General features: G+C 46.6%; 3 protein-coding genes, 1 long non-coding RNA gene and 1 other non-coding gene across 12 annotated transcripts; 3 read left to right on the forward strand and 2 right to left on the reverse strand.

Annotated features, from left to right (window-relative positions):
* Window positions 1–26,784: 26,784 nt before the first annotated feature.
* RUFY1 (RUN and FYVE domain containing 1) lies at window positions 26,785–88,518 on the forward strand. Of its 4 annotated transcripts, XM_025862692.2 has the most exons (19): window positions 26,786–27,087; window positions 36,648–36,821; window positions 38,161–38,278; window positions 41,926–42,027; window positions 43,576–43,699; window positions 50,836–50,897; window positions 53,562–53,627; window positions 56,439–56,508; window positions 58,875–58,976; window positions 59,853–59,969; window positions 61,723–61,890; window positions 76,869–76,966; window positions 78,565–78,684; window positions 79,264–79,393; window positions 80,708–80,802; window positions 82,927–82,975; window positions 84,319–84,396; window positions 86,048–86,136; window positions 88,149–88,518. In XM_025862692.2, exons 1-19 carry the CDS (start codon window positions 26,814–26,816, stop codon window positions 88,258–88,260), a joined length of 2,148 nt encoding a protein of 715 aa, XP_025718477.2. In that variant the 5' UTR covers window positions 26,786–26,813; the 3' UTR covers window positions 88,261–88,518. The 4 variants fall into 4 exon arrangements, with proteins under 4 accessions (XP_073743675.1, XP_025718477.2, XP_073743674.1 ...); XM_073887574.1 differs by lacking the exon at window positions 78,565–78,684 and having other exon boundaries at window positions 26,785–27,087; XM_073887573.1 differs by lacking the exons at window positions 86,048–86,136; window positions 88,149–88,518 and adding an exon at window positions 84,508–85,332.
* Window positions 73,732–73,823, forward strand: TRNAK-UUU (transfer RNA lysine (anticodon UUU)). The gene is given in 2 exon segments: window positions 73,732–73,768; window positions 73,776–73,823. It is a non-coding gene; the product is annotated as a tRNA-Lys (tRNA).
* Window positions 88,285–97,496, reverse strand: HNRNPH1 (heterogeneous nuclear ribonucleoprotein H1). Of its 5 annotated transcripts, XM_025862698.2 has the most exons (14): window positions 97,425–97,496; window positions 96,813–96,941; window positions 95,364–95,519; window positions 95,009–95,152; window positions 93,309–93,447; window positions 92,190–92,368; window positions 92,034–92,105; window positions 91,844–91,977; window positions 91,555–91,690; window positions 91,084–91,143; window positions 90,903–90,992; window positions 90,136–90,228; window positions 89,624–89,673; window positions 88,285–89,029 (listed from the first exon to the last, which is right to left on the reverse strand). In XM_025862698.2, the coding sequence occupies exons 2-13, from the start codon at window positions 96,907–96,909 to the stop codon at window positions 89,624–89,626; spliced, it is 1,350 nt and encodes a 449-aa protein (XP_025718483.1). In that variant the 5' UTR covers window positions 96,910–96,941; window positions 97,425–97,496; the 3' UTR covers window positions 88,285–89,029. The 5 variants fall into 5 exon arrangements, with proteins under 5 accessions (XP_025718483.1, XP_025718479.1, XP_025718485.1 ...); XM_025862694.2 differs by lacking the exon at window positions 89,624–89,673; XM_025862700.2 differs by lacking the exon at window positions 90,903–90,992 and having other exon boundaries at window positions 91,054–91,143.
* Window positions 97,497–102,073: 4,577 nt separating this feature from the next.
* On the forward strand, window positions 102,074–102,988 carry LOC141371618 (uncharacterized). The gene is made up of 2 exons (XR_012376707.1): window positions 102,074–102,163; window positions 102,281–102,988. It is a non-coding gene; the product is annotated as an uncharacterized lncRNA (long non-coding RNA).
* A 23,298-nt stretch (window positions 102,989–126,286) lies between these two features.
* Window positions 126,287–129,036, reverse strand: CBY3 (chibby family member 3). Its single transcript, XM_025862672.2, has 2 exons — window positions 128,987–129,036; window positions 126,287–127,829 (listed from the first exon to the last, which is right to left on the reverse strand). Exons 1-2 carry the CDS (start codon window positions 129,034–129,036, stop codon window positions 127,142–127,144), a joined length of 738 nt encoding a protein of 245 aa, XP_025718457.1. The 3' UTR covers window positions 126,287–127,141.
* Between the last annotated feature and the right edge of the window lie 12,655 nt (window positions 129,037–141,691).

Raw genomic sequence — 141,691 nt, forward strand, 5'->3', positions numbered from 1 at the left:
GACGGGAGGAACACATTTTTCACTGTATCCATCCCCGACTTCTTGAATATTTCACAATTCTGTGGCCTGCCAACTATGATGGTTAGTTTTTCGTTTGTGGGTTTTTTTTTAAGATTTTATTTATTTATTTGAGAGAGAGAGAGAGGATGAGCAGAGGGAGGGGCATGGGGAGAAGGAGAAGCAGATGCCCCGCCGAGCAGGGAGCCCGATGCGGGGCTCCCTCCCAGGACCCTGAGATCATGACCCAAGCCGAAGGCAGACACCCAACCGACTGAGCCACCCAGGCGCCCCTATGAGGGTTAGTTTTATGCGTCAAGTTGGCTAGGCTGTGGTATCCGTTCATTCCACACCCCCCCCACCGGTTTAGATGTTGCTGCAAGGGTATTCCGCAGATGTGATTCATCCCTACAACCAGTTAACTTTAAGTAAGGGAGATTATCCTCCATAATCTGGACGGGTCTCAAGAGCACAACTTTCCCTGAGTGAGAAGAAATCCAGCCCGTGGCCTGCAGTGTCAGCTCTTCCCTGATGCTCCCGGCCTGTCCGTCCTCACGGCTTCTCCTGCAGATTTCAGACAGGCCTGGGCGGCCTACAATTATGTAAGCCTTGCAATAAATACACCAATCTCCTCTCTCTCTCTGTTTTCATGTATAGGCTGATTCTGTTTCCCTGGTAGGCCCTGACTGATATAATACCTAACACCATCCATGAGACTCAGACTCACGATTCTCCTTCCCTCTGCCCCCACCATCAATGCCCGCCCAGGGGCTCTCCCACCAGCTCCTCCTCCTGGGGCACTGCATGGCCTGCCTTGTGTCTGTCCACACCGGAAACCTAGGAGTCTCCCCCCGTCCCGCCCGCCCCCGGTCAGCTGGCCCATCCTGGGGGTCTCTTGATCTGCACCCAGCCCTCCACCCCGTTGCCCCTACCTCTTCTCCTCTGGCTTCGGCACAAGCATCTCACTGGGTTCCCTGTCCCCATGACAGCTTCCTCCTCCGCATCCCATCCCGAATCCCCCGCAAACTCAGCTTCACTCGGAGCCTACTCCCAGGCCACAAAAGTCAATAAGTGCCCAAAAAACATTTGCTCAAGGAATAATAGGATGGACTGATTTACCCACTTTCTGTCTTCCCTTTTCTTTTTCTGGTCAGAATACAAACCGGAGCAATGTGTTTAATTAGTTTGGGGGTTTACCAAAGGGAATTTCCTTGTCTCTGTTCATGACTTAACTGCAGATGATTACGACAAAGACTATTTTGCCCCTTAAGAAAACAAATAAATCTGCTTTGACTCCTGTGCAGACTTAAGTGGAGTTTTTCTTTGTTTCCCAGTGACACTGGATACTCCACTCTGTTTGGTGATTCTTCAGTGTGTCCAAGAAGAACACGTGACTTCAGGCTCCAGGTTCCAACGGCCCCCATCACTGGGGCCTCCATGACTGGATCAGATGGAATTTGCTCAGAGCATCTTCCCCTTCCCAAGACAGAGTCCTTGTCCCTGACCTTGAGCCTTTGTCTCCATCCCTGTCGTGGGATTCTTCTAAGCATTAACTTGTTAGAGAAAGCTCTTGTCCAGCCACAATCCCCCAGAGGGCAGAGCCCAGAGCCTGGCGTCTTCCCTGCTGGGCAGGGCCAACGGGGTCCCTTGACTGCGGAGCTGGCTGGTCCCAACACGGGACAGCAAACACATCAGCCCCAGCCTGCTGAATCAAGCAGCACTGGCTGAGAAAACACAGCTGAACTTGTACCCGACTTTGACGTCCTTCTCCACTGGAGAGCCCTCCCTTCCCTCCCCTGGCTCTCAGTTTCCTGGGATCCTGGGATAACGTGTCCTCCCTGGAAAATCGGCATCTCTGGGCTAACAGCAAGGCACAGTCGCCTGCAGTTAATTAAATAAAGAGATCAGACAAACAAAGATGGGCAGACCCTGAGTTCTAACAGCCTGGTGCCAATCGCCTCGGTGAGGACGATCCTGGGGTCCTCTGGGGAGCGAGCCTCTCTTTCCACCAGGGAGGGCTCCTCGAGCTGCCCTTTGCCAGAAGCTCGGCCCTCAGGGTTGGCCTTATCCCTGAGTTCTAGGCTCGCTTCAGAGAGAGAGAGAGAGAGAGAGACGGGCCGTCCCCCAGTACTTTTCCACCCTGGCATTCTGAATTCCTGCTCTTCAATCCGCTTGGAGACAAAATCACACTTTTTATAGGCTCAGAATGTGAAGGTCTTCTCACACAGAGATCAGGCTCATAAAGGGGGGTAACAAAAGACAGTCTAAAGCTCCAGGAGCCAAAGAGGAGCGAAGGGGGTGGCTGCCAACAGCAAAGCAGGTGAGCCAGCACCGAGCAGAGCCAGCGAGCCACCTGGCTGCCTGTCCCCACGGCCCACTGCCATGGAAACCGCACACAGCACCGCGGCTCCCAGCACCCTCAAGGAGGCAGGCGACGGAGGGGTTTGGCAAGGCCACTCTGTGGGTAGAAAACAGCTAAGCAAAACCTCAGGAGGCTGGCCTTCCTGTCTCGGGTCTGACACCTGCTCTTCACGACTGCCTGGGACCGGGGATGGCCTCTCCCTCGAAGGTGGGAAATAATTTCACAAGATTAGGGGATAAGAAACCTTGATTCAAAGGCTCCGGCCACTCGGTGAGCTTGAAGTGCCTCAGTGTATCAATTACCGTGCGTTGAAGGGCAATGATGAGGCCAGCTTTTGCGAAGCCAAGTGGGAAAGTGGCCCCTCACTGCTTCCAGTCAGAACATGTAATAGAGACATGACCCCTCCCGGCACAGGGATTCTCTCCCGGAACCCCTCCACGTGATGTGACAGACAACTGTTAAATGGCGATATTACACATTTATTACGACGGCAAACCATAGCAGGTCCGTGCTCAGAATCAAGAAGTACAGCCACTAGTCTCTTCCGCATCCTGCACAGGCCACTGGAATTAACATCTTCTTGGACGTGGCTCTCACCAACTCCTCCCTCCACCGTGAAACCTTCAGTGGCTGCCCGTGGCCTGCAGGAAAAATCCAAAGCTCTTGGTGTAGAGCAGCCCAAGTTCTCCACAATCTGTTCCTGATCTTCCCTCCCACTGCTCAGCAGCTTGGACCTGGCCCCCAGCCACCCGGGGCTCCAACAGCATCCCTTAAACATTCTGGGTTCCCTTCAACCATTCCTCATCTGGTGCACCACGAAGCAAGAACACACTGTCTACTTAGGAGCAGCTCTCCTTGTGCTAATGGAAACCTGGATAATACCCAGGAACAAATGCAACGCTTCGAAGAAGGTGCAAGCAGGGTTCCTTGGTCCCCGAAGACAAGGAAGGATTAGAAATTCCCTCACAGGGGAGAAAGGGGTGCTCCCAGACACTGCTGGAAGAGAGTAAGATGGTTTAACCCCTGAAAGGGGACAGCAGGCAAAACCTGCCAAAATTATAGATGCAAGTACCCTTTGAGGCAGCAATCTTGCTTCTGGAAATCGATTCTGCAAACACCCCAGCACGCATACAAATGGCAGACGTACAAGATTATTCACTGGGGCATTCATTGTAATAGCAAAAGATTGGAAACAGCCCAAGAGGCCCTCAATAAGGGGCTGGTTAATGTCCTATGGCATCCCACCTAGGGGACTCTAAGGACCTGTGAGAGACAACAAGGGAGGTCCCTGTGGACCCATACGAAAAGATCTCCAGGATATATTGGTGCGTACATAGCATGGCACCCTTTTTAGGACAGGAGAATTAAAATACATATTCATATACAATTGCATAAGGAAACATTAGAAGTAGAAACAAGAATCTAATAAAAATGGTCAGCCAGAGAGGGTGTGAACAGAGGTGAAACAGTAGATGAGAATAACTTCTCATACCACCTGATTCTTGAGCCCTGTAACTTATCTCCCATTCAAAAATTAAAAACGGTTGGAAAAGGATTATACCTACACAAACATAAAACACTTTAAGTTCAGTAACTACCAAAATGCATAAAGTTGAGGGTCCACTCTGATCCATGGAATCTACGTCGTTTGCCTTTTCTTCCCCGTAGACAGCGTCCTTGAGGGAAAGCATTTTGTCCTTTTGATCTTTGTGCCTCTAGGAGCGAGCACATAGTAGGCATTCAGCAAATAGTTACTGACTAGATGGCTCTGTTTTGTGGAAACTGACAGCCACAGGAAAAAAAATGACAAGGCGCCGGTGCACATGATCGGGACTGTTCACTTTATTTAACAAGAATCACCATAGTGATGAGAGAGAAGTGAGAGTGGCAGTGTGGTTGCTAACAAGAGCAGCCCCAGGCCGACGGGCCCTCTGAGGCAAAGCCTGGACCATATCCGAACGAGGGGCTCGTTGCTGGCTGGAACTTTAGGCTTTGGGGGGATTTTATTGTAAAGTTTTATTCCTTTTAACAGCAAATGCTGAAAATGTTTAAATATGCATTATCCCTTAAAATGCGTAGCTAAAATACAGGAGACTTGGTTTTCTTGCCATTTTTTTCTTTGCTGATTGAAAAAAAAAACAGGAAATGAAATCTGGTTTATATATAATTTGTCACACATGTAATATATCCAACTTTGTAAGCACTCCAAGTTTTCATTAACTCTGCTGAAATATATTTACATTAAGAAATCTCTCAGCCCTAATGTCGTTAGTTTCAAACTTCCAAACTTAGTTGTTTTGCTAAAAATGCAGATCAGAGCCAGATGGAGGACTAAGCACCCCCATTTGACCTCCCTCCTAACCAAAATCCCATTAAATAACAGAAAATTCTTGCTTAATTAGAAAAGGCAAAAAAGAGAAAGAAAAGGAAAGGAAAAAAAGTCATCATGGCATGGGAAAATAAGAAAGATCACCATCATTGGAACATAGCATTTGTCCCCAAGCTAAATCTGAGGGTGTGAATACTTGGTCCAGAGAGGCAAGGCAGTGACTATCCCAGTGACTGCGGACCCTCCAGGAAGGACAGGTCACCTCTACACTCTCGAAAGAGTAGAGCCCACCCCAATAGTCATCAGAAGCAGGTATGATCAACAGAATAAGCAAACTAGTAGGGATTTTTAGATATAAGGATGGCAGATGGCCAAGAATCACCAAACATTTGAGAAAACCAGCACCACGATAGAGTAACATCAAACGTAACCTGGAAGAATTACAACCAAAGGAAATCGACAGAGAAAATAAAGACATTCTAATAACTATAATTTTTATCTCCAGAGAGATAATAGAGTATATTTCTTCCATAAATAATTAATTGCAATTAATCAAAACCGAAGATTAACTTCCAACACCCAGTAGATGGGGTGAATGTCAACACCAACGCAGGTAAGGGGAAATTCGTAACATGGAAAATCAAACCAAAGAATTCCCCTGAGGCTTAGTGTGAAACGACAAAGAAATAGAAAAATGTGAGTTAAAAGTCATGAGGTGTGGAGAGTAGGCCCAGAAATTCCAATATCTGTATGACCCAAGTCATACAGATAGCATTAGCATAAGGCCCTAAAGGTCCACCCATGTTGTCACAAATAGCAGGATTTCATTCTTTTTTTTTTATGGCTGAGTAATATTCCATTGTGTATGTACACACCACCTCTTCTTTATCCATTCATCCACACGTCGGTGAAGAAGTACCAAAGAAAGAATGGGATGGTAAGTGGGGGTCCAGAGCTGAAGAAAGGCACCAGCCTTCAGACCGATAGGGTCCACTGAATACCAGGTGGAGTGACTGAAAAGTGAAATAGAATTTCAGAAATCTAGACACATCGTAGTAAGAGTTTGGAATACCAGGAGCGCCTGGGTGGCTCGTTTGGGTAAGCATCTGCCTTCAGCTCAGGTCATGATCTCAGAGTCCTGGGATCGAGTCCCACATTGGGCTCCCTGCTCAGTGGGGAGTCTGCTTCTCCCTCTGCCTCTCCCTTCTGCTCGTGCTCTCTCTCTTTCTCTCTCAAATGAATAAATAAAATCTTAAAAAAAAAAGAGTTTGGAATACCAAAGATAAGAGGAAACTCCTACTAGCTTCCAAAGAGAGGAAATAGGTTATCACAATAGAATGAAAATCAGCTTGACATTGGACATCTCTATCATCAATCCTGAATGCTGGAAGGTAGTAAAGCAAGTCCTTTAATGCTCTGAAAGGCAAAAACAAAACAAAACAAAACAAAACAAAACAAAAAAACATGTTTAACCTGGAATCCAATACCCAGCCAAACTAGCATTCAAGTGGGGATTAAAATAAAGACATTTTTGAGCATGTATTGGTTCATACCACCTGTAAAGTGCCCCCCAAGAATCCAATAAATAACAGAGGGGAAAACAAAGTAGAAACTTAGAGTTGACGCATAACTTTTAAAAAGTTAAATTTCAATCTGAAATTAAAATCTTAAACGTGCTCAATGTGGTACGGATAATGGGAGAAGCAGGGAGGGAAAGAAGAAAAATCACGCTCAAGGTCCACATGCTACTGTCCTACTGCAAGAACAGATCTTTTTTGCAAATTACCCCATTAGAAGTGCCATACTTCTGAAAATAACTTAATTTGGGATTTTTACTAAACTGCACTGATTCGCTAAATAATTGGACTAGAAAGCCAATTCTAGTTAATGAAGGTATAAATTTTTGCCTTTGAATTGACTCAAGGTGGGAGCACACTTAAGAGATTCATTTCAATTATCACATATCATTTTCAGTACCCTCTAAGCGGCAGTATGTCAGGTCATGCTACGTGGAGAGCCCCCTGGGCTAGAAGAGAGAACACATATGATTAGGAACTGTGCAGAAAAAGCTGAATCCTGATGGGTTCTCTTAAAGAGAGTACTGAGTTGATGCAATGAAAAATAAGAATTCCTCACACATCAACATATTGAGTTAAACAGCAATCTCTTTCATCCTTTCAAATCCAATAAAGAAATTTCTTTTAGACACGAAATAACAAGTGTTGGTGAGGATGTAGAGAAAAGAGAACCCTCGTGCACTGTTGGGGAGAATGCAAATTGGTGCAGCCACTGTGGAAAACAGTTTGGAGGCTCCTCAAAAAATTAGAAATAGAAATACCATATGCTCCAGCCATTACGCTTCTGGGTGTTTATCTGAAGAAAACAAAAACACTAATTTGAAAAGACATAGGCACCCCTGTGTTCATTGCAGCATTATTTCCAATAAACAAGATGCGGAAACAACCTAAGTGTCCATCAGTGGATGAATGAATAAAGAAGAGGTGGTGTATACATACACAATGGAATATTACTCAGCCATAAAAAAAGAATGAAATCCTGCCGTTTGTGACAACATGGGTGGACCTTGAGGGCATTATGCTAAGTGAAATAAGTCAGAGAAAGATAAATACCATATGATCTCACTTATATGTGGAATCTAAAAATGAAAATAATTAAAACTGAGTTCACAGGTACAGAGAACAGATTGGTGGTTGTCAGAGGCAGGGCCCGTCTGGGGCAGTTGGCCAAATGGTTGAAGGGGGTCCAAAGATACAAACTTGTGGTTACAAAAATAAGTAAGTTCTGGGACGTAAGGTACAGCATGCTGACTCTAGTTAAAAATACCGAATTGTGTATTTGAAAGTTGCTCAGAGAGTACATCTTTTTTTCTTTTCTTAAAAGTTCTCATCACAAGAGGAAAACTGTGTAACTATGTGTGGTGAAGGGTGTTAACTTAGACTCACCGTGGTGATTATTTTGCAGTATATGCAAATGTCAAATGATTATGTTGTAGACTTGGAACTAATAATGTGATGTGTCAACCATACCTCAGTTTTTTAAAAAAAGAGGGAAAAAGAAACTTCTTTTAATTATAACAATGGAAAGCAGGAGTAGTAATCTGAATTATTGGCCCCAAGTCTTCAACCCTCCCTGCACCCACATCCTTGCCACAACCTCGTTGTGGGCGGGATGCACTTTCCCACCCCTTGACTCAACCAATAGAATGTTAGCAGATACGATACAAGCAAAAACTTGAAATGTGTTTGTGTGGTCAGGGGTGCCCTCTCTCAGGCCCCTGCTACCAAAGGGACCGCTATCAAGATTAAAAAAATGTCAGGCACCTGGGTGGCTCAGTCAGTTAAGCGGCCGATTCCTGATTTCAGCTCAGGTCTCGATCTCAGGGTTGTGAGTTCAAGCCCCGCATGGGGCTCCACACCACAGCGTGGAGCCTACTTACAAAAAGAAAAAAGAAAAAAGATTCTAAAAAATGCTCATGTCTACTGACCCAGTTCATTTCTGAATATTGATCCTAAGGGAGTGATCCTAAAAAGGGGAGAAGCTTTATGCACAACGGCAATGTGGTTTCTAATAGAAAGAAGCATTGACAGCACACTTACCCTTTTACGGTTTTCACATGCATTTCTCATTCACTGCTCACAACCTCTGTGAGGTTTTGGAGACAAGAATCGAGAGATTGAGTCACCTTCCCCAGACCCTTCAAACACAGACCTCTGGCTCCAGGGCCCACGGTCTTAACCTCCATACTCTACTACCTAAAATGGCCAAAAGAAGATATGTGATTCATTCACATTCTGGAATGTCATGCAGCCATTTAAAAATAAAGTACACAATCATTTTTTAAATGCTTCAAAAATAGATGATGATATAAAGCTATACAGAAAAAAAAAGTAGAACACAAATTAACCATCTAAAATCTTTCTCGGAATAAGGCAGAGTAGAAATACATTAATAAGTAAAAACAAAATAAATGTATACAATCACGCACATGTGCAAATTAAAACTACAAGGTATTACTACACACCAAGACTCTCAAATTTAAATGACTTGACAAGGGGCACCCGGGTGGCTCAGTTGGTTAAGCATCTGCCTTCAGCTGGGGTCATGGTCCCAGGGTCCCGGGGTCAAGGGCTTCCCCTCCCCCGCCCCCCCTTGTGGGTGGGCTCCTGGCTCAGCGGGGAGTCTGCTTCTCCCTCTTGCTCTGCCTGCCACTCCCCCTGCTTGTGCTCTCTCTCTCTCTGTCAAATAAATAGATAAAATCTTTTAAAAATAAAATAAAACAAAATAATAAGGCTGTGGAACTCATACATTGTTATTGGGAGTGTAAATTGATGCAAGCCTTGTGAACGATTCTTTGGCAGTTTTCTCATAATGGTAAACATTCCTTATGACCCAGCAATTCCTTATGACTCGGTATTGACCCAAGAGAAATGAAAACATGTATCCACACGAATCCTTGGACAAGAAAGTTGATTGCGGATTGAAACAACTGGAATGCTCGGCAAGGAAAGGGATAAACAAAGCATGATGTATTAGCTCAGTGGAACACCATTCAACAATTTAAAAAGGAATGGTTTGCTGATAGGTGCAAAACCAAGGAAGAACCTCCAAAAAGTGTTTTTTAGCCAAACAAGCCAGATTCAAAAGAGTATATAGTTCATGATACATTAATATGAAGTTGAAAACTGGAAAGAAAAAAAATCCCACAAAAACCTAATATTCTGGAATAGAAATCAGCATAGTGGTTGCTTGGAGTGGGAGAGCCAATAGAATGGAAAGAGAAAGGATAGAATTTTCTGGCAGGGATGACAATGTTCTGTATCTAGATTGTGGTATGGGTTACAGATATATAAATATTTGTCAAAAATCACTGACCCCTACACTGAAGATCTGTGCATTTCACTGAACTGTACCTCAATTTTTTAAAGATTTTATTTATGTAGGGGCACCTGGGTGGCTCAATCGGTTAAGCGTCTGCCTTTGGCTCAGGTCATGATCCCAGGGTCCTGGGATCGAGCCCCACTTCGGGCTCCCTGTTGGTTGGGAAGCCTGTTTCTCCCTCTCCCACTCCCCTTGCTTTGTGTTCTCTCTCTCACTGTCTCTCTGTCAAATACATAAATAAACACAAATAAAGAAAGATTTTTATTTATGTATTTGACAGAACTAAAGAGAGCAGGAGCAGGGAGGAAGGAGAGAGAGGGAGGGAGAAGCAGGCTCCCTCCTGAGCAGGGAGCCCGATGCAGAACTCGATTCCAGGACCCTGGGATCATGACCTGAGCTGAAGGCAGACACTTAACAGACTGAGCCACCCAGGCGCCCCGGTACCCCAATTGTTAAATGCATATCAGTGGAGTTGGATACAGCGTCCCACTAAGCTGAGGGTCAGATGAGCCAATCTGTGGAGTTGGACAACCCCCAAGACCCAGTGGGCTCTGGGCAGACCAAGCTCAGTGCTCTCATGGACAGTCTGGAATGTTTTTCATGGGATGTGGGGTCTAGTCACATCTCTAGATTTTCTGGGGGCCCAGCCACACCCTGCAGAAGAACTTTAGCTGGGCTCATGGTCACTGTCAAACCCGTCTGCCGGATGGTGGGCACGGAGACCAAGGAAGGCAGGTGAGCAGCAGGAACAACAAGGCACCGACTAGGCAACTGGGGCGGCAGAAGGCTGGCCCGAACCCCCCTGGGCAGCCCCGCCTGGAGCCCCGTGGGCCCTGGGGGGCCAGGGCAGAGAACCCCCACAGTGGGTGCCCTGCGCAAGGACCCCCTTCCCACCTTGGCTCGCCAAGGGTCTTAGGCAACTCTGTGCCTACGTGGGGCGGGTTCCAAGAGCTGACGGTGGACCAGGCAGGCTTTCCCAGCGCTCTCACAGGACAGAGAGGCACGGACAGGTCTTGGGTCACTGCGACAGGGCTGGCCTTGCCACAGGCATTAAAGAAGTAGACACCATGGGGGCCCACACGGAGCCTACGAATAGTGTCAGCTGGGTAGCAGGTGGGGCCTGGGGCCTTGACCCAGGAAGGCAGGGCGAGCTGAGGTCAGGGGAGCAGAGGCAGAGCACCGCAAGGCCATGGCCACCTCTCACTGGACGAAAGGCGCCCTCTACACCCCACGGAGGCCAGGAGGGACCAAGTGGGGAGGGCTGAGGGCTGCCGCGTGGCAGGGAGGGGCACCTGGAGAGGTACCTTAGCCAGAGCCCATGAGGTAACAACCCAGAGGCAACTGGGATTACTCAGGTAATGAAATTACTCAGGTAATCATTACTCAGGTAAGGCTCCTTGAAAGCCTTGGAGAGATGGGGAGAGACAGGGCCCCACCCCAGGAGCTTGGGCTGCAGCGTGAGCAGGTACATGCATGGCACATTGGAGCGGCCAAGTTCACGTGTGGGCTGCACAAGACCGCATTTGGACCTGCAGGCAGGGGCAACCTGGGGCTCCAGGCTTATATTCCGAAGGCATCCATGGTGAAGAAATGTATGCAGCAACACAGACTGAGAGAAAACATAACAAAATGTCAATAGCAACTGTGTTTAATCTCTTAGCAATAAGATTACAAGTGGTGTTTCCCTTCTCTGTACCTCTTGGTTCTTTATAATTAAAAAAAAATTGTAATGTGGGATGCCTGGGGGACTCAGTCAGTTAATCATCTGCCTTCCGCTCGGGTCATGATCCCGCAGTCCCGGGATCGAGCCCTGCATCGGGCTCCCTGCTCAGCTCAGCCTGCTTCTCCCTCTGCCTCTGCCCCTCCCCCTGCTCATGCTTTCACACTCTCTCTCAAATAAATAAATAAGTAATCTTAATTTTAAAAATAAATAAATAAAAACATTGAAATGTATCTGCAGACATGTGATTACATATAGAACGATGATGGTCAAACATTTTGCTTCGTATACTCTTATACATATATTTACGTATACATCCTGGACGCATGTACTCATGTACATATACGTTTGCCTTATGCTCTTAAAAAAATGATTGCAAATCCCCTAAAGAACTTTTGTTTATGTGAGTTATATCTATCAGTTTTAATTGTATTAGATATTAAAACAGAGGCGATTTCCAAATATTTATTTATTTTAAAATGGCAACTTAAAAACCCACTGCATATTAACACAAATAACACTTCTGTGAAAAATAATGATATCTTTGAACATCGTAGTGAGAAAGGTGGCATTCTGCTCACACTTGCGCATCTCTTTAACGTTGGGCTTTAGTGAGACAGCTGGATTCTCAGGATCAGCTCCAGCTTTCAACCTGCTGCAATATCACACGGAATGTGGTCTCTGGAAAATTCCACTGCACGCTCAAGGGAGAAAGAATGAAAAAGGCAAATGACATCTTCACGTTATTATGAAAATAGTTTTGGCCACACTTTGAGAACTGCTAGTATAGAGTAAATCACAGCTATGCAAAAACAGACATAAAAATTTCTGAATAAAAGTGTCACGATGCCCCCTAGTGGTATCTCTGGTTATTGCAATTGTGGTTACCAACGTGTGTGTGCGCGCGCGTTTGTGATGTAGTGTATGTGTGCATTTGTGGTATAGTGTTTGTATGTTTGTGGTGTAGTGTGTTTGTGGTGTGTGTGGTCATGTGAGTCATGTGTGCAATGTAGTGTGATGTGTACATGTGATACGTGCGTCTGTGGGTGGTGTGGGTGTGCGTGTGCTCAGGACTTGTACCTCGGAGAATGGAATTATTGCTTCACCACCTTTTGCGCACGTGCCTGGCCTGCACCAAGTGTTTTACTGTTAGTGAAACATCTATGACACAGCCCAGCACGGGGCCAGGCAGGTGTAAGTCCATCCTCAGGAGACACTCACACTTCTCCACCAGCCTCGTGAATCGGGCTTAACCTCCCTTGACAAGGAAGACTTTTGGAGGTGCGGTACCTCGTTCAAGGTTTCACAACTTGAAAGTGGTGGGCCCAGGACTCAGACCTGGCTCTTCTGATCACTGTGGCATTCAGTCACCATATTATACTGAGGATTACCTCTAAATTAGAAAAGTCTTTGATATGGTATGATCAAACAATGTGTTAAAAGGCAGACAAACTTCTGAATAAAAATAATAAGACAGCATCACCTTGGCATCCTCTCTGCTCCATTACACTTGGTGTGTGTGCATATGCTTAGGCTATGTGCAGATTTGGAAAGACATGAACTGTCACCCATGGGGCACCGACGAGATGTCCGGCACTGGGCAAGATACTTGCACATTCAAGTATAAACTGAACACGTACACGTTCTCAATCTCAAAAGGCAGGTGCACAAAATGCAACTCTATTTTTCATCACTCACTTTTAATGTCGGATTCCAATTTCTGTAAGCATAATCTAGTCCTTCCCAGGAACACTCAGCCCCATCTATGGTCACTCAGCAATTCGAGCAGAGTCATCCTACCCTGTCCTCGCCCTTTTCCTCGGGTGGAGCCAGGCTTCCGAGAGAGGGATGCCTGCTCCCAGTCCGCAGCATCCTCCTGCACCTGTGCCCACCATCATCCACTGAAATCCAGCCCACCCCAGCCACGGCCACCTGCTGGAAGGGAAAGCACTCTGCATGCTTTTGTCAATGCTGAGGACTCCCGAGGTTCTCCAGAGAGAGAGAGAGATCCAGGGACACGCAACTGCTCTCCCCTTCTCAGCCTCTGGAGTCCTTCAAACTTGTGGCCAGCCTGCTCTCTGGGCCAAGGGCCCTTCTCAACATATTCACTGCCCAGCCCTGGGGGTTCCTCCAGCCAGCAGACCCCTCTCCCAGTTCCTACATCAACCTCCATTCCTCCCCACTCTGTTCTTCATGCAGAAAAACATTTAGGCAGGCACGCCTGGGTGGCTCAGGCAGTTAAGCATCTGTCTTCAGCTCAGGGTCCTGGGATCGAGTCCCACTCCCGCTGAGCAGGGAGTCTGCTTCTCCCTCTGCCCCTCCCCCCCTTACATACTCTCTCTCTCAGATAAATAGATAAAATCTTTTAAAAAAATCATTTACACAGAGTCCTTCAGGATTTGTCTCTTGAGAGTCAAACCAAGTTAAAAAGATCTTGATTTTCAAACTAATGTTCCCTCTGTGGTGAGTCCCTAAAATCCATTCAGAAACTTGCTGGCTTTTTATTCTCTCTGGGTCTGAGATCTCAGTGTCCTCCCTTGTCTGGGCCCAGGAAGGGCCCTGAGAAAGTCCACAGGGTCCACCGTGAAGGTAAGACCAGTAATTAACATGCGTGGGACCAACTGGATACCAATATGACCCAAAATGTATATTTGGAGAGCCCAAGAAACAGGGAGCCAGATCCTTGCTGGCCAGCTTGCTCACCACTGTCTTCCCCCAGCCCTGAAGGAAGGAAGGACTTCTTCCATGCCTCATGCCAGCTCCTGAGATCCTGACCAGTGCGGGTCTGGAGGGACCCACATCCCTGACATGAATAGGAAAGCAAAGGTCACAGGAGATATAAGCAGAGGTTCTCAACAGAATCCCTGGGAAGCCAGGGTATATGCACATTCCTGGGCCCCACCCCAGAGCTCTGTGTTCAGGAGGTCTGGGGCAAAGCCTGAAAATCTGCATTTCCAAAAAACTCCATTGCCACTGGCCCAGGACCACATTGGTGCAAAGGACCCAGTGGCTTGAGGGAGGGGGACAGAGACTCCTGGAGGGGCCGACTTCAGAGAAGAAAGAAAAGATAGCATTGAGAGAAGCAATTGTAATGAGAACCTTGAACGAGATAGAGGTACCAATATAGATGGATATGGACGGATAGATACACATAGACATACACACACGGAATAGATATACGTATAGATTTTAGAGACAGATTAGATAGAGTTATAGATGTGGATTCCAAAAATCTTTGTTTTTTCTTATTGGTTCTTGGTACTATCTTCTTGACTCTCCTTAAGAGTTCTCATTACAGGAGCACCTGCGTGGCTCAGTTGGTTAAGAATCTGCCTTTGGCTCAGGTCATTCTCAATCTCGAGGATTGAGCCCTGCCGTGGTGGGCTCCCTGCTCAGTGCAGGTGGGGGAGACATCTGTTTCTCCCTCTCCTTCTGCCCCTTCCCCCAACTCACGCGCAGGCGTATGCGTGCTCACTCTCTCAAATAAGTAAAATCCTTAAAAAAAGAGTTCTCGTCACAATTACTTCTAAATTTTTATTACAATTTTAACTTTGGGGCACCTGGGTGGCTCAGTTGCTTAAACGACTGCCTTCGGCTCAGGTCATGATCCCGGAGTCCCGGGATCAAGTCCCACATCGGGCTCCCTGCTCAGCGGGGAGTCTGCTTCTCCCTCTGACCCCCTTCCCTCTCGTGCTCTCTATCTCTCATTCTCTCTCAAATAAATAAATAAAATCTTTAAAAAAAACAATTTTAACTTTGTCATTTACCTATACATTTTTATGTATCTCTCTATTTTATACTTATATTCTATTTGTATTTATTTTTATTATGGTTATTTATTTCATACACACCCATCCATATGTTACATACACAAACATACATTCAGGTAATAAAATTCAGTAGAGGTGGTAAAAAAAAAATAAATTGGATGTTGCTGGTAACGTAATTCATGATCCAAAAGGCCAAAAGGAAGAGCTAACATTATCCCTATTATCACCCCCTGCCCACAACTCCAAATTCCTGCCCCCTCGCTTCCTTGAACTCTCTTGATGAAACCGCAACTTGGTAAATCCAACTCGCCCGCAGAAGGGGGCTGGGAAAATCACAAGCCACACGGACCTGAGGGGCCCCACTTCTGTCCCTGACTGTGAACCTCAAGGAGCAATTCCTGCCCAGGCCACACTGCGCTTCCCTCTTCTGTCCACTACCCCGTGTGCAGAAGGCCGTTTCACACTTCCTCCACCCTCCCCCAGAATCTGCCCTGCCTTCTCTACCTCCTACCTGCTACAGGAGACCCACCTGCTACCGGAGATCCTGAGTGGTCCCTCCTCACCTCCTCGAGGTTCGGCTCCGACAGCTCTCTCCCCTCTCTCCTACATCATCAGTTCTCACTCTACAAGATCTTCTTCAACAGCATATAAAAAGGTTGTTATCTCTCCCAGCCAAGAAGAACAAATGAAAACACCCTTGGCTTGCACCTACTTCCCCTGCCAGAATCTGCCCCATTTCTGGTCTATACTTGTCTCTCATTCTTCCCCATTCACCATCTCTCTTTAGCTTACTTCAGCCAGGCTTTTTGCACATGGATCTGACTGATGGCTCTTCTCAAGGTTACAGATCATTTCCACCTAGATCCCATGGCCAGTCCTCAGTCACCACCCACCGCCCCATCTTGGCCACCCTTTTCTCCTTGTAACATTTTCCTCCGAAGTTTCATACTATCTCCTGGTCCTCATTCTGCCTACCTAAAGGTTCCTTCTCTGGCACCTTGCTGGCTACTTCTCTTCTCCATGACCTTCTTTTCCCCTCTACCTACCCTGGCTCCCTTGGTGACTGCTCATCCAGAGCTCCTCCCAAGCCCTTCTGGCAAGTGGAAGACCATATGTGACTGACTCTTGCCGATGAGCTGTGAGCAGAAGACACAGGTCACTTCCCAGCAAAGCCTGCCACATGACTCTCCAGCTGTCTTTTCTTCTGCTGCAGGTCTTTGGAAGAATCCTCGTGTTGACGTGTGGAACCGAAACACCAAAGCCGCCTGATTGCTGAGTCACTCTATGAAAGACAGATGTCCTGGAAATGAGCCCAGACCTGCGTCAGGCTTCATATGATTGAGCAATAGGCTTCTGTGTGTCCTGCCACTGGGATTTGGGGGGTATTTGTTACCGAGGCAGAACGCTAACCTATCCTGACCAATACAGTCACCTTATCCATTATTACAGCTTTCAGTACGATGCATATGCCCATAACTCACAGGTTTATAGATCCAGCCAAATTTGTCTCCTAGACTCCAGACTCAAATATACAACTGCTTACTTCAACACTCCACCTGAGTTGTGAAACATCTCACACGTAACAGATCCAGAACCAAATTCTTGATTTTACCCCCAGAGCATTTCTCATTTCAGCTGGCGGCAACTCTACCAACCACCATAATCTATAGGGACCAACCTCCACTGCTACCACCCTGATCCCGCCTCTACCTTTACGATCTATTTCTACACACTCTACACCTGTACGATCTCTTCCTAGCAGCTTAGTAAGAAAGAGCCTTTATAACCTAAGTCAAATCAAGTCATTCTTCTTTCTCAAAACCCTATAATGGCCTCCCATTGTAGGTAGAGTAAAACCAAAGTCTTTACTGTGCCTACAAGACTCTACAGGGTCTAGGGGCGCCTGGGTGGCTCAGTTGGTTAAGTGACTGCCTTCGGCTCAGGTCATGATCCTGGAGTCCCGGGATTGAGTCCCCCATTGGACTCCCTGCTCGGTGGGGAGTCTGCTTCTCCCTCTGACCCTCCCCCATCTCATGCTCTCTCTGTCTCATTCTTTCTCTCTCAAATAAATAAATACAATCTTAAAAAAAAAAAAAAGACCCTACAGGGTCTAGATCTGTTAGCCGTCAGAATCCCCACAACCACTCTGGGCCAGTCACACCAGCTTCCTTGCTCTTCCTCCAACATGTAGGGCACACTCCTTTCTGAGGACCTTTGTAATAGCTGCTCCCTAGAACATTCCTCCTTCGGGTCCTGAAAATGTCATTCCCTCACCTTATTTTCTTAAATCTCACCTTCCCAAGAAGCCTACCCTGAACATCTCCTTAAAAGTAAAGAAGGTTCCCATCTCAACACTCCCAATCCTTCTGACCCTACTCTACTTGTCTTTTTCTTTTTTCTTAACATTTTTTATTTCTTTTTTTAAGATTTATTTATTTATTTGAGAGAGAGTGAGCGAGCCTGTCAGGGGAGGTGCAGAGGGAGGAGAAGAAGGAGAATCTCCAGTAGACTTCCCACTGAGCAAGGAGCCTGATGAAGGGCTCGACCCCACGATCCCAAGAGGACCTGAGCCAAAACCAAGAGTCAGACGCCCAACTGACTGAGCCACCCAGGTGCCCCATCTACTTGTCTTTTTCTTCCTTAATATTTATCACTTTCATTTATATTTAAAAATCTACTTCTTTATTTATTATGTCTCCTCATGCTAAAATATAAGTTCCATGAAGGTAGGGTTCTTTGTATCGCTCATTGATATAACCCAAGTGCTTATATTCAGGCACAGAAGAGGTCCTCACATGTTTGTCAAATAAATATGTAAATAAAGAACTCCCCAAACACCATAAAAGATAAAGAAATCATTCATGAGAAGAAAAGCAACTTGGACAACAAACAGTGAATAGTAGCCCCAAAATGAAAGAAATAAGCAAAGAAAAGGAATAATGCAAGATACAACCCATGAAAACTTCCCCTATCTGAAAAAAATATTTTAATTTTCCAACTGAAAATGTCAAGCTAAGTACCAGGAAGAGTTCATTTTTATTTATTTTTTTTAAGATTTTATTTATTTATTTGACAGAGAGAGACACAGCGAGAGAGGGAACACAAGCAGGGGGAGTGGAGGAGGGAGAAGCAGGCTTCCTGCGGAGCAGAGAGCCCGATGCGGGCCGGATCCCAGGACCCTGAGATCATGACCTGAACCGAAGGCAGACGCTTAACAACTGAGCCACCCAGGCGCCCCTATTTATTTATTTTTTAAAGATTTAATTTTTGGGGCGCCTGGGTGGCTCAGTCAGTTAAGTGTCCCACTCTTGATTTCGGCCCAGGTCATGATCTCAGGGTCCTGAGATTGAGCCCCATGTCGGGCTCCGTGCTCCGCGGGGAGTCTGCTTGAGATTCTCTCTTTCTCTCCCTCTGTGCCTCCCCCTTGCGCGCTCTCTCTCTCTCTCTAAAATAAATAAATAAATCTTTAAAAAAAATACAGTAATCAAAAGAAAATCCTACAGCCTTCCAGAAAGAAAGAACAAGATCCTCACCAAAGAAAATCACATTTCCAATATATTTCTCAGAAAGTCCACCATAAAAATACCCTTTCTAAAGAAATTATTCAAGGATATTCTCATCAACATGAAAATTAAATAAGAACAATGACCTCGAGATAGGAAATCAAAGTGTACAGGAAACACTGGTGAATGATAAATCTAATAAAAATGTAACCTGCTTTATGAATTAACTACATCAAACTGTGCGTTAGGAGCTGGATGCTACCTCTCCACCAAATCAGGAAATTCGCAGCTTGCCATTATAACATGGAGACGGGATATAGGAGATGGGCCTGAGCAGGTCCAGAAAGTCCAAATAAATGACTTGGGATCAGATTTTATATGACCGGCCCATACCACTTGGCTGCCATCCCCCCATGGCCTCAGGAGGATTCCCTAGGACCACGAAATGAAGAGGGGAAAAGCACAACTTGCCAGCACCAGCCTGCAGTGGACAGCCACACCGGAAATAAGAACAACAACAACAATTTTTAAAGGTAAGTGGAAATATTAGGTGTCAAAAATATAATAGTAGAGGGGCACCTGTGTGGCTCAGTCGATTAAGAGCCTTACTACTTAACTGAACATAACTTAAAAAAAAAAAAAAAAAAGGTGTCTGACTCTTGATTTCGGCTCAGGTCATGATCTCAGGGTCCTGGGATCGAGCCCTGCATCGGGCTCCCCACTCAGCGGGAAGCCCGCTTCTCCCTCTCCCCTTGTTGCTTCCCCTGCTTGTGCTCTCTCTCTCTCTGACAAATAAATAAAATCTTTAAAAAAAAAAAAAAGGAACAGGAGAGGGAAGGGAGGAACTACAAAAGTTTAGAAAGTAAATAATGTATTACTCAATAACCCTTAGCAGAAAGCAAATTAAGAAATATTTAAAACTGAGAGATGTCAAAATTTGTGGATGCAACTAACAGTATTTGAAAGAAAATCTGTATCTCTCTAGGCATTTATTGGGAAACAAGAAATATTAAAAATAAATGAAATAAGCATTCAACTCAAAAAAAAAAAAAACTGGAAGAAGAACAACAGACCAAATCCAAGGAAACAAGAAAGGGAAACAGAATGAAGAGAATTACAGATAAAAACATAATAGGAAAGACTAGTAAAGATGACAGATACTCATAAATCATAAAATGCTAATAACTTTTAAACCTAGACAAAATGGATACATTCACAGACAAAACATAAAAGACCAAAATTGCACAAGAAGGAAAGATAATTTGACTAGATTAATAATTGTGTCTTCGTTGAAAGGTAGTCAACTCCCACCCACAACTAGACGAAAAGAAAAAAGCCTGGCTCTGGCCCAGTTATTTTACACGTGAATCCTTCCAGACTTACAAGCAAGAATTAGTTCTCCTATACTAGCTCTTCTCTGGAACTGCACCATCTAATACAATACCCGCTAGCCCCCAGCAGCTAGCAGCCCTTGAAATGCGGTCAAAAAGAATGGGAAAGCAAATGCTTATTTTTAGTTCACCTTCATTAATTTTAAGTTTAACTGAACAATCAATACTGAATTCCATTATTGGAAAAAAATTTTAAGATTTTTTTTTTTAAAGATTGTATTTATTTATTTGACAGAGAGAGACACAGTGAGAGAGGGAACACAAGCAGGGGGAGTGGGAGAGGGAGAAGCAGGCTTCCCGCCGAGCAGGGAGCCTGATGCAGGGCTCGATCCCAGGACCCTGGGATCATGACCTGAGCCGAAGGCAGACACCTAACGACTGAGCCACCCAGGTGCCCCAAGATTTTATTTATTTGACAGAGAGAGAGAAAGAGTGCACGAGAAAGGGGGAGGGGCAGAGGAAGAGGCAGAAGTAGATTCCCCGCTGAGCAGAGAGCCCAACCCCGACCTGGGACCATGACCTGAGCCACCCAGATGCCCCTGGAAAACTTTTTTAATGCTGTTCGGTTCAGTACTTCCTAAACTTATTCAGTCATGAAATCTTTTAATTTTTTTTTAATTTGCATGAAGTAAATTGTAATTCACTACTTTTGGTGTGCAGTTCTGTGAGTTTTGATGAAATGCATAGGACCATGTGACCAACATCATGCTTGGGACGCTTGGGAGGCAAAACAGTGCCCTAGCCCCACAACTGTCCTTCATACTTCTCCTTTTTAGCAAAACATTTCCTCCACCCCTCACCCCATCAACCACCAATCTATTCTCTGTCCACATAGTTTTGCTTTCTCCAGAATGTCATTATAAACAGAATCCTAAGGGTGCACTCTATGGATGTACCTATGCAAAAACGTTTCCAGATGTTTGAAACGACTCGGGGATGCAGATCTACTTTTTCAACTGTAAACTTATGAAACCTAAATACACACCATGTATTTCCTATGAAAATATCAAAATTAATGACATTGGTGCACACTGGCGTGAACCAACACAAAATTAATTTAAATAAGATACCGGACACAACGGCAAATATAAATATGCAAATATAAAAATTATTTATAGGTTAACCCATTTGTACAAGGCCACTACAGAGAAAACGTCAACACTTTTAAAGGACATGCAAGGGGACACCTGGGTGGCTCAGTCGTTAAGTGTCTGCCTTCGGCTCAGGTCATGATTCCAGGGTCCTGGGATCCAGTCCTGCTTCGGGCTCCTTCCTCAGCTGGGAGCCTGCTTCTCCCTCTGCCAGCCACTCCCCCTGCTCGTGCTCTCTCTCTCTCTGACAAATAAATAAAATCTTTGGACTCCTGGCCTCACCCCCAACATGCACATGCATGGATCTGACCCCAAAGGCTTTGAGGACTGAATGACACGTTAGCCAAGCAACCGGGACTCGTGGCTCTTTAATATACAAAGAACCAGGCCATTGTGATCAATTTTCAAGAGAAATGACAAATAACACACCGACTTCATGATGACCCAGGTGTTGGAATTATCAGCTCTTAAAGCAGTTCTGGTTCTTCTCCTAGGCACATGGTGGGGATTGCATGCCATCCCCATGAAGTGAGGCATGACCCCGTGTCCACTCTGGTCAACAAAACGTGAGCAGAGGAACCTGGGTCACCTCTATGAGGAAGCCTTTAGGAGCAGAGATCACTAGGCAACCCCCCCTCAACGCTCCTTCCCTCTGCTGGGATGATGAAGAAGGTCCACAGGATGGGGGCTCTGCCAGCCCAGGCTCCAACTGGGAAGAATGGGGAGGGACTCTGGCAATGAAGGCAGCTATGCGGTGTGATCACGAAATAAACTTTTGTTGTTTCAAGTCACTGACACGTGGATGCGGTTCTGAGCCCCGGGAACACAGCAGTGAACCACAGGGACAAGTTTCCCTCTGAGCTCCATTCCAGGGAGGGGAGGCAACCGTACTAAATAAAATTGCAACAGGAAAACGTCAGGAATTGATAAGTACCATGGAGGAAATTAAACTGGGTGAAGCGACCAAGAAGGACTGGAGGCTGGGAGGGGTGTGTATTTTAGAGCAGTTGGGGACTGTGTCTCTGGAAAGTCGAATTGAGCTTGAATATGAAAGATGTTGATCAAAAAGTCCATCAGGGGGCACCTGGGTGGCTCAGTTGGTTAAGCATCTGCCTCCGGATCCCAGGGTCCTGGGATTGAGTCCCGCAGGCTTCCTGCTCAGCGGGGAGTCTGCTTCTCCCTCTCCCTCTGCCGCTCCTCCTGCTTGTTCTCTCTCTCTCTCTGTCAAATAAATAAATAAAACTCTTAAAAAAAAAAAAGGGTTGATCAGGCTAAGACTAGGAGAAAATTATTCCAAGCAAAGATGGGAAAGCATATGCAAAGAATAAGTGTGGAGTGTTTAAGAAACAGAAAGAAATCATGTGGGACTTAACAAATCTACAGATTTGCCTGGGTGGCTCAGTCGGTTAAACGTCTGCCTTCAGCTCAGGTCATGTTCTCAGGGTCTGGGATCAAACCCCATGCAGGACTCCCTGCTCGTGCGGGAAGCCTGCTTCTCCCTCTCCCTGCCTCCCTCCCCCCCCGCCCCCGTCAAATAAAAAAAAAAAAACTTAAAAAAAAAAAGGAAGAAAGCTACAGATAATGATATGAAATAGGGTCAGAAAGATTGGCAGGGCCTTGTAGGCTGTGATGGCTACATGGCTGAGAGAATGGTTATGGATGGATGGGAGGCTGGGAGGATGGGTGGATGGATGGATGGAAATTGCCAAATCCTGGAGGGTTAGAAACCCAAATCCACTTTATACCACTAGATGGAGCCAAACATTGATATTTGTTACTTAGTTGTTCCCGTCTTTTGCAGAAATTAATATTTCTGTCTAACATGATATTCCTCCCTGGGAAGCTGACAGGCTTCAAATCTCCTTAGAGCACAGGAGAGCTTCTCGACTAGTGAGGCTACTGGGCTGTTAGCTGTGCAGAGATATGGATGCCCTTGGCCCTGGAGTGACCTAGTAAAGTCTAAGGAAGCCAGATTCCCCAAGTGTTACCTCTGTCCATTCACAATGCTGTGTTATACAGCAAACATTATCATGTTCTAGGCGGGTCATGATGTAAAAAAAAATTAGGAGGTGCAGCCTTAGAGAATGTTGTGTGCTTCACATTGCATCATTCAAGAGAGTGATCTGGATTTTTTTTTTTTTTTAAGATTTTATTTATTTGTTAGAGAAAGAGAGAGAGAGAGAGAGCACCAGCAGGGGGAGCGGCAAGCAGAGGCAGAAGCAGGATCCCCACTGAGCAAGGAGCCCAGTGTGGGACTCGATCCCAGAACTCTGGGATCATGACCTGAGCCCAAGGCAGATGCTTAACCAACTGAGCCACCCAGGCATCTCGAGTAATTTGGCTTTAACTGGCCATTCCTGGCAGCAGAGTACCAACTATGTCCAAATACTAAAGATTATAAAATGCCAACAAAAGTGGGAAATGTGTACTTGTGATGGGAAATGTGTCGGCTGATGGGCCAACACACAAAACCCATGAAACCTTGAGGTTCCACCTCTTTGGATACCACTTTGGGATCAGGCAGGTCACCGAACCCACCCCGGGATGCTGCTTAACTCAATTTAAAGTGCACATCAAGGAGAAAATGATCCATCTGCAACCATGGCACGCAGACAAGACAAAGTGTCCTGCAGGGGGAAGCAAGGAGAGATCTGCAAGCAGGAAGATGAAAGGATCAGCGCTGGGCCTTGGGAAGTCCTCCCTTCTAGAACAGAAGGGAGGAAGGAACGTCCCAAGATACAAGCTGTCCTGGAGAGTGTCTGCAAAACAAGGCGAGGGGCCATCCAGGCAGGGGCACCAAGCGGGCAAAGAAGGGCAAGGCCAGATGTCAGACACAGAGTCTGAGAAATGTAGGGAGAAGCCTTCAGACGATTAGAAAGGAAAATGAGGCAGGCAATGGGCAGAGAGTAGAATCATGCTCAGGAGGAGGGAGCAGGCAGCTGAAACTCAAGGCATAGAAACAACAACAACAGGTCGGGAGAAGATTGAAGAAAAGGACAGGCAGGATGTGGGGGAGTAGGGAAGAACACGGGGAGGGCGGATTGGGCTACATGTGTGGGAGTGGGACTTTCTAATCATTATAGAACATTTCAAGCATATGAAAAACTACAGAAAATAACAAAATGTTAAGATGTCTTTTAAATTTTACTATTTGTACAGAAGCTAATCATACACATTCTCTTCACCAAGTGTGCTCCAAATCACAGATAATTCTTACCAAGTTTTCTCCAAGGTTGGCCTCATATACAGTAAAATTGAAAAGAATTCAGAACTATCATGTCTGTAGCTAGACTTGAGTTACATGCAACTCAGTTGCCTACCCTATTGGGCCCATCACACCCTTTAGATAATACCTATTTTACAATGCCTCACTGTCTATTATGAAATGCAATTCATAATAAACCTACCAACACTCAAAATTTCAAAAAAATTAATATAAAGTCCTATCATATGAGAAATAAATCTATACAATGTATTTCAATATGTAAATAAGTCATCACTAACACTAAAATAAGGTAGCCTAAAATCCCCATGATTGTGACAAACAGCACAGGTTTCATCTTAATACCAAAAGCAACATTGTTGTAGGTGATGTGATCTTCTGAAATGGTTAATAGCTCTTCGGTTCTGAACAAATCAATTTAGCTGCATTCTGGGAATGTTCAGAGTACATTTATGGTAGTCATATTGCTCACCAGTATTCCCTGCTCCCCTTTCCCGGGACACTGGTAGGATTGAACTTTTGAACTCCCTTGAAGTTAGAGGTGGCATATACTTGCTTTGGTCAATGAAATGTATATAAGTGGGGACTCCTGACTGGCTCAGTTGGTTAAACATCTGCCTTCGGCTCAGGTCACAATCTCAGGGTCCTGGAATCGAGTCCCGCATTGGGCTCCCTGCTCAGCGGTGAGCCTGCTTTTCCCTCTCCCTCTGCCGCTCCCCCTGCTTGTGTTCTCTCTCTCTCAAATAAAATCTTTTAAAAAAAAACAAATTTTGGGGCGCCTGGGTGTCTCAGTCTGTTAAGCATCTGCCTTCAGCTCAGGTCATGATCCCAGGGTCCTAGGATCAAGTCCCGCATCAGGCTCCCTGCTCAGCAGGGAGTCTGCTTCTCCCTCTCCCTCTGCTGTTCCCCCTGCTCATGCTCACTCTCTCCTGCTCTCTCACTCTCTGTCAAATAAAATCTTTTAAAAATAAATAAATAAAAACTATTTTTCTAAAAGGAATTTATGTTTCTTTGCAAAGTGGAATTTGGTCCAGGCTCTGGGCATTATAAACAAGCTCTTACATGAATGTCCACTGGTATTGAAAAGTCATGAAGGATCTGGGTCTACTGCTTGGTAATTGCAGAGCATCTAACTCCCCTGTTCACCGCACTCCAGCAAAGACTAGCAGCAAACCCCTCCATCACCGTGACAGCTCAAACACCATCCCCACAGCTTCCCCACTATCTCTGCACCCCACTCTCCCCATAGAAAAGAGCTGGCCTTCAGCGCCCAGACAGATCATAAACACCCAATGGAGATAGCTGGACCAAAATGCCAGGAGAACCACGGGGCTTCTAAAGGGACAGCCATCGCCTGCTTTACCAATTTGTTGACACCATGGAATAGACTCTGAGCTGCCAAAGCTACTGATCTTTCGAGAGGGCCAAAATCCAGATTTCTTTTTTAAGATTTTATATATTTATTTGACAGAGAGAGACACAGCGAGAGAAGGAACACAGCAGGGGGAGTGGGAGAGGAAGAAGCAGGCTTCCCGCTGAGCAGGGAGCCGGATGCGGGGCTTGATCCCAGGACCCTGGGATCATGACCTGAGCCGAAGGCAGACGCTTAACAACTGAGTCACCCAGGCACAACCCAAAATCCAGATTTTAATGCCAAATCTTTTGATTTCTAAATATCTGCAACAACCTTTTTTTTTTTTTTTTTTAAGATTGAAACGCTCTGGGAGCCAAATACAAACGTTCTCCTAGTTTGATGAGGCCCCTGTGTGGCACTTTGCAAACAAAGTATCCAATGCTAATGCAATGTGAGTTTCCATTTAGTCAAATTCCCTTCTCTTCCAAGTGAGGAAACAGACAGGGAGTGATTCAGTGCAAGTGGATCATGCCTTGTGGAAGCCACACAGCGGGGCTAACAGTCCTCACATTGCTAACGTCTGCCATGCCTCCTTACTGCAAAATCTTTCTTGATGAGGCAGGTTCTCTTATTATCCCCATTTAACTAATTAATAGAATCCGGACCTTCTGATTCCCAGTCCTGCCAATCTGTCGTATGTAGGGTTTTCTTTTTAATAAAAAAATCCTGATTTCCTGCCTCACCTGTCCCAGTTTCCTTACCCGCCCTTCTGGGGGCTTGTTCTGAAGAGTGCTGGCAGAAAAGTGGCGAAGTAGGAAAAGTAAATCATGAAATGAAAATCAGAAAGAGGAAACAGAGTCACGACGAAACTAAAGCCCTGGGGGCTGTGTTCTAAGCCAAGCTGGGGGCACCTCCGGTTGGGGCGGCAAGCCCAAGAGTAATTTTCTGGACGAGTCCTCCCGACTGGTGGGAATATGGGTGCTTAGGTTATGAATGGTACTTTGCTGAACCTTTCTGAGGTTAAAGAAAGGAGAGGGAAGGCGGGTGAAGAGGAAGGAGAACTTAGCGAACGGGAAAAAAAAAATCTCTGCCCGCCCTCGCCTAGCCCGCCGCCCACCCGCGCCCCCGCCCGCGCCGCGTCCTCCGCCCGTCGCGGCCACGTGACACGGCCAAGATGGCCGACGGGGAAGACGGTTCCCTGGCGGGGCGGGAGCCGGGACCGGAGTCGGGAGAAGAGTTCGAGATCGTGGACCGGAGCCAGCTGCCTAGCCCTGGCGAACTGCGGAGCGCGGCCAAGTCGCGGACCGGGCCGGAGGGCTGGTCGGCGCCCATCCTGACCCTGGCGCGAAAGGCCACGGGCAACCTGTCGGCGAGCTGCGGGAGCGCGCTGCGCGCGGCCGCGGGGCTGGGCGGCGCGGACGGCGGCGCGGACGGCGCGGCGCGCACAGGTAGGCTGCGGCCGGGCACGCCCCGCGCGCGCCCGCGGGACAGGGGGCCGTTTGGCGGTCGGAACCGAGCTGGCGAGGGTGTCGAACCTCCGCAGCCTGTCAGACGGGTTGTTCAGAACCAACCTGTTAGCACGCATAACTCCTCGTCTGTTTTTCTTGATGCCGTGCAAGCCAAGATAAATGCGCGGGTTTGGACGGCCTGAGATTGGGCGACTCCCCTAGCAGACCCTTCTAATTGTGTGCCCCACACAACATCCTGACGCCCTGTGGCAGACTTGAAGAAAATGTACGAGTTTAAGCTTAGGTAGTCGGTATTAAGCTTAAAAGTACTCAAGAACTGAATCCGGTTCCGCTCTGTGCCGCGAATCTCCCAAATGCCAACCCGGCTCTCGCCTCGGCTGTACCGACGCACCTAGGAGTGCGAGCTGCGAGGTGGAATTCAGGAGGCGATGGTTCCAGGCAGGCCGTGCTGCGCCGCCGAGGCCAACTCCGTTGTGTGACGCGCGCAAGTCACCGCGTTTCCCAGGCTGTGCAGTAGGGGTTTTTTGATTCACACAGTGAGCTCTTCTAGTCCTCTTCAGCCCTTGTTATCTGGAATAGAGTTTCAGCATGTTAGAAGAATGGAAATAATGGGAATACTAAATGGTGATGATAAAAAGGGTGTGACTTGGAAAGCCCTATAAAGCCAGATATTGAGAGCTGTGTTCACCAATAGAGTAGCCACGACACACGTGTGATGTTTAAATGTTAAAATTAAAAATTCAGTTCTGTCTTCATAGAAAGTGTTGTGGGGCAGAGTTGATGGAAGACCGTAGTGCTAAGAATCATAATATGCCTTTGAGGTTTCTTGATTCCCTTCTACCCACCGGTAAAGTTGCTGCTTAGAAGTCATCGCTGACCCAGCAAAGTGAATTGTGAGAATTCCGGTGGTTAAGAAAGAGTAACGAGGGGCGCCTGGGTGGCTCAGTTGGTTAAACCGCTGCCTTCAGCTCAGGTCGTGATCCCAGGGTCCTGGGATCGAGCCCCACATCGGGCCCCCTGCTCATGCGGGAAGCCTGCTTCTCCCTCTGCCTGCCACTCCCCCTGCTTGTGCTCGTTCTCTCTCTCTCTCTCTCTCTCTCTCTCTCGCTATCTCTGTGTCAAATAAATAAATAAAATCTTAAAAAAAAAAAGAGTAACGAGTAGAGAAAAGTTTACCAACGGACTTGTTTTGAGATTCTGGCTGTGGCAAGTAGGACTGGAAGGTAATGAGGAAGCCTGTGCACAGCCTTTGCACACACCTCTGGGTGTTTGATTGTGAGCCAGCCGTTGGCGGTGAGTCCCAAAAGTCAAGGCATATGAGGCGTTCTGGAGGCCTCTGAGATCATGTAGCAAGCAAATAATAAATGTTAACTGTTCGCTGATAAATGCCATGTGCCAGTGCCTAAAATAGCACCTAGCACAGAATACTTAATAGTAAATATTTGCTGGGGCGCCTGGGTGGCTCAATCGTTAAGCGTCTGCCTTCAGCTCAGGTCATGAAACCAGGGTCCTGGAATCGAACCCCGCATCGGGCTCCCTGCTCGACGGGAAGCCCGCTTCTCCCTCTCCTTCTGCCACTCCCCCTGCTTGTGTTCCCTCTCTCGCTGTGTCTCTCTCTGTCAAATAAATGAAATCTTTAAAATAATAATAATAATAAATATTTGCTTACTTACTAGGTGCCAGGTATTAGTCTTAGATTTGTACCTATGTTAATTCATTTAACCCTCAAAATAACCCCAGGTGATAGCAGGCTTCCTGGTGTGCATCAGTGCAGGCTTTGATCCCTGTGGTCACCTGGGTACTCAGAGGTGCCCACACTTTAAATCCTTATTATCTTTGTTATTTTTTTGTTTTTTAAGATTTTATTTATTCATTTGACAGAGAACACAAGCAGGGGGAGCGGCAGGCAGAGGGAGAAGCAGGCTCCCCGCTGAGCAGAGAGCCCAACTCGGGGCGAGCCAGGACCCTGGGATCATAACCTGAGCCGAAGGCAGATGCTTAACCAACTGAGCCACCCAGGCGCCCCTGAATACTTGTTTTAAAATGCTATTTCACGTGGGCCCTGTTAGCACAGCGTGCCACAGTGATCCTGTACTCTATAGTTAACTCTCTTGTTTTTTTCTTGTTGTTTTAAGTAATAAAGGCAGGTGGTAAAAAAGAGAAGAAACCAAACCGTACAAAAGATCATTCAGTGTAGAGTATGTTCTCCTGTGCAGAAACTGCCCCCAATCCTATCGTATCTTTCAGAGAGCCATCATCTCCCCCACGCAGTTTTCACACAAACCACAACACACACAGCAGGCTGTACATCTTGCTTGTTCATGTGTCTTCTCCTAAAGGATGGGTGACCAAGCGTGTGTTCCTAAGCGTTAACGTGCTCAGCACAATGGCTTGCACACGGGTGCTCACTAAAGAGGTCTTGCTTGCTTGCTTGCTTGAAGATTTTATTTATTTGGGACGCCTGGGTGGCTCAGTAGTTAAGCGTCTGCCTTCCGCTCAGGTCATGATCCCGGGGTCCTGGGATCGAGCCCCACATCGGGCTCCCTGCTCAGCAGGAAGCCTGCTTCTCCCTCTTCCACTCCCCCTGCTTGTGTTCCCTCTCTCGCTGTCTCTCTCTGCCAGAGAGAGGGAGAGAGAGAGCACAAGCAGGGGGAGCGGCAGGCAGAGGGAGAAGCAGAATCCCCGCTGAGCAGGGAGCCCCATGTGGGACTCCGTCCGAGGACTCTGGGATCATGACCCGAGCGGAAGGCAGAGACTTTAACTGACTGAGCCACCCAGGCGTCCCAAGGGCATTCTTACATTTTAGAATTATTTAGGTACATATTTGCCATCAGACATGTGGTATGTATTATGCTTTTCTCTATTCTTCTTCCATGGGAAATGTCCAAGTGGCCCTCTACAGCTGGTGCAGCTCCTTTCACAATGAATCACAGTAACGTTTTCCTAGTTACTTTGCTGAACGCGAGTTAGCCCCAAGATGCTAAGTGAAAATTCTTGACAGCTGGGAAAGTGTTAAAGTTTTCCTCCTTGTCAATAGAGGGCAACACTGTACTGTGTTATAAGATCCTTCAAGACACCAAAGGGCTACTCAAAACTAAAACTCAAATTTATCAAGAATCTACTTACTCCTCTATAATTGAGAACCCAACAACAACAACAACAACAAAACCCATAAGGCCCACTCCCCATCCTGCGTACTCACTCTCTATACCAAAGGTGACAACCAGCTGTGAGCTGTTTGTGTCTGGTAGTTGCATTTTATATGCTGCATAGTATAAAAGAATTAAAAAAGTTCTGGGACACCTGGGTGGCTCAGTCAGTGAAGCGTCTGCTTTTGGCTCAGGTCATGATCTCAGTCCTGGGATCAAGTCCCACATGGAGCCTACTTCTCCCTCTGCCTACCGCTCCCCTTGCTTGTGCTCTCTCTCTCTGACAAATAAATAAATGAAATATTTTTTAAAAATAAAATAAAAAATAAAGCAATTTTTTTTTTTTAGCCAGTGAGCAGGCTTTACATAAAAATCCAGATGTCCAGCTTCTGAAAACTCTGCGTCTGATCCTGTTGACCAGCATTCTTCCCGCCAGAGGGTGGTGCTCAGCGGGGTTGCTCCCTGGATATCCATGGGGCCCCAGGTCCCCTCCAGCTCATCCTCCCATAGCAGCACTCATTTCTGTCCCAGCCTGGCCCCTGCGCAACAGTCAAGATGGAGATCCCTGAACAGACCATTTATTTGGCAATTCAGGAAGTATAGAACTTGGTGACATTCTCTGTGTTTTGCTGATGTGCTGAACTTTTTTTTTTTTAAGATTTTATTTATTTGAGAGAGATGAGAGAGAGCACAAGTGGGTAGGAGAGGGAGAAGCAGACTCCCTGCTGAGCAAGGAGCCCGATGTGGGAATCGATCCCGGGAACTTGGGATCATGACCTAAGCCAAAGGCAGATGCTTAACGAGCCACCCAGGCACCCTGTGCTGAACTCTTATTAATGAAGCTTAGAGATGTGAATAGCTTGGCCAAAGTCACAAAGCCAGTAAACCTGAGAGATGGAATGGCTTAAAAATCCGCTTCACATTTTCCGAAGCTGTAAATTGAGCATGAATGGGAACAGGTGAGTCATGGAGCAGAAGGATGGATGGGATGGCCGCAGAGCACAGCCTTGTACCCAGGAAGGGTGATAGTGATGTGGGAAACAAAGGCCAAAGAAAAATTAAACATCTATACTACCTGCAGCCCGTTGGCAAGTCCTTGAAACAGGCCGAGTGACATTCTTCTAGGAACTCTGCTGTCTCCATGTTGATACTTTGCTAAGGGCAAAAGGCAATCTTACCCCAACCCCCAGGTCCTGTAAATCTACTTTAACATACAAAACTTCATTTGGAAACTTACTTTATCTCTAAACCTCCCCGCCAAGATAGATGTTGGCAATCATCCCTACCGATATACATCTGAAGGGTCTCATTACTAAGTTTTTATTAGATGGTAAAAATGGCCTTTTCCCAACAACAGGAGCCCCTTCAAGGTCCTGGAAACCTTGTTTCCAAATTCCTTAGAGACTTACACTATCCCTGACCCCCTCCCAACTTGAAAGTACATAATGGGCCACTCCTTACGACACCAGTGCCCACAGGTCCTGTCCCATGCTTTAATAAAACCACCTTTTTGCACCAAAAACGGATCAGGAATTCTTTCTTGGCTGTCGGCTCTGAACCCCAACATCTTTCCTACATCAATAGAAGCCACTGCCACCCATCGCTAATCACCTAAAACACTAGTCTTCATGTTGTTTTGCTCACATGACCCCCTAAAAAAAATCTTTAGCTTTTAAGGTTGACATGTTTTCTGGCATATTGTAAACATTAGTTTTTTTTTTTTAAGATTTTATTTATTTATTTGACAGAGACAGCAAGAGAAGGAACACAAGCAGGGGGAGTGGGAGAGGGAGAAGCAGGCTTCCCGCTGAGCAGGGAGCCTAACTCGGGGCTCGATCCCAGGACCTTGGGACCATAGACCTGAGCTGAAGGCAGACGCTCAACAGACTGAGCCACCCAGGTGCCCCAAGTATTAACTTTTTAAAATAAAAGTGTTACATTATTCTTTAAGTGGTATGTAAATACCTAAATGATTTGATAAGCACTACCATTCATCTTTTAAGTTATTTGAAAACTTTACCATTTTTTTAAAGATACTTCTTTTTGAGTAATCTCTACACCCAACGTGTGGCTCGAACCAACCCCAAGATCAAGAGTCGCATGCTCTACCAACTGAGCCAACCAGGCGCCCCTGAAAACTGTATATTTTCCCTTTTATTCCTTGAACTTGAATTTCTATTCCATTTCCATATGTTTTAAATTTTTTTATTATTTTTAAAAAATTATTTTTTTTAAGTTTTTTTTATTTTTTATTAGAGTGCAAGCAGGGGGAGTGGCAGGCAGAGGGAGAGGGAGACGTAGGCGCCCTGCTCAGCAGGGAGCCTGACGTGGGGCTCGATCCCAGGACCCCAGGATCACAACCCGAGCCGAAGGCAGGCACTTAACCGTCTGAGCCCCCAGGCGCCCCAAAAATTATTATTTTAAAAAATTTTATTTATCATCCTGTCATACATCTCAGGGAAAAAAAGTAAATTAAAATTCAATAAACTTTTTTGTGACTAAAGCTCTAAGTGTATAAAATATTTTTCTTGTGGAATGAATTACCATTAAAATAATAAGAAATGCTAAGTTGAGAAAAGGGTTTATTTTTATACATAATTACTATAAACTTTTCTTGTTATTGTTTCTCTTAATGGGCTAGTTTGGTTTTTTTATTAGCATGTATCCACAAATGAAAATATATGGTTTACTCATAAAATATGTTGGGACTCAGCATCAATTTTATTCCCATTTTTTGGTTTTTTAATAGATGCGAGCCTTGAGAAACCTGGTTCATATAAACAGGAAATAGAAATGGACAGTTTTGTTATAGTAAGGTCATACTTTTGAATTCCTTCCAATTATATGCCCCAAGTCGCATTGATCTTTTGTCAAAATTTATTTTTTGTTTCTTTATTTTTGTTTAATAAAAATGAAAATCACCTGACTTGCAAAAGGCTGCAACCCAATCATATTAAATTTCCCAGCCTCAGAAGGTTCCCCCAAAAAAGCCTTTACCCAGACTTATTAAATGAAAATTATACCTGTAATTCTTTCAATAGTTACTTAACCCAGAACACTCAGAATAGTTGGGGACACCTGAATGTTGCTTATTTCATTACACCTTTGTCAACACAGTATTATTTGCCAACACAAAAAGACTTAGTTTATGTGTACTTCAAATCCATTTTCTTCAAAAACATGGAGCTATAGTATTGGCCCATATAATGTATGGAACATGTTCCTCAAATTAATGGTACATCCTAGGAAGGAGTATTGAGACAGGCTGAGAATAATTACATATATCTGTGGGAGAAAAAAATGTTTAATTTTCTGAATTCAGGCTAGCCGGCAGAGAACTAGAGACCGTCCCCCTCCCCCAAGACCAGTTTCCTTAACTAAGTACAATAAAGCAGTGAGAGGTTGAAAGCCCTTCATGCTTTGGGTAACTTGAATCATCAAAGGAGGCTTCACCTCCACTTGGTGTGTGGGACTCTCTGGACCCCAGGTCGGTGTAATGTAGTTTTGAGTAGCATTGTTGGTGAGGTCCGGAGTCAACAGCCAGGAAAGAATTCTTGAGACGTCTGTGGTGCAAAAAGGTGATTTTTAATGGGATAGGACCAGTGGGCAGAAAGAGCTGCTGCACTGGGGCTGTGAGGAATGGCTGATTATATATGTGGGAGTTGGGGGGAGGTAAGGACAAAGGGAGGTGTCCAAAAGGACGTCCATACGCTAAAGTCTCTGGATACTGCAGGCCTTGCTATTGTCAAACTAAGGTTGCTTTTCCCTCTGGGAAAGCATTAGCGTCAAGACAGTTGGGAGGAGTGTTATACTCTGCCTGCCTCAAGTATTTGTCAGTGGGGCTACAGGATAGAAGGAAATTTAATTTTATTTACATTCCCTTTTGCCTTTGTTTCCCATATCACTGTGGAGGGGCGGGTGATGTTAGGGCTCCAGGAAATTGAGTCTGTGGGTCTCTAGACGTCAGGCTGTTGGTAACAGGTTGGTAACTTGGTAACAGGATGCTTTTGCCTTCTAAATCTCTAGGACATTGGTAAACTGATGGAGACTCCTGTCCTATGGGACTGTGATCTTTGTCAGTTAACCATTTGTTTTTCCCTTTCTTTAGTTTTAGAGCAGCCAGGAGTGCCTGAGGAATGTCACACATAGCCCACCTGTGGGGGAGGGGGTGCAGGTGTCAGCTTGTGCTTTGTCCTCAGCTTGCTCTCTGCTCCCTCATCAGGTGCATCCAGATGCACCTATCCAGATGTGGGATAGGGAGTAAATCTATAACCAGGCGGCAGGAGTGCAAGAGCACCTGGCTCCCAGGCTCCCAAACAGACCAGGTTCAGCCACTGGCCACTGATAGGATCCAATGGCAGAGAGATGAGTGGTGGTGAACCAAGGAAGGAATTTATTGCAGTGAGGCCAGTACTGGGAAGACGGGAGTAGCATCTCAAAGGCGGTCTACCAGTGTTGAAAATACCCTAGATTTGTATAAGGAAAACGTGGGACAGTTGGTGGGTACAGGCAGGTGGGCAGTAAAGGCCTCGTCCCTCGTCTTGCAGTTGGTCACACGGAGTCTCGCTGGTTCAGGGCAGTCCTTACTGTAAGTTTGGGTTCCCATCAGGGGATGCCTCACCCGCATAAGCTGGAAAGAACTTAATCAATTAGAAAAGTACAGATTGAGGTGAAAATGGAGGTGGTTGAAGCCCTCCGCTTCACATGGGGCTGTCCTGTGGAGCTGTGAAACTCGAGGGGCTGGAAACGGATCTGCAAACATCTGGGCTTGCCTGGCGCTGCGCCAGAATCCTGGCTCTGCGTTCTCCTGAGAAGAGCTGGTTTACAGACCTGGGCGTGGTGTCTTCGTCAGCAGTAAATCTTTGCAAATTGCTTCTGTGTTTATTGGTCCATTCAGGGTTTCTCCCTCTCTTGATGAAGCTTTACAATTTTTATTTTCTTTGCCAATCATCCAGCTCATTAACGCTTTCAAATTATAAATACAATATATAGGATTCTCTCGAAATTTAAAAATAATTATACCACCCCCATCCATTTAATCAACCCATTTTTCTCTGGTCAGATGTTTAGACCGATTTTTCTTTGCCAGGAGCTGTCTTCGTGGGTGTCTGAGACTTTAGAATTTTTAGTCCCAGGCTATCTTAAGTCTCAATAATCTTGACTTAATACCTTTATTATAAATTCAGTCATAATTCATTTCTTTTCCATTTAGCTATCCATGTGTTCGCTCTTTTAACTATCTTTATGTTCATATTAATTAATGACCATGAAATCAAACATCCATAAAGGATTAATATCAATATTAATTTATACAGAATATACAGATCACTAGACAATTCAGCAAGGAAGTTGATTTAACATGCTATTTACAGAATCCTAGGAGACGATAAACGTGAAAAGCTACTTCACCTCAGTAGTGATCAGACAGCTGCCAACTGAAACAATACGACCCCCCCTCCCCCCACCACCACCACGGTCCGGTCGGCAAATGTTTCGGACTAAACGTTGGCGGGAGTTCAGAGGGGCGCACGCGGGCTTATTTTTTCCCGCCAGGACTCGGTTAATCGCGTGGAGTCTGCATTTTTAATTTCTAGGCTGCCTGCTTCCTGGGTATGAGGGGGACACTTGGTAAACATTTGTCATGGGTATCTGATACTGACGGCCCACAAACTTTTTATACTCTTAAAACAAAGCGAAAGCATTAATGGGAGTTGGAAATGGAAACGGAGCTGAGTTTTTCTGATTCTAGCGGTTTTCCATACAAAAGGGTAAGACTCGTACTGCCCACTAACTGTGGACTGAAGATGGACAACGAGAATTTGAGTCTGGAACTCAGGAGCAGAGACTTTTCTAAAGGCACTCGGGTTGACACCGTCGGACAAAAGAACAGGCTCAGAGAGTCATCTGAGGAGGCCGAGGACAGGGCCACCGCGCGGAGAATACAAAATGGCGCCCTTTAGCTTCGTGGGCGTGGCCTCCGGCTGGGCCCGTCCAATCGGAATGTCCAAGGGCGGGACACTTTGCCCAGCTCGTCTTCCAGCTTGGGGCGGGGCTTCCTGGAGTTTGTCCCCTTCCATTGGTCAAAAATGGAATTACTGGCAGTGGGAAAGGCCAATCGCGGCGAGCCTTAGTAGAGCCGTCGCCTTAGCAACGCGCGGAGCCGCCTGGGAGAGGTCTCTCGAGACTGACCCGCGCGGCTCAGGCTGCCCAGGTGCAGCCGTGACCTCCAGGGATCAGAGGCCGGTTGACTCCGAAGCCCAGTTATCCGTCCAGCCGCACGTCCGCTCTCGGAACTGATCGCCTGGCCCCCCGCCAGGCCGATCTTCCATCCTCCTCACCCGGACCACCCTCAGTCCACTAACGAGGCTGTCCCTGTTTCCGCCCCAACAGCTTCCAGGTGCCAGATGATGGAGGAGCGTGCCAACTTGATGCACATGATGAAACTCAGCGTCAAAGTCTTGCTCCAGTCTGCCCTGAGCCTGGGCCGCAGCCTGGATGCGGACCATGCCCCCTTGCAGCAGTTCTTTGTAGTGATGGAGCACTGTCTCAAACACGGGCTTAAAGGTGAGCTGGAGGGGGCGTTCGGGGGCGGGAATTCAGGCCAGCTGTTTGCTCAGCATGTATTCATCAGTGCTGAGCATTGTTCTGGGTGCTGGGATAACAGCAGGGTACAAAACAGACGCGGTCCCTGCACGCCAGACCCCACATCGAGAGCAGCACTGTCAGGGGAAATGCCAGGCAAGCTACTTGTGCAATTTTTAGTGTTTTGGTAGCCACGTTAAAAAAAAAAAAAAAAGTAAAAAGAAACAGGTGAAATTAATTTTAAGAACACATTTTATTGACCCCAGTATATCCTAAATATTACGATTTTGACACATAATCAGTATTTAAAAGCCTTATTGATGAGGTATTTTACATTCTTCTTCATTCTACTAAGGCTTAAAAACCCACTGTGTGTTTTATACCACATCTCAATTGCACCAGCTACATTTCACGTGCTTGGAGCACAGTTCTAGGGACCAGACAATAAATGCAGAAACAGACTTAATTACAAAATGCTACAAATTCAAGGAAGCAGCAAGGGTTTCAGCTAGATGAGAGGGGAGGTCTTGCTGGGGAGGTGAACTGTGAGCTGAGACCTAAAGGAGAAAAAGTTAGCTGTGCCAAGATTTGGGACAAGAGCATTCCTTAGTGGGGGAAGAAACAGGTGGGCAGAAGTCCTGGGTGAGACCAGGCTTGGTTTGAGGAAGATGCCAGTGGGCTCAGAGGGAGAGTGGGAGGAGATGAAGTCGGGGAAATGGATTGGGGGCGGGGGAAGGCTGGATCATGTAGGCCTTTACAGGTCATGTGAAGAGTTGGATTGTATTGTAGGTGTATCTGGAGGATTTTAAGCAAAGGGGAAAACATGACCTGACTTAACGTTTTTAAAAGAACTTCCATGTGTGTGAAGAGATTGTAAGGGCGGGGGGGGGGAGGGTGAGGAGGTGGCCATATTAGGAGCAAGGAGACCCATGAGAATGTTACTGGCAGCAATTTAGATGAGGGATGGTGGTGACGATTTGAAATCTGGCGTTGATGTTAGCATCAGGTAGGAGGGAGAAAGGGGAAGGATTTCTACAAGCCATATATACGTATATATGTGCATATGTATGCGCACACACTTGTTTTATTTCACGGGCAGTAAATACTTGGAGTAAGAGCATAGTCGGGTGTCACAGAAGCCCTGTCACCAGAGGAAGGGAGAGCTCGTTTGTTACCTGACGTCTCCGAGTCCCCAAGACTAAATCAGGATTAAGCAGTAGAGCTGTGCATTGTCCATTTGGCTTTTGGGAGAGAGACTGTGGGCGCCTGAGGACATTTTGCAACCTGTTCTTATGAATAACACTTTTGTTTTCCCTTTTAGTTAAGAAGAGTTTTATTGGCCAAAATAAATCTTTCTTTGGTCCTTTGGAGCTGGTGGAGAAACTTTGTCCAGAAGCATCAGATATAGCCACTAGTGTCAGAAATCTGCCAGAATTAAAGTGAGTGAGAAGTAGCTAACACTGATTTAATGTTTGAAAAAAAACTCCCTCGTATTTACCCATTTCTCAATTCCTTGCTGATAAACTTTTTCTAATTTAGAACAAATTGTAACATGAGGGACACTCCACTTAAACTTTAGTCTCAGCTCTGCTGCTCATTATCCTCAAAATCTTGAGCAAGATTTGCCCCTCCCTGAGCCTGTTTCCTTATCTTTAAGATGGGGACAGCGATTCCTATAGGTCACACGAGGTCATGTAGTTTGAAAAGGTGTTGTGGGGACCTGGCTGGCTCAGTCAGTAGGGCACTTGACTCTTGATCTCAGGTCGTGAGTTCCGGCCCCATGTTGGGCATAGAGATTTTAAAAAGAGAGAGAGAGAGAGAGAGAAAAGATGTTGTTACCTGAGGAGCAGTTACAAGAGTAAAGGGGGTCATTGTTATGCTCCTGGAATCCATGCTTTGGATGCATCTGGGCAGTTTTCAGAATAATATAGTTCGGGCCAGATTTTAGATTGTAGGACATGGGACATTTGTGAAAAGGTGAGACATATCATTTACCATGTCTGGGTTGGCACCTTGGGATATCCATGCATTGGCTCAAAATAAAAAAACTGGACAGAATACAAACAAGGCATCAAAAAATAATGATGTAATGTAGGGTGATTAACCTTACAATAAAAAAATTAAAATAATACAAACAAGGGGTCATCATGAAATCTGCATTTAGAAGGGGACCTAGAGAGCCTTGGGCCCATGCAAAACACCCTGCCTCTCCCACAGGGGGACACCACTGTCCAGCCTCACACACTTCTGAGGAACCAGCCTGTTCCATTTTCAGATAATAATCGCCAGCATTTACCAAGGGCCTGCCGTGTGCCAGGCATTCTGCTAAGGACATTTCAGGATCTCATTTAATTCCCCACAACGAAGCCTCCAGGAAAGCTGTTGGGATCCACGCATGATTAAGTACAGAAACTGAGACAGAGCAGCTAAGTAACCTGCCCGAGGGCCCTTAGCAAGCGAGTGGTGCAGCCAGGAAGGGAACACAGGTCTAAGGGATTCTAGAACCCTCTAAGTCCCACTACGTCCCTTGCTTTGGAGCCCTGTGCGGTCTTCTCAAGATGAAACTGAAGCCTTGGTCCCTGTCGCTAGTTCAGCCCTTGGGCCTGTCCCACAGAAGGCAAATCCTTTTGCACTGTGACAACTTTCAAATACGTATTTAGTGAGCTCTCAGGAGCTTCCCATGTCTGCTTTGTTTCAGCAGTTCCTTTTGTGGTCCTGCTGCCCATCCCTTCCGACCAGCTCACTCCCTCATGAGGGAAGACGCGAGATGGAGGCCTGGTGCGTTCAGATCGGAGCAGACCGGGGCTGTCCCTCCTCCAACACTCAGACCTCTGTTTCCAGTTGTGCACGGGAGGCAGTTTTGAAGTCTTGTGCTAACAAAGAGCTCTCTGTCCGCTAAACCCACCACCTCCTTCCCTTCTTACTCTGTGGCTGTGAACAAGTGACAGGCTTGGCCTGTCGAAATCCTCCCCTGTCTCCTGAAAAAGAAAGACACAATAGTTCCCTTCTCTTGATGGCTCCAGAGGAGTAGCCTCACTGGGGGCCGTGTGGGAGAGGACCTTTTTTTTTTACTATTTCATTAAATTGTTATAAAAGTTCTAAAATTTTCACATTTTGGAGGTTTGTGACTACTGTTTTGGGGGGTGGAAGGGTAGTTTGAAACTTTTGCAGGATGCATTTTGCATCCTGAGGAGTCTTGAGTTTAGTTCCCCTATCTAATTGAAATGAAAATACCTTTTGCAGTATGACCCTGTCACCCAAAGATTTTCATTGTTCTCAGGTCACTGGTGGGTTTCTTTGTTTGCTTGTTTGTTGTTGTTTTAAGATTTTTATTTATTTATTTGAGAGGGCACAAGTTGCGGGGGTGAGGGGGAAGGCAGAGGGAGAGGAAGAACCAGACTCGAATCCAGGATCCTGAGATCATGACCTGAGCTGAAGGCAGACACTTAACCGACTGAGCCACCCAAGCTTCCCCACAACATCATTTTTGCAGTGGCCACAGAGCATTCAGAAAAAATAACTCCCCTTTGGACTTTGTGCTTGTCTTCGGTTTTTCATTATCCGAAGAGTGCGGCAGACCATCTCCACACATATGTTTTTATGTGCATCCTAAATTACTTCCTTACCACACATTATTAGAGCTTTGATAACCCGATCAAATCACTGGCTGGAAGTGTAGTGCGGGTTTATGTGCCTGACAGGCCACACATGTCTGTGTCCCTTTGCCACATCATGCCAGTATTCAGTATTTTTTTTTCCTACTTTATTTCCTTTCCTTTGTGCTCTGGTTTAACCTCATTTATTTAGGGGAGGGAGGGTTTCAAAGCCTTTTGTACTGATGGGTTGGATTAACCCCTACGGGCCTGGCTCTTGGAAGCACTCAGCCCCCACAGCTCCCTTTGGTGCAGATACTGATTGCAGGAGCACCTCGACTACTTTCGTAGAGATCACAAATGCCGTCACTCTGCCTAGAACAGAATCTTTCTCTTCAAGCACTGTTAGGTCTACAGTTGGGAGGCTTTCTGTTTTCTTCTGATGTTTAGAGCAGGCCTTTTCAAAATTGCCTCTTTGAGATTGGTTCCACAACAGCACGAATGTACTAAACGCTAACGAAGTGTACACGTAAAAAGGTAAATTTTATGTTCTGTGTGTTTTGCGACAATTAAACATAAAATTGCACCTTTGAGCTAATGCCTCAAAACGTGTTGGATATATTAATAGAAATAGAGATATATTAGATATATAATAGATATATTAGATATATAATAGATTTATTAATGAGATACATTAATCCGTTGAAGAAATGTTTATCCAGTATACAAACCTAACCTGATATTTCCTGGCCCCCTGTGAAATTTTATGAATATATGCAAAGTTTTATCTAATTGTATTTGTTCCAGAAATCAGATTTTTTTTGTGGCTTAAGAGGTTTTTTTTGTTTTTTTAAAAAGATTTTATTTATTTGAGAGAGAGTGAGAGCTAGAGAGAGAGAGAGCACACACAGAAGGAGAGAGAAAAGGAGACTCCCCGCTGAGCAAGGAGCCCGATGGGGGACTCGATCCCAGGACCCTGGGATTATGACCTGAGCTGAAGGCAGATGCTTTCACTGACTAAGCCACCCAGGCATCCCTAAGAGTTTTTTTCTCTTGTCAAAACAAACAAACCAGGGGACCCTGGGTGGCTCAGTCAGTTAGGCTTCTGCCTTCGGCTCAGGTCATGGTCGCAGGGTCCTGGGATCGAGCCCCGCATCGGGCTCCCTGCTCTGCGGGGAGCCTGCTTCTCCCTCTCCAACCCCCGCCCCCCACTGTGTTCCCTCTCTCGCTGTCTCTCTCTCTCTCAAATAAATAAATAAAATCTTAAAAAAAATTTAATTAAAAAAAAAATACATGTCCTTGATACAAAATTCAAATAGTACCCAAAGGTTTGCAGAGAGTGGTTTTCTGGGCCTTCCCACCCAAGCTCCAAAGCTGCCATTCCCTGTGTTCACATGCACGTACGTTCAGGAAGATGTGTATCTCTTTAGCTAAATTGGGGGCTTGGGGGGTTTTGGTGTTATGCCTTAACAGTTTGGTTCTCTGAATTCCAGGACAGCTGTGGGAAGAGGCAGAGCCTGGCTGTATCTTGCACTCATGCAAAAAAAACTGGCAGATTATCTGAAAGTGCTCATAGACAATAAACATCTCTTAAGGTATTTTACCTCCTATCTTTGCTGTCTTTTGCTCCTAAAATACTTGGAACATCGTTCTAGAGATGGTTTGGAATTAAAACAAGAGTGTGTGATGTACACAGCTTTAAAGAGTATTTCATTTTTCGAGCACGGGTATCTGAAAGTCATTATGAATGAAGATTCATATTGCTTTTCATTTTGAAAAGTCCTTTCAAAGATAATTCTTCAAAAATACCTAAGATTAAGTAACTGACAACCTACTCGATTAGGCTTCAACAAAATAGTACTTACTAGATTTCTTGATAACAGGAAAAAATGACTTTAAAACTAGATGCAGTGAACAATTTTAAAGTATAAAAACCTGCCTTTTATAAGAGAACATAGCTATATTGCCTATTTTAGGATTCCATATCCATCTTGTAAAAGTTTATATTTCTTAGCATCCGTAATGACTGACTAGCTGTCCCTGAAATTTATGACTGGTTCATTTTTGATACTTACATATAAGCAAAAATAATCCTCACAAAAGGAATTTTCTCTAGAACATGGGAATTTATAAGGGAAGAATCTCTCTAGAGTTAATTTGTCTGATTGAGTTAAAAATATCTTTTATAGTATGGCCTGCCACTCAAAATTTTTCATTGTTTTCAAGTTATGGCTTATTATTGAGCATATCTTTATATGATAAATAGGGATTTCAAAATACTTTTTCAAATACTTCACCTACTTTGTGTTTTCAGTACAATCACACTGAGTAACTTTGAGGTGTGGATTTTGTTCTAATGAACTAATTCTTTTTTTAATTGAAATATAGTTGATACATAATGTTACATCAGTTTCAGGCATGCAACAGAGTGATTCCACAAGTCTACACTATTATGTTGTGTTCACAAGTGTAGCTACTATCTGTCGCCATACGAAGTGATGACAGTACCATTGACTGTGTTCCCTGTGCTGTACCTTTCATCCCCATGACCTCATGACCTAATTCTTAAGACACTGAGGTCTCACGCACACTCACACATACACACAGTTCGTAAACGAGCACATCATTGGTGCCCAGGAGCTGTAGTAGATGGAGCCCCCTGTGAATGGCTGAGGTGACTGGGAGGTGAGGAAGTAAAAGCAGCCAGTGTGGAAGGGGGGGTTTATTCTTGGATGTGGGGGGCTATGGGGTCCTGCTTCCTGTTGGCATGAGTGTAGAAATAGCGCATAGCAGTGCGGAAGAAGGCGCCAATGGGGACAGGAGGGGCAGACTGATGGTCGGGAACACAGAAGCCAAGAGGAGACGGGAAGGACTGGGGTCCAGGGTCCGCAGAGGAGTCAGCCTCAGATTGGAGGCAGGAGGAGCCTGTCCTCAACCACGGGAAGAGAAGAGGCAGCAGCACTTGAAGTGGGGGCGGGAAGTGAAAGGCAGAAGGAAACTGGCACCAGGGGGTTTCTGGGCACCTGGGGAAGCTGGCAGCCTGGCCCATCTGTTGAGAGGTGAAAGGACAGGGCAGGTTGGGGAGAAGGTGGTGAACATCCCTTCCTGAGCGGCCGGCCACCTGTTGTGTCAATCTCTTCCAGTGAGTTCTATGAGCCCGAAGCATTAATGATGGAGGAAGAGGGGATGGTGATTGTCGGTCTGCTGGTGGGACTCAATGTTCTTGATGCCAATCTCTGCTTAAAAGGAGAAGACTTGGATTCTCAGGTAGGATGGGAATCTTGAGCCCGGGATTTTACACGGGGCTGTGGACATGGGCCGGGCCTTCTTATGGGCAAAGGGCAGAGGGTATCTGCTCCAGGGCTGTGCCAGGTGCTATGCTGGGGAAGGGAAGTCCGGGCCAGGGCACGGAGGCACACGGTGGTGGAGGCTGGGCTCAGTTTGCAGGCCATCTGTACCATGCTAACGGCCATGCTTTTGTCCGTGGAGCTTCAAGAAGCCATTGGAGGTTTTTAAGCAGTGTGCTGGCATAATCAGGCCTAGGTTTGAGAAAGATCAATCTAGCAACCATCCAGGTGATGAGTTAGACGCGGCCAAGAGTGGAGACCGCAGAAACATGGAGCAGACAAGTCCCAAAGGTTAGGTGGGGACTGGAAGATAAGAGTTGGGAGAGATTGGGGAAGGGAGGTGATGCAGGGGGCATGAAATGAAAGCGGGCGGCCAGGAGCAGAGCACCCTGAGGGGGGCAGGACCACCCTCCTTTCTTCCTGCCCGGGAGCAGGTGACCAGGGCTGAGGCCTAAATTCCTGGTGGTGGGGACGGTAAGTGAGTGAGGGGGAGAGACACCTCCCCACCTCCACCCCCGTCAGGGCACGAGTGGCTGTGGCTGAGCAACTGCCTGGCCTGCTTCCCACCGCAAGTTTGGGTACAAAGAATCTAAAGCTTCCCCTAGTCCCTCCCTACCCAAGGCAGCGGTTTTTCTTTTTTCTTTTTTTCTTTTGGTTATAATCTCTCCTCACTTTTTCCCCCTGATAGTTTTGTTGTTTTTGCATGTTGAAGATGTTTCAAAAAATAAAGAGAAGTATTTTTGAAAAGAACCAAAACCTCACACTGAATCCCATTACTCAGAGAGAGCTAATTAATTTAATCCTACATTTTGATATCTGTCCTTTCAACACATGAATAAGGGTGTGTGTGTGTTTTTATATTTTAGAGGTATTTGGACTTTTTTTTTCAAACCAAAATATAATTATTCCAGGCACACACCATTTTGTAATTTTTTTTTTATTTGACACTATGTCCCACATGGCTCTCAATGTCAGTAGAGATATGAGGCATTTAAACGGCTGCACAGCAGAAACATTACCTCAGAGAGACTGTGGATTTGGTCCCAGACCACTGCAATTAAGCAAATATCTCAATAAAGTGAGTCATGACTCTTTGGTTTCCCAGTGCATGTAAAAGTTATGTTTACACTGTCCGTAGCCTGTCAAGTGTGGGGTAGCACCACATCTTTAAAAAAACAATCAATGTGTAAATAAATAATAAAAATTAAAATTAAGCTAAGTAAATTAAAAAGTCAATATAAAGTTTTGTGTTTTTTTAAGATTTTACTTATTTGAGAGAGAGAGCGAGCACGAGCAAGGGTAGAATGTCAGAGAGAGAGGGAGAAGAAGGCCTCCCGCAGAGCAGGGAGCCCGATGTGGGGCTCGATCCCAGGACCCTGGGACCATGACCGGAGCCGAAGGCAGATGCTTAACTGACTGAGCCACCCAGCCGCCCCCATACCTTAATTTTAAAATACTTTCTTGCTAAAAAATTCTAACCATCCTCTGAGCTTTCAGTGAGTCATAATCACTGATCACAGATCATCATAACAAAGGTAGAAATAGGAAAAGTTTGAAATATGTGATTACCAAAATGTGACACAGAGACATGAGGGGAGCAAATGCTGTTGGGAAAACGGTGCTGATAGACTTGTCCAACACGGAGCTGCCACAGACCTTCAACTTGTAAAAATGCAGTATCTGGGAAGTGCAGTAAAGCAAAGGGCAATAAAACGATGTATGCCTGTATTCATTTTATGAGCATACTGTAATTTATTTAACCAGTACCTTACTTAACTAAGGTTGATTCTGTATTACCACAGTACTGTATTACCACATCCTCATATGTCTTCATACTGTAGTCCATTGACTTCCTTAGAATAAATTTTGGGATTTCTGTGTTAAAGTAAACATTCTACATTAGTATTACGACATCATGATGTGCATTCTTGATCTTTTTCAATCTCATAGACCAAAACAACTCCTCAGATTTACATTTTTTTAAAAGCATGTTTAATGTGTTTTTTTTTAAAGATTTATCTTAAGAGCATGCACCACCAAAGGAGAGGGAGAGAATCTCAAGTAGGTTCCCCGCTGAGCGCGGAGCCCGAGGCAGGACTTGATCTCACAACCTTGAGATCATGACTTGAGCCAAAATCAAGAATCAGTCGAAGGATGCCTGAGTGGCTCAGTCGCTTAAGCATCTCCGTTCAATCATGATCTTAGGGTCCTGGGATCGAGCCCTGAGTTGGGCTCTCCGCTCAGTGGGGAGTCTGCTTCTCCTTCTCTCTCTGCCCCTCCCCCTGTTCATACGAGTGTGCTCTCTCAAATAAATAAATAAAATCTTTTTAAAAAAGTTTAATTAGGGATGCCTGGGTGGCTCAGTCCGTTGGGCGACTGCCTTCGGCTCAGGTCATGATCCCAGAGTCCTGGGATCAAGCCCCACGTCAGGCTCCCTGCTCACCGGGAAGCCTGCTTCTCCCTCTCCCACTCCCCCTGCTTGTGTTCCCTCTCTCGCTGTCTCTCTCTCTCTCTGACAAATAAAATCTTTAAAAAAAAATTTTTTTTAGGGCGCCTGGGTGGCTCAGATGGTTAAGCGTCTGCTTTCGGCTCAGGTCAGGATCCCAGGGTCCTGGGACCAAGTTCTATGTCGGGCTCCCTGCTCAGCAGGAAGTGTGCTTCTCCTTCTCCCTCTGCCGCTCCCCCTGCTCATGCTTTCTCTCTCTCTGTATCTCTCTGTCTCGAATAAATAAAAATCTTTAAATAAGTAAATAAATAAATATTTAATTTAAAAAAAAAGTCAGTCACTTAACTGAGCCACCCAGTCACCCCTATTTATTTTTTAAAGTAGGCTCCATGCCCAGTGTGGGGCTTGAACTCACAACCCTGAGATCAAGAGTCACATGCTCTATGATCTGAGCCAACCAGGCGCCCCAGCAGTCACGCTTAATGGACTTTTTCTTTATACCATCTAAGGTATTATGCTTAGAAAGTCCTTTCCCATCTAAAAATTAACCTGATTTTTTAAGTCAACTGTATTTTTTACATTTAAATAATGCCTGTCATTTATTTTGACATAGTGTGAAATAGGAGTCTAGGTTTCATTTACAAACAGTAAACCGATTTCTCAATATCATGTATCGAGTACATTTTTCTACTAATTTGAAATTTCACCTTTATTTCACACCTTTATGTGTGAAATATCCATAATCCAATGAGGTTTATTTCTGGACTCAGAAGCCTAGTCTCTGAATCTCTTTATCCTATGTCAGTAACAGTCTTTTTTTTTTTTTTTAAGATTTTATTTATTAGAGTGAGCACAAGTGGGGGGTGGAGGGGCAGAGGGAGAGGGAGAGGGCTCCCCACGGAGCAGGGAGCCCGACGCGGGGCTGGATCCCAGGACCCTGAGATCATGACCCGAGCCGAAGGCAGAGCTTGACTGAGCCACCTAGGCGTCCCTGTACTGTTATTTATCGTTATTACCATTATTTAAGAGACAGTCTGAGGGAACCTTTGAAGAGTCCTCTGAAATGACAGTAGTCAGCTGTTTCATTCGTTTTTAGTTTTAAATAGAATTTCTGTATGTGTGTCTGTGCTCACGGTAGAATTTTTTTTTTTTAATTCTAGTAAACATATAGCATCATATGAGTTGCAGGTGTACAGTATAGTGATTCCAGGCCTCTGTACATTTCCCTGGTCTGTTCTTCAGCTCAGTGCCTCTCATATGCCACCATGATGCGTGAATGCTTGCTGCTGATGTCTCAGGGGTCTTCTTCCTCATGTTCAGAAAGTACTATTCCAGTCTAATTTATTTTACGTTTTTATTAAAAATGAGCGTGCAGGGCCATCACATACCCTTTTTTGGCATCTTTTGAAATGTCATATCTTTTAACCCATAAATTTAAGTGAATTCATTCAGAGGTTTCCTGTTGTGATATCATCACCCCTGCATTCCTAAAATAAACCCCAAGTGGCCATCGTGTGTTATTATAGCGTGTGCCTAGATTTAATAGGTCTTTGTCCCTTTGTGGTGTCAGAATTGTGTTAATCTCATAAAATAAGCTGGATAATGTTTTTTTTCTTGTTTTCCGGAACTGTTTATAAGAGCAGGAATTATTTTTCTATCTGAAGGTTTCTTCCTGGTGTGATCTCTTCGGCTTTATGCTTTTTTTTTTTTGGTCCTAGTTTTTTGACCACTTTAATTTTTTACTTAGCTTTTGGTCAGTTTGTGGGTTTCCTGTGTCTTGGGACAATTTTTTAGTCATTTGTATTTTTCCAGAAGTCATTTATTTCATTCAGATCTATTAGTTACATGAGAGTGTTCCCTCACAGCTTCTTAAAATCTCACTTTTCACATTTGCATACTGTGCACTTGCTACTAAATACTGATCGTACTGGATAGAATTTGTCTACTGTGTTGAATTTGAAGAACCAGTTCTTACTTTTACGGACCAGTTCTGCCTTGGGAGAAGGGCTTTATTTGCTTCCTGATCCATTAATGTCTACTTTGAGTGCTAACGCTCCTTCTTTCTTTCTTTTTTTTTTGAAAGATTTTATTTGACAGAGCATGAGTGGGGGGGAGGAGCAAGGAGAGAGCAAGAAACAGGCTTCCCGCGGAGCAGGGAGCCTGATGTGGGACTAGATCGCAGGACCCCGGGACCATGACCTGAGCCGAAGGCAGATGTTCCACCGACTGAGCCACCCAGGCGTCCCTCTCTCCTTCTTTCTATTGTTGGGTTTTTTCGCAGTTGAAAATGTATTTCTTTTTTACTTAATTTTTTTAAATTTTATTATTTAAATTTTTTTAAAAGATTTTATTTATTTATTCGACAGAGAAAGATACAGCGAGAGAGGGAACACAAGCAGGGGGAGTGGGAGAGGGAGAAGCAGGCTTCCTGCGGAGCAGAGAGCCTGATGTGGGACTCGATCCCAGGACCCTGGGATCATGACCTGAGCTGAAGGCAGACGCTTAATGACTGAGCCACCCAGGCGCCCCTATTTAATTTTTTTTTTAAGATCTTATTTTTGAGTAATCTCTACATCCATCGTGGGGCTTGAACTCACAACCTCGAGATCATGAGTCTCATGCTCCACCCACTGAGCCAGCCAGGCGCCCTTTATTTATTTTTATTATTTATTGCAAAAGAAATGCATCCTTGTTGAAAAAAGTTTATACAGAAGCATATCAAGTGAAAAGTAAAATTGAAACTCCCCTTCTCCCCTCCCCCGTCAATCCCACTCATCCCCATGGATGACGGTAAAACCTGAGGGGAAAGTCTTTCTAGAACCAGTTCTACTTTTTCTATGCATTTATGTATACATAGGTTTTGTTTCAGATTAAATCTTTTCTCGCTCCTATTTCTGGGTAAGGAATCACCAGCCAGGTAACCGGTAGTCATCACTGTATTTCACAGTTGGGGGTTGACTGGGCTGAGAGAGGCAGGCACTTCTTGACTAAGGGCCCTGTGATTGCAGGCAGGTTGGTGGCAGGGGCAGCAATCACTGAGGCTTCCTGTCTTGCTTGTCTGTCTTGGGGCTGAGAAGGGACTCAGTGAGCTGGGACTGGAACAGCAGAGGCTTCTTAGGCACCTGTGTCCTCGTGTTCTTGGCTCCAGGGTAGCCAGAATTCCTCCGTGGAAGCTCAGAACTTCAAAGGTATATGCCCCTCTAGGGAGAGCCAGGAAAAAGCTTTTGTTGCCTTCATTAATGTGGCTGCTGCAGAAATCACAGCAACATTTCTGCTGCTGCTTTTTACTCAAGACAGACCATGAGGCTGCCCAGGTTCAAGGGTCGGGAATGTAGATTGGTGGGAGGTGTGACAGGGAAGTTATAGAAACCATCACACGTGGCTCTGGCTTTAACATAAATGGTGTTACTATAGGGACACCTGGGTGGCTGAGTCGGTTGAACATCCGACCCTTGGTTTCAGCTCCAGTCATGATATCAGGGTCGTGGGATCAAGCCCCGCTTGGGCTCCATGCTCAGCACAGAGTCGGCTTGAGATTTCTCTTTCTCCTTCTTGCTCTACTCCTTCCCCCCCCGCCGCCCCGTGCTCATGCTCTCTCTCTCAAATAAATAAATCTTTTTTAAAAAAAAATGGTGATACTATAAAGAGTTAATGCTATACCTATCGTCCTGGGATTTAACATTTTCTCCTGGAGCTTTCTTCATGTCATTATACGTCCATCCACAGCATTCTTTGTTACAGTTGCATAGGTATCAGTGATTCACCTGTTAAATGAGTGATAAATATCTCTCTATTGATGGACGCAGTTTTCCCTTTTTTCAAATAGGAGTGGCTTCATTTACTCACACTGGAGTAGACAGTGGCAGACCAGCCCCTCATTCTCTCCCGAGTGCTTTATTTCTGGACAAAGCCCTTGACATTCAGATGGGAGAGGTTTGGGTCCTCCCTTGTTCTCCACAGCAGCAGAGAATGTCCCCTGGAAAATGGGATGGGACCATTTCACCCACAATTTAGGGAAGGAAGGAGGCAGAGATGTCAGTTAAGGTTACGTACCATCTTGGTCTAGTGATCCAGGCCTTTTTTTTTTTTTTTTTTAATACTTTGTACCTGAAGAACTTTCTTGATCTTTGTCAGCAACTTGATTGTTGAATAAATACATAAAACTAACCTTTGTCTGACAAGGGAGTAAAATTTCGGAATAGTCCTTTAAATTCTGATTTTTTTTTTTAAGATGTATTTATTTATTTAGAGAGAGAGAATCTCAAGCAGACTCCCTGCTGAACATGGCGCCCGATGCGGGGCTCGATCTCACGCCCCTGAGATCATGACCTGAGCCGAAATCAAGAGTCAGTTGCTTAACCGACTGAGCCACCCAGGCACTCCCCCCTAATTTCTGATTTTTAATACGTTTTTCTTCTAGAAGGTGGTAGGGTTATTTTTCTCTTGGTTTGTTTGTTCAGTTGATTGCTATTTTATAGAGCTATTTAGCCCAACTAGATGTTTGTAGGAAAGAGACAGGAATGTAAATACCCTGAATTTTAAAGATGTAAGGTTTGTGGAAAACGGGACAAGTTTCTCTTATTTAAACTTATACATTTTATGTCAATCAGGTTGGAGTGATTGATTTCTCCCTCTACCTTAAGGATGTGCAGGATCTTGATGGTGGCAAAGAGTAAGTACCATGCTGCATGCTGCGCTCACATGTTTCATGAAATTCTCGGCAAAGAATGCTACATTTGTGTTTGCTTTGTGGGCCATTTTCATTTTCATTGGGCGTTTTTAGTTACAGAAGTAATACATTAATATTCCCATGTGCAAGGAATTGAGCTCTGCAGAATAGAGAGGACAAGTGAAACGTCCCCATTCACACTGCCCCCCCATCTCCAGCTCAGTCCCCTCAGAGGAAGCTGCTCGTGTCTCCTCCCACGGCTTTTCTAAATGCCTTGCGGGGATATATTTGTTGGTAGTATAATTTGCCTTGTGGTTTGTTTGAATATAAATGGGACGGTACTATTATGTAGACATAAGTTGCCCTTGGACTGACTTGTTCTTTGACCCTGGTGTGTCTTGAGTGTCTCTTCATGCCACGTGTAGCTCTCCTTCATGCTGCTAACAAGAGCATTCTTTTAAAGGAGCTATTCTGGGAAAAAAGAGAATTAAACAAAGCAAACAGTGTGTATAACATGCTACCATTTGAATTATGATAAAGAATATACAGCCGTATTCATATGTTGCACTTCCATGCGCATGGCCCACTTCTAGAGGAGCAGATAGACCTGCTCACACTGGCTGCGTGGAGAGGAATTGGCCGGGAGGCCGGCATGGGGGGTAGTTTGACTGTAAACCCTTGGGTTGTGTTTGACACTTTTACCACCTGTCTTTCCAACATGTTCCCATAAGGATTTTCACAGTCTCTGTCCCAGCAGCACACCTTATCTGGCAGTGGGAACCCCATTAATGCTTCAGGCATCTTGAGTACAAGGATTCACCCACTTGAGACTTAAACAGAAATACATTCTTGGGGTGCCTGGCAGGCTCAGTCGGTAGAGCATGCAACTCTTGATCTTGGGATTGCAAGTTTGAGCCCCATGTTGGGTGTAAAGATTACTTAAAAATAAAATTTATATATAGTTAATGTAAAGAAATGGAAATAAACTGATTATCAATAAGGAGATAATTGAATAAATTATGGAACATTCAAAATATTCCACTCTGTGATATATTATACAGACATAACAAATTTGACCGACAGGGTAGGGTAGACTTACAGGGATTTCCACAAGGTATTATCGAGTGAGGAAAGTATGATACTGAGAAGTGTATACAGTTGCCCCCTGAACAACACAGGTGCAAACTGCACAAGTCTACTTATACACAGATTTTTTTTTCAATAAATACTACAGCACTGTAAATGTGTTTTCCTTACGATTTTTTTTTTAAAGATTCATTTATTTTAGAGAAGGGGAGGGAGGGGCAGAAGGAGAGGGACAGAGAATCCCAAGCAGACGCTGCGCTGAGTGTGGAGCCTGGCTCGGGACTCGATCTCGCAAACCTGAGATCAGACCTAAGCTGAAATCAAGAGTCAGCCACTTAGGGGCGCCTGTGTGGCTCAGTCGGTTAAGCGACTGCCTTCGGCTCAGGTCATGATCCTGGAGTCCCGGGATCGAGTCCTGCGTCGGGCTCCCTGCTCGGCGGAAAGTCTGCTTCTCCCTCTGACCCTCCCCCCTCCCATGTGCTTTCTCTCTCTCTCGTTCTCTCTCTCTCCCTCAAATAAATAAAAATCTTAAAAAAAAAAAAAAAAGTCAGCCACTTAACCAACTGCACCATCCAGGCACCCCCCCTCCACCTTATGATATTCTTAATAACATTTTCTTTAACTTATTTCATTGTAAGACTGCAGTATATAATGCACAATAACACACAAAATGCGTGTTAATTGATTATGTAATTGGTAAGGCCTCCAGTCAATAGTAGGCTATTAGTAAAGTTTTTGAGGAGTCAAAAGCTATATGCAGGGGTTGGCACCCCTACCCTTGCATTATTCAAGGGTCAACCATATATCATTTTTGTAAACAAACCTAAGAAATCCCTAATATATTTTTTGTGTTTCAATTACATATCCTATCTATATAAAACAGATGGATATTATGATCTTATGCATATAGGCTCAACAGACTATTCATGTGGGTTACCTGCAGAGCTATGTGAAGGGCAGAACAGGTAAAAGAAAAAAATCGACCATGCTGAATAACGCAGCACCTGTGTGAACATACGTATGTATGTATGTATGTAAAGAAATTGGGGGCTGGAGGGGAGTCTAACTTTAAAATGTTCAAGCCTTTTCTTTTTTTTTAGCCAGACCGGTCAGCTTTATGTTTTGAAAGCCTCTGGTCTCCTTTTCTGAGCCACCCTCTTTCCCTCAGCACGACAAGGGCTACTTCATTTGCCACCTCAAGGGAGGGCCATTTGCCACCTCGAGGGAGGGCCATTTGCCATGGCCATCGGTGTTTGCATCTTGCGTGCCAGATGGCTTTCTCTCCTCTTCCCAAATGCCTGGCCTGCCAGGGCAGGAGGGTGTCTGCCCGAGGCCTGCTCACGTTTCTGCATCTCCCAAGGCCCTGGCTGCTGTCTCCACCACACCCCACCCCTTGGCCAGCTTTGCTCTCTGTTCACTCTGGGACCGGGACCAGGCAGACATTATTACTGAGGTCTGACTGTCCTTTGGTTTCCTGATGATACTGGTACTTCTTCAAGGTGATCGGCACATTGGGGGATGGTTACAAAGTATTAGCCACGAATTAAAGGAATTTCTCTCTTTTTATGCTCTTTTTAAAAGGCACGAAAGAATTACTGATGTCCTTGATCAAAAAAATTATGTGGAAGAACTTAACCGGCACTTAAGGTAGGACTCGCTCCTTTTTCCAAGGTTATAGTTCCTTCTCAATACCTGATAATCGTTTCATGGAACATTTTTGAATCGCCATATATATTCATAACTGACTTTTTTCCCAATCCAAGAAAGAAGGTTATCATGCTTGTGTGTACAGACTGGAGAAGTATGATTTCTTGATAAGGAGCTTTGGGAATTCTTGGGTTTTTTGTTTTGTGCAGTGAGACAATGTAGAAAGCAAACAGATTACACCTTGAATCTCCACCCCTCGCCCCTCAGCCACCCAGTTGGAAGTTGGGAAGCACTGTTCCTGATGGGAATCAGCACACATCCCTCTGGGGTGCCGGGGCAGGATGATAAAAGGGTTGGAAAACCACCAGGCTAGACCTTTGACAACAGTTCAGTAGCAAATAGCAGGCGTCTGTACCTTGATTTTTCATTTTATTGGAAAGCTGCTGCTCTCTTTCATGAAGCACTAGCTGATGGCGGTGTTGGTGGCGAGCGGGCAGAGATGCTCAGTCTGATTGGTGGGGAGACCTGTTGTCACTATGTCTCTGAATCCCCTCCGAGAGTGTGCGGTGCACGGTAGCTCCGCTCCACGGGAGCAGCCCGGCTGCCCCAAGCACCCGTGAGACCACTCAGGGAGCTGGCACGTCGTTGCAGAACGGGGAAAGCTGCTCCACGGTCTCCTTAGGTATGATGTTGGCTGCTATTGTGAGAGTTTCTTGATAGGTCCCTCATTTACGGAGCGTTTTTATAAGGATCAGATGTCAGATTTTAGCAAATGCTCTTTCGTATCATTAAGATAATCATGACTTTTATCCCTTAATCTGTATTTGATTAGTAGATGTCTTCATACTGAGCCATTTCTGTATCACAGGGATAAATTCTACTTGATTGTAGTTTGATTTTTTAAAGATTTTATTCATTTGTGAGATAGCATGAGTGGGGGGAGAGCCAGAGGGAGAGGGAGAAGCAGATACCCTTCTGAGCTGGGCGCCTACCTCAAAGCCTGATCCCAGGACCCTCCCTGGGATCATGACCTGAGGGGGAGGCAGACGCTTAACCAACTGAGCCACCCAGGCATGCCTTTAGAGTAGTTTTAATAATCATTTTTTAATATGTAAACTGACCTAATTATTCTGTAGTTTTTCCTCTCTGGCATGGTGTCAGGTTTATGCAGCTTCACAAAATGAATTAGGAAGAGTTTCTGGTTCATGAGCATTATTTGCTCCTTGAAAACACAAAGCTCGAGGCGCCTGGCTGGCTTAGTGGGTGGAGCATGCGACTCTTGATCCCAAGGTTGTGAGTTTGAGCCCCATATTGGGTGTAGAAATGACTTTAAAAAATTTTTTCTTAAAACAGAAAATGTGAAGCTCAAAGCCTTTATTGAGGCAGTACTTTGCCAACTTCTCAGTTTTTCCTAAGTTTGGTTATCTGGATTTTTTCCTTCTGAGGATATGTCTCTTTTGGTCATTTAGATTTTCTAAGAAAAGCATAAATTTTAGTGACATTTTCTAAGTTACATAGTTGGAATAGAACTGAAAATTGTGGGGCGCCTGGGTGGCTCAGTTGTTAAGCGTCTTCCTTCAGCTCAGGTCATGATCTCAGGGTCCTGGGATCAAGCCCTGCATTGGGCTCCCTGCTCAGCAGGAAGCCTGCTTCTCCTCCCACTCCCCCTGCTTGTGTTCCCTCTCTTGCTGTGCCTCTCTCTGTCAAATAAATAAATAAAATCCTTAAAAAAAAAACTGAAAATTGTATACTTTTAAAATCTATAATTCCCAGGGAGCCTGGGTGGTTCAGTCAGTTAAGCATCTGATGCTTGATTTTGGATCAGGGCTCGATCTCAGTCATGACTTCAAGGCCCCACCCCACCCCCCGTTGGGCTTCACCCTGAGTTTGGCACCTACTTAAAAAAACAAAAGCAAAAACCCTGTAATTCCCTCCACATCTTTTGTGTTCCCTTTCTCATTTTGGGTCACTGTGTTTTAATTTTTCTCCCCCCCCTCAATGCTCGAACCTTGATTCATTAGCCTCGCCAGGTTTGTTTCTTTGTCCTCCCCTCACTGGCAAAACACACCAGTTTGCGGCAGTAGGGCCTGTTGCCTAAAAGTACAGGTTCTGGAGCCAGACCACCTGGGTTCAGATCCTGGCGCCCCTCCAGAGGGGGATGAACGTGAGTGAGTTTTCTAGTGTAAAGTTACAGTTTCCTCATCTGTGAAATAGGTAACAGTAAGATTTGCCCACAGTGTCGTGGGCAGGGTCACATGAGCTGATGCATTGAAAGTGCTTAGAACAAACAGGGCCTGGCACATCATCCAAAAAGGAAGTTATTGCTTGTTAATGTTGCTGTATTTTTGTTTATCAAATTTACATTCGTTTGACATGTTTTTCAGTAGAAAAGTAGTACGGATTAAAGAGTATTTGAAAAATGAGGCAAAGTATAAAAAAAATTAAAAAACCACCTTTGCTCCTACAACCCCAAAGTACCAATATCTTCTTACAGATATTGATCTGTATACGTGGCCGCCAGCACATTTTGGTTCCCATGTATCGTGTTAGGGAGAAAAAAACTATTTCCTTTCCAGTTGGCTAAAAAAGAAATGGATAGCATATTTTGGGGGAAAGACATTGAAATCTTTGTAGTAAATGTATACACACGCACCCATACATACATATTTAGAATTCTCATCTCTGAGTTCCTTGGAGACCCTTGGCTCTCCATCCATCCCACAGGAAACCTAGGAATCTGTTCTCATTGTTCACAGCCTGGGGAAACAGCCTTTATAAGCTCACTGTTACTTAATGTGTTGTTTTCTCTAGCTGCACAGTTGGGGATCTTCAAAGCAAGATAGATGGCTTGGAAAAGACGAATTCAAAACTTCAAGAAGAGGTTTGTAACTTACTGAAGTTCTTAGAACAGAATGGCCCAAGGTGAAGAGACGGTATGGTTGGTGTATCCGACCAGAGCTTCTCGCTGGTCGGAATGGGAATTGCTAAGTTTGGATTAAACTGCATGGGGGGGTCAGGCGTTCTCAGAGTTCTGCATCCTCAGAATGTCCGTGTTCAGCGCTGTCTGGGGCTTCCTGTGAGCCAGTGCAGCTGATCATGAGCCAGTTCTAAGGGACTTAGGTTTTACCACCTCACAGTGCACCCGGGGAAGACCAGGCGTCCTTGGGAAAGCCCAGCTCCTGTGGTGAATGTGCTTCTCTCTTCCTCTTTACCCACCTTCCTCTGATGTAGTCTGTCCCCTTGCTGCCCAGAAGGCACAGACTCTGTTATGAGGTAAAAGTAACCCTCGCCCACCCCTTCCGTGTTTCGGCCTCTCAGGAGCATGGAACCAGTCTCCCCACAGTGTGGTCTTTCTCTGCTTTCTCACTAGGAAGAGAGAGAATGAAAGGACAGGAAGAAGGAGGGCTGAGGCCGAGGAAGAAAGCTTGCTGCCAGCTGCCCGGCAGTCTCCTTGGTGGACACATCTTGTCTCCTGTTAGCAGGAGGGGGGTTGCTCAGCCTTTCTGAGGCTTTCCACAGGTAGCGGTCCCTGGCTACTCGGGCCTCCCCACCAGGTCTCCCTGGGGAGGAAGAGGGCTGTGACAGGGGCCAGGGCGTGACCCCCACCTCGGTGTGGAGGCAGGTTATGGCCAAAGGAGAGACGCAGAGCATGCCTCTGTATGGAGGGCCCAGTTTAAGGCATCCTTTAAACTGACCGCTCTCTCCCACGGGGCCAGCCCTGAAAAGCTTTAAGGAGAGGAGCTCAGATTTGTGTGAGGAGAAGGAAATTCAAAGGTGGCGTTCATAGATGGGCTCCCCGGGAGCAGCTTCACCACACTTAGAATTGGAGGACCCCGTTTCCCTTGGGTGGGTGGGCCTCTGAGCCTCAGTTTAGGTAGGCAGGTCTTTGGGCTTCATGTTCTCATCTCCAGATTAGATGATAACCCATACCTTACAATGTTGTTGTAGAAATTAGGTAAGTGTTATATAAATGTGCCTAATACAACACTTGGCACATGGAGACATTAGCTGATTTTAGATCAAACAGATTGATCTTTTGTTCTCCCTGGCGAGGTGGCATACTTTCAGTGACGGTCTAATTTTAGCTTTTGGAACTAAACAGCTGGGTTATTTTTTCCTTTAAAGGCCAACAATTGTAATAGAAAACATACTTTAGAGAAAAGTCCCTCTCTTCAGGGTGTGCTCTCTCCGTCTTCAGAGAGCGGATGGGAATTAGCGTCCAGCTTTTGCCTGCTTCTTCCCTTGTAGCAACTAGCACCTCCTAGAGCCTTAAAGTTTCTTATTTAGGTGCAGCAGTTTATGGTTAGTTGTGAGTTCTGAGTCCCCTTGGACTTAGATGCTGTTGACGAAGAGGAGCAAGGAGTTCAGTGGTTCAGGGCCCCCCTCAGTGAGTGACGCCAAGAGCACAGCCAAGTTCCGGTCTTCTTTCCCCTTCCCCAGCCTTCGCTTCTCTCTCCAGGCTGTGTTCGGAGGCTGGATAAGGAGAGGTTGGTGGGTGTGCTCACGCCTCTGCCTGCCTCTCCTGAGAGCCTCCCCTCAGCAGGTCTGTGAAGGTGTCCTGTTTGTATACACTTTGCCCTAAACTGTGGTAACTCAAGGACAGGAAGATGCTCTCCAGGGCCTGTCTTCAGTGGTTTGGTTGTGATTCCTCCCCCAGAAGGCTTTCACTCTCCCTCTAGGGATAAAATATCCTTTTGCTTCTTGGCTGGAAAAACTGAAAAGAATGAAGAATCAGAACAAAAGCCCATAATCCCTTTACTAAGTAAGAGCTACTGTTATCATTGGTGTTTACATAGTCCCCAACTGTTCCCACCCATTTTTAACCTAGGTGATTTTTTTTTTTTTTGATTAGAGATGAGAACATCCTTTATAAACCTGCCTTTTTTCCGTATTGATATTCCACCCTAAGTATCTTCTCAAGTCATTAAAAACCTTTGCAGACATTCTCATAACTACATGTTTGTCTGATGCTCCCACTGCCATTCGTTAAACCTTTATTCTAGTATTGGACATTCAAGTGTCTGTCATAGTTTGTGTCCGTAAATTTTTTACATTAACTAGTTGGCTCTCATTTTTTTAAAACTGTGTCAATATATTACCTATTCAAAACCAAGAAATAAAATAAAAAACAAAATATCAAATACGTGGAAATCCATCGTCACTTGCGAAGGTGCCAGACGTCAGCTTTTAATTGGAACGGTAAGATTAATTTTGACGTTAAGAAACATAAAAATCTTTCTTTATCAGCTTTCAGCTGCAACAGACCGGATTTGTTCGCTTCAAGAAGAGCAGCAACAATTAAGAGAACAAAACGAGTTAATTCGTGAAAGAAGTGAGAAGAGTGTGGAGGTGAGACGCTGGCCCCACGGCAGGGTGGTGCGCCGCACGGACGCACACGTCATACACACGCCTGCCGCACCCACACGCACGTCACGCACGCGCGCGTTCCCGGCCAACCTCAAGCTCCCTGTGCGGCGGTGACGCAGGCCGCACGCAGTGCCCGGCTGCCGTGTTTGGTGCCCCTGCGCCATCCTACCCGGCTCGCGGGCCGCGTGGCCCGCTGCTCCCCCACCTGTGGGCCCTCGCGCTCAGAGCCTTGGCTCTGGTGCCGGGGGGCTCTGTGATGCCACCCCCGGCGCCCGTCGGTGGGCCCTCCCCTCCGCCCTGCTGTCCCAGCTCTTTGCGCCTCCCGGCGTGAGAGACCCGCTTTGCTGTGCTGCAGAGCTGCTCGCTGGCACCGTCTTACCTGATGACCGGAGAACAGAGAGGCCGTAGCCGGTTCATCTCGAAACCCACCCAGTGCTGGAGAACATGCCGGATGAATGAATCCGCGCTGAATGAGGGCCTTTCCCACTAGGAACTGCTCTGCTTTAAAGAAAACTAAATACAAATCATTTTTCGAACCTAACTTTTCAGAAGTCTGTTGGCTTGCTTTCATCCTTCAAGTTCAAAGAATTTTTTGAGCTTTTAACCTTTTTCTAGTATGCTTAAAAAATAGGAATTATCCTACATCTTTAAAAATTATGGCATTCTTTTTTTAATTTTTTTTCTCTTAGTTTAAATTGGCTCCATGCCCAAGGCGGGGCTTTGAACTCATGACCCTGAGATGAAGGGTCACATGCTTTACCGACTCAGCCAGCCGGGCATCCCTATGGCATATTTTAAAATACTTGTAGTTCGTTTCCATAAGCAAACCATTCCTCTGGGTGTTCTTGTTTGATACAGATAACAAAACAAGACACAAAAGTTGAGCTGGAGACTTACAAGCAAACTCGGCAAGGTCTGGATGAAATGTATAGTGATGTGTGGAAGCAGCTAAAAGAAGAGAAGAAAGTCCGTTTGGTGAGTGTGCAGGACTGAGTGTCTTTAGAAGGTATTCCCCAGTAGCCCGCCAGGTTCTTCGTATGCACGTTTCACACACGTGGTTAGATCTGCTTTTAAAAACAAATGAGTTTTTTGGGACACCTTGGTGGTTCAGTCCGTTAAGCATCTGCCTTCGGCTGGGGTCATGATCTCAGGGTGGTGGGATCCAGCCGGGAGTCGGACTACCTGCTCAGAGGGCAGTCTCCTCCCTCTGCCTCTCCCAGACTCATGCTCTCCTTTCTCTCGCTCTCTCAAATAAATAAAATCTTTAAAAAAATAATAATTTTTCATATAAAGTTTTGTTTTTTAATTTTTCTTTAAAAACTCTATTTATTTGAGAGAGAACGAAAAAGCACAAGCAGGGGGAGCAGCAGAGGGAGAGGAAGAAGCAGGCTTCCTGCTGAGCAGGGAGCCCGATTCGGGATTCGATCCTAGAACCCTGGGATCATGACCTGAGGCAAAAGCAGACGCTTAACCATCTGAGCCACCCAGGTTCCCTATATAAAGTTTTTAAAGTGTGAAAAAATATATTCATGGAGAAGCAGAAATTGTCCCTTTTAAAAAAAAAATTTTTTTAAGGGGTTACTTAGTTTACCACTAAGCTCTGCATTTTTTCCAATTTTATAAACCTTTGTCAGGGATTACCGTGAGACCAGATTCATGGTTGCTTTGCCAGTACAGCTCCCTCAGTCACAGCCTCTAGTCTGTTTCTTTCCACCTAATCTCCATGCCAGTGACCAGTATTTTGTTTTTTGTGTTATTTTAGTAGGCTCCACACCCATCATGGGGCTTGAACTCACAACCCTGATCAGGAGTTGCAGGTGCTACCAACTGAGCCAGCCAGGCGCCCCAGCCAGTGTTTGTTTTGTTTTTGTTTTTGTTTTTAAAGATTTTTATTTATTTATTTGACACAGCACACAAGCAGAGGGAGTAGCAGGCAGAGGGAGAGGGAGAAACAGGCTTCCCGCTGAGTGGGGAGCCCGATGCTGGGCTCAGTCCCAGGACCCTGGTTTCATGACCTGAGTCACTTAACGACTGAGCCACCCAGGCGCCCCCCAGCCAGTGTTTTTTATTAGACCCAGCTCTTGGATCTGCTTTGTTTCTTTGCACCGATGTAGAGACATGTGTCCTGAGTTACCCAGGACAGAACTAGTTCAGCATGGTTGCACCCTTGTTGGCCTTAATCTAGCAACCCATTCCAAAAACTCTGACATGGCAACATCACAGTGCTGAGCAGACATTTTTTCAGGCTGTGCATTCTAGTCTTCAGGTTTAAAGAACATGGTTGCGGGCGCCTGGGTGGCTCAGTTGGTTAAGCGACTGCCTTCGGCTCAGGTCATGATCCTGGAGTCCTGGGATCGAGTCCCGCATCGGGCTCCCTGCTCAGCAGGGAGTCTGCTTCTCCCTCTGACCCTCTTCCCTCTCGTGCTCCCTATCTTTCATTCTCTCTCTCAAATAAATAAAATCTTAAAAAAAAATTAACGTGGTTGCTAGAACCCGAGGCTGAGTGCCACCTACCAGCTTTCTGTTGTCCGCATACAGAGCCAGTATTCGTTATACAAAGAGAAAAAGGGAAAAACTTAATCTAGTAGTGCTCCAGACAGACTCTCATAAATCTCCCTAACCTATTCTGACTTTGGGTTTTTTATTTCTGGCAGTTCCCAGAATACAGCCTCAGGTAAACACACCTCTGTGTCTACTTCAGTAACACTTTTATCAATATTCTCTTAAGGAACTAGAAAAAGAACTGGAGTTACAGATTGGAATGAAGACGGAAATGGAAATTGCCATGAAGCTGCTAGAAAAGGACACCCACGAGAAGCAGGACACCCTGGTCGCCCTCCGCCAGCAGCTGGAAGAAGTCAAAGCGATTAATTTACAGATGTTCCACAAAGTTCAGGTGGGAGTTGGCTTTGTGTCCGTCCCACAGTCCCACAGCCTGGCTTCCTGCTGCTTGTTGCACACTGCCTCTTGTTCTGTCTCCGCTCTTCCTTCAGGAGAGGGGGGACACATCTGTGAGGCGTTCGCATGCGGTGGGCCCGGTCCTTAGGCCCTATCACACGTTCTTGTGCTTATTTTATTTGGGCCTCCCAGCAGTCCCCAAGAAAAGTTTATAATGTGGGGGGAACGTAAGTGACAGGGCAGAACCCAGTGACTGCATCACATGCCTGGGCTGGCCCAGCACCTAAGTAGAGCTGACAACGCAGCTGTGTCTTCTGCATCCAAACCCGCACTCAGCCTGTTGTTCCCTCCACTGTCTCCCTAGTGTCTGTTCCCTTCTGCTTCAGTGACTAGTTGTCTGCCCCCAGGAGATGGAGAAGCAGAGTAAGGAGCAATATAAGTTAGGATGGTCTTTTCAAGCTTTGCCGAGACGCTTATCTTGCCGAGTCTCCCGCCGCACAGCTAGCGGCCCGTCTCTCCTGTTGTGCTGGAGGTCCAGGGGAGCTGGCCCAGAAAGGGGCGATCGTGCCACGGTTTGAAAGCTAGCATCGAAAATCACACAGCTTGGGCGCCTGGGTGGCTCAGTCGTTAAGTGTCTGCCTTTGGCTCAGGTCATGATCCAGGGTCCTGGGATCGAGCCCTGCGTGGGGCTCTCTGCAGGAAGCCTGCTTCTCCCTCTTCCCCTCCCCCTGCTCACGCTCGCTCTTTCTCAAATAAAAAATCTTTAAAATAAAAAATAAAATTGCAAATCTTTCTTGTCCAGAAGCTACGGCAGTGCCTAGGACCATCCTCTGTCCTTCTCAAAACTTTTTTTTGAAGTTCTGTTTTCTGTTTTTAATGCCCACACTGCCCCACTTCTCTTCCCTGTCATGCATCTGTGTGAGAGATGGCGTGAGGGCAGACACGTGTGTTCTTTTGTCCTGCCTTTTTTAAACTCTTATGTAACTGACATTATACATAGTAGCAGCAGTTGGAAATTAAAGTATAGGGAGAAAATGGAAAGTAGTTTTGCTGTTTTCCCTCCTGTACATGCTCTGTTTTAATTTGTTCGTGTTTTCTTCTGCTTTGGGTCCGGCTGTAAAGGTAATCTTAATGCACATTAGGGGAAGCCATCCTGCCATAATAACTTAGCAGACCCTAAAATAGCATTCCAGGCCAGTGGTCCCTCAGGGACCCAGGCTCCAGCTGCCATGCTTGCCGGCGGAAGGGGAGAGAAAAGCAGAAGTCCAGAGGCAGGATTTCCTCACAGACAGAGAAGTTGCACACGTCATTCCACTGGATTCCACAGCAAAGGGCGAGGCAGCACGGCCAGGCATGGCTGCGAGCGGAGCCTGGGGCCGGCGTGCCTGGGCTGCCAGCCCGATGAAGGGGAGCACAGCGGTTAATTGATGTGTTGTCACTCTCCCCCATCGGCTCCACGAGCTCCTGGAAGTCCCGTCCAGTCCCAGAGTCCTCACTGTCCGCAAACCCTGGGTGTCGGGCAGCACTCTGCACGGATCCCACCAGGCCTGTGTTTGAACAACAAGACCAACTGTCTTTCACGTTGACCCATCCCACCCAGCATAGAATGGTGGGGCCAAAACACGATTGCCAAATGCCTATTTGCCAAGGGAAATTAGGGACACACAGAGCAGACCCCGGCCAGCCGCAGCCCTCGCTGTGTTTCTGGGCAGGAACTGTGAAGGCTCCCCTCCCTCTGTCAGCTGAAGAACTTGTCCGCGGACCGCCGTGGTCCCTGAGACGTCCACCGTCTCCATGGCCCATGGGAAGCGGGCTCCCAAGGGGCGCGGGGCCTTCCCAGTGGCCGCGCACCTGTTGCAGCCGGCTTGTTCCTGGCATCAGTTTGCTGGCCTGGAGGTTGTCTGAAGGATCAAACAGTCACAGATGTTCTTCGGGCCTGACTGTGGGTTTTTGACAGTGCAGTCCCCTCGGTCATTGTGTGCGTGTGTTTCCCCTCAGTCCCTGTGTCAGTGCCCACAGTTTAGTGGCCCATTTATTAAGCGCAGGTCTCGTGCCTGCCTCAGTCTAGTCTCTCCCTCCCTCGCTCCCTTCCTCCCCTCAGCAGCCCGCACCCCTGACCTGCTGCAGGATGCCTTGGGGCCTCCGGGCCTCACTTGCCAGTTTCTCTCACTTCCTTCAGGCGCAGAAGCAGGTAGCTTTTCTAACATGTCCGTCCCCTACCCTTGGACTCCGCTCCTGTCTCCGCAGCCCCCTCGCTCACGGCCCCCATGGCTGCCCTCCGGCTCTTCACAGCCACAGCCTCTGGAGCCCTGGCGTGGTTGGCGTGGCTTCCACGCCCGGGCTGGGGCAAGTGGCAGTTTTGCTCATTGTTTGCCACAATTAACAAGGGTCACCAGCTCCCCGGCTTGTCACCCCTGCTTTGACAGCGCCCGGCCCTGGTCTGCTGAGTCAGTGCTGCGTACTGTACATTTCCTGGCTCAGGGGCTTCGTGAGTGTCCCTCGGTGTGGGGTCCGCTGTCATAAAACATCCCTTGTTTTCTTTTCTCCTCATGCCCACTCCCATCCTTGTTCCTCTGGGCCCACGTTCTAGAGTGTTTATTTTTGTATGGATAGTTGTCATTCTAAAATGCACATCATCTTGAGGATGTGAATTTTAATTTACATGGGTGATATTGTGCATGGCTCTCTTCCTTTTCCCCCCTCAGAGCTACATGCAGCCGGGGGTGCACCTGGTTTGGACTTTGAAGGGGTTAGTCCTGGTGTATGCGGTCACTGCTTCTTGCCCATCCCCGCGGTGGTGGACACTGTTCCTGCCACTCCGCCGGCACAAACACCCCTGTAGTGGCTGGTCTATACGTCCCCCCCAGGGGCTCTGGAGGGGTGCAGGGGGGGCGTCTCTCTGGCCCATGCTTTGGGTCCTTGGTTTGTGGAAGCCCAGCCGCATCGCTTTCCAGAAGGGCTGCACGAGCACGCGCCGCCCCCTCCAGCGCGCTCTGCTGACATCTGTATTCTGTGTGCTTGTTTTATATGCATTTGTTCGCCTAGTGAGTGTCAGCAGCATCCCTTTGTATGTTTTTTAGCCTTTTGTGTTTCCTGTTCTTGCCTGTTCATACTTTTTGTCCTGGTTTTCTTTCTTTCTTTCTTTTATTTTATTATTTTATTTATTTTATTTTATTTATTTTATTTATTTATTTTATTTATTTATTTTTATTTATTTATTTTTATTTATTAGAGAGAGACAGAGAGCACAAGCAGGAGGGGAGAGGGAGACTCCCCGCTGAGCAAGGAGCCTGACGCTGGGCCTGATCCCAGGACCCTGGGATCATGACCTGAGCTGAAGGCAGACGCTTCACCAACTAAGCCACCCAGGCCCCCAGTCCTTGTTTTCTTCTTTAAATTGAAATTTAGTTGACATTAGTTGCAGGTGTACAACATAGTGAATCAAGTTCAGTTATACAGAGCTCATCGTGAAAAGTGCAGTCACCATCTATCACCACACAATATCATTACAGTGTTATTGACTATATTGCCTGTCCTATATTTTCATCCCCATGACTTCTTTAATTTGTAAGTGGAAATTTTACCTCTTAATCTCCTTTACCTATTTCTTCCATTCCCCACCCCTCTAGAAGCCACCAGTTTGTTGTCTGTATTTTCTTGTCTTTTTCTGGTTTGTTTTCTGGATTCCACATATAAGTGAAATCATATAGTTTTTGTCTTTCACTTTCTGACTTATTTCACTTAGCATGATGCCCTCTAGATCCATCCATGTTGTTGCAAATGGCAAGATCCCATTCTTTTCTATGGCTGAGTAATACTCCATTGTGTGTACACACCACATCTTCTTTATCCATTCATCCGTTGATGGACACTTGGGCTGCTTCCATATCTTGGCCCTTTGGAAATAATGCTGCAGTAAACGGGTGCAGGTATCTTTTCAAATTTGTATTTTCATTTTCTTCGGTGAAATTACTGGATCATATAATACTTCTGTTTTTACTTTTTTGAGGAACCTCCAGTCTGCTTTCCACAGTGGCTGCACCAGTCACCTGTCTGTTGGCCATCTGGATGTCTTCTGTAGGAAAACATGTATATGGGTCCTCTCCATTTTTAATCAGATTATTTTTAGCTGTGGTTTATTGTAGGAGTTCTTTGTATATTTCGGATACCAACCCCTTATCGGACATCTCATTTACAAATGTCTTCTCCCATTCAGGAGGTTACCATTTCATTTTGTTGATGGTTTCCTTCAGTATGCAAAAACTTTTTAGTTTGATGTTGTCCCGATAGTTTATTTTTACTTTTGTTTCCCTTACCAGAAAAATGTTGCTAAGGCCAATATCCCAGGAGATTGCACTATGCTTTCTTTTTGGATTTTTATGGTTTCAGTTCTCACATTTAGGTCCTTAATCCATTTTGAGTTTATTTTTGTGTGTGGTGTATGAAAGTGGTCCAGTTTCATTCCTTTCTATGTAGCTGTCCAGTTTTCTCAACACCATTTGTTGAAGACATCGTATATTCGTATATTCTTGCCACCTTTATGGCAGATTGGCAGTATGAGCTTGGGTTTACTTCTGGGCTCTCTCGTCCTGTTCCATCGATCTAGGCATCTGTTCCTGTACAAGTACCGTATTAATTCTTGCAACCTGTGAGCGTGGTCTGGCTTTCTATCATCTTCAGTTTTTTTCAATCCATGTCTTAAAGTCTTCATAGTATAGGTCTTTGACCCCCTTGGTGAAGTTTATTCTTAGATATTTTATTATTTTTGATGCAATTATAAATGGTTTTTTTTTCTTAATTTCTTTGTGCTACTTTATTAGTGTATAGAAATACGACAGACTTCTGTATATTAATTTTGTATCTGCAAACTTACTGAATTCATTTATCTGTTCTAAAATTTTTTTGGTAGAGTCTTTCAGGTTTTCTGTATAGAGTATCATGTATTTGCAAATAGTGACAGTTTTACTTCTTTTTACCATTCTTACCAACTTGGATTCCTTTTATTTCCTTTTGTTGTCTAATTACTGTGGCTAGGACGTCCAGTTCTATGTTGAATAAAAGTGGGGAGAGTGGACATCCTTGTCTTGTTCCTGACCTTAGAGGAAAAGCTCTCAGTGTCTCCCCATCAAGTCTGATGCTAGCTGTGGGTTTATCATATATGGCCTTTATGATGTTGAAGTGTGTTCCCTCTGAACCCACTTTGTTGAGAGTTCTTATCACAAATGGATGTTATATTTTGTCAAATATTTTTTCTGCATCTATTAAGATGATCATATGGTTTTTACCCTTCATTTTGTTAATATGTTGTATCACGTTGATTGATTTGCAGATATTAGGCCAGCTCTGCATCCTGGAATAAATCCTGTTTGACTGTGGTGAATGATCCTTCTAATGGATCATTGCATTCAGTTCACCAATATTTTATTAAGGATTCTTGCATCGGTCTTCATCAGAGATGTTCACCTGTAGTTTTCTCTGTAGTGCCTTTGTTCTGGTTTTGGTATCAGGGCACTGCTGGCCTCACAGAATGAATTTGGAAGTTTTCCTTCCTCTTCAGTTTTTTTTGGAATAGTTTGAGAAGATTAATTATTAACTCTGTTTAAATAAATATTTGGTAGAATTCCCCTCTGAAGCCATCTGGTCCTGGACTTTTGTTCATTGAGAGTTTTTTTTATTACAGATTTAGTTTCACCACTAGGAACTGGTTATTTCTTCCTGATTCAGTCTTGGAATTTCATAGGTTTCTCATTTCTTTTAGGTTGTCCAATGTGTTGGCATATGATTTTTCATAGTTGTATCTTATAGTCCTTCATATTTCTGTGGTGTCAGTTATTACTTTTCCTCTTTCATTTCTGAATTGATTTATTTGAGTCCTTTCTTGATGAGTTTGGGTAAAAGTTTATCAAAGTTTTGTTTATCTTTTCAAACAACCAGCTCTTGGTTTCATGTGATCTTTTCTATTGTTTTTTAAGTCTCTGTTTCCCTTAATCTACTCTTATCTCTATTATTTCATTCCTAGGACTGATTTTGGGCTTTTGCTCTTCTTTTTCTAGCTGCTTTAGGTTTAAGGTTAGATTGTTTCTTTGAGATTTTTCTTGTTCTGGAGGGAGGCCTATATCACTTTAAACTTCCTTCTTAGAACTGCATTTGCTGCATCCCAAAGATTTTGGACCATTGTGTTTCCATTTTCATTTGTCTCCAGGTACTTTTTTAAATTTCTCCTTTGATTTCTTGGTTTGACCATTTTGTTGTTTAGTAGCATGTTGTTTAGCTTCCACATGTTTGTGTTTCTTCTGTGTTTTATTGTTTTTCTTCCCTGTAGTTGATTTCAAGTTAGATACTGTTGTGGTGGGTAAAGATGCTTGATACGATTTCAGTCTTCTTAAATTTATTAAGATTCCTTTTATGGCCTACCGTGATCTATCCTAGAGAATGTCTCATGTGCACATGAAGAGAATGCGTATTCTGCTGCTTTAGGAAGGAATGTTCTGTATGGATAAGTCCATCTGCTCCAGTGTATCACTCAAAGCCTCTGTTTCCTTATAGATTTTCTGCTTGGATGATCTACCCATTGATGTAAGTGGGGTGTTAAAGTCCCCTACTATTGTATTACTGTCAGTTTCTATCTTAATGTTTGTTAGTAGTTTCTTTATGTATTCAGGTGCTCTGGTGTCAGTTGCACAGATATTTACAATTGCTACATCTTCTTGCTGGATTGATCCCTTTATCATTATATAATGCTATTTTGTCTGACATAGGTACTACTACTCCAGTTTTTTTTTGTTTGTTTGTTTGCCTCCATTTGCATGCAATATGTTTTTCTATCCCTTCCTTCACTTTCAGTCTATATGTTTTTAGGTCTGAAGTGAGTCTCTTGGAGGCAGCATATAGATGGGTCTTGTTTTTTTATCTGTCACCCTGTGTCTTTTGATTGGAACGTTTAGACCATTTACATTTAAAGTTACTACTGACGGGGTGCCTGGGTGGTTCAGTCAGTGGAGCGTCCGACTCTTGGTTTCAGCTCAGATCATGATCTCAGAGTTGTGAGAATGAGCCCCAAGTCAGTCTCCCTGCTCAGCACAGAGTCTTCTCTCCCTCTGCCCCTCCTCTCACTTGCACACTTGCACGCGTGTGTGCTCTCTTTTATTTAATAAATAAATTAATAAATAAATAAAACTTAAAAATAAAAGGGGCGCCTGGGTGGCTCAGTTGTTAAGCGTCTGCCTTCGGCTCAGGTCATGATCCCAGGGTCCTGGGATCAAGCCCCTCATCGGGCTCCCTCCTTAGCAGGAAGCCTGCTTCTCCCTCTCCCACTCCCCCTGCTTGTGTTCCCTCTCTCGCTGTCTCTCTCTCTGTCAAATAAAATCTTTTAAAAATAAATGAAAGAAAGAAAGAATAAAGCTATTACTGACAGGTATGTACTTACTGCCTTTTTGTTCATTGTTGTGTGGTTGTTTTTGTAGTTCTTCTCTGTTCCTTCTCTTGCTCTCTTCCCTTGTGATTGATGGCTTTCTGTAGTGTTGTGCTTAGGTTCCTTTCTCTTTACTTTTTGTGTATCCATTGTAGGTTTTTGATTTATGGTTACCATGAGGTTCATATATAACATTCTGAGTATATAACAGTTTATATTAAGTTGAGGGTCTCTTAAGTTTGAACACATTCTAAAAACACTACATTTTGGGGCACCTGGGTGGCTCAGTCAGTTAAGGATCTGCCTTCGGCTCAGGTCATGATCCCAGGGTCCTGGAATTGAGCCCCACTTTGGGTTCCCTGCTCTGTGGGAAGCCTGCTTCTCCCTCTCCCTCTGCCTACAGCTCCCCCTGCTTGCGCCCTCTCTCTCACACTCTCTTTCTCTGTCAAATAAATAAATAAAATATTTAAAAATAAGTAAATAAAGGCACTAGGTTTTTACTCCCTTTTTATGTATATGATGTCATATCTTATATGTTTTTATTTTGTGTACTCCTTAACTACTTTTTGATAGAATTAATTTTACTGTTTTTGTCTTTTACCCTTCTTACTAGCATTGTAAGTGATTGATCTCCTACCTTTATTTTATGTTTGCTTTTACCAGTGAAGTTTTTCCCTTTCATAAGTATCTTACTATAGTTATGGCTTCCGCTTTTCCACTAAAGAAGCCCCTTTAATATTTCTTGTAAGGCTGGTTTAGGGATGTGAACTCCTTTCGCTTTTGTTTGTCTGGGAAACTCCTTATCTCTCCTGCCAGGTAGAGTACTCTTGGTCATAGGATTCTAATTTTAGCGCTTTGGATGCATCATACCACTCCCTTCTGGCCTGCAAAGTTTCTGCTGAAAAATCTGCTGATGGCCTTACAGGGTTTCCCTTGTATATAACTATTTGCCTTTCTCTTGCTGCTTTTAAGATTCTTTCTCAGGGCACCTGGGTGGCTCAGTCGTTAAGCATCTGCCTTTGGCTCAGGTCATGATCCCAGGGTCCTGGGATCGAGCCCTGCATCGGGCTCCCTGCTCGGCGGTAAGTCTGCTTCTCCCTCTCCCACTCCCCCGGCTTGTGTTTCCTCTTTTGCTATCTCTCTCTCTGTCAAATAAATAAATAAAATCTTCAAAAAAAAAATAGATTCTCTCCTTCTCTTTTATCTTTGCCATTTTAATTATTATGTGTCATGGTTTCACCTTGTTTGAGGCTCTCTGTGTGCCCTCCCCCAGGTTAGGTTAGGGAAGTTTTCAGCTGTTATTTCTTCAAATAAGTTTTCTGCCCCCTTCTGTCTTCTCCCTCTGGGATACCTACAATGCAGATGTTAGCATGCTTAATGCTGTCCCAAATGTTCCTTAAACTAGCCTCTTTTTTTTTCTTTTTTCTTTTTTTTTTTTTTAAGATTTTATTTATTTATTAGAGAGAGAATGAGAGACAGCACGAGAGGGAAGAGGGTCAGAGGGAGAAGCAGACTCCCTGTTGAGCAGGGAGCCCGATGTGGGACTCGATCCCAGGACTCCAGGATCATGACCTGAGCCAAAGGCAGTTGCTTAACCAACTGAGCCACCCAGGCGCCCAATTCTTTTTTCTTTTTGCTATTCTGCTTGGGTGCTCTCCATTTTCCATCTGTTTTCCAGATCGCTGATCCAGATCTTCTGCATCCTCTAATCTGCTGTTGACTCTCTCTAGTGTATTTTTCATTTCAATTCTTGTGTTCCTCAACTCTCATTGTTTCTTTTCTATAATTTCTCTTTGTTGAAGCTCTTACTGAGTTCATCCACTCTTCTGTCAAGTCTGGTGAACATCTTTATGACCATTACTTTGAACTCTTTCTGGGGTGGATCACGTACCTTCGTTTCATTTAGTTCTTTTTCTAATGTTTTGTCTTGTTCTTTCATTTGGAGCATATTCCTTTGTTTCCTCATTTTGCTTGACTTTCTGTGCTTGTTTCTTGTATTAGGCAGAACAGCTACGTCTGCCAGTCTTAAAGGAGTGTAGGACTATGTAGTCTGCATGTGCCTGTTGTCTTTGGCTGGAGCTGTGGCAGGCATGCGCTGAAGTTCCCAGGGCACTCCATGGGAGTCTGGAGCTGAGGCGGGGCAGGGGCCAGGGGATCCCAATGTACTCCATGAAGCAGGGGGTTCCTGGCAGGGCAACTGGAGAAGTAGGTGCAGACTAGGGGGTCCCAGGGTGTTCTGCATAGCGGAGGCCCTGGTGGGATGGCCGGAGCTTACGTGGGTATAGACCAGGAGGTCCCAAGGTGCTCCACATGGGGTAGAGGGCCTGATGGGATACCTGAAGTGGGCACAGACTCGGGGTGGGGGGGTCCTAGGGTGCTCTGGGCAGTGGGTGTCCTAGCAAGTCGTGTAGAGCTGAAGCCGGTGTGGGCCTGGGGTGTCCCAAGGTGCTTTGCACCTATACTGTGTTGGCAAGACAGCTGGAGCTGGAGCGGGCACCATCCAGGGTATCCCTGTTGTGCTGCACTGGGTCCACCTTGGTGGGACAGCTGGAGCTTGGGTGAGCTCAGATGGGAGGGCCGCCTCGGGGGCTTGCCTGGGGCTACTAAGCGAGGGAACTGGGGCTCACTGAGGTGTCGGGCTGGCTAGAATGGCCACGCTCCCGTCTGTGCTGTCAGGGTGGAGGGGGACCATCAGCAGTGGTCCTCACCGGCACCTCCCCACCTGGGGAGCATTCCAGCAACTCCTCCAGCGCCTGGCAGACACTCTGGGTTTAGATCACCCGCAGTTGCTAGCCCGCCCCACTGCACGGGCAGCATCAGGGGTGGGTTCCCATCCTAACTATGTCTCCACCTCTCCTGCCCTTCTCCGTGTGGTCCTTCTGTTGGGGTGGAAACTGCCTTCCGTTCTTAGGGGGAATCACCGTAGGTGTAGGTATAGGTTTGGTGTGTCTGGAGGGGGAGAATTCAGGGTCTTCCTACGCCACCATCTTAGACCCTCCCCTTGTCTTGTCCTTGTTGATTAGCGGTCATTCTGTGTAGTCTGAATATTAGTCCTTTATTGGTTCACCTGTGGTAGATCTCTACTCTCTTCTCTGGTATCCTTAAGTCCTTATTTTTGGTGTAGTCAAATGTGCTGATTTTTCACATTATAGGCTGCAGTTTGGGGATTTTTTTTTTTTTTTTAAGATTTTATTTATTTGAGAGAGAATGGAGAGAGAGCACATGAGAGGGGGGAGGGTCAGAGGGAGAAGCAGACTCCCTGCTGAGCAGGGAGCCCGATGCAGGACTCGATCCCGGGACTCCAGGATCATGACCTGAGCCAAAGGCAGTCGCCCAACCAACTGAGCCACCCAGGCGCCCAGTTTGGGGATTTTAAGAAGCCCTTTCTCAAGCCTAGGTGTCAAAGACATTCTACACTAGTTTTATAAACCTGACACAGGTTTTTAATGTCTAGAGTTGACTTTCATTTACAGCCTTACTGAGGGATCCAGGTGTGGTTTTCTCCATATCGTTAGCCACTTTAAAACTAGTCCAGTCTTGGGCGCCTGGGTGGCTCAGTCGTTGGGCGTCTGCCTTCGGCTCAGGTCATGATCCTGGGGTCCTGGGATCGAGCCCCACATCGGTCTCCCTGCTCCGCGGGAAGCCTGCTTCTCCCTCTCCCACTCTCCCTGCTTGTGTTCCCTCTCTCACTGTTTCTCTCTGTCAAATAAATAAAATCTTTAAAAAAAAAAAAAAAACTAGTCCAGTCTTTTCTCCCTCCATATGTGGTGCCACCCTGATCATAGATCAAGTTCATACATAATAAGGTGGAACTGTCCCTGAGGTCTCTGTTCTGTGTGTCTATCTGAGTTACCTAATCACCATAGCTTTGTAGTATGTTTTATGTCTAAGTTGGCTGTAACAAAGGACCACAGAGTGGCTTGACAGAGCTTCATTGTCTCACAGTCTGGAGGCCAGGAGTCTGAGATTGGGAGTCCGCACAGTTGCTTTCCTCTGAGGGCTGTGAGGAAGATTGTAGCGTCCCTGTGTCCTAAGGGCTCCTGGTGGCTGTTGGCCACCACTGGCGATCCATCACTTGGTGTGCTCCCTGTGTGCATGACTATGTCCAGATTTCCCCCTTTGATAAGGACACAAGTGATACTGGATTAAGGGCCCCCCCTACTCCACTTTGACCTCATCTTAACTAATTATGTCAGCAATGGCCCACTTCCCAAATAAGGTCACATCATGTGGTACTAGGGGCCAGGGCTTCCACCTATGGATTTGGGAGGGATGGAACGCAACCCATTACAGAGGTCAAGCCTGCCCTCCTTGCCCCCTAATTTTTCCCCTCTTTTTAAGATTGACTTATCTATTTGTAAACCTTTATTCTTGACAAAAAATTCAGAACAATTTATAAAGTTCCTTTTAGAAATCCAGCTGAGGGGCGCCTGGGTGGCTCAGTTGGTTGAGCGTCTGACTTTTAGTTTCGGCTCAGGTTGATTATCTCAGGGTCGTGGGATCAAGCCCCACGCTGGGCGGGGAGTCGGCTTGGGATTCTCTCTGTCCCTCACTCCTCCCCCACTTGCACACGTGAGCTCTCGTTCTCTAAAATAAATCTTTAAAAAAAATTTTTTTAATAAAAATCCAGGTGAACTGAGCTGGGATCGGGCGCCAGGCAGGGGCAGTATGAGCAGTGGGGGCAGGCAGGACTGGAGCAGAGCCAGGATCGAGGTTGGAGGTCCCAGGCTAAATTTATTAAAAAAAAAAAAAATCCAACTGAATTTCATAAATGGGGATTACATTGGATTTATAGGTTAACTTGAGAAAAAATTGACCTCTGTAGTGTATAAGGCCATTTCATCCAAGAGCATGGGGTAGATTTTCATTTAGTCAGATAATTCTTTTTTCTCTTTTTTTGTCCTTTTTACTGGGTAAGAGTCTTGCATTTTCTCCAGGTGAGTTCCTGGATTGTATTTCTTGTTGCCCATGTGACCGGTGCCTTACTTTGGCTACATCATCTGGTTAGGTCTTACTGGTATAGGAAAGAGCTCATGTGTTTGCAGGCCTGATCTCCTGTTAGCAGCCTTGCACACCGCCAGGGGGCAGACAGTTCCTCGCTTGATCCTGTTGGCTTTATGTGTAAGCGATCACATCATTGGCAAATAGAGTTTAATCTCTTTACCCTCAATTTTTTGTTTTTTAGAGCATTGGTTAGGCTTTCCAATACTACATTACACAGCAGAAACAGTGAGCAAACTTGTGGTCCTGCTCTTAAAAGGATTGCATCTAAAAGTTTCTCCATAAGCTATAATCTTGCTAGATGTTTGCTATGTGATCCTCAGTTAAGGAAGTTCACTTCTGTTTCTTGTTTGCTTAGTTTTACCATGAATATGTGTTGAATTTATTAAATGCTTTTTTTCCCCCTATATTTTATCTATTTTGTTGGTTTTTTTTTTTTTATAGATTTTATTTATTTATTAGAGCACAAGTTGTGGCAGAGGGAGAGGGAGAAGCAAACTCCCTGCTAAGCAGGGAGCCTGATGCAGGGCTGGATCCCAGGACCCTGAGATTCTGACCTGAACCAAAGGTAGATGATGCTTAAGCGACTGAGCCACCCAGGTGCCCCCCTGTTTTATCTATTTTGATAATCATATTCTTTTTTTTTCCTTTATTTGTGTTGTAATTTATACTGATTAACATTCTTGGAATCCTACTTAATTATGATATATATACTCTTGATACCATTAGCTAATATTTTATATATAATATATGTGTTTATATTTGAGATGGTACTCTAGTTATCTTTCCTCTTACTGACCTTATTTGCCTTCAGAATCAAGATTGGGTTGGCACTATATGCTTTCCTGCTCTCTTGAAGCTCTCTTTTTCTGGAATAATTCATACAAGATAGCAAGTGGCTATTCTGAAAATTTAGAGAATCCACCTATGTTACAGGATTTACCTGGGTCTGAGGCTTTGGAAGCAGGGTGACTTTGATGACCATTTCAAGTTATTAAATGCTACTGACCTATTTGTGCTTTCTGTTTCTTCTCAGGACAGTTTTGGTATATTTTTTCCAAAATATATCTTGTTTAGGTTCTCAAATGTTTTAGCTCATAGTTGTTTATAATGTTCTTTCTTTTACAGTTTTTAATTCTCTTTTATTCAGGATTTTCTTACTTGCATTTTCTATTTTCTATATTCCTTCTTGACAGAAGTGTATCTTCTTTAATAATCTTTTCAAAGAACCACCTTTTCCCCCTAATACTCTGCACTGTCTTTTCTTCCCATGTTTTTCACTGACTTCTATCTACCCTTACTTTTATTATATTCTTTCTGATTTCTTTGGGTTTTCTCTGTAGTTCATTTTCAGCTGCTGAAATGCATGCTTAGCTTATCTGTTTTATCTTTTTTTTTTTCCATAAAAAATGTCATTTGGGGTGCCTGGCTGACTCAGTAGAGCGTGTGACTCCTGATCTCAGGATCATGAGTTCAAGCTCCACGCTGGGGGGCAGAGTTTACTTAAAAAAATAAAAATAAATAACAAAAATGCTATTTGAGGTTAAAAATTACCCGCAAGTGCTGCTTTAGCTGTGGCCCTCAAAATTTAACAAAAGCATATCATCTAAGAGGCACATTTTTCACATCTTAGCATCTCTGAAACCTAGATGCATCTTACAGTCGGTGACCTGAGTGTTCCAAGTAGCAGGTTTTTCTTTCTTAGTGGCGTGTAAAATTAAGACACATTTTACACTCAGTGCATCTTCAGTACTATACAATATTGCATAGTGTTTTCACTAGCTTTTACCTCTGAGTATTTCATAATTCTTCCTCTGGTTTATATTTTTAGCTCAGTAGTTTTAGTAATAATGCCATTTAGTTTTGTTTCCAAGATATGAGGCGTTTTTAGTCATTCTTGTGTTGTTAAAGTCTAATTGTATCACATTAAGGTCCAAGAATACAGTCTGTATATTATTCTTGGGAATTTATTAGGACTTCCTTCTGTCTTCAGCCTTCCTGTATCCTTTTATTTTAAAAGAGTCTCTTGTAGACACACAGGAACATGGTGTTTTTGCCACGCCCCACCCCCGCCGCCCTCGGTCCAGGCTCTGGTTCAGAGCCTGGATTCAGAAGTCACATAGTCACGGGTGTGAGCGTGCTGTCCTGGCACATGCACGCTAGTCTCCACCCCGGCGCTCTCTCTGAGCCTCCCTTTGCCTAGAGAAGGGGGACTAACCACCCTTGCCAGGGCCAGAGAGTTCACAGGTGTGCTGGGCACGTGGGAACAGCTCAGTAACATTGTCAGATCCCACTCTGAAGTTCCTTTTTGAAAAGGAACATGGACCTTTCATAGAGGAAAGGCTCATTACTTCCTTACTTCTTTCTGGGCCTTTCTTTCTGTTGATAACACTGGGCGCTTCAACCCAACGTGCCTTCCAGGGCTGTGGGGAAGAGCAGCAATTAACAAAATGCTCCTGAAAGTGCTGTGAAAGTAGAGGGTGCAATCAAACCTGTTCTTAATCCCAAGCAGGCCCGGCGGTGAGGGAGTGGCAGAGTGTGACCCCTTTTCCTTGCCTTGGCAGAATGCCGAGAGCTGTTTACAGCAGAAGAATGAAGCCATCACATCTTTTGAAGAAAAAAACAACCAAGTTATGTCCAGCATGAAACAGATGGAAGAAAGGTAATCACTCCTCCCCCACCCCGGCACATACTCCTTAGGAGATGGGGACATTCTCTGGACCTGAAGTTTCTCTCACAAGTACAGACAACTTGGGATGATGGGCCTTTGGGATCCTAGTCTTGCTGAAGGGGGCCGATTCCCAGCCCTAAGTGTGTATTCCCTTAATCAACCTTTGGGTTCCTGTATCACATTGTCTTCCCAGGGGGTCAGACTGGTACAGTGAGGTCAGCAGCATGGTCACATTTTTACATCAGTCAGTAGTGGATCACAAGAGAGTCTGAAAACAGACTCACAAGAATATGGCAACTGATTTTCTTACAAGAGTGCAAAGGCAGTTCAGTGGAGCAAGGAGTCTTTTTAATAAATGATGTTTGAACAATCAGAAAAATGAATTGCAATCTACATCTCATATCTTATTCAAAAATTGACTAGAAATGGATAAATCTAAATGGAAAACTTAAAATTTCTAACTTTTAGAAGAAAACATAGAAAATCTTTGTGGCTTTGGGTTAGTCAAAGAGATCTTAGACGTGACATGAAAGCCTGGGGTCCATGGGAGAAAAATTTGATAAATTGGACTTTATCAAAATATAAAACCTTTGTTCTATGAAAGACACACTTAAGAGAATAAAAAGACACGTTACAGAATGGGACAAAATTTGCAGATCATATAACTGACAAAGTACTTGCATCCAGAATGTATAAAGAACTGTCAAAACTCAACAAACAACCCAGTTTAAAAATGGACAAAAGGCTTGAAGACACTTGACCAAAGAGGGCATATGGATGGCAGAGCAGCACACAAAAAGACGTTCAGTATCACTAGCCAGCAGGGACGTGCGTGTTACAATCACAGTGGGGGTCACTGTGCATGTATTAGAACAGCTAAATATCTTTTTAGTGACAGCCCTGAGTGCCGACAAGACTCCAAAGTGACTAGAACTCCCCTGCCTTACCAATGGGGATGCCAAATGGTACAGCCACTGTGGAGAACAGTCTCTTAAAATAAAGCTAAACATCCTCTTATCATATGACCCCACAATCCTACTCCTGGGTATGTGCCCAAAAGAAGTGAAGACTGATGTTCACACAGAAACCTGTACACAAATGTTTATAGCAGGTCTGTGCATATAGTTGCCAAAACTAGAAGCAGCTCAGAGGTCTTTCATCTGATGAAGGGGAAACAAACTGCCTATACCATGAAATAATACTCGGCCATCAGAAGGAACAAGCCACTGATACACGAACCTGGAATGATCTCAGATACCGCGCTGAGTGAAAGAAGCCAGTTTCAAGAGGTTATATGAGGAATAATTGCATTTCTAGGACATTCTCGAAAAGCCAAAGCCATGGCATCAGAGCACATCAGTGGTTGCCAGGTTTAGGGGTGACTCCAGAGGGCAGCATTAGGGAGCTTTCCAGGGTGATGGAGCTCCTCGTCGCCACGGTGGTTACACGAGTCTGTATGCGTGCTGAGAACTCTGGGAACAGTTTTACTGGGTGTGTATTTAAAACCCCAGCCACAAGACTGTGAAAGACGCTGCCCTCAGCCTTGAGGATAGCTCCTTTCCCACGGAGACCTGGTTCTTTGGGCGCAGGTTACAGGTCTCGGAGAGGGCGCGGCAGGGGGCAGAGGAGCGGAGCCACAAGCTGCAGCAGGAGCTGGGGGGCCGGACGTGCGCGCTGCAGCAGCAGCTCTCCCAGCTGCACGAGCAGTGGTAGGCGGGGCCGGGGCGGGGCCGGGGGCGGGGCCAACCGCCAGGGGGCGGGGCCGGGCAGCTCCCGACGGGGTGCAGGCAGTGTCCCTTCTGCGTTTACGCCCCCGAAGCGGGAATCAGGGTGTGTGTCAGGCCCGGTGTCCCTCCTTTCGCAAGCGAGAGCGCCGGCTCGGGGGGTTCGGGAACGTCCCAGAGCCACTCAGCTGGTGAGAGGGGGAGTGCGGTAGCTTTCTCCCGCCTCGACCCCGTGTCCCCCGGTGGGAGCCGGCTCTGGGTAGAGGATCCTACTCGTGCGGTCCTAAGTGTCTCTCGGGGCTCTTTCCCTTTCTGCCCGCTCGAGTGCTGTCAGTGCATGCGCCCGCTTCCCCTGGCGGGGTCCTGGTCTTCCCTCTGGAGGGGCAGGTGGCCCTGCCGGAGAGGGAGCCCGGCTTCCCTGCTCTGGTGACCGGTTTAGGTGCAGGTGCAGCACTTCTGATTTCTGTGAATTCCCCATTTCCTTTGCGGAGAATTGGGTTGGAGATTGTGCATGTTCCATGCATCTCTCACTGAGACTAACTCAAGTTCATTTTGGGAAAACAGCTCGAGTCTAGAGAAAGAGTTGAAATCAGAAAAAGAACAGAGACAGGCTCTTCAGCGAGAATTACAACAGGAGAAGGACACCTCCTCTCTACTCCGAGCAGAGCTACAGCAAGTGGAAGGATTAAAAAAGGTAAGGCTGCCGGCCTGGGAGGGGAAGAGCTGCTGCCGTCTCCAGGAGCCCCTGCCACAGAGCCCTTGGTACAGCCAGAGCCGCGCCTCTGCGCCAGGCGGCTGGTGCATACACCAGCCACTCGGGGAGCAGTGCGGTGGGGAAAATAAAACAGGGAGACGGCCCACAGTGGCGGCAGTAGTCCGGGATCCGGGAAGTGTGCCTGGGAGGCTGACCCAAAAGACAAGTGAGGGCCAGCCATGCAGAGGCGGGCAAAGGATGTCTCGGGCACACTGGTCACACACCAGCCCTGGCGGAGGATCCTTGGGGATTTTGTTGTGTTGAACAGGATCATGGGTACTGCTGCACGCTCTGAATGAGCCCACAAAGGTCCTCTGATCTCTGTTGGAAAGTGTCTAAGAGCCCCTCCCAGGGGAGCCCACTGGGCCAGGGGTGGGAACCACTGGGGAGGGGAGAGGTTCCGCAAGAGCCTCTCAGGCTCTAAGAGGGGATGGGAAGAAATAGAGTGCAGAAGAGGACTCCTAGAAGGTTCTGCATCTTCCCCCCTGGATTCCCTTTGGTCTAAGATTTGAATTGCATACCCTCTTGCCCCACACCTGCACTTAACGTACACACACAAACAAAACATGTCTGACGTCAGAGCAGGTGTCACCAGGCTCTGGGGCAGAAGGCCCAGGGGCAGCTGGGAGGGACATGCCCACCACTCAGGCCTAAGCCCTGCTGCTCTCCATCAGCCCTGAACCCCAAATCACTGTCCTGGGTCTTTGTCAGGGCCCTTGCCAACCTGTGTCCTCCAGAGGCCCTGGGCCTGGATGACAGTGGTTATCAGTGTGTGAGCTTCACCCCACATACGCACATGGTCTCGGGCTGGGTGTGAGATCCCACATCCTGGCCTCCATCAGCCTTGGTCGTTCATTTTCAGGAAGTTGAGACCAGCCCTTTCCAAAAAACTATTTATTCAAATGAGCTTTCACTGTGCAGGTGTCCCCCGCTCCTGCATAAGGCTCATCTGTGCGTGTTTTGAGGCAGTTCTCTGTGTTTCAACGGCCTTTTAATAGCAACTCAGATGGGCAAGGCCTTGCTCGCCCTGTGTGGGTGACTGATTTTCACGTAGCTGTTTTCCTGTCCCGCATCACTGTCCCCACTGCAGGTGCCTGTTCTGGAGAAACGGGCTAGTGAGAAGTCATCCATGAAATAACCGCAGCTCAAATGAGATTAACACAACAAAACTGCTTTTTGCTCTTGAAAAACATTCTGACCTGCTTGTCGCTGCAGTTACATGAGTGTGTCAGGCCTCTGGTTGGTCCGTTTTAGGAGCTGCGGGAGCTCCAAGACGAGAAGGCGGAGTTGCAGAAGGTTTGCAACGAGCAGGAACAAGCCCTCCAGGAAATGGGCCTGCACCTCAGCCAGTAAGAAGCCCGCCCCCACCCTCCCCTGCCACCTGTGTCGTGGCCCAACTGGGCCTGCCCCCCTTCCTCCAGAGTCACACCAGCCTGCCCACCAGGCCCCAAACCAGGGAGAGGAGGGCCGGGCAGGAGGCCAGCCAGGGGTTTAAGGGCGACCCCCCAGGAAGTCAGCACTTGGAGACACAGCGCCGGTTTAATGCATTAGGAAATCCCTTCTAGTGAGCCCTCCTGTTCACTAGCTCAGCCTCTACATCCCAAGCAAGCCAGGGGGGCGGTGGGTGGGGTGCTTGCTGGGCCCGCAGTCAGACCAGGGGGCTACTGTGGTTTGAGGATTCCGCCTGCTGTGGCATAGCACAACCACCACCTCCCTTTCTGGACATTCACATCTACCAGCATCTGTCTGTCTATCTGTCCTGCTGGGTACTGCTAAAGGAGCACAGACCTTAGTACTTCGGTCTCTTCCTTTGACCTGACAGCCCTCCCCCGCAGGGTCCCCGTCCCGCCAGGTTCCTCTGGCCCATCCAATAGGTCACACTGCAGATTGTAGGATTTGTTCATTTGTGAGATGATTGTGTTTGCAGAGCCGCTGGGGAGCTTTATTCTCCTTAGGAGTCAGGGCTCCTGGTTGCAGAGGGACAGAAACCCAGCTCAGACTATCTCAAGCCCAAAAAGCCATCGGGAATCAGTGTCTCCCTCCTAGTCTGCCGTCCTGTCTGCTCCCTCACCAGTGGCTCTGGTCCCCACCAGGTCCTGTTCTGGCTCCTTCCCCAAGCACAGTGACCAGAGAGATGGGGGCCCCGTGGGAGCCTGTGACCAGAGGTCCAGACATGGGGACCGACAGAGAAGCAGCTAGAAACACACGGTAGTAGCACGCGTGTCAGTCAGGCTGCGCTGGGCTTGTGTCGAGGACGTGTGACGTGGGCAGGGATCCCCGAGGAACATCCTTGGTGCTCCCTCCCTCCCTCCCTCTTCCCTCCATCCTGCAAGCCGACACCAGGTGACAGAGGACAGGGTTCTCCTCAGATCCTCCACCAGCTAGACACAGCTGCCCGGTTTCTTTCTCTGGGCAACTTCCGGATCCTTCCCAAGTTGTGTTCCCCGGGGACGTGCTTGCACGTGCAGGCTGCCGTCCTGACCTGGTTCCCCCTGCCCCCCCGGGCAGCTTCTGGTCCTGTCACACTGCAGGCCTGTCTCTGAGCTGCTCAGGTGGGACTGAAGGCCCCGATGCTCAGTTCCCAGTCCCCCCCTGGAAGTCTCGTCTATGTCTCAGAGCCCTGCCACTTTGACCCTTCTGTTGATCCACTGACAGTTTAGGCTAATGTCAGCTTTTCAGAAAGGGCTCAGACCTCCCCCCACTGCCCCAGCCTGCAATTACAGATACACAGTTTCATTTTATCTGGTTGAATTCTGCCAGTGTAGACCACATTCAGGCCTGTCTTCTATGTGGACGACTAAGGAACTGTTCTTCTGCTAACAAGGGTGGAGCAAGTGAACCTGTCCTCAGAGCAGGACTGTTCTAGAAGGAGCAGGCAGCAGGAAAGGGGCCGAAGGAGCCATGAGGATTTGGGTGCCTACCGTGGGGGGGCCCCACACCCCCATTCAGGCGCATGTCCCATGCAGGAATGGTTGCCCGGAGAAGCCAGGAACCTTACTTCTAGGAAATTCTTCCCAGTTGTTGATTTTATTTATTTGACAGTGAGAGAGGGAACACAAGCAGGGGGAGCAGCAGAGGGAGAAGCAGGCTTCCCACTGAGCAGGGAGCCCGATGCGGGACTCGATCCCAGGACCCTGAGATCGTGACCTGAGCCGAAGGCAGACACTTAACGACTGGGCCACCCAGGCGCCCTCCCAATTTTTAAATGGTTGCAACTACTTCAAAGTCTTTTTAAACCTTGCAGGCTCAACAGTCTGTTTTGGGACCACGTTCGTTCCACAGTCTCCTAGAGCGCAGCAGACATGAGCCAGCATGATGAGGTGACTGGGATGATAAAAGGCAGAAAGCGTGTTCTCGAACAACTCCTGTATGGGGCTGCTCTCTCCTAAGCCGTCACCCTCCTGAAGCCAGACAGTAGCTGTGGGCTTGCTGAGTTTGAGAGCCTCGCACAGCTATAATTTTTCTTTTTTAAGGTCAAAGCTAAAGATGGAAGACATCAAAGAAGTAAACAAGGCGCTGAAGGTACTGGAATGTTAACGTTATTAGCCTCAGAATCATTGCCCCCGGCTTAGTCAGCTCACGCTCCTGCCCTGGGCACTCAGGTTCTCCCGAGTCAGGTGAGGGATGTGTCCCAGAGGCCTGTGACCCGGGGACGTGAGACACTGGCAGGCAGTGGGGCCCAGCCCGCAACCTCCGTCCTGATTCCAGCCCCTCAGCTGGACGTTCAAGAGCAGGCCTAGATCACAGGAGCCCAGATGAAGGGAACGACAAGTGGCAGAAAGAGATCCAGGGATTTCTTAAAATAGGGAGCAAGCGAGGGGCCCGAGGCCACCCCGAGCCGGGCCGCGTCTCTGGAGCATCTCCGGGAGGGCCGAAGGATGCCCGCCACCTAGGGTGGGCGGGAACGCGTGGGACCAGGTGACCTGGTCTGGGCGCCAGGCTGGCCAGCTGGGGTGCGGACGGGGGAGAGGGGAGCAGTTGAGAGAGGAAGGGACAGCCCAGCTGGGACAGGCGAGTCCGCCCTCCACCAGTTCGGAGACCCTGGCGCCTGGCAGGTCAGGGGCGGCCAACTGTCCCAGCCATCTTAGCAACCCGGACGTGAACTTGGCGGCACTGGCTTCCCTCTCTTGTACCTGGAAAGCTCCTTGAAGGGCACCCCTGCCCTGCCCAGATGTGCCGGCCAGCGACGGCCAGCAGCACCACGGGGACAGGCTGTCGGGCGTCGCGCTGCAGCTCCTGAAGTGGCTCTGTCACCGCCAAATGCCAAGGAGCCAGAACAGTTCCTCAGGCGTTTGGCCCCACTGAGCGCTCAGTTCCTCTGGCTGCACAAATGGCACATCCTTGTTTTCCTTTAGAACGATCTCCAGAAAGGCAGCTTTAAAGCCTCAGATCCTGCCTCACCACATTGTGCTGTGGGTTGGGGGGCTTAGCATGGGGACAGGGGCCTCCCATCTCCCCCCCCCCCCACTGGCACATTGCCTTCTGTCCCTCTGCAGGGCCCGCCCTGGCGGGACTGGCCCCTCTCCATCTGGAGCAGGTCTCCGCCAGGGTCAGTTTGGAAGCACTAGATCCGGGCTCTGGGTACCTTGGCCCAAGAGCATTTTTGAAAGTGGGCAGCTGAGTCTGGATGACAGGAAGCCGGGGAACCTGGCTGGAGGCCCAGGGGTGACCTGCAGGGGCCGGGAGGCCCGAGCCAGAGAGCATGCGGGCAGCAGCACCTGAGCTCCGGCCATGGCTGCATCTGGGGGCGGGGGGAAGGAGGGAGTCCCTCGAAAGGCCCTGATGTTGGGCAGTCGGAACATAGCTACAGGTCCATCAGGAGCCAAGCCGCAAAATGGGGTTCTTTTGTGGTCTTTCCCCCTCAGGGCCATACATGGCTGAAGGATGATGAGGCAACGCACTGTAAGCAGTGTGAAAAGGAGTTCTCCATCTCCCGGAGGAAGGTATGTGGGGTGGCCCTCCAGCAGCTCCCACAGGGGCTCCCCTTCAACCCACTCCCGTGGGACCCGGGCCACCGTATGCAACGGCGCTCGCTGGTATGCTGACCCCCGCAGATGGCTTCCCAGCTTGTCCCCACCCGTCCTTTCAAGGATTGGCAGATTTCTTTGGGAGTTAGGGCTGCTCGCGTACAGAACACTAGGTGAGTGTATCATTCAAAGTTCATGGTCAGCAACAGGACCAAAATCTGACTAAATTAGGCAAAAACCATCTATAGAGAACCCGTGGTTAGACAGGCATCCACACAGCCCCAGAAGCTGAGCCAGGGCCCGTGCCCCGGAGACTCTGCCTTCCGCTTCCAGGACCGGGGGGGGGGGGGTCCCCGCAACCAGCCTTTGGTCCAGGGTTGCTGGGGCTTTGATGGAGCAGTTGGGCAGCACAAAGGCAGGACACAGATCCCTAGCAAGACTGGAAGCCTGTCCAGCCCACTAACAGTGCCCCACCCCCCACCTTACGGCTGTGCATTCTCCCCGGTCCCCGTCTCATCAGGCCCTGTGGGAAAGGAGAAATCCCAAATCCTGGCCAGCGCCTCGCGTAGGTCCAGCGGTAGAAACGGCCCTCCTGAGGCTGCCTTTGAGATCAGGCTTGGGCACAGGGCCTGCTGGAGGCTGGGGCCTCGCGGTCCCCAGCCCCCAACCAGCCTGGCCATGGCCCAGAGTGATGGAGGCGGCGGGCGGGCAGAAGCTCCGCGCAAAGGCAGGAGGCACTGGCTTTGGAAACCTCGCGTCTGCAGCAGACGCCGTGACACCAGGGAGCGAAGCGGGGATGTTCCGTAGCCGACCAGCAGCCCCAGTGCGTTCCAGAGCCTCAGTCCTACAAGTGCACACGCCCCCCCCCGCCCCCGAACGGACCCCTGCTGCTGGGGCGGGGGGGTGTCGGAAGGCGCCCGCCCTTACCACCCCCTCGTGCCCCCCAGCACCACTGCCGCCACTGCGGCCACATCTTCTGCAGCACGTGCTCCAGCAACGAGCTGGCCCTGCCCTCCTACCCCAGGCCCGTGCGCGTGTGCGACAGCTGCCACACCCTGCTCCTGCAGCGCTGCTCGTCCTCCGGCCACTGACCGGGTCCAGGCGCTGCCTTCCGCCTTGCCCTACATCACCGGCTTTGGTTCCGACGGAACTTCATCATTTTGCTACTGTCACTTTTCACTTTTCACAAAATTAAGCGGTTTTACAACAGTTGTACTAGTGTCGCGAGCACCCCGTTCCTCTCCCCCCCCGCACTGTCTTCCCTGCTTCAGAGTCAAGAGATTGGCCGTGTCACACCCTTGTGAATATGTCTCTAGACCTGCAATAAAAGCCTTTATTTTTCAGGCTGGTGCAGAAAATGCCGGCATCACAGGGACAGCCTCTCAGGGAGGCCTCAGAGCCACCCCCGTGTCCCCGTGTCTGGACCAGGACTACCGACCCTCAGGGAGGGGGGACCCAGGGCGCAGGCTGGGCAATGGGGGAAGTGACCTTACCCCCGTCACCAAAGCTCAGGCGTTCTCTATGCCAGGGAGTTGACACAGACGATGATAGCTTGATCTAGTGCACTCCGATGGACACACCTGTGGGAAGCACCTGCCAGGCCACTAGTTTTTACTTTTCCAAGGAGGGCCAGGACAGGTGCTGTTTGTCGGCTATGAAAACGGACTCCGCGCATGCTCACCCCCACCCGACCGGTCCGTGGTCTCGAATATCCAGGTGAAGTAACTGTCCAGACTAGCCCGTCCATCCGCGAAGCCCTCGGTGGACTCCCCTTGCTCACTGCCTAGTCCCCCGCCCCTCGGCCCCTTCATTGTCCAGTCCCTGGCCCTTTCCTTCGTGGGCTCTGATCCCGCATCTGCCGTGCCCTTACATCCGTCCTTTACGAACGGGAACCTGGGTGGCTCAGCGAGGTTAAGTCCCAGGATCTGTGGGCCCAGCTCCAAAGCCACGTTCCTTCCAGGAAGTACGTGGCAGCGAGAGTGGCTGCCAGGGGGCCTCCCCTTCTGTCACCTCCTCTGAGCAGCTTTTTACATCTCCAGGGCCCAGTTTTTCCAAAAATGCTTACATGCTGCTGCGTGGCCAACTTGGTCTAGCATTAGAGATCGGTACCTTGTTTTCAATGCACCCAATTTGGACTCCAACTTGCTGGGGAGCCTGAGGCAGGTCACTTCACCTCTGGGCCTTAGCGCTCATCTGCACACACACAAAAGGAAGCAGAATACCTGAACCTAGACCGTTTTGACAGCTCCCACCACCGCGCGGCCCTCAGTGCTCTTCCCCGTGTCATAACGGATTCTTTTCCCCACCTCCCTTCCCCACCCACAAGCAACAGATGTTCGACAGGCATTATTCACACAGGATCGCTGTGCCACTTAGCAAGTGAGGCAGAACTTCTCTCCTCACGCATCAGACATGCCCCTGAACCTGTGGAACTCTCAGGCTGTGGTCTGGCAAACCCTCCTGACCTGGGTGACAGGGGCCACGGATGGCTTAGGACAGTGCTTCTCAAGCTGACACGCACAGGTCCATTACCCAGGGACACAGCAGGGTCCCACGTTAGAACGCCCACTCCCAACAGCATCTGGACGTTCTGGTCCTGGCTAACAAGTGCCCAGCTGGTTCTCATGCAAGGTTCCAAAGCACCAGAATGGCCCAGGCCTCGCTTTGGCTTTTGCAAACGGTTCTGCACCCACTTAGCCTTCCTCCCCACATGTCTAGTTATAGTCTCTTTTCTTCCAACGGGCTTTTTCTCAACACAGACGTTCCCTACATTAAACAAGGTAGCTGAAGGACCCAGGGAAGGCACCCTCCCGGGGCCTTCTCAACACGGGTCGCTTCCGGAGTGACTCCGCTAAGATCCTAGGGGCAGGACTAGGTCTAGAACACAGCTGGAGACCAAATGCTCAGGACCTCCCCCGAAAACAATTTTCTCTAAACCAGAAGACCAGCTAGAGGGTACATGCCAAGTCTAACACTTCTGTACCCCAGCCCGACTGCACACGTGCAACAGCACTGGCCCGCAGGGTGCGTGCACCCAGTCCTGACGGAGGGCATGGAGCAGGGTAGGGTCTGCAGGGCCTTCTGTGCACATTTGTGCAATGCTGCCATCTACAGACTCTTAGATATCGGGATTCTAAGCAAACCTCATCCAAGATCAGAATCTTCAGCACAGCATGGTCACAGCGAGTGAAAATGGCTTGGGGACGATCCCTTTAAAAAGTGCTGAATGCCAGCTACTCAAGAGTTGTCTGAGTTCTACCAAGACAGGTGGATTCCAATTAACCAAATTAAACTAGTCCTTTTTGCTCAGAAATGCAATTTGGAATTCTACCTCCAAAACTCTAAGGAATGAATTCTGCCCCTAAGTGAACCTGATCTTTAGGAATCAAAGACCAAAAGACTCCCTTTGAAAGCCATTTATAAGCTAGCTCCTTCTACAAGCCCCCCGCCCCATGTCCCATGGAAGCAAAACTTCAGGGAGGCCACCAGAGTGGGAAGGGCAGCTCCTGGTGGGTACCCCCTTGCGCCTCGCCTCCGGCACTGCCTTTTCACAGCCATGCCTGCCACAGGCCTCTGGGGACATGCAGAACATGCAGAGTACTGCCACCTCTCCCTGGGTTTTGTGCAAGCGCTTAGCAAGTCAAGGGCAGTTGGGGTTAGGTCCTGTGCAGCCAGGCCAAACACGCAGCCCTTCCACAAGGGCCCCCAAAAGCTCTGTTTACCTTCAGTTGCACCGGAGGGAAGAGGAGGCTGCCGAGCCTCTCTGCCACAGCCAGAGACGTGGGCCACTGTCACCTACGCCCCAGGCAGGAAGAGAGCACCAAGAAACAGTCCACATGACACTGAAGCACAGACAAGACAAAGTGCAGTTTTTAAAAGGAAGATTTATTTGACAAGTTTCACTTAGCGCAATACACCTAAAAGGAAATCACGATACAAGGGAAGATTTAAATCAAGGCCTCAGAATTTCATACAAACACCAAGACCAAAATCCTAACGTATGGTGTTGCGTCTCAAAGTCCCCCATTAACTTAAAAAGAAAAAAAAGCTTCAACTTACGTGCCTTAGAGATTATTAAATGAAACTAGAATTAACAAACATGCCAAATGTGTTCACTTTTAATTGTAGACACAGCTCCTATATTGAGTTTTACAAAAAAGCATGTCTTTCAACATGCATCCCAACAGTGTTCAATGTAATGTGGTAGAAGAGCAACATTTAACATAATTCAACTGCTTTAACCTAAATACACTTGCTGCTTAAGTACATCCTACAATAGAACTAGAGAAAAGCTGAAAATTGTTTAACAGTTATAGTTTACTCCATTGTTACATCCTAGATGAATGTTTGTGTTCAAAAAATACTGAACCTTAAGTCTTTAAAACAATCCTGATTTCCACTTAAGAGTAAGCATCAATCACAAGCTTGTATTGCAAAACTGTTAAACTTTTTTAAAAAAACGTTGACCAAGAGTCAGTGATCAGGATCAGTTACATCCCCCATCCACCACTCATACTGGACATGCTAGACATCCCTCCCATTCCGTTCACGCCCAGAGATGCTCGGCTTCCACTACTGTAGTAGCTGCTGTTCACTGCGCCTTGGCTGCCTGCAGAGAGAGCAATGTGACAAGTCAGCAGAATCATCAGATCATCAGTCAAATAAAACAGAGCATTCCAAGAAAAAGTTTAAAAAGTATACGAGTACAAATGGCTGCTGTCCAAGTGGCGAGAAGCATGTTTGGGAAAGGGGTCTCCCGACTCCAAACAAGTCTCAATTAACCCCTTTTCTCTGCAGTACCAACTTGCCAGACTCTTGCGCTACCATTTAATTGGATGCTTCAGGATCAACATAGAAAATTAAGTTTAAAGGAAAACTAGTGTTTTTCAAAAATTGCAAAAATTACTTGTTTTTAAAGCTAAGCAAGGCATTTTAAAAAAAAATTTACCATAAACATTCACAATATGTCCATCGAATGGCATGTATGAATAGGGAGGACGGGGGCAGTCTCTTGCTTTTCCTATTCATGGTGGGCAAGAAGTGAGACGACAAAAGTTGGGACTAAAGGCAACTCACTGTGCCCAAAATGGCAGCCTCCATGGAGTTAAGTCAGAGCCATTGACTGCTATAGAAATAGTGTTATTACAACATATCAGTATTTGCTATCGGGAATTTAAATTATATTTTTTGAGAAAATATTTACCTATGCAATGTTTGATTGAAAATCACTGGAGTTTTCCTGTAAAACTTGGTCTGCAAAAGGATTTTGTAGGGTAAGACTATAATACCAAAATCACCATTCTTTAGACCAATTGAAAAAAAATAAAAATAAAAACAATCCTAGGATAAAACTGACTAGTAAATACGGTCCTAAACCCAACCACCATTCTACTATTTAAATCCTCCCTCCATCTAAAATGGATTTAATGCTACCAAAAGACAGAAAAAAAAAAAAAATCAACAGTTTAATTGTTTAATAAATGGAGGCAGATGTTTTCTGGCTCGACATTAGTCCAAGTTGCAATGACTAGTTTTAATTTATAGAACACTTCCCCCTCCCAATGATTGGTTCCAAAAATTAAACTATTAAGAACAAGTTACGTTTGGATCAAAAGCAAACATTAACCCACTTTCACCAAAAAGGAGCCTGCATATTCCCCCATCTAAAGAAACCTGCCTAAAACTTATTTCAAGTATATAAAAAAACACACTTACCATATCCACTCATGCTGCTCTGGCCGCCATAGCCGCCTCCATAACCACCACTCAGCTGCTGACTGGCTGGGCCGCCATAACTGGACTGGTTTGCTGTTAAGTTAAGAGAACATTAGGACCTTGTTCCGTATGTAATGTGGTACCTGGTGGTACCGGGCTTGTAATTCTAAATCTATGATTTTCCAGTCTTGATCTCGTATCACTATAACCCTCTGCCTCCTTCTACCTATTGCCTGTGACCAAACTACCTTTCTATCCATCGTTAAGAACTAGACAAACAATTATAAACCCGAAGGCCAACAGTATGCACGTCAGCAGGACTAAATCCACGATTCCATAAGTAGAGGCATTCTGAGAAGACCTTAGGATATTGCTTAACTGGATTTAGTGGGGTTTTCCCCCAATAATTTGAAATAGTAAGGTTATGTCATACACAGATTATCACTGAACACCTAATTATGCCCAACTAACCATGCCCAAAACTTTGACCTTGTGCTTCTAACTAGGTATTAATTTTAGAGTTCTACTTCATACTTAAGACAATTCAACTAGTTTCTGCAGTCCCCTCCCCCAAAACTACTAAAAACTAGTTATCTAAACAATTTTATTTAACTCACAATGATTTAAATAAGCCAGACACAAAATTCAAATCACAATCTCTTTGCCTAACTTAATTATGCTAAACTCCTTAAAATATAACTTAACTTACATAATCGACTTATACAAGTATAAATGTTTTGGTTTTTAAAAAAACTAACGATATTTACACAAGCCCATGCCTCCCATCATTTGGCTACCATAAGCACCACCGCTTGCTCCTGCTGTAGAATTCAAGAAGAGTTCTACATATCTGTGTTCTGAAATGAGAGAAAAGGCATACAAGGTTAGCTTAAAAAAAGACACTAAAGTGATATTTACACAAACCCATGCCTCCTAGCATTTGGCTACCGTAAGCACCACCGCTTGCTCCCGCTGTAGAATTCAAGAAGAGTTCTACATATCTGTGTTCTGAAATGAGAGAAAAAAAGGTTTGAAAGTGTTTGTTGGTGAAAGAAAAAAGATAAGCACTTTAAGTTCTTTAACAAGTAGATGTGTGAACTTCAAATACTCTTGGTAAAAAAAATTCTAGCTGCTTCTCAGCTAATTACTCTGGTTTCAACCACCAGCCTTTTGATTTAAACATTCATCCAAATTGTTCTAAGTTTGTCAATTAAGGATATACTTCAAGACCACGTTACCACAAACCCCTTTTCAATCATACTAATTTTTAAAACCCACACGCTTTCTAAACACACACCACGGAACTAACCCATTACGGGAGAACAAATTTCTCATACATCCTTACTATTTCTCTATCACAAACGGTGGTCATTCAAAAATCTGTTACAGAGACCCCAAAATACTTAAGACCACACTTACGCATATTTGCTTTGTCTTTTGACATAGCTGCCACAGCATCTTCATGAGTTGCAAACTCGACATCTGCTTCACCAGTTACTCTGCCATCAGGACCAATTTCAATATGTACTCTCACAGGATTGAGCGGTGAAAAAAACTAAATACAAGGTATTTCAGAGAACGAAGTCAAAGATCCACCATTACCAAAAAAAGCACAATTTAAACCCACTGGTTTCACTTAATTAGAATAAGAACCAAGTTTTTACTGCTATGCTGAACCAGACAACTCGTAAATTTATCCTACACTTACATTATAAATGTCATTCTCAGTAGCTCTGTAAGGTAATCCCCGCATGTGTACACAATGTCCTGTTGTGCTCTGGAAAGTAGAGCCACCATCCCCGTATCTGTGATCAGACATTCCTGAAAAACAGTAATTGAGGTCTAGATTTACAAGAGTGTAAGTATCCTTCAGCTGAGAAATTCAATTCTTACCTTACCTCTTCCAAATCTATCCGACCCAAATCCATAGCCATCATTATAGCCATTATAATCATCATAGCCTCCGTAACCTGAAAGACAGTTAAGGACAATCAACCAAATGAAAAGAGTTACAGGAGGAACAGACCTTATGACGCCTGCACAGCCTCACGTACCTCCACCATAAGCACCACGCCTCATCCGTTCAAAGCCAGCCCCCCTGCCAATGCTGTTGTACCCTCTGCCAGCTCCAGGTCTGTCATAGGGACCTGGCCGCTGCATGGCCATCAGCTTTCGTGGTGGATCATAGTGAGTTCTAACTTCAGCACGACTGCTCTTAAAGATTTCAATATACCTAAAGCATTGTTCATGAGGGGAGGGGATGGGGAGGGGAGAGAAAACATTAGTCCATTTCATACAGGTATTTAGTTACACAAGAAAACAATGTAGTCATAGCCATGAAACTGACTAATATTTAAAGCCAGATTTCTTATATTTGCATAGGCAATGACCAGAAATTCACTCAATTGTAAGATTTAATGTAAAATTTATTGAGTAAAAGTCACTCCTCTGAGGCAGAGAGCCCAACCTTAGGGGTAGAGAGGAGTACTATAAATGTCTTAGGAGGGAAAGAATTCCACTCAACTTTCAACATTTCATGTCTTAAATCCGTTGGCAGCATGTATAGCAAGTGGGCTAAAAAGCCAGCCTCCACCAACAGTCTAGCCCACACTACACATTTCCTTTCGCCAATAATACCCCAGGCCTATGCTTTTAGTAGGAATCAGCATAGGTAAGCGCATGCTTCAATGAAAAATAGTCACAAGCAAAGAGAATAAAACCTTTTGTGACAATTTCTTGAAAGCTATGCTTATTAATACATATGCAGAATATTTATACAGCAAGAAAAAGTTTGTTGCATTTCAACTTTAAAAACAAGATCAGAAAGTATCACATTTTCTTATGGTAATATTAATTTACTAGGTGGGTGTTATTACAGCTAAAGCCAGGTTTGCATTAACATTTTTTTAAAGCCATAGTCTCTCAACTCTAGTGATTAGAATTAGGAATCTTACAATATTGTCAGGGAGATCAAATTAACTGGGGACAATTTTAAAACCTAAACTTTCATCTCAATGCATTATAGGACTTTAACACAGAAAATTTGAAAATTGTGGCAAAACATCAATCAATTGGGACTAGAAAATAGATTTCTTCCTTCTAAGCAGAGAGAATATGGATTTAATTGTTTACCATAAGAAAAGTGACAAATCCAACCAACCATCCATCCCCACCTGTGCCCTATTCTTTCCTTGTGTTTCTTTAGAGCCTTTTCAGCTATTTCCTGTGAAGCAAACTGCACGAAGGCCTCCCCCGTACTCCTCCCCTGGAAGTCCACCGGCAATGTTATCCCATTTGGCACGATTTCCAACCCTTCAACCCAAGGACAAATAACCCCAGTAGGGGGGCAATATTAACATCACAAGCCCAAAAATGATTCTTCTTATAGCTTTAAATAAACCAGAATTTTAACTTTAGGTGAACGGTATGCTTTCAACAAGTAACTCTTTACATATGCATTGTAATAATATGAAGTTCCATTATTATAAAGCATAACTCAATTCTTAACACACCCCATGGCATAGTATGTAAAAGAAAAAAAACAAAAACAAAAAAAAAACAAAAACAAAAAAAAACAAAAAACACTTGAACACAGGATGCATTAAGAATTCAACAATTAACACTCTAATCTATGCAAATTAATGTTGAGAATTACAGAAGAATTTAATAAAGTTTCAAGCATTAAATACAACAGTTACTAAACTTACAACACACCTTTTACCTCATTTTATATTTCAATGTTTTAAGTTAGTGGAACTTCAACTTTTTAAAAAAATTACACATTTAAACATTTTATATACAAATTGAAACATTGCTTAAGTCATATAATTGACAAACATACAATCTAAGCTTTTCAACAAACAACTGATCTACACAGCACAATCATGCACTCTTATGCTCTAACAGTAGTATGATTCACTTCTGGAAATTCCGTCTATGAAAAATCCTTTCCGTGGATACATTCCCAAGCTTACAAAAAGGGCTTAAAGCACTTTCCTAGAAGATATGAAATTATGTTCATATTTAACGTTGACAGAAAGCATTCAATTCTCACCAATTTAGACAAAAACAATCAAAACAGACTTGATTTCAAAAATTCTGGCAAAATATTAGGACTTGATAACATATCTAAGTCAAGATTTTAATACATACTACACTGAACCATGAAAGGATTTCTTGTTCTTAATTCCACTTTATCGCATCATGAATTATAGAAGTTACTTAAAACATATTATCTAACATTCTGCTAAACATGCAATTTTATCAGCTCTTCAGCATAAAAACATTCAAATACTTTAGGCCCAAAACAATTTCAAAACACTTTCTGTATTTCAGATACTGAGACTACATTCAAACTACTCCTACATTAGACCGACTTTTAGTAAGTTTATATAATTCCCTGGCTAAACCAACCATAAAAGTGGTGTTTTTTCTTTTTCCACAGAGAATTAGACCATTAGAGACATTTCTGGGCCCATGACCCAAGGTGTCTTACCACACAGGCACTTGCCGTCAATTACAACCACCTAACTGATACTGATCTGACATTAAAGAATCTTACCTTTAACTTGGTACTTTGCTGAACAGCATTGTGAGGAAAGTAGTTAAGCTGTTGAGGACAATCCTCAAAGATCTACTCTGAAGAACTACAACTAAATATAGGCAAACTTAGCATTTTGGAAGGACTGAATTTCCACCTTTAAGATGGGCTTAAATTATTTGAAGGTCTCCAGGAAGAAGAAAACATTTAATTCATCTGCACATACTCACACCTGTTTAAGTATCTAAGCTACTGAACTTTAAGGTCTATTAAATCCCATGTTGCCAGAAGCTAGCCAGAACTCACTGCTCAGCATCAAACACAACTACATACCTGAGAAGAACTGAACAATTTCTTCCTTGCTACATCCAAAGGGGAGTCCTCTAAGCCGTACAAAGCCATCATTGGCCGTGTCAGGACTATTTGGACCAGTATGCTTCAACACCCAATCCATTTCAACGTTGTTTGACTTGAATACTGAAAGAGGTGCTTAGAATTAGTCAATTTTGGAAAGTTAGAGAACAAAGTTCAGACTTCCTGGGTCTTTAGATAATCTAGGAAGAGCTGCCATAAACTCCCTTAGATGACCATTTCCATGCGGTCAAATACCTAAAATTCAGAAGGGGTAAGATAGAGCTCTCTGTGTTTAATATTTTATTTACTGTTACTAGGGCAACATAAATCAAACCTTCAACATATCTGTGTCCCATAGTTTCTCTGTCTTTTTTCAGGGCCAATTTGACTTCATCTTCTGATTCAAGTTCAACAAAAGCCTCGCCACTCGGTCTGCCTTCTCTGGTGTAGATGAAACGAATACCTTGAGCCCCATTTTGAATTTTGCAGTCTGGAAAGAAAACAACCGTTAATACAGAATTTAAAACTAAAAAACCACCTCTGGGTGATACAGATGAAACGCCTGTGTATTCCCCTACTACTAGGCAGAACTTCTGCAAAGCCTAGAATGACCCATAGTACCAATTCCCAGGGACACTTTCTAGTACTTAAGCACTTATCTTCCCCCAAACTTTCTTATTCTCTGGACGCCTTCCCATTGCATCAAGAAAATCCAATAGTCAAAGCAATTTCTTAACAAAATTATCTCCAAGTCCTCTCCATTGAACATCCTTTGTAACCTCTCATAAACTGAGTCTGGACTCTGATTTTATGCCATTTTCTGAGTCTGGTTTCACGTTTCGGTCTGAGGCACTTGATAGTTTTACCTTACTGGCAGCCATATACAATTTCTCCTGCGAATCCAAATTGCAGGGCCAATACTCACCTAAAAGGGGATCAATGTTAGGCAAGCTAAAATGCTCCAAGTTGCACAGCTGAAGCCAAACCCAGTCTTGCTCACTGCAAGGTGGCTTCCAGTGTACTTGGTTCTCGTTTTACAGGTCGTTTTCCGTTACCAATGCTAAATTCAGATAGTAGGTCAATCCTACAAGTGTCCTTCCAAAACCTGCAAATTTCTCCCAAATATATCTGTATCAGTCTGAACTCACACTAAGACCAAGGACATTTTGGTAGGAATTACTCAGGAAACCTGCATACTGGAAAAAAATCTACATAGGCAAGTGAACTTCCCTGGGCTTCAGTGTCCTCAACTGTAAAGTGAGCCAGATCAAGAACTAGATGAGCAAGAACTCTTCACAATTACCAAATCTTCATTAGGAAAATTTTCTGAAATTAAGAAGTGACATTTTAACTTTCTGAAGTGGAAAGCCCCGCTTCAAGGACATACCGAAATTGGAAATAAACTGTTTAAGGATTTGCAAAACGTATCGTTTGCCCAGCTAACTGGACAATTTTCCCAAGATGAGCGAAATCCCATTTATCATTTCGAAAAGACAGCCGTAGAAAGACTAGTGCTTAGAGTAAATGAAGATAAAACAACCCTCCAGAGGCCGCACTGCCCCCTTCCCCCCTCTCGAGGGCTCGGAGGGCGGGCGGGGCTTTCGCAATTTCCATTGCGTAACAGCGGCCGGCCAGGCGCGAGCAGCCCAGCGGGAACGGCTTCTGCCCGCGCCCCACCAGGGGGCGCCCCGGGCCCGGCCCGCCCCGCCCTGGCACGCCCGCCTCCCGGCTCGGCCGGCCAGCCGGCCCCGACGGCGAACTCCCGCCTCCGCCTCAAACTCACCAGAAAAAAAACGCTGCACTTCGTCTGCCGAGCAAGACCAGGGCAAGCCCCGGACCTTCACCACGAATCCCTCTCCGCCTTCGGTGCCCAACATCATCGTCTCCTAGTTGGTCCTGGCGTCGAGACAGCCTGCAAGGCGGCGGACGAGCGTCAGACCCGGGAAATGATCAAATTAAACGGCCCTCCGCCCTCGAGGCGGCCGCCGGCCTGCGGGGCCCGAGGAAGAGCCGAGCCCGTGCGGACGCCCGAACCCCGGCGATTCCAACACTCAACACCCCTTCGGCCAGCACCCAGGCCCCCGAAGCCGCTCTGGACACCAGGTGCTATTGCCCCAAGCCGAGGGAGCCCTGGCCTAGCGCCAGCGTGGAGGCAAAGAAATGGCGGCGGCCGCTTCCGCTCCGCCTCCTCCGACATCTCACACAATAGAGTCGACGCGGCCTGCAGGCCTCGGCGGCCCCGCCGCTACTCGGCGAACTATTCCTGGCTCCAGGTGGCAGCCCGCACCTTGCCAGGGCCCCCCAGGCTCTACAGAGGTCTCGAGGCAAGCAATCCTCCCAAAAATGGCATCCTCGGGGGCCGCTAGGCGGCAAATACAGAGCCACAAACACTCACCTGAACACACGACTTCGGCGTGGCTGAGAAGAAATGGCCAGCAGGCGCCTGCGCAACCTAAATAAGGCCCTTTGAACAAGCTCTGCGCACGCGCAGCTAGGTGCCCGCACCGCCCCCTTGCGTCACACAGAGCTCAGACGCATGCGCAATTTCATGAGCCGGCCCCCACTCTAGCCAGCGCACTATTATGCGCATGCGTTTGGGGCTCCTTCCCCCTCCCACCTCTATAGACCCTTTGGGCTTTTTTGCGCCTGCGCCATCCCGCGTTTATTGAACTTGGAGCCTCCGCGGTTTACGATTTAGTTTCATGCGCATGCGTCTTCCTTCCAAACCGTTCAGTCGCGTTACCCGCCAGAGTGGGGGAGGGGAATGGCGGCAATCAATTCCCCGTAGGGACCGTATGTAAGGCAGTCCCGAGCTCTGGGTTGTGGTGAGGTGGCCGTGTTCCTACCCCTTCCCTAGCCTATTATCCGCGCCCCGGGCCGACCTGAAGGGACAGCCGCTCCCCTCCTTGGCGCCTCCTGTACCCCTTTTCTCTCTAGAGCCAGCCCATGACCACCTGGGTCTCTCTTGGGGGCTGCAACACCAGGAGCACGTCCGAGGCGTGTATGCCTCCACTCCCTTTACCTGCCACCGTCGGGCCTGGGGCCCGGACCCGCGCGGGGTCCCCGTGCCCGTACCTCAGTCCTGTACCCCGCTTTTGCCCTAACGAACTCGCACCCCGCGACCCCAGCTGCGGCGCCCCGGGGTAGGCGGGCCCTGAACGCCGCGGGGCGCTCGCACGAGAAGGGGTGGCCCGATGCCGCGTCCCGCTGAGCCTCGTGAGCGCCAGACTCCGCTCGTCTGAACCGGCTCAATTCTTCCAAGGCCAAGTTGTACCCATTTCCCAGGTGGAGACACTGGGAAAATGACCCCGGGTCTCCCCGTGTGCGCCTGTGGCACGAGATGAGTGAGGTTCGTGATTCCCACCAGCACTGCAGAAAACCGACCCGCCTGTCCTCTCCGGCTCCAGCCTGACGGACACAGGCCATAAACACGTTAACAATAAGGGAGCGTGGGAAAGTGAGTGCAGGCCTCTCCGAATGCAGCCGCGGAAAGATGCGGGCGCAGCGTGTCCCTGCCGAAGTGCAACGGTCTGGAGTCCGAAAACAGTTTTGACAGGGTTGGGAAAACTAGAGAAAGATACCGATGGAGTAAAGAGTAACGGTGATCCTAGATAGGATCCCAGAGGTAGGGAAGGGCCCGATCTTGAAATGCTCTTGACCTGCCATTTAGGTCTTCACAAGGGGGTTAACTCCAAGTGCAAGGGGAAGACAGTAGCGGGTCTTCAACAGGAAGCGCTAGGAGCTGTTTTTGTAAAGGAAAATTCAGTGGCTGGGAGGGAGAGAAGGACACAGAAGGAACAGGCAGGGTTAATAATGCTGCCTGCCCTCAGGTGAAAACAGAGCTAGACGAAATGGCATTTTGGCTGGAGTCACCAAGATGTGGGACTCCCAAATCTTCCAGACAGTAGGTCTATCTCTGGGTGATTCAAAAGTAAGGAGAACACTTACTGCTCTTGGATGCTCTCTCCAGGATATCACAGACACCTCCCAGAGGCTTCTTCTTCTTCTAATTTTTTGTTTTAATTGAGGTACAATTAACATTCAGAGGTGTCTTTTTAATAGGTTACAGCACTTGAGGGGCGCCTGGTGGCTCAGTCGTTGAGCGTCTGCCTTCAGCTCGGGTCGTGGTCCCAGGGTCCTGGGATCGAGCCCCGCATCGGGCTCCCTGCTCGGTGGGAAGCCTGCTTCTCCCTCCCCCACTCCTCCTGCTTGTGCTCCCTCACTCGCTGTATCTCTGTCAAATAAATAAATAAAATCCTTAAAAAAAAAAATAGGTTACAGCACTTGAGAGTTCTGGTCTTATTAAATGACCAAGGAACACTGGTTTATGATCGGATGAGGAAAAAACCCTAATCTCCTTGATAGTGCGTTAAAAAATCATGTTTTGACCTTTTAACAATATGGCCACACTCCTAAGATGTTTATTTTTCCTAATTTTTTTCTATAGTTTCCTGGGATTTTCTTCCATAATGAGAATGGGGGCACCTGGCTGGCTCAGTTGGTGGAGCATGTGAGTCTTGATCTTGGGGTTGTTGGTTCTAGCCTCACACTGGGTGTAGAGATTACTCAAAAATAAAATCCTTAAAAAACTAAATGTAATTGTACGATCATCATAGAAAAACTAGATCATCTCCTTAGGATAAATTTCTAGAAGTAAAATTATTCAACAAAAGGATCTGAGTCTTTTGAAGGCCACTAATAAAGGTTATAGCACTTCACAACCCTCTCTGTGGTGAGTGAGGGTTCCATATCCTTTGTTTTCCTGGCACTGGAAATTTCCTTTCCACTAATCTTTGCTAATGTCTTGCTGAGAAAAACCGTATCTCTAATTTGTGCATCTGTTTGATTACTAGCGAGGTAGAATAAATTTTATACAGTTATAGCCAACACCCTGTTATATAGATTGTCAGTTTGACTTCTTTCTCTCATCTTTTGGACTTTATTAAGGCTATTAAACCTTGGCCACAGCTGCCCCAAATATTTTTCTGTTTGCTTATCTTCTACTTGTTTTAATATTTATTTTTTTAAGACTTATTTATTCTAGAGATAGGGCACGAGCAAGAGGGGCAGAGAGAGTGAGAGAGGAAATCTCAAGCGGACTCTGCTGAGCAGAGCGGATGCGGGGCTCAATCTCCTGATCCTGAGATCATGACCTGAGCTGAAACCAAGAGTCAGTGGATTAACCAACTGTGCCACCCAGGCACCCCTGTTTTAATATTTAGAAAGAAGGACGTTTTTGGGCGCCTGGGTGGTTCGGTTAAGCGACTGCTTCGGTTCAGGTCATGATCCTGGAGTCCCGGGATCAAGTCCCGCATGGAGTTCCCTGCTCAGCGGGGAGCCTGCTTCTCCCTCTGACCCTCCCCCTCTCATGTTCTGTCTCTCTCTCAAATATATAAATAAAATCTTAAAAAAAAAAAACAAGGACGTTTTTAATTTTGATGAAGTCAAAGACATGGATACTTTACCTTTTTTATCTTACTTTTATCTTTTTTTTAATATGACAGTTATGTCATCTTTTTAAAAAGATTTTATTCATTTTGGGGGGGAGGGGCACAGGGAGAGAGAGAAAATCCCAAGCGACCCCACGCTGAGCCAGGAGCCCAACATGGGACTCCATCCCACAACCTGAGATCATGACCTGAGCTGAAATCAGGAGTTGGACGCTTAACCCACCGAGCTACCCAGGCGCCCCGACAATTATATAATCTTTATTGACCTTAACCAGGAACAACACACAAAGTGTGTAAAAGTTCATAACGAAAGCACTGACTTCCTCTCCATTTTCTCCCTCAAGTACTTTTTTGTCTTTACGCTTAGAAAGCCATTTCCCACAAAGAGATAAAGAATGTATTTATTCATCATCTATCTCTTTCATCAATTCTAAAATAACATTTCTTCACAGTTTAACCTCTCTAAAATAGGGACGTGTCTTAAAAACCAGTGGCATGTTATAGTTTAATTGGCAGCATTTATTTTCTTAATGGTACCTAAATGTGTCTTAAAATGGATGACATCCTGGGACGCCTGGGTGGCTCTGTCAGTTGGGTGTCTGCCTTTGGCTCAAGTCATGATCCTGGGGTCCTGGGATCAAGTCCCACTTCCGGCTCCCTGCTCAGCGGGGAGTCTGCTTGCTCATCCCCCCTGCTCATGCTCGCTCTCAAATAAATAAATAAAATATTTTTTAAAAATTGATGACATCTTATGTTTTTGTTTTGTTTTTTTTTAAGATTTTATTTATTTATTTGACAGAGAGAGACACAGTGAAAGAGGGAACACAAGCAGGGGGAGCGGGAGAGGGAGAAGCAGGCTTCCCGCCGAGCAGGGAGCCCGATGTGGGGCTCGATCCCAGAACCCTGGGACCACGACCGGAGCCAAAGCCAGACGCTTAACGACTGAGCCACCCAGGCGCCCCTTAGGTTTTGTTTTTAAAGCATTTTATTTATTTATTTATTTATTTATTTGACCGAGAGAGAGAGAAGCCCAAGCAGGGGGAGCGGCAGGCAGAGGGAGAAGCAGGCTCCCAGCTGAGCAGGGAGCCCGATGCGGGACTCGATTCCCAGGACCCCAGGATCATGACCTGACCCCAAGTCAGACGCTCAACCGTCTGAGCCACCCAGGCATTACCATAGAGCTTTACCTTAAAAAAAAAGAAAATTAAAAGAATGTTCATCGCAGCATGAAATGGCACCCCATCATCTTTACATTTTCTTTTAAAGTAATAAAAATGGTGATTTGGGGGTATAGTTTTGAAAAGCTGTTTACAATATTCGTTGAGTGAAAACCAATTCATGAAACAATAATAGTATGGCTCAGTTTTCTGAAATATGTATAATTACACACATGTGTAGAATGTGGGTGGGTGGGGGTGCCCGGGTTGCTCAGTCGGTTGAGTGTCTGCCTTCTGCTCAGGTCATGATCCCAGGCTACTGGGACCAGCCCCGCATCGGGCTCCCTGCTCAGCGGGGAAGCCTGCCTCCCCCTCTGCCACTCCCCCTGCTTGTGTTCGCTCTCTCGCTGTCTCTATCAAATAAAGTCTTAAAAAAGAAAGAGAAAAGAAAGGAAGAAAGAAAGAAAAAAGAAGAGAAAGAAAGAAGAAAGAAAAAGGAAGGAAGGAAGAAAGAATGTGTGTGTAAGGTATAATCCAAAATGCTCACAGGGACTTTAGATGGTGCGAGCATATGGGTGAGTTGACTTGTCTTGTTTTGTTTCTCGGTATTTTCCATCGTTTTAATGCTCAGCACTTATTTGTAGATGGAAAACTTCACAGTCCTCTGAGTGGTAGGACAGAACGTCAGGACAGGAGTTTCTCCCCATCCTCGGAGCACCTCAGCACCAGCGGCCTCCCGGACGCGCTCCGGGGCGGGGACCCCATTTTGGAGCTGGAGACTGAACGCCCCGGCGGCCCAATGGTTAGAGCCCGGGCCTCGGCTCCCAAGCGCATCCCGGCCCCACCGCGTGGCGAGGCCCCTGCAGCCGCGGGATCACGGTTGTGTTAAATGAGATCGCTCTTCCCACGCTCCGTGAGGGCTCGGGAACCTCTCCAGCCGCTCAGCATTCGGGTATTTGGTGCAGCAGAAACAAAGGCGGAGGCGGAGCGTCCCGGGGGAGGGGCCTGGCTCTCCCGGAGGAGTGGGGGTGCCCCGCGGACGCTGACTCGGAAACGGGATCCTAATACGCCCCCTTCGGCTCTCTCGGCGCATCTCATTTAAGGCCGAAGACCACTCATTGTGGCTGAATCCTTAAGCCAGGTGTTCAAAATGCACTGATGGTTAATGTCCTTCCTAACATTTAAAAATGTTTTATTGTGTGGGCGCCTGGGTGGCTCAGTTGGTTAAGCGACTGCCTTCCGCTCGGGCTATGATCCTGGAGTCCGGGGATCGAGTCCCGCCTCGGGCTCTCTGCTCAGCGGGGAGTCCGCTTCACCCTCTGACCCTCCCCCCTCTCGTGTGCTCTCTCTCTCTCAAATAAATAAATAAGATCTTTTAAAAAAATAAAAATGAATAAATACATAAAATCTTTAAAAAAAGATTTTTTAATGGGGTAAAATATACATAACAAAAAAGTGACCATGTTAAGCGCTTTTTTTTTAAGATTTTATTTATTTATTTATTTATTAGAGAGCAAGCGAGAGAGAAACAGCGTGAGAGGGGAGAGGGTCAGAGGGAGAAGCAAGCTCCCCGCTGCGACGGGAGCCCGACGCGGGGCTCGATCCCAGGACTCCGGGATCATGACCTGAGCCGAAGGCAGTCGCTTAACCGACTGAGCCACCCAGGCGCCCCTCATCTCTTACATTTTTTAAAAAAGATTTTATTTATTTATTTGAGAGAGAGAGCATGAGGAGGGGAGAGGGGTTGAGGGAAAAGCAGACTCCCTGCCAAGCAGGGAACCCGACATGAGACTCGATCCCAGCACCCCGAGATCATGACCTGAACTGAAGGCAGACACTTAACCACTGAGCCACCTGGGTACCCCAGTCCCTTACATTTTTGAGTCTTTGTATGTTCGTTCTCTTTTCAGAAGTTTCTTTGACCCACTGCTCCCTAGCTTCTCACATATGCATTCATTTCATACACTCATTCACCCAAAAAATGTTCCAGCGCATTCCATACACCATGCTCCAGGCTGAGCACTGGAGGCATAATCACAGGAGAAAAGATCCTTGCCCTGGAGGAGCTTGCAGTTGAGTGGGGGAGGTGAACAAAAAAATAAGTCTACAAGGAGCGCCTGGGTGCCTCAGTCGTTAAGCGTCTGCCTTCGGCTCAGGTCATGATCCCAGGGTCCTGGGATCGAGTCCCACATCGGGCTCCCTGCTCCGCGGGAAGCCTGCTTCTCCCTCTTGCTCTCCCCCCTGCTTGTGTTCCCTCTCTCGCTGTGTCTCTCTCTGTCAAATAAATAAATAAAATATTAAAAAAAAATAAGTCTACAAGTCAGTCCATGATGATAGATTCTGACACATGCTGTGCAGGACAGCAAGAGTCCCCGACGTCATTTGGGGTTAGAGCAAGTTGCTGAGAGAGTGGCACTTAAATTGGGATTTGACAGATGAGAGGGTCTGCTTAAGGGCAGAGTGATTTGGCAGAGACAACCCAGCTTTGAGCCTGAGAGTCCTGAGGCCAGACGTGGTTCAAGGCTCATGCTGCACAGCAGCATGATCCAGTTTATGTCCTCAAAGATTTGTCTTGCTGCTGGGCTGCCAATAGTTTGATAAAGGAATCCTCCTTCCTCCCCCACCCCACCTGACATTCACCACATCCTGCCTTGCACCCAGAGGCAGGCGCCCGCTGGCCCAGTCTCTGTCATCCCTCTGTCATCTGATGAGGGCAGTTGATCTCCTGTGCTATTCTCTTGTCCTTTGCTTAGTCACTCTCAACGCAGAGTGATTTTCTTTTCCCTGCTAACAGCTTTACTGAGATATAATTCACATACCACACAATTTTTTTAGTGTAGTCACAAAGTTCTGCCCCCATCACCACCTTCTAAGTTCAGAACGTTGTCCTCGCCCATGAAAAGGAACCCCTTACCCATTATCAGTCCAGAGTCATCTTTCACCCAAAACTACAAATCGGATCACGGAACTTCCCCTGCTTTGAATCGATTCTTCAGGGGTTCTCACGCCTTTCAAGTTAAGTCGTTTCTTTGACGGGACTCCTGCGTACCTCCCATCTTTGCAGGACTTCTTCACCCACTTCCCTACCCTCCAGCCCACGCTGACCTCCTTTCTGCTCTTTTCCATGGCAGGCCTTTGCACACGGGGATTCCTCTGCCCAGAGCACTCTCCCCCAGATACCGCCATCACCAGCTCCTTCTTTGGGACTCTCTCCGTCGAATTCCTCTCTTTGAACCATTCCTATTCGTCTACACCCTGTGATCATCTTGTTTGTTTACGTGATGACTCTTCCTTGGCTGCTCCCCACACTAGAATGTTGGTTCCGTCACTAGCACTGGGACAGAGTGCCTGGCCCGTAAGAGGCATCAACAAGTCAGTGTTGCAGGAGAGACAGGTTAAGAAGAGGGAGAAGGACATGTGAAGGTCAGTGCCCGGGAGTGGATGAAGGCGCCATTCGCGGAGATGAGGAGGCCTGGAGGCAGGCAGAAAGGAGTGGCCATGTCAGGAGCTCCATTTTGAACACATTCAATACGAGATGCCTCCCAGATATCCAAGGGGAGATATCATATGAACAGCTGGAGTTTTATGAGCTTAAAGCCAACAAGAGTAATCTAGGCTGGATATAAAAATCTGGATGTCACTGGATATAGATGATATTTAAAACCTTAGGGATGGATAAAGGGACTTACCCTTGAGAGTGGTATTCCATTCCAACAGCCGGCATCGCACAAGCTAAAGATTGGGTGGTTGTGTCAATGAAAGGAAAAGAAGAAAGAAAAAGGAGGGAAGGAAGGAGGAAGGAAAGGAAAGGAAAGGAAAGGCGGAAGGAAGACAGCAAAGGAGGCTGAAAATGAGTGGCCAGAGAGATGGAAGCACAGGGTTTCAGGTGGAAGAGTGTGGTCCGCAGCATCAAATTCTAGTGAGAGGACTCAGAAGATAGAGAAACAGAGACCCTGGAATTTGGCAACACGGACTTCATGGGTGCCTTTAGCAAGAGCAGATTAGGTGGAGCAGAAGGGGTGGAAAGCAGAGCACGGTGCAGAGGAGAGTAAGGGAGGGCACACTCTTCTTCGAACACAAGATAATAAATGTGTGTTGGTTTGAGCCACTGTGTTTGTGGTAATTTTGCTGCTTGCGGTTATGGCAGTAACAGGAAAACAATACAGGGTGGTATTCCAGGAAATAAAAAGGATAATTCATTTTCTTGCAAAACAAGGAGAAAAATCTTGTGATTATATCCATGGATACGCAGAAAAGCACTTGATTAAAAAAAGAAAGAAAAGGGCGCCTGGGTGGCTCGGTTGTTGGGCGTCTGCCTTCGGCTCAGGTCATGATCCCAAGGGCCTGGGATTGAGTCCTGCATCGGGCTCCCTGCTCGGCAGGAAGCCTGCTTCTCCCTCTCCCACTCCCTCTGCTTGTGTTCCTGCTCTCACTGTCTCTCTCTGTCAAATAAATAAATAAAATCTTTAAAAAAAAAAAAAGAAAGAAAGAAAAGCACTTGGTAGAATCCTCTATCTCTTCTTCATAAAGTCCTAAGCTAAAAAGGAATAGAAGAATATACTTAAATATGATAAAGACTATTTACTGGAACCCAAAATTATAAAGCAAACTAAATGGATATATCCAAGCTGTTTCTACTGAAATCTGGATCAAGACAGGAGTTCCCACTCCTCTTTAAGATTGTGTTGGAGGGTGTAGCTAGACAATGCAATTAGAACTGGCTTAAGTGATTTTTTTTTAAGTTGTTTCTGCACCCAATGTGGGGCTCAAACTCACAACCCTGAGACCAAGAATTGCGTGCTCTACCGTCGGAGCTGGCCAGGCACCTCTAGAACTGATTTAAATGAGGGGCGCCTGGGTGGCTCAGTCGTTAAGCGTCTGCCCTCAGCTCAGGTCATGATCCCAGGGTCCTGGGATCGAGGCCCGCGTCGGGCTCCCTGCTCCGCGGGAGTCTGCTTCTCCCTCTCCCACTCCCCCTGCTTGTGTTCCCTCTCTCGCTGTCTCTCTGTCAAATAACTAAATGAAATCTTTGAAAAAAAAAAAAAAAGAACTGGTTTAAGTGATTTTAAAGTTCAACTGGAAGAACAAATGCCTAAGTACATCCCAGAATTTTCAGAATGGAAGAATGGTGGTAGAGTGGGACAGGCCACGAGATAGACAAGAACTCAGAAATAGCCTGCAAATATATATGGGAAATTAATATATGGCTAAGATGGCATATCTGTTGGGTGAAAAAAAGAGGTGATTAATTCTTTTTAAAGATTTATCTATTTTAGGGAGAGCACGAGTGGGAGGGGCAGAGGGAGAGGGAGAGAAAAACTCAAGCAGGCTCCACACTAAGCTTGGAGCCGGACGCAGGACCTGATCTCACGACCCCAAGATCATGACCTGAGCTGAAACCAAGACTCAGATGCTTAACCTACTAGGCCACCCAGGAGCCCCGATGATTAATTTGATGGATGGTACTGACATTATTGGCCATGCTTATGGGGGAAAAAACCCAAAAGAATCCAACCCAGTGGTTCTCAACTAGGGGGATTTTGCTCCCATTAGACATTTGGCAATATCTGGTGACATTTTGGTTGTCACAACTGGGGTTGGTGCTATTGGCCTCTAGTGCATAGAGGCAGAGATACTGCTACTAAACATCCAACAATGCACAAGACAGCCCCCACAGCAAAGAATTATCTGTCCCCCAATGTCAATTAGGCCGTGGTTGAGAAATCAGTGTTCTAAAATAACACAAAAGTGGGCGCCTGGGTGGCTCAGATGGTTAAGCATCTGCCTTCGGCTCAGGTCATGATCCCGGGGTCCTGGAATCGAGTACCGCATCGGGCTCCTTGCTCAGCAGGGAGTCTGCTTCTCCCTCTCCCTCTGCCTCTCCCTCTGCTTGTTCTCTCTCTGTCTCTCTCACAAATGAATAAATAAAATCTTTAAAAAAATAAGAAAATTTAAATAAATAATAAAATAAAAGAACACAAAATACCTGGGGCACTTAGGTGGCTCAGTCAGTTAAGCGTCCAACTCTTGATTTCGGCTCAGGTCATGATCTCGGGGTCATGAGATCCAGCCCTGCATCAAGCCCCGCGTCAAGCCCTGCTCAGCACAGAGTCTGCTTAAGATTCTCTCTCTCCCTCTGCTCCTCCCCCTGCTTGTGCTCTCTCTCTAAAATAAATACATAAATAAAAATCTTTAAAATAACACAAAACACCAAAATACTTTTCTGATGCATTAAATATTTCATTATAAATATTTAAATAAAAAACAACATATTAGTAGAAAAAAAATAATATTTCCCTAACTTTAGGGTGGAAAAAAACCTGCTAAGTAAGTCCAGAAACCAGAAAGCCAAAAGGAAAAGATATATTTGACTGCACACAAATTTTAAATTTTCCTAAAAAAAAGATAATAAGAAAATATATAAAGCAAATGATAAGCTTAGAAAATATTTATAAAATGTGTGAAAGACCAAGAGTCAACAGCCCTAATATGCAATTATGACCTGAAACCATAAAATTCTTACAAGAAAACATAGGTGATAATTTCTTTGACATTGGCCAGAGAAACATTTTTCTAGATATGTCTCCTCAGGCAAGGGAAACAAAAGCAAAATTAAATTATTGGAACTACACCCAAATATAAAGCTTTTGCTGGGGTGCCTGGCTGGCTCAGTTGGTGGCACATGCGACTCTTCATCTCGGGGTTGTGAGATCAAGCCCCATGTTGGGTGTAGAGTTTTCTTTAAAAAAAAAAATAGGGGCGCCTGGGTGGCGCAGTCGTTGAACGTGTGCCCTCGGCTCAGGTCATGATCCTAGGGTCTTGGGATCGAACCCCACGTCGGGCTCCCTGCTGGGGGAGGGAAGTCTGCTTCTTCCTCTCCCTCTGTGGCTCCCCCTGCTTGTGCTCTCTCTATGTCTGTCTCTCTCTGTCAAATAAATAAATAAAATCTTTTAAAAAAATAAAATCTTAAAATAAATAAATAAAGATCTTAAAAAAAAAAGCTTCTGCACAGTGAGAGAAACCATCAACAAAATGATAAGGCAACCTACTGAATGGAAGAAGATATTTGCAAACGATATATCCAATAAAGGGTCAATATCCAAAATTTATAAAGAATTTATACAACCCAACACCAGTAATAATAATCATCCTCATCATCTCATCATCCAATTAAAAACTGGGCAGAGGACCTGAATAGACATTTTTCCAAAGAGGACATAAAAATGGCCAAAAGACACACGAACTCAATATCACTCATCATCAGGGAAATACAAATCAAAACCACAGTGAGCTATCACCTCACACCCGTCAGAATAAAAAGGACAAGAAATAAGTGTTGGTGAGGATGTGAAGAAAAAGGAAACCAGTGCACAGTCGGTGGGAATGCAAGCTGGTGTAGCCCCTCTGGAAGAGAGTATGCAGGTTCCTCAAAAAGTTAAAAATAGAACTGCCCTATGACCCAGTAAGTCCACTCCTTGGTATTATCCCAAGGAAAACGAAAACACTAGTTCAATAAGGTACGTGCTCCTCTATGTTTAGTGCAGCTTTATTTGCAATAGCCCAAGATATGGAAGCAACCCAGCCATCTCTCAATAGATAAATGGGTAGAGACGAGTGATGTATATATAGATATGCCTACCTACCTATTTATCTATCTATACATGATATATAGATATATATCTATATAATGGAATTTTACTCAGCTGTATGAAGTGATGAAATCTTGCCACTCGTGAACACATGGATGGACCTAAAGGGCATAACGCCAAGTGAAATAAACCAGACAGAGGAAGACAAACACCATATGATTTCACTCATACGTGGAATTTAAGAAACAAAGAAGAAACAAAGAAAAAAAGAGATGAACAAAAAAGAAAGATTTTTTTAAAGCTTTTATTTATTTATCAGAGAGATGGCACACAAGCAGGGGAGGGGCAGAGGGAGAAGCAGACTCCATGCTGAGCAGGGAGCCCAATGTAGGGTTCCATATGGGGCTCCATGTGGGACTCGATCCCAGGACCCTGGGATCATGACCTGAGCCAAAAGAAGATGCTTAACTGACTGAGCCACCCAGGTTCCCCATCAGCACAGGTCTTGATCTCAGGGTCATGACTTCAAGCCCCATGTTGGGCTCCATGCTGGGTGTGGAGCCTACTTAAAAAAAAAAAAAATGTGAAAGAAAAAGAGTCAAAAACCCTAACATGTAAGTTTTAACAGACCAGTAAGAAAACAAGACACATAAACGGCCCAAAGCTCTCACAAGTAGTCAGAGAAATGCAAATTAAAGTAGTAGAAGGGTTGGCTAAAATTAAAGAGCCATTCATATCCAAAATCCCTGATCTTCAACCCCAACTTCATGAAGTCTTGAAAACCAGATGTTTTGGCTTTGTTAAATCTGAGGCCAATTCATTCAGCAGTAGGACTTTAACCTGAGCTAATACGAGGCTATTTATAGTCTTTTTTTTTTTAAGATTTTATTTATTTATTTGACAGAGAGAGCGAGAGAGCCCAAGCAGGGGGAACAGTAGAGGGAGAGGGAGAGGGAGCCCGATGTAGGGCTCGATCCCAGGACCCTGGGGTCATGACCTGAGCTGAAGGCAGATGCTCAACCATCTGAGCCACCCAGGTGCCCCGAGGCTATTTGCAGTCTTGGCTCATCTTGCTTGGTGAGAATTTTTTTTTCAAATTGTTTTATTATTATGATGATGATGATGATGATGATGATGATGTTATGTTATGTTAATCACCATACACCACCCAGGTGCCCCACACCATTAGTTTTTGAGAGAATATTTTTATTATTCTGCTGCAAAGCATTAACTAATGCATTTGATTAGGAGGGGCTGCCTCAGAGCCTGCTGGGGGTGTCATATAATTTCCTAAAGTCCAAAAAGTACTGCCTTGTGAAATACATGTAAGGATTTTGAGTAAGTGCTTACAGCTCTGTAATCTGCAGAGATGCGGAGTGAGAGAAGCATGCATTGGCCGATTTTCAAATATTAAAACAAACTTGCATTCCCAGAATAAATCAATCCTGCTTTGTCACGACGTGTTATCTTTTCATATAACATTGGGTTTGATTTGCTAATAATACTTGACAAGGATGCTTAAGTCCATATTCACCTGGCCTAGTGGTCTCTGACTTTCTTTTGTAATCTCTTTGCCAGCTTTCTGTCCTGGGTTATGCTGGCCTCAGAAAAGGAATTGAATGGTCAGTGTTCCTCCCTCTCCTCTATTCTCTGTGTTCATATGAGACATTGTCTGGACCTGGATTTTTCTTTCGGGGAAGGTTTGGATAACAAATTCCATTTCTTTGCCTATGCTTCTTTTTTCCAGCATGCCACAGCGCCCCTCTGACTCGAGGTCAGAATTTGTGTCTCGGGCTCAGTCCCAGCCAACCAAGGGCAGGGAGATGGATGGCTCTGCTGGGATTGGCTTAAACAAGTTGGGATTGATCCCTGAACCTGGGCAAGGGGCTCCCTCCGCAAGGGTGGGACCCAAACACTCAGGGTTCTGGTGGCAGAGAAGCCGGGAACAGGGATGATGCAGGATGAGGCAGGGGGAAAGGAAGGACATTTGAAAGATGGAAGACCCAGAAGAGACTAAAATAAATCCAGAGATCATCACCATTACAGAGCAAGTTTGCTATTTGCCATCAGTAGAAATAGGGCTCAGGGGCGCCTGGGTGGCTCAGTCAATTAAGCATCTGCCTTCATCGGCTCAGGTCATGATCGTAGGTCCTGGGATGGAGCCCCCCACGTCGGGCTCCCTGCTCAGCGGGGAGTCTGCTTCTCCCTCTGCCTCTGCTGCTCTCTCTCTCTCTCCTGTCAAATAAATAAAATCTTTAAAAAAAAATAGAAATAGGGCTCAGAGCAGGGGGTCAAAAACACAAGTTACTTTCTTCCCTTTTGAGTCCTATGAAGTGTGTGCATATTACCCCACATCCCATTACCCCTCTCCCCTTACACACATGTGGGTGCAGATGGCAGTGTTCACGAAGGCTGAGATCACTCTTGACCATCCCCTTGGGAAGAGGAGACAGAAGACCACGCAGGAGAGGGAAGAGGCTAACTAACGGGGCTGGAGGCAGGGAGAGCTCCACAGGGAGGAGCAGGCTCTCCCCGGAGTGGTGTGAGATGGCCTGAAGGCTCAGAGAGTCCATTTCCAGCCTACCACTCCCAGGGCTGCAGTGCAGATGTGCACAATGAACAGCCCAGTCCTAACGGCAGGGTTGTGACCTTGGCCTCCAGGCCATAGCAGACAAGCTCACACCATGGTCAGCTCCATCTGAATGCATGGAGGACCAGCCTCGGTTTGAGGACACCTTGCCCTGCCATTCATTGTTCAAGAATAAATTCTAGATTCTCAGGACTCATGGTCTCAAAGGAAATAACCTGCCTGCCTGTTTGCTAGTTTGCTTGTATTCTGTTTTATTCCAGAAAGGAGTTAGGATGCCATTAGTCAGGATGGGCTAGGTGATGCTACAGTAACAACCCCACATCTCAGGGGTTTTGCAAAGTTGATTTCTCACTGCTCAGACCACATAGCTCATTCACCAAGTAAGTCAAGAGGCCAGGAAATGAAACCTTTCTTCAAGAGGCCAGGGAATGAAACTTTCCCAACATCCTGGAAAAAGACCTGGAAATTGCCATGAACGATAGGAATGACCACCCTAGATGGGGGGAGAGGGTGTCTGTGTTTATATACACACATCGAAGAGGAAATGCCTCTTGCAGTAAAAATAGGGCACCTGCTTGGTAGCATCGATACCTTCTACTTAGCCTTTGAAGGCTTCATCTCTGTCAGGACCTGCCCAATCAATCAATCGGTCAGCCAGGGGACTGGCAGCAGCATCCCCAGAAAGACTGGCCCCGCTGGTAATGCCTACTCTGCACCAAAGCCCTTTCCTTCTCGCCTTCCACATCCTTCCTCTGGGTTTTCCCCAGTCAGGGCTGACTCTGCCAACTGATAAGACATCGTTGTTTGCGGGGCGCCTGGGTGGCTCAGTCTGTTAAGCATCTGATTTCAGCTCCGGTCATGATCTCAGGGTCCCGGGACGGAGCCCCATGCTCCACGCTCAGCTGGGAGTCTGCTTCTCCCTCTCCCTCTGCCCCTCCTCCCCCCAACTGCTCTCTCAAAAAAAAAAAAGACGTAGTTGTTGGGTCCTGGCATTTGACAGATAATTATTGTAGAGTTGCGTGATTACTGAGTCAAATGAGTCTGAGTAACGTAAGACATCGCTGTGGCCCTGGGCTAGCATGGAAGATAAAGCCCGGGCCATGGTCAAGCCCAAGGGCAGGACAGGCTCTCTCAGTGGGAGGGAGGGCAGTGGGGGAACTTTCCAGCTGATTAGAAAGAACCACAGTGGGGAGGGACGGTCAGGAGCTGGGGGCCTGGGTTCCAGGAAGAGAATGGGGAGCACACACAAGTTCAGGCAGCTGGGTTCAAGGACGGTTTCCGAGTCAGAACCCCCTTCCTCCCCTTCCTGGTTGCTTCACCATCTCTGTCCGCCGGGGACCCTCAGCAGTCCCAAATCTCCAAGGAACAGGCGCAGAGAGATGCACAGAGATCCAGCAAGTGGGCAGAGCGGACCTGGACTCTGGGCCACGTCCAAATCCAGCGCCAAGTGCTTCCAGCGCTCCAGCCGGTCAGGAAGCCGAGGGCACCTGGCCAAACGGAACGCTAGAGTTGCAAGCTCCTGGGAAGGCAGTGGAAGGCGTACTTCACGGACGGGGGGCAGCTGGTGGGGAGGGCTTGGGGTCCTGGCTGGTGAGCCACTCCAGGGAGGGGGCTGCCGAGAACCTCAAGGCAGCCTCGCGAGCGGGAAACGTGCAAAGCACGCCCGCGCCCCAGCCTCGTCAAGGAAGGTGTTGCCCTTTCTAGGAGGCACCACCGGCTCCGGCTTCGCGTGACCAGCAGGGGGCGCCCGATCCCCCCCCCGAAACCCGGAGAACGCGGGCGGGCGGGCCGCACCTGGGGAGGTGATTCAGGCCGAGGTCCTCTGCTGGCTTGTGCGTTGAAAAAGAGCTTGGAAACTATTTTCACCGGTTCCCTCTGTGGAATTGCACTGGGGCGGGGTAAGGACTTTTGTTTTTCGTTTTAAACCCTGCTCTTTAAACACTAAACATACTGCTGGACGCATCTGCAAGCTTGTATTAATTTGATTGCGAGTGCATGTTCTACAGCTGATTTGGCCTGGGTTCCCCAGAAAGCAGAGCCTGTGGGGAGTGGCTTTAGGAGATGACAGGGTAAGGAGTGTGGCCAGGAGAGGAGAGAGAGGCCAACACCACTCCGCCTTACCAAGGTGGTCCTTCCCCGTTCCGTCTCCCAGGACATTCCGGGCCACTTTACGGACTGTGTCTCAGAACCATCCTCCCGAGGAGGAGAGAAGGATTTATCCATTGCCTCCTGAGACCCCCCCTCCTCCAGCACAGGCTTGCAGGAGATTCTGTCCAGTTGCACGGGTGCAAAGCCTCCTCAGGATGCTCTCCCTGCAGGTGCTCGACTCAGGATGAATAGGCTGAAGAGGCGCATGTGATCTCAGAACCCCGCCTGAGAAAGGGACCCAAAGGGGACAAGGGGACCCTAAGGAAGTCATCCACAGTAACTACCCAAACTCTTCATCTCAGGGTTGTTTCTACCAGGGTGTGTGTCTGAGATAGATTCTGGGAAGTGGGACTGCTTGGTTAAAGGGTAAAGGCACCTGCAATTTTGCTACATATTGTAAGATCCTGGTATGAAGCAGTTGTACCATTTTGCATTTCCCAACAACTTAGTGAGCGCCTGCTTCCCCATAGCCTTGCCAGCAGAGAAGTTGCAAACTTTGCGTTTGTGCTGATCTGACAGGTGAGACATGACATCTTAGTGCGTTTTTATTTTGTGTTTCTATTATCATGAGCAAGATTAAGCATCCTACCTTATACACAAGGCTTTTTATTGCAGTATTAATTATATGAGCAGAAGACAGGAAACACAAAAGCACAATGAGATATCACCACCTCACGCCCACCAGAATGGCTGTTAAAAAAAACAACAACAAAACAGGGCACCTGGGTGGCACAGTCGGTTAGCCGTCTGCCTTCGGCTCGGGTCGTGACCCAGGATCCTGGGATCGAGTCCTGCATTAGGCTCCCTGCTCAGCGGGGAGTCTACTTCTCTCTCTCCCTCTCCTGCTCCCCCTGCTTGTGCTTTCTCTCTCTGTGTGTCAAATAAATAAATGAAATCTTAAAAAAAAAAAAAACCCAAAGAGAAAATAACAAGTGTTGGCAAATATGCGGAGAAACTGGGACCCTTGTGCACTGTCGATGAGAATGTAAAATGATGCCGCCACTATGGAAAAGTTTGGTTTGGATTCCTAAAATAGTGTGACATGGAAGTACCATCTAAGCCAGCAATCCCATTGGGTATATACCCTAAAGAATTGGAAGCAGGGTCTCAAAGGGGTCATCGTACACCCATGTGCCTATCAACACCATTCACAACAACCAAAAGATGGAAGCAACTCACATGTCCATTGACAGATGAGTGGATAAACAAAATGTGGTGTAGGGGCGCCTGGGTGGCTCAGTCGGTTAAGCGTCTGCCTTCGAATCAGGTCATGATCCTGGGGTCCTGGGATTAAGTCCCACATAGGGCTCCCTACTCAGTGGGGAGTCTGCTTCTCCCTGTCCCTCCCTACCCCCCCGCCCCCGCCCCCGCTTGTTCACAAGTTCTCTTGCAAAAATAAGTAAAATCTGTAATAAAAAATAAAGAACGAGGGGCATCTCTAGGTCCTGCTGAGGTGTGACTTCTGGAATATGTCGCTAGGTGAAGACAGCAAGGGGTTTTACAGATTTCACAGTATGCTACAGCATCCAAGAAAAGGAGGAAAGACAGATATAGATGCTTGTATTTTCAAATAGAAACAGTGGAAGGATAAATAAATCAATACAAACATTTACCTAGCGGGGAGGATCAGGCTAGAAGAGACAAGGGTGCAGCTGGACCCCCCCATACTTACCTTCTTCTCTTTTTAAGATTTTATTTATTCATTTGAGAGGGAGAGAGAGAGCACGCACAAGCGGGGGGGAGAGGCAGAGGGAGAGGGAGAAGCAGACTCCCCGCTGAGCAGGGAGCCCAGTGACGTGGGGCTCGATCCCAGGGCCTGGGGATCATGATCTGAGCCGAAGGCCGACGCTTAACCCACTGAGCCCCATCTCCCTACCTCTCTTGTTTCGTACTTCTGCATTCAGAAATGTATAAATGTGTACACAATTTTTTGAAAACTTTAATTAGTATAGAGTTTGTTGGATTGATTTCTCTGCAATCTCCATAAGCATAGCCTTAGAAGGGCTAGTGATTTTTTTTTTAAAGGTTTATTTATTTATTTGAGAGAGAGAGGGAGGGGAGGGGAGGGGCAGAGGGAGCAAGAATCTCAAGCAGACTCGGGCGCCTGGGTGGCTCAGTCGTTAAGCGTCTCCCTTCGGCTCAGGTCATGATCTCATGATCCTGGGATCGAGCCCCGCATCGGGCTCCCTGCTCGGCAGGGAGTCTGCTTCTCCCTCTCCCACTCCCCCTGCTTGTGTTCCCTCTTTGGCTGTGTATCTCTCTGTCAAATAAATAAAATCTTTAAAAAAAAAAAAAAAAAAGAATCTCAAGCAGACTCCATGCTGATTGCAGAGCCTGATGCAGAGCTTGATCTCATGAGATCATGACCTGAGCCGAAACCAAGAGTCAGACAGTTAACCAACTGCGCCACCCAGGCACCCCATTAAGATTTTATTTTTAAGTAATCTTTACACCCAACGTGGGGCTCAAACTTATAACCCCTGAGATCAGGAGTTGCAAGTCTACTGAGCCAGCCAGGAGCCCCTAAGAGGGTTGGTGATTTTTGAGATTTCTTCCATGGGATGGGTATATTAAAAAACAAACAAAATGAACAAAAAACCCCCAGAAAGTAACAAGTGTTGATGAGGCTATGAAAGAGATGGAGCCCTCACACATTGCTAGTGGCAATGTAAATGGTGTGGCTGCTTCGGAAAATGGTCTGGCTTCCTCAAAAATTGAAACAGGGGAGCATACCCAAGAGAAATGAAAACACATGTCCACACAAAGACTTTTACACAAATGTTCATAGCAGCTTTATTTATAATAAAGAATACAATAATAAAATAAATGATAACCCCAAACTGAGAACCACCCAAATTTCCACCAGCAGAGGAATGGATACATTGTGGTATTTCCACATGATGGGCTACTACTCACTAGTAGAAAGGCACGCTGATGTGCCTAACAACATAAATGAATCTCGAAGTACTTTTGCAGAGTAAAAGAAATTAGGCTTTCAAAAAGTACATACTGTATGATTCCATTTGCAGAAAATTCTGGAAAATGAAATTTAATCTATAATAATAAAAAGCAGATCAGTGGTGCCCTGGGGCAGGGGGAGGAGGGCAGGGTTGCCCCTTAAGGCATGAGGAAACTTTGGGGTGTGATGAATATGTTCATTGTCTTGATCGTGGTGATGGTCTCATGGGTATGTAGATACATAGGAACTCATCACATTATACACTTTGGTTTTTTGTTTTTGTTTTTTAAGATTTATTTATTTTTAGAGAGAGCACAGGTGCGGGAGGAAGGGCAGAGGGAGAGAGAGAAGGAGATTCTCAGGCAGACTTCCCGCTGAGTGTGGACCCCGAAGCCGGGCTCGATTGCATGACCCTGAGATCGAGACCTGAGCCAAAATCAAGAGTCAGACATTCAACCAACTGAGCCACCCAGGAGCCTGTAAATTATACACTTTGAGTATCGGCAGTTAATTGTTCACAAAATAGGATAAACAATACTTAACATTTTTAGGGCGCCTGGGTGGCTCAGATGGTTAAGCGTCTACCTTCGGCTCAGGTCATGATCCCAGGGTCCTGGGATCGAGTCCCGCATCGGGCTCCCTGCTCCTTGGGAGGCTGCTTCTCCCTCTGCTTCTCTCTCTCTCTCTCTCTCTCCCCCTCTGTCTCTCATGAATAAATAAATACTTTAAAAAAAACAATACTTAACATTTTTAAAACAATGAATGTAAGCTTTTAGACAATATCTTTTTTTTAAGATTTATCTTTAAGCAATCTCTACACCCAACATGGCCTCAAATTCACAATCCTAAGATGGACAGTCACATGCTCCACTGGCTGAGCCAGCCAAGCATCCCGATATCTTCTATTCAGTTAGAAATTCCTTTCTATTTCTAGGTTTTAGTAAGAATTTTTTTCAGGTGGAATATCTATCAGATACTTTTTTGGCATCTGTTATATGGGTTTTCTTTCTTTAATCTGTTTGTGTGATACGTTTATAGATTCTCCAGCATTAATTCATCTCCGTATTCCTGGAATAAACACAACTTGATCATGACACATCGTCATTTTAATATGCTGTTGAAATTGATTTGCTAATAATTTGCAGGGCTTTTTGCAATTATCTTTTTATTACTAGCTAATTTAATTGCTTCCATCGTCCTGGTGAGAATGGCCTGTGGCTTTCTTGGGCGCACGGTTTGCTCTCAGCTACGCTGGCCATGTGCTGAGGAACAAACGTTCTCTCCTTCGGTTCTCTGGAAGAGTCTGTTCTTTTATGGTTGAGATGATCCTTTCCTTGCCAGTTTGGTGGAGCCTGCCTATGAAGCCAGCTGGGCTTGGTAGTTTCTTTGCGGGGAGATTTGTAACGACTAATTAAATCTCTTTAATGGTTCCAGGGAAAATTCAGGCTTCTCTTTTCCCCCTTTTTTTTTTGTGTGTGTCAGCATTTTTTTTGTTGGTTTTTTAAAAGATTTTATTTATTTATTTGACAGAGAGAGAGAGACAGTGAGAAAGGGACACAAGCAGGGGGAGGGTCAGAGGGAGAAGCAGGCTTCAGGGAGCCCGATGCGGGGCTCGATCCCAGGACCCTGGGACCATGGCCTGAGCCGAAGGCAGACGCTTCACGACTGAGCCACCCAGGCACCCCTTCTTTTTTCCTTTTGAAAAAAAATTTTATTACGGAAAATATCCACCACACAAAAGTATGGCGAGCCCTCATGTACCAGCTTATGACTGCATCTTTTCATCTGTACCCCCACCCGCTTCCCCTGCCCACATCCTAGACCACATGGAAACAAATTCCAGACACCTTATCATTTCATCTGTAAGTATTCTACTAATTCTTTCCAAAAGATAATGATTTTATTATTTTATTTTTATTTTTTTAAAAGATTTTATTTGAGAGAGCGCACAAGAAAGGGGGAGGGGAAGAGGGAGAGGCAGGCTCCCCACTGAGCAGGGAGCCCGATGCGGGGCTCGATCCCAGGACCCTGAGATCATGACCTGAGCCGAAGGCAGACACTTAACCATCTGAGCCACCCAGGCGCCAAGATAAGGATTTTTAAAAAACACAAAATGTAACCCTTATACATCATGCCTACACAAATTTAACAGTTCTATAATATTAAATAGTCTGTTTCCATCCTTCCCCAGTTGTCTTGTGTGTTGGGGGGTGGGGTTGGTGGTTTTGGTTTTGTTTGTTTCAGTTAGTTTGAAAATCAGGAGCCAATTAATGCCCATACATTGTGACCGGTTGATGTGTGTCTTCAGAGGCCTGCCCAGCATGTGAGCGTTCATGCCCCCCAGTGCCATCTGTTTTCACTTCTCCGGCCACGCAAGGCCCCCCCGCATGGTCATCCACACCCCCAAGCCACTGAGCGGCCTTGCACGTTCCCCAGGAGAGTTGCGCGCCTTCTGGCGTAGCCCCAGGACATGGGTCTCAAGGGTCCACACCCAGCCCACCCCCGGTGAGCCCACGGAGTTCCCGAGACATGGCTTCGTCCCCTGACTTCAGTTCAGTCCTGGCTGATCAGAACTAGCACACAGGCCAGTTGGAAACGGACTGAGTAGGTGATATTACAGTATTGTTAGATATATTAGGAGGGGACAGAAAGCAACAGACGGGCCACTGGTGGTGGCTCCCAAGGGGGCAGGGGCCAAGGCTCCTGCTCTGTGTCTCCAGGGACAGCAGTGCCAGTGGCAGCCCTAGGCCACCCTGCTCTCCCCCCGCGAGGCCTCCTCTCTCCCTGACGGTGCTGTTCCTGCTGACCGCACGAGTCCTGTGGGCCTTTGCTCCCTCTGCAGTCCCCTGTGGCTGCACAGGCTTCTGTGGCAATCCTGTCCCACGTGTGTGCAGGTGCACATGGGACATCCTGGGCACAGGCTTCTGAGCGTGCTCGTTCTGGTTCAGGACACGCTGAGGACGGGCGGCAGGCCAGGAGCTGCACGCGGGGGGCCTCCCAGACTGCTCGGGGGAGGGCGTCCACCCTGCTAGGAGCGCCCCCGGAGCAGCAGAGTCTCGCCTGCGTCAGAACTGATGGGGGAGGCTGGAGCGAGGGTGAAGTGACCGGGGCCAGCTGTGTGGCACGGAGCCGGATGGAAGCAGGACAAGTAGAAAGCTGGTGTGAGGCTTCGCTCCCAGACAGACCAGGCAAGCAGCTGGTTGTGTGGGCAACACCGGGCCGGCTGGGTGCCCTCCGGAAGCGGGAGGCACAGTCCCTCTCACAGGGCACCCCCCCACACACACAGAACCGGCATCTGCGCTCGCTCAGCAGTCACTTCTGTTCCTCTCCCTGTGATCCTACACATGTTCTCGAAAGCACGTCCGTCTGGGAATTGCAGGCTGTCTTCCGGACAGCTACTGTTTTTCAGACACGGTCTGTTTTCCCTCTGCGCGGCTCTGCCGCTATTCCATTCTGGACCTGTCTCTGTACCGTCGCCGCTAACCATGTGTTCTTCCTTTTTATTGCGGGACGATACCTGGGACAAAAAATGGACTGTCTCCACTATTTTTCAGTGTACAGTTCAGTGGTGTGAACGGCACTGACACTGTTGTACCACCATCACCACCATCCATACCCTGACCTCTTCTCTTCTGGCTCAGCTGGAACCCCTGGGCATTTCTGTTGACCAGTCACCGCCCAGCTGCCATCCGTCACCGGGGCCGGTGGGGTGGGTTGAGGGGCAGGTCCTGGGGCTCATCGCTGCTGCCGGCTGAGCCTGCTTCTGATTCTGGCATTTGCCTCCTGTTAGGGACTGTGTCTCCCCCACTCCCCCAAATTCATATGGCAAAACCCTACCTCCCAATGTGATGGCATCGAGAGGTAGAGCCTCCGGAGATCAGAGTTCGAGGAGATCGTGACATGGAGCCCTCATGATGGGATTAGGAGTGGTGAGAGAGCGTGCTTCCCTGTTCCGCCATGTGAGGACACAAGGGGAAGTGGGTCATCTGCAAGACAGCCCTTGCCCGGCCACGGGGCCACCCCGATCTTGACCTTCCCGCCAACTTCTGTTGTGTAAAAGCCACCCAGTCTATGGAATTTTGATAGCAGCCTGAACTGAGACACAGCCAAAGGCGGTCCGTTACGGTCACATTTCTCAGCATCTCATACTGCCCGGTCTCCTTGTTAGGCTTTGTAGGCAGGACATGTCTCACTCCACATTTTCAGGGGTGCCACGGGATGTGGTTTTAAAATGTTTCTCTGTAACTTACTTTGTATGTCACACCTGCCGCTCTCCTGCAGTGGTAGAAACCTCACTTCAGTGGTGGAGCTTTTCCTAGGACACGTCTAAATACTGACCTGATACAAAGGCATTTTAACAGCAAGTCAGAGCTCTGCAGGCCTGTCTCTCGTCCTTGCTCCCCAACCCCATTCTAGCACTCACTCTCTGCCTCCTTTGGCTGCCCGTGTATTTTGCCCCTATGGATACCATGGCATTGCCAGAGAGCTCTGAGGAGCAAGAACCCCCTTCTTGCTGCAAGGCATGGTAAGAATGCCCTTCTAGGTATCACGTCATCATCACCCGAACAGTTAATGCCATGCGAGAATCCCCTCATTTCCAATGACACTAGGAAACCCAGCTCCACGGCAGCATCAACTGCTGTCAACTCTAGCCCATGGGGGTCAGCCACCAACAGCTTCCAGATGACTCAATGCCCCCTTCACTGTCTCATCCCCTACTGCCTTAGCAGAGGGACCATCCTCTGGGCAGCCGCCGGAGAACAGTCAAATAGGGGCACCCGGGTGGCTCAGTCGGCTAAGTGTCTGACTTTGGCTCAGGTCATGATCCCGGGGGGTCCCGGGATGAGCCCCTCGTGGGACTCCGTGCTCAGCGGAGAGCCTGCTTCTCCCTCTGCCCCTCCCCCCTGCTCGTGCGCGCGCGCGCTCTGTCTCTCTCTCAAATAAATTTTTAAAATCTTAAAAAAAAAAAGGAACAAATGGTGAATCTTCCGGTTTTATGTAATAAACCCACTCTAAGATCCCCACTCCCCTGAGCCTTCAGGCTCCTTCTTCCAAACTCAGCCAAGGCAACTCTGGCATCTCCAGCTCATTGACTGAGGCCACCAATGTGTCCAAACTTCTGGAGGCATTAGGATAAGCTCTGGGTGTTCTTGGCAGGACTTTTAGGTCTTGAGTCATGGGAAATGCTCCCATTATCAATCAACTCGCTACCCAATATTATATATCCCACCCCCATCTAGTACCCTCAGGATCCACTCCTGCATGTGCCGCCCTTAGGTCCCGTGGTTAGACCGTTCCTGCAACTTTTTGGCCAAATGAGCTATTTCCTCCTGGAGTAGGGACTGCGCTTCACTGCTGAGGCTAAGTGGAGACCCAGTTCCAGTTGTTGGTCTGGAGGCAATGGGCGGAGGTGATCTCGAGAGTGATGAGCATCATTTCATAAGACAATCGGCTCAGGTGTGATCTCTGCATGGTCTCCGGGCAAAACGAGGCCATTCTTCTCTATCAAAGGGGGGAAGGAAGCAGCAGCTGCTGGCCAGGGGGATTCGGGGGCTCTGGGGCTCAAGATCCTTAGGTATATCCACCCAAACATCCCCATGCCAGGCCTCAGGAGCAGCCCCCCTCGATACCCTGACTTTAGAGCACAGGAAAATTGCTGAGAATGACAGGTCTCCTCTGCAGCTCTGCAGCCCTTAGGATCAATCACATCGTGGGCCTCGCTGTCAGCATGCTCTGCTTCCTGGCTGCAAAAGTGAGCATTTCCTTACGTTGCCTCAGGAGACTTTCTGGCTTCCATATCATGCCCTGTCAAGGAGGTTCACTTGAGCCTTATGTTCTTTCAGCAAAGTTTCTAAAGCAGGTTTAGAAAAACTAGCCACCTCCATAATCCTAGTAGCTACAGCTGCCTTCCCCTCTTTCAAGTGCCAAAGCCACTTCATAAGCCAAGCTCTCCCTTCCACTTCTACCTCGTTCCAATCTGCCGAAGGTAAGAGTCTCATGCTCCAGCACCCAAGGGGTTAGCACCACCACTGACCAATAGTGGTGAGCGGTCACTGTCGCCTTCTGAATGGTGGATGAGCCATAGTTCTAGATTCCTATCCCCACAGGCTCCCTTCTAGGGCTACTCCCTGCTGTTTTAGCTTGCATCCCCATAAAAGCTGAGCCTGAGCCTGGAACTTGGGTGCAGTTGATTTGGTAGATGAATCCAGGAAATGGGAGAGAGGAGAGTGACACGGGCAGATGGGAAAGTCAGCAAAGTCTACCTTGGCCCCCGTCCCTTATGGGGTGAAGGCCTTGGCCCACACGCACTCCCAGGCCAGGCCTGTGGGGTTGAGAGAGCTCCTGAGGCTTAGGAGAAAGCCACAGTAGACGCTGGAAGTGAGGCACTGACAGTGTCCACGGAGCCATCTACCCTTGCTGTGGCTGAAGTCAGAGGTGGGCTGATGGGATGGAACCAAAAGTTCCAAAACATCTAGCACACCTCTCTTGCCTCAGCAGGCATCAGGGATCTGGGACAAGACCAAAGGCCACACACCACCGGCTCCCTGGGACGCAGGTGCCTGCCTCTGCAGAGCTTTGTGCGTCCTAGAAGTATGTGGAAAGGGCCTACTAAGTGTTGATTAGGACTTTTCTACAATGAGATACAGGAAAGAACAGAACGAAAAGCCCTGAGGAGCTTACGTCCTAGTGGTGGGGGCAAAGGAGACCGGCAATAAGATGGCATGCGAAGTGGTTACGGATGCTAGAAAACAAATCGGGAAAGGAGGATCCGTTGTCCTGCTTTGGTTGGGCCAGGGAGAAGACGGACTCCTTTAAACAGTCGTCAGGAAAAACCTCGCTGAAAAGGTGGTATTTAGGCAGACATCTGAAGGAAGTGAGAGTAAGACCAGCCAGATACCGAGGAGGAGGAATGGGGAGGGAGGGGGGAAACAGGGCCCAGGAGCTCGTAGTGCCTTGGACGCCAGGTGAAGACAGTGCTTCCGGGAGGAGCAGGAGGCGTCCAACTGCAAGAAATGCGGCTGACGGGCCAAGACAAGGACGGAGATTTGGCCAAAGTCAGTAACACTGGAGGGTGATGGCGTCGGGCTGGGGAGGACAGCAGGCTGGGGAGAGTGGGCGGTGAGAAAGCCAAACTCGAGGGGTATTAAGAGCCGAAGAGGGAGGGGAGGAATTGAGGACGGGGAATACAAGCAACTTTTTGGAGTTTAGTTACAAAGGGAAGCAGAGAAATGGGGCAGTAGCTGGAAAGTCAGGTCAGGTCAAGAAAGGCTAGGTTTTCCAAGATGGAAGATCTACCAGGTTCTCTACTCCCATTTCCCTTCATCTTCCCTCTTGCTGTTGACAAATCTGTGACCTTTTTGACCTCCCTCTTCAAGCCCAAAAATACTTTTTGCAGCGCTCTAGATACCCAGAGAGTTCTGAGCTGTAGGAGGTGAAACCCACAAAGAGTCCTTTGTTGCTGCTTTCTGCTCTGTCACATCCTTCCCTGGGGCAATGAGCCCGGCTGCCTCGTCAGGGGGTGAAATTCCACAGCAGAAAGAACAAAGTCAGATATCTCAAAATATCATCCTGCTCCATTTATTTCGGGCCCTTTAGCCACTTGGATGCCTTTCCCTAAACATGGGGCTCCCTCCCTGCCTGCCTGCTGCTGGTCTAGCAGGACAGATACCTTACTCTAGAACTGTTTATTTTCAAGTAGTCTGGCCAAAGCAATATTCCCTAAACTTTAGGCATTCTTGGATCACTGCTACGATTTTGGCTATTTTCCCATACCTCATATAGTTTTTACTCCCTGTTTTTATATAAAGCACTTTCCTTTACATTTTTTTTATTGTCTAAAATTTGCCTAACATAAAACTCACTAAAGTGTATACGATTCCGTGGCTTTTAGAACATTCACATTGTTGTGCCACCATTACCAAACAGTTCCAAAACATTTTTATTCAGTCTAAAAGGGAACCCTTCACCTGCCAAGCAGTACCTCGCTCCTTCCCACTCCCCCCAGTCCTTGGTAACCACCAATCTGCTTCCTGTCTCTACGGATTTGCCTATTATGGATATTTTATATAAACAGAATTATGTAGGGGTGCTGTGGCTCAGTAGGTTGAGCATCAGCCTTCGGCTCAGGTCATGATCCCAGGGTTCTGGGATCGAGTCCCGTCTTGGGCTCTCTGCTCAGCGGGGAGTCTGCTTCTCTCTCTCCCCCCCCCCCCCCCCCCCCCCCCCCCCGGCCGCTTTTGTAATCTTTAAAAATAAATAAATAAACAGAATCCCAAAATACATGGTCCTTTGTGTCTAGCTTCTTTCACTTGTATGGTTTCTCCATTAGTCCCTTCTTTTGGGTTTGATTTTTTTCTAGTGTATCCCTTCTCATTTCCTTTTCTGTATATATATTTTTTCTTAGTTATCTTATTTAAAGATTTTATTTTTATTTATTCTTTTTAAGATTTAGTTGAGATAGAGAGAAAGCATGGGGGGGAGAGGGAGAGGGAGAAGCAGACTCCCTGCTGAGGGTCGGGGGGAGGCTCCATCCCAGGACCCTGAGATCATGACCTGAGCCAAAGGCAGACGCTTAACCGACTGAGCCACTCAGGTGCCCCAAGATTTTATTTTATTTTTTAAGTAATCTCTACTCCCATTGCGGGGCTCGAACTCCCGACCCTGAGATCAAGAGTCACTCTGCTCTTCCGACTAAGCCAGCGAGGCCCTCCGCTTTCTTAGTTATTTTAAAAGGAAAATTTATTTCACCATCGTAACTATTTTAAATACTTTGTTTAATCTAGGTTAATGTAAATATAGAATTATTAAAATACAAAAAAGCACTGCTCAAATGTTTTTCAATTTTGTGTCTCATGACCTGTTTTGTATCGCTTTGCTGCTTGAATGAATAAGGACACATTTTTATACAAAGCAGATGTTTAGTAATCCCTACTCTACGCCTCAAACAAAGGCTGAGTCAGGACACCCACTTCTCTCACAGCTGTCATATGGCCCTTGAGAAATGTGTCCCCAGTCTCAAGTTTCAGTGGATGCAGAAATGCACTGTCTATATTCCAGGGAAAGAAAAGGTTACAGATTGCAAGGACCAGTGTCACCACAAGTACAGTACACTCCCCAAAGCACCTTATATAGTGCCTTGTGTGTATGGGGGTTGGGGAAATGGACTCCCCACGTCCTGGGAAAGAACACTGATCCAGAAGGGATCTAGAAGGTGGCCAAGTCTCTTTTTCAGGAGAACACAGGAAATCTGGATTTTTAATGTGAAATCTCCAAATTCTTAAAATGTTGGTAACGAATGCAAAAAAGTTTTTTAAAGATTTTACTTATTTATTTATTTGAGAGCGAGAATGAGAGAGAGAGAGAGAGAGAGCATGAGAGGGGGGAGGGTCAGAAGGAGAAGCAGACTCCCCGCTGAGCAGGGAGCCCAAGACGGGACTCGATCCCAGGACCCTGGGATCCTGACCTCAACCGAAGGCTGACGCTCAACCGACTGAGCCACCTAGGCGCCCACGAATGCAAAATTTTTAAGCAACGTGGGTGGAGCAAATCCTATCTGTGTACAGGATTTGTCCCGGAGAGTGCTTGTTTGTACCCTGGGTCAGACAAACCCTTTATTCTACGGAGGAGAAAAAGCGAGGCCTGTAAGAGAGAGGCGACTCGCCAAAAGCCACACAGCCAGGCGGGAGAGGCTGAGCCCAGGTTTGAGAAAGACGAGTAAGATACACTTACTCCGGACTCAGGCTGAAACCCTTCTGGTCCGCTCCGCGCCTCCAAACCAGGGCGGGGGGAGCCAGGAGCAAGGTTCCCGCCCCGTCGGCCTGCCCGCCTCATCGCACCCTCCATCACTGAGCGCCCAAGGTTTCGCTGCCCCCCCGCCCCAGACTCGGTCCTCGGTCCCTTGGGCCAAGAATGCCCCTGCCTGCTCCTTTTTGCCATCCTCGCGCCCCTTCCCCGCCCCGCTCCGCTGGCACTGCCTGTTGCAAGCCTGGCTTCCCATCCCGCGTTCCCGGCGGGCCGCACACACAACACCTTCCTCCACGGCCCTATCGCGCCCTCCCGGGACCGGCTGCTGGCTGAGTCACCCGTCCACACTGGGCACTAAGTGACGGTCCCTACCCGCGAGTCGGGAGCCGGGGCCCGGCCCACTTCACCGGCCACGAACGCGCCGGGGCCGGCGGCGAGGAGCGAAGCGCGCGTGCGCCGCACGGGCTTTATTGCGTCAGAACGACTCCAGAGCGCGCGGCTCGATCATGAGCACGCCGCTCGCGCCTTCGCGTTTACGCATCTTCCTCTGCCAGGCGCGCGCCGCGGCCGCCGGGCTGGCCTGGGTGCCGAGCTTCTTCTCCAGCAGGTGCATGCGCGCCGTAGTCTCAGTCAGCATGTCCATGAGCAGTTCCTGCTGCAGCTTCAGGTAGTTGTTCTCCTCCAGGAGCACCTGGCTCTTGCCCCGCTGCACCGGCCGCTTCCAGCCCGAGATGGTCGGCGAGGACAGCGGCGGCCGCGACCGCACCGGCAGCCCCTCGGCGGCCCACCGGCCGCCACGGAACACGAAGGCCTCGTCGCTCAGGCGCGTGCGCGGCGCGCCGTAGCTGAGGCCCAGCTCGGCCTGGCGCGTCCTGTGGTCCAGCAGGTAGAAGGTGGACATGGAGGAGATGCGGCGCAGCGGCGGGCGCCGCGGCGAGAAGCGCCGCGAGACGTGGTCGGCCCAGAACTGCCGGAACTGCTCCCACAGGCGGCCGGCGTGGCCCGAGGCGGGGCACCTGAAGGCCTCCAGGGCGAGGGCCGAGTGGGCCGTGTCGGGTGCGCGGGTGCCAGGTGCCGAGCCTCGAGGACGTGGACGACCGGGGCTGCGCCCTTGCCTCCGGAGTCCCGGCGTCCGGAATGATGAAGGCGAGCCAGGGACACTGCTGGGGAGCAAGAGTCCGGGTGAGCAGCCTGCTTGGACAGGCTGGCCCGTCAGGCCGCGAGCACCGGCGGACAAAGCTTAGCTCTGAGGTCGGCGCCAGGGGCTAACCAGCTGCTGGTCGCTGGGGAGCCCGTCCCTGCACACTGGCGCTGACAGAAGTCTCCTGAAACTACCTTCCCCAAAGACCACTCTGTGTCAGGCGCAGGGGACGTATATGCAGATGAAGGACCGCAACCCTGGCTTTCTGAGCCTCGGCGGGGCTGCTGGAAGGGGTTAGGGGCCCGGGAGTTGGGACTGGTAGAGACAGGTACTTAAAAGTTAAGCAGGGCTTTGCTAGGTGAATTGGGGGTAGATAAGGGAGAGAGCCACTAGGTAGAGTGAAGAGCCGGGCACAGCTTGCATGTTCGGGATGTGAGGAAGAGCTTGGAGTAGGGTAGGTGTATGGTACTCGGCTGGGAATACAAGAGGAAGCTGGAAAGGGGACCAGGGCCTAAACTTCATTCTGGCACTGCTGGTTTACAAAACCAGGGCTAGCTCTGGATTCAGAAAAGTATTCGGTAGGATATCTAAACTAACCAATGGCATAATGCGCCCTGGGCCAGGCCTGGTCTGGGCAGGGGTTCTTAGCCTGTGGCCGCCCTCAAGATGCTACTGGTCCAGCTTGGAACCCAGATGTGTGTGTAGATGACAGTAGTTCAGTATGCTCAGCGACATTCTGGGGGCACGTGCCGTGGGCTTGGACCAATGCTTAGGGTTTGAGGTCATAGGGGTTATGCAGACTACACGTGACTTTTCTCCCAAGCAGACTACATCCTCAAGGAAGCTGAAGTACAGATAACAAGTCTCATTCTCTGTCTCCCCCAAAGCCTGGAAGTGCTGACTCTATTCTATGGGGAAAGGACTCTATGTTCCCTCTTCTCCCACATGGAGGGTGAAAAGGGAAAGAACCCTCTGTCATGCCTACATCAATCCAATACCCACGTATTCCTCTTGCACATAGCTGGGCTGAGGGGATGGTACTATCCCCTAGATCTGACTCAGGGTGACATCTCTGAAAGCCCAAAGAGGGCCCAAGAGGGTGCAGCCAGGCCCACGTGTAAGGCTGCATCTTCCCAGAGGACCTTTTCCCGGTAATCCTCACTGCAGGTTGTGCCTCACCTGGAGGATGTGTTGGAGGTGCTGAGCTGCTGTCCCAGGCCTGGCCCCATGTCTGAACCACTCAGCTGCTCTCCACCAGCTATGACTCACAATGCCTCCAGGCCAGACTAGCCCAGGACAGAAGGGGTGCCTACAGTCTAGCCATAAAGCGGACTCTGGGCTCTCCCTGTATTCATGCAACACATGTATAGAGTGTTTGCTGTGTTCCAGGCACAGCTCTGCAGAGCTGGAGATAGGAATTTGATGTAAGGGAACGAACAAGGTAGTCCCCCGTGAAGCTTACCTAGGGTGTTATGGGTCAGGTTCCCAGAAGCAGAGCCAGAGATGAGAATTCTTGTTTGAGTGATTTATTGGGGAAGTGCTCTCAGGAGAACGGTGTGAGTGAAACAGGGCGGGGAAACTATAAAGTAAGCAGGAGAGTGGCCTCAAGTGGAAACTAGCTTCAGCCCCATCCCACAGGTAACTGCATAAATTGCACCACAGAGTTAGGCACCACAGGAAAGCCAGTCTTTTGTACCCTCTCCCTTCTCTCCCACACCCTCATTTCCCATCAGTTATTGGCAGGGGCAGCTGTGAGTTGTCAGCCAACACTTAAGGCACATATGGGGTGAATGCATCAGCAGGAAAAGGGCTCCGTTGGGCCCCAACAGCATAGAGGTGGGAGGAAGAGAATAAATAATAAAAATAAATAGAAGGGGCCCCTGGGTGGCTCAACAGGTTAAGCATGTGCCTTCGGCTCAGGTCATGATCTCGGGGTCCGGGTATCGAGCCCTGCATCTCGGGCTCCTTGCTCAGCGGGGAGCCTGCTTCTCCCTCTCCCTCTGCTTGCCTCTCTGCCTACTTGTGCTTGCTCTCTCTCTCTCTATCAAATAAATAAGTAAAATCTTAAAAAAATAAACAACATATTTATAATGTACAATTCGATATGTTTTTATAACTTGATGTATGAAATCATCACCCAAATCAAGATAATGAAGACATCCATTACCTTCAGAAGTTTGCTCTCATCACTACATATTCATTTGTATTTTCTAGAATTTTATATAAATAGAATAATTTAGTGTGTCCTTTTTTGGGCACTAGCTTCTTGCAGCATAATTATTTTGAGATTCATCCATGTGGTCGCATTCATCAACAATTTCCTTATTGATGAATATTTCCCATTGTATGGAAATACTACAGTTTGTTTTCGCGTGTATTTGATGGAAATTTGGGTTGTTTCCAGTTTGGGGGCTTTTACGAATTAAGCTACTATGAGTATGTGTGTATAAGTCTTCGTGTGGCCATATGCTTTCATTTCTCTTGAATAAATACCTAGGAGTGGAATGGCTGGGTCATGTGGTAGGTGTGTGTTTACCTCTTTATGAAGCTACCGGACTTTTTCTGGAATGGTTGTACCACACCCCCAACAGCAGTGAAAGAGTTTCTGTTCTTCCACATACTTGCCAACACCTTGTATGGTAAACCTTTTTAATTTTCATCATTCTGGTGGGTATGTCTAAATTGTGGTTTTAATATCATTTCCGTGATGGCTAATGATGTTGACCATGTCTTCATGTGCTTATTTGTTACCCTCTTTGGTAAATTAAGGTCTTTTGCCATTCTTTTTTTTTAACTGGATTGTTTGTCTTATTGAGTATAAGGAGTTCTGTAATGCTAGATAAAAGCGGATATGTGGATATGGTGGACATGTTTTGCAAATATTTTCTCCCATTCTATGGCTTTGCCTTTCAAAGTGAAAGTTTTTAATTTTGATAAAGTCCAGCTTATCAATTTTCTCTCCCGTAATTCCTGCTTTCTGTATCATATTTAAGAACTCTTTGCCAAACCTAAGGTCACTAAGATTTTCTCCTCTGTTTTCTTCTAGAAGTTTTATGGTTTTAGCTTTACATTTAGGTCTGTGCTACATTTTGAGTTAATTTTTATTTTATTTTATTTTTTAGAATTTATTTATTTATTTGGCAGAGAGCGAGAGAGGGAACACAAGCAGGGGAAGTGGGAGAGGGAGAAGCAGGCTTCCCGTGGAGCAGGGACCCTGATGCGGGGCTCGATCCCAGGACCCTGGGATCATGACCTGAGCCGAAGGCAGACACTTAACGACTGAGCCACCCAGGCGCCCCTTGAGTTAATTTTTTAAAAAATATTTTATTTATTTATTTGAGAGAGAGAGGGCATGAGTGGGTGAGAGGTGGGGCAGAGGGAGCGGAGAGGCAAACTCCCCGCTGAGCTGGGAACCTGACATGGGGCTCAATTCCAGGACCCTGAGATCATGACCTGAGCCGAAGGCAGACACTTAACCAACTGAGCCACCCCAGCACCCCTTGAGTTGATTTTTTTAAGATTAATTTATTTATTTTAGAGAGAGGGCACAAGTGGGAGGGGCAGGGGGAGAGGGAGAGAGAGTCTCAAGCAGACTCTGCACTGAATTCAGAGCCCAACACGGGGCTCGATCTCACAACCCTGAGATCACAACCTAAGCTGAAACCAAGAGTCAGACTCTTAACTGACTGTGCCACCCAGGTGCCCCTTTTTTGAGTTAATTTTTGTTTTTAGTGTGAGCTGAGAGTTAATTTTTTTTTCCATATAGATGTCAATTTGACCTAACAGCAATTATAGAAAAGACTAGGCCTTCTCCCTAGTTTCAGTCCTGTCATTCGTGACTGTCCGAGTGTTTCTGGGCTTTCTGTTCCTTTCCATTGGTCTCTTTATCTATTCTTGCCCCACATCGTATTTTCTTAATTATTGTAGCTTACAGGAAGTCTTAATATCTGATAGAGTGCATCTTCCAGCAATATTCTTTAAAGATTGCTTTGGTTTTCTAGGTCCTTTGCAATTCCATATAATTGAATTTCCATCCTAATTTTAGAATTTGAATGTCAGTTTCCACAAATAAACCCTCATGCTCACTGTTCAAATCTCTCTCTTCCTATCACGAGAACACTTGAGAGCTCAGATCAGCCCTCAGAAGGTTGTCTGATTGACGCGGAATCAGAGCCCAGGAATATTTTAATCAAGCCAGTGATTCATTCTCTCTGTCTCTCTCCAAATTTGTCTGTGTTATTAAAGCTAATTTTCATTAATAATCTCAATATTTCAGGCAGGTCATGGGTGGCCATGGTCTACAGTAACTTTCAATTTCCCCTATTTCCTTACAAAAAAGGAGAAAGCTATAAAACCCAAGGAAGTCTTTATTTGATGATATGAATGGGAAAAGTTTAGAGATGATGAACAATTAACATCTTAACTCCTTTCACAAGCAGACCTCGATTCTGAGGAATTAAACTCTGTGTCGATGTCCTCACTGAAAAGACTAGACCTGGAGCCCTTCAGTAAAGGAGAACCAGGTACCGACAGGTCCGCGTTTCAGGACATAAAGTTCATTCTAAGAGCACAGAGGAAAGGAGAAGAGGACCTAAAAATGAATGTTCACTTCCTCACACCACAGGCAAATGCCATAGCAACTGTGAATGTCAGTGGATTGGATCCCTTCTCTTGGCAACCTAGAATACTCCCAAAACCAAGGAAGCGAACTCTTGTTTGGCCCCGAGGCTATTTCACTTGGTTTCTGAGATACTGTTCGTGACATTTGCCCTTCCCTGAAACAATGAGACGTTCTCTGTGCTAACATAGCGAATAAAAAAAAGAATTCTGCTTCTGTATAATAAAATTTGATACAAGTCATTTAGATAGTACCGGGATGCCTGGGGTGGCTCAGTCGGTTGAGCGTCTGACTCTTGGTTTCTGCTCAGGTCATGATCTCAGGGTCGTGGGATTGAGCCCCACGTTGGGCTCCGCACTGGGTGGGGAGTCTGCTTGAGATTCTCTCTCTCCCTCTGCCTCTGCCCCTCCCCACCATGCTCTCTCTCTCTAAAATAAATAAGTAAATAAATAAATAAATAATTTTTTATAAAGTCATTCAGATAGTACAGAACACATAGAACACAGTTATAAACAATGCACATGTTTCACTCTGCCTTTTTACGAAGCACAAATTAAACAGGAAAAGGTGCCACCTGCTCTGTGGCTCATCCTTCCCTTGGGCTTTTTTCTTCTTTAGCTTCTCCTCCAGCCTTCCTCTTGGGCTTGGCGGTGACAGCGGTGGGGTGGGGGGCAGCACGCAGGTTGGCCCCAGGAGCGGTCTAGAGATGGCTATGATTCCTGCCCCGCTTCCCCATGCTGCTCCAGAACCATTGTACCTGAAATTAGTTCCATGCATGTTCTTTGGGATCTGTAAGTAGTCTACGAAAACATGTTTAAATTCCCTGTTTTAATAAACAGAGATCTGGAAAAAAATGTTCATGCATAATCTCTCTGCCCTAGATAACCACCTTGTAACCAGGAAGCACCACGGAACCCGAGAGTCTACATCTGGGCTTGAGTGGTGGAGGCTAAGGAGAGGGGAAGGTGCGCAGGCAGGCATGAGAACACCAAGCTCCGCTGGTGAGGGGAAGATCGCAGTCTTTCTGAAGAGTCAAAAGTAGACCGAGCGTGTGCCAGTTGGGCTCCAGCACGTTTGCCTTGGGGCACTGGGACCAGGTCACAGGGCACATAGCACTTACGTTCAGCAGAAAAAAAAAAATTTTTTTTTTGTTATCCTACTTAAATGTGAATTTGAATATTTGTGATTAATAGGTAACTTATACGTTTATCATGCTTTTATATTTGAAAGTTGGAAATCAATGAATGTATGTTAAGTTTGTGTTTCTAGGCATTTGAACAAAATGGTGAGGTGGGTTAATATTTTGGAATTTTAGCCCCGTATAGTTTTTGTCCTAAATAGTTCTCTTTTACACGGGTACCTGTTACCACCTAAATGAAAGTGAGGCTTTCTGCAGAAAACAGAACACCTTTCTGGGCTTTCAACTTCCAAAATAGGCTCTGAACAATTGTGTTGGATTGTGAAAGCCTGGCTTTTTTTTTTAAGTTGTAAAGTTGGAAATTGTCCAGGGAGCGGTACCTGGGAGGCTCAGTCGGTTAAGAGACTGACTCTTGATTTCACCTTGGGTCCTGATCTTAGGGTTGTGAGATCAAGCCCTGGGCTGAGCTCCTCGCTGGGTGTGGAGCCTGCTTAAGATTCTCTCTCCCTCTCCATCTGCCCTTCCTCCCTCACCCCTGCTTGTGCGTGCTCTCTCTCTCTCTCAGAAAAAGTAATAAAATAAAATAAAAATTGTACATGGAACACCTGTATACCCTTTATTTTATTTATTTATTATTTTTATTATTAATATATAACGTATTATTTGTTTGGGGGTACAGGTCTGTGATTCTTCAGTCTTACACAATAGACAGCGCTCCCCACAGCACATACCCTCCCCAGTGTCCAACCTCTATACCCTTTATCCAGATTCCCTTACAGTCAACATCTTACCCTATTTCCTTTATCATTTCTGAGCCATTTACATATATCATGGCCCTTTGCCCCTAAATACTTGTGTGTATTATCTTATATGACCAGAGTACAGTTATCACCCTTATGAGTTTATTTCACTACAAATTACTTTAATCGACCCTCCATATTTCAATATTGTCCACCTACTTATAATGCCTGTTAATAGCCTTTTCAGTACAGGAGCCCATCTAGAGACATTTAAGTTTTGCAAGGGAGCCTTCTGTACTGTGGGCAGACACTCTAACACCACGTAAATATCCTGTTCCTCATCAAAATTTCCCCCCAGATTTAGCCTCTGGTGGTGATTCTTTTTTTTTTTTTTTTAAGATTTTATTTACTTATTTGACAGAGACACACAGGGAGAGAGGAACACAAGCAGGGGGAGTGGGAGAGGGAAAAGCAGGCTTCCGGCCGAGCAGGGGGCCCGATGCGGGGCTCGATCCCGGGACCCTGGGATCATGACCTGAGCTGAAGGGATGCTTCACGACTGAGCCACCCAGGTGCCCCCTCTGGTGGTGATTCTTGCCTGAGCCAATCTTTACCATTATGTTTGCAAAGTGGTGCTTTTCCTATGCTAGCACTAACTTCATATTAGTGAGTTGGCTCTCCACATTCTACTATAAGCAAGAGGTCTCCATTCTCGGGGCGCCTGGGTGGCTCAGTCGTTAGGCGTCTGCCTTCGGCTCAGGTCATGATCCCAGGGTCCTGGGATCGAGCCTGGCATCGGGCTCCCTGCTCCGCGGGAAGCCTGCTTCTCCCTCTCCCTCTCCCTCCCCCTGCTTGTGTTATCTCTCTCGCTGTGTCTTTCTCTGTCAAATAAATAAATAAAATCTTAAAAAAAAAAAAACCACTTAAAAAAAAAGTCTCCCTTCTCTATCTTGAGATAATAGAAAATCTATATACTCTAGGGGCACCTGGGTGGCTCAGTCGGTTGGGCGTCTGCCTTTGGATCAGGTCATGATCTCAGGGTCCTGGGATTGAGCCCCACGTCCACCTCCCTACTCGGTGGAGAGCCTGCTTCTCTCTCTCCTCCCTGCTTGTGCTCTCTGTCGCTATCTCTGTCTCTCTCTCAAATAAATAAAATCTTCAGAAAAAAAAGAAAATCTATATACTCTCTCTACTGCCCCCCCCCCCAATTCCGGACACAGGGCTTCTAAAACCCTTCTAATTTCCTAAGTGGTAACAGTACTAGGTGCATCTTTTGCCGTCATATTTGGTCTTTGACCCTTATTTTTGATACAGACCTTCCAAGTCCCTTGGAATTTCCTCGGTAATAGCAGTGTCTTTTGTTCTAACGAGGTAGGTGTTGGTGGGCTCCTGGCTGGGGGCTGGTCCCCAGAAGGACCAAGCCATGATTAGAAGCTTGGAACTTTCAGCCCCATCCCCCATTCTCCTGAGAGGGAAGAGGGGCTGGAAATGGAGTTAACCATCGATCATGCCTTTTCTGATGAAGCCTCCCTAAAAACCCGCAAAGTATGGAGTTTAGAGAGCTTCCAGGTTGGTGAACACATCTGTGTGCAGGAAGGATGACATACCCCCAACACCACAGGATGGAAGTGTCTTTGCTTGGGACCCTCCTAGACCTTGCCCGATGTATCCTTTTATCTGGTTGTTCATCTGTATCCTTGGTCATATCTTTTCATAAGTTGGTAAACATAAATAAGTATTTCCCCCAAGTTCTGCGAGCTGTTCTAGCAAATAATCAAATCCAAGAGGAGGTCGCAAGAGCCTCTGATCTGGAGCCAAGTTGGACAGACATTGTGGGTAACCTGGGGACCCACTACTTGTGATTGGCATCTGAAGTGTGGTCAGTCTCATAGACTGAGCCTTTCACTGGTGGGATCTGACGCTAGCTATCTCCAGGTAGATGGTGTCAGGACTGAGTTAAATTGTAGGGCACCCAGCTGGTGTCATAGAATTGCTTGGTGTGGGAAAAACTCCCACACATCTGGTGTCAGAAGGGTTATGGGTATGGTACTGGTGTGAGTAAAGGGGAAACACAGGAGCGTGTTAATAGCCTTATTAAAAAAGGTTGCTTTTTTTTTTAGGTTTGTCTATTTTTAGGTAATCTCTACACCCAATGTGGGACTTGAACTCACGACCCTGAGATCAAGAGTTACATGCTGTCCAGCTGAGCCAGCCAGGTGCCCCTGGTTTTTTTTTTTTTCTTTACACTTTATTAATTTCTATTTTTTTTCTTTTTAAAAACTTGTTGACATTTTCATTTTTCACTGACTTTTAATTATTTTGAGTTTCAAATGGCTGTGCTCTCCCCCTAGAGATTCTGATGTGATGTTCCACGGGTACAGCTTGGGCACTGGGATTTTTAAAAGTTTCCAAGTGATTCTAATGTGCAGACAAGGCAAATAAATATCCCGTGCAATGTGAAACATAGAGGCCAATGCAAGAAAACAGAAAAAAAGCAATGTCTAGGGAAGACACATAGAGGAAAAAAATCTTCAACTAAAAGTATGTGAGGATAGCAGCCTGGTGAAGTGAGGAGATCAACAATTCTCTCTCCAGAAAACGATGATAAAGTTGGAGGAAAAAAGAAATCCAAAAAACCATTTAGGGTTCTGGAAATTGACCAAAAGCAAAGGAGAAATTGAGAAGCATTTATCCATGATAAACCACTGAACTCTGGGTGAGAACAGAGAGTCTGTGGCATTCTTGCCCGGGGCTGCTCACGGTCCCCCAGCCTGGGCAGCAGGGCAGCCGACCACGACTGGGCAGGCCGTACCACCCAACAGTTTCGCTGCCAGAGGGGGCTCACTGAATTTGGAACAAACCACAGCCAGATGCTCCTACACACCCACTAGAATGGCTGCAACAAAAAAGACAGACCATAGCAAGTGTTGTTGATGCTGTGAAGAACCAAAACCTTCCGGCGTGGGACTGTGAAGTAGAACAACTACTTTGGAAAACAACTGGGCAATTCCTTCTAAAGCTAAACATAAATTTACCACATAAGCCGGTGGTTCTACTCCTACGTAGTACCCAAGAGAAATAGAAATGTTTGTATAAATACTCATATCCAGATGTTCCTAGCAGCATTACCTATGATAGCCCCAAACTGGAAACAGTTGAAAGGTCCATCAGCTGTTCAATGGATAGATAAATTGTGGCATATCCTTGCAATGGAATATTATTCAGCAATGAACAGGGATGAATTCCTATACATGCTGCTGCATGAATGAACTGCAAGAACATTATGCTTTGTGAAAGAAGTCAGATTCCATGACTGCATATTGTATGATTCCACTTATTTTTTTAATTTTTATTATTTTAATTTTTTAATTTAAACTTAATTAGCCAACATATAATAATACATTAGCTTCAGATGTAGTGTTCAGTAATTTATCAGTTGCCTATAACACCCAGTGCTCATCATGTCACGTGCCCTCCTTAATGCCCACCACCCAGTTACCGCATTCCCCTCCAATATGATTCCACTTATATGACCTCTCTAGAAAAGGGAGATCAATAAAGGGAGAAAGCTGTTCAGCGATTACCTGGGGGTTGGCTGGGAGTTGACTGCAAATGCGTACAAAGGCTGATATATCATAAACTTGGATTGTGGTAATGGCTAAAAATCACTGAATCATTTACTGACAATGGGCTAACTTTATGGTATGTAAATTATATGTCGATCAAATAAAAAAAACCTACGTGAGGGTAGAATAAATAGATTTTTTAATTTATTTATTTATTATTTGTATTTTTATAGATTTTATTTACTTATTTGCGAGAGAGAACATGAGCAGGGGGGAGAGGGAGAAGCAGGCTCCCCACTGAGCAAGGAGCCAGACGTGGGGCTCGATCCCAGGACCCTGGGACCATGACCTGAGCCGGAGGCAGTTGCTTAATGACTGAGCATCCCACGCACCCCTATGTTGAGTTTTAAACATTTTATTTTTTAAAGCTAAACACAAAGCAGACATTTACGTGATTTTAAGTAAGCTCTATTCCCAATGTGGGGCTTGAACTCATAAGCCCGAGATCAAGAGGTGCATGCTCTATCAACTGAGCCAGCCAGGTGCCCCCATTTAGGTGATTCTTTATTGAAAACATAACATACACACGTTATTTTTTTTTTTTTTAAATTTTTTTTATTGTTATGTTAATCACCATATATTACATCATTAGTTTTTGATGCAGTGTTCCATGATTCATTGTTTGTTCATAACACCCAGTGCACCATGCAAAACGTGCCCTCCTCAATACCCATCACCAGGCTAACCCATCCCCCCACCCCCCTACCCTCTAGAACCCTCAGTTTGTTTTTCAGAGTCCATCATCTCTCATGGTTCGTCTCCCCCTCTGACATACTCCCCTTTTCTTCCTCTCCTGTTATCTTCTTCTTTTCCTTTTTTCTTAAAATATGTTGCGTTATTGGTTTCAGAAGTACAGATCTGTGATTCAACAGTCTTGCACAATTCACAGCGCTCACCGTAGCACATACCCTCCCCAATGTCTATCACCCAGCCATCCCATCCCTCCCACCCCCAACCACTCCAGTAACACTCAGTTTGTTTCCTGAGATTAAGAATTCCTCATATCAGTGAGGTCATGTGATACATGTCTTTCTCTGATTGACTTATTTCACTCAGCATAACACCCTCCAGTTCCATCCACGTCGTTGCAAATGGCAAGATCTCATTCCTTTTGATGGCTGCATAATATTCCATTGTGTATATATACCACATCTTCTTTATCCATTCATCTGTCGATGGGCATCTTGGCTCTTTCCACAGTTTGGCTATTGTGGACATTGCTGCTATAAACATTGGGGTACATGTACCCCTTCGGGTCCCTACATTACATACACACGTTATTAAAAAGCCTCCTTTTCACTTTTCACTTGTGGAACCATATATTGCCCAGGAGGTACCTGAACCTTAAGTTAGAAAATGAACAAATCCACAAGTGTGGTTATGGCCGAATCAACAAGCAGCCAATTGCCCTGACAGATATAACACTTGGGTTTCTCCATCTCTTGGTAAATATGGCATTACCTGCATGAAGGATCTAATTCATGAGATCTTCACTTGGAAGTGTTGGAAAATACTTCAGAGAAGCAAACAACTTCCTGGGGCCCTTCAGATGATCATTTCCAGGAGTGGAATGAAGAAAAAGACCACCCATTTTGTAGAAGGTGGAGATGTTGGCAACAGGGAAGACCAGATTGGCGGGCTTATTAGAAGGATGACCTGAGGTCTCTACAGTGATTATTTTTGTAATCTGGTCAGTTAATCAACAGTGACTGCTTTTAAATTGGGGGGGAAAAAAGATACTCCTTGGGGTTTGTCCTTTGCTTCCTTTTTTTTTCTTTTTTAAAGATTTTATTTATTTCTTTGAGAGAGAGAGAGCACAAGCAGGGGGAGAGGCAGAGGGAGAGGCAGAAGCAGGCTCCCCGCTGAGCAGGGAGCTCTGCTTGGGGCTCTATCCCAGGGTTCTGGGATCATGATCTTAACTGACTGAGCCACCCAGGTGCCCCTTGCTTCCTCCTCTGAAGAACATTATGCTTTAGGAAAAAAATCCCCAACAGGACTCTTAGCAGGATCTCGAGTCCTGCCCTGTCTTGGGCCCAGACAGGATCCCCAGGATCAGCCAAGTTTGAATTCCCTCTTTTTTGGGGGGCTATACAGTTCACCTCCAGTCACCCAGGCTCACACTCCCAGTGTTGGCTTTGATTCCTCTCTTTCCCTAGCCTCCTGAGTCCAACGGACCATTCTTCAGCGTCAACATTTAATGCTTTTGTTTCTATACATGCTGCCATTCCCTAACCCTGCCCTTAAATCACCTCCAAGAAGTGGCTTCCTAACTGGCCTCATAGTCTCTCTGTCTTTCAGACCTCCCTGGAATAATACTAAAATAATCTAAAATCCAAATCTAAAATCTAAACCATCTCCCTGCAGACTCCTTGGCTCGTCCTTCAAGGCCTGCCCCTAACCCAACCCTGGAACTGACTCCCACCACTTTCTTAGATACCTTTCTCTGGCCAAAACACTCTTTGACACCTTCCTCCAGCCAAAGAAATAAAATCTTTAAAAACACTCCAGCCTAAACACACGCTACCCATTTTCCTGTCTTTGCCTATGCTGTTCCCTCAGCTAATGAAGCGTTCAACCCTCCTCCAACTCTCCGACTATAGAAATCCTGCGTATCTACCAGGTCCAGCTCAAGTCTTACCTCTTTCCCTGTCCATTCTAGATGAAAGCAGTTCCTCCTAACTCAAAGCTCCATTACCTTTGCTCTCCCTCTCTTTTTAAAGATTTTTATGTATTTGAGAGAGAGTGAGAGCGAGAGAGATCACAGGGAGAGGGAGAAGCAGACTCGCTGCTGAGCAGGGAGCCCCATGTGGAGCTGATCCCAGGACCCCTGAGATCATGACCTGAGCCGAAGGCAGATACTCCAGGGACTGAACCACCCAGGCGCCCCTCCATTACCTTCTCTTTACTCTCTGTCTGTGTATATCTATCTATCATCCATCTATCTATCTATCTATCAATCATTGTCAGAGAGAGGACAAGCAGGGTCGAAGGAGCGGGAGAAGCAAGCTCTCCGCGGAGCAGGGAGCCCTTAGTGGGGCTCCATCCCAGGACCCTGGGATCCTGACCTGAGCGGAAGGCAGACGTTTAACCGACTGAGCCACCCAGGCGCCCCTTCTCTTTACCTTTTAGCACCTTTATTGGAGTAGCTCTTTTGCTCACATACCGTTCCTATAACTACATTTTAAGGTCATCGTTTGGAACATGTGGCCTTCGAAATATAAGTAAAATTCTCTTACATAGATCTGGGGGTTGAAGAACTGGAGAATACTAAACTCAGGCAAACACCAAACTCGGACTCCTCTTATCTCCTTACAAGTGGCAGGAGGAAATAATGCTGGTTCCTGGGATAAGCGATACACCGGCTGATTCTAGTTTTTTCCATCCCAAGATTCAGCCTTTGGGCCTCCAAACAAACGGAAGACCAAGACTAGGACCTATAAACGTCTAGAAAAACCACAGGCCATTTCCATTTTCTGAGGTTCTCAGCATATTAAACCTGAAGATGTGTTAAAAGCGGGTTACACAAGTTGTGATGGGTCTGCAATCTTCCCATCCTTTTCTCCCAAGCCAGCCGTCAGTCCGTCTCTGTGCCCTTACGTTTAATCTTATTTAAGGAAACATCGCAAACTGAAAATGGAAATAACCTTGGGTTATATCGTATTCTGGACTCTGTGTTGGATAAGGAGGCGGCAGGCTGCTGCGCCCAGAGAGATGACTCTGCAAGAACGGTGGCGCCTGGTTACACAGAGCTGTGCAGTCAAC

The sequence above is a fragment of the Callorhinus ursinus genome, unplaced genomic scaffold (assembly GCF_003265705.2).
Source record: "Callorhinus ursinus isolate GAN/ISIS: 27379988/994484 unplaced genomic scaffold, GSC_fseal_2.0 scaffold81, whole genome shotgun sequence".
Taxonomy (NCBI): Eukaryota; Metazoa; Chordata; class Mammalia; order Carnivora; family Otariidae; genus Callorhinus; species Callorhinus ursinus.

What these genes read in the sequence shown, in the direction of transcription:
- HNRNPH1 (XM_025862694.2), bottom strand. Translation starts at nt 96,909, where the DNA reads ATGATGTTGGGCACCGAAGGCGGAGAGGGATTCGTGGTGAAGGTCCGG. An exon ending in AAAAGACAAAGCAAATATGC is followed by an intron (nt 91,144 to 91,554) that starts GTAAGTGTGGTC and finishes CTCTCATTTCAG; the next exon opens with AACACAGATATGTAGAACTC. An exon ending in GAGCAGCATGAGTGGATATG is followed by an intron (nt 89,030 to 90,135) that starts GTAAGTGTGTTT and finishes CTCTCTCTGCAG; the next exon opens with GCAGCCAAGGCGCAGTGAAC.
- CBY3 (XM_025862672.2), bottom strand. Translation starts at nt 129,036, where the DNA reads ATGGGGCCAGGCCTGGGACAGCAGCTCAGCACCTCCAACACATCCTCC. An exon ending in ACCTCCAACACATCCTCCAG is followed by an intron (nt 127,830 to 128,986) that starts GTGAGGCACAAC and finishes CTTGCTCCCCAG; the next exon opens with CAGTGTCCCTGGCTCGCCTT.
- RUFY1 (XM_025862692.2), top strand. Translation starts at nt 26,814, where the DNA reads ATGGCCGACGGGGAAGACGGTTCCCTGGCGGGGCGGGAGCCGGGACCG. An exon ending in AGAAATCTGCCAGAATTAAA is followed by an intron (nt 38,279 to 41,925) that starts GTGAGTGAGAAG and finishes TCTGAATTCCAG; the next exon opens with GACAGCTGTGGGAAGAGGCA. An exon ending in ATTCAAAACTTCAAGAAGAG is followed by an intron (nt 56,509 to 58,874) that starts GTTTGTAACTTA and finishes TTTCTTTATCAG; the next exon opens with CTTTCAGCTGCAACAGACCG.